Raw genomic sequence first — 122612 nt, forward strand, 5'->3', positions numbered from 1 at the left:
AATGATTTCATGGTCTATATTGTCATAAGCTTTCGTTATGTCTGTTGCTACTACCATGCGCACAGCGTGACTGTGTGGAGAAACCTGTAAAATATCGTCTGATAGCATAGAAAGTCCGTCTTCAGTTCCCAAGTAAGAACGGAATCCAATTTGAGCAGGATGATATTTATCGTGCCGTTCAAGCCACCAGGAAACTCGTGTGGCCAGCATCTTTTCAGCGAGTTTGCAGACAGTTGAGGTTAGTGAAATTGGGCGTACAGACTGCAGGCTATTTGGAGACTTTCCTGGTTTCGGAATCGCGACAACAATTGAATGCTTCCAATCAGGTGGAACGTTTCCAGTTTCCCATACTTTATTAATAGCCTGAAGAAGTGCGTCGAGAGCTGCTCCTTCCATGTTCTTGAAAACCTCATAAGGATCGAATTCCATCGGGACCAGGTGTTGTTCGTTGCTTCGAAGTTTCAATCGCCGCTATTAGTTCGGCCATGCTGAAAGGGATGGATATATCGGATTTGGAGGTTGTGTCAGACTCATCAATTTCGGGGCAGTTTATAGGTGGCGCTTGATCGTATTTCGGGAAAAACGCTCTAGCAGCGTGTTCTGCAAATTGATGCGGCGAACTCTGCATCGCTAACCTCACGCTCGCTGCAGGGTCAGGTTGCTTATGACCGCGTTCCATTGACCGGAACGTACGCCAAAGTGCTCTGTTTCCAATGCCCGATCCTAGATTCTCGCACCACTCATACCATCGTCGTCGAGAAAGTTGCTTTTCGTGCTGACGCTCCTTCGCCGCTATATGGTTAGCACGTGCACGGCTACCTGGTGCATCGGGATTCCTCGACGCATACAATTCTGCCTGACGTCGCTTTGCCCAAAGTTGCAAAAGGGTGAGGTCCGGTTGAGGTTGTTCCTCGTCAACTGTGGTTACAGTGGTGTTCCTCCGTAGCAGTTCTTTCAAAGCAGGAAGAATTTCTGAGGGCTCTGAGGGTACTTTATCAATCGATGATTCCCGAAACTTATCCCAATGCGTGACTGTTACTCGTCGTCGAATTTTCTTTATGCACGTTCTGTGCAAACCAATCATTATTGGCATATGATCACTGCCCCATGTATCTGGTTCCACCCGCCACTGCGGCATTCCAGGACCCAACCACCACGTGAGGTCTGGAGCGTTTGTTCTAGATACTGCGGGTACAGCACAGGTAGCCACAGCATGATGGTTCAGCAGTGTAAAAGTGGCATCGCTCATGATGTTTTTAACTTGGTATCCTCTTCGGGAGTTGTACTTGTACCCCCATTCTGTATGTGGGGCATTGAAGTCTCCACCCACGAGAATAGGAATTCCCGGGTACGAAGACCGGAGATGGGCTATCCACCCCAAGTTCAAACGTGTGCGCTGCGGTCTGGCGTAGAATGACACTAGAATGACAGGAGTCTTCACTGGTCGTGTCAGGACTCCCACAACTTCTTGATTACCACTACACCATGGCTCCAGGTCAATCACTGTGTGAGCAATATGCAATGATATATAAACTGCAGCTTTTGCCGGAGCTGAAGCCATTGTTGTAGCACGTCTATCTCTAATAGATGGGTTATGGTACCCATTAAAATTGGATAGGGAGCATAGCTTATTATGCTCTTGAATAAGCAGTGCCCACACATGTAGCTTATTGTATTGAAGCTTGGTTTTAATTTCCCCTAACTTGGAGTTTAGGCCCCGACAATTCCGCTGTAGAATTCCATCCTGTGACAGCTGCTGCAGAGAATTAGCCATGATGCAGGCAATTCTGAATGAGCAACGTTAGTTGAGCAAGTTGATCTAAAACTGCTGTCCAAACAGCTTGGTTGACCTGTGGTGCCGGACGGGATCCAGGCGTAACGGTGGCATTAGCAGTCGTTGATGCGTCACGTGTCGGTCCTATTTTCTGACGTCACCCGTGCTATGATCGCCGGACTTTACGAAGGGTTTTGTGGTTCAATGCGATGCCAGTGAACGAGCGAGGCATGGGCGAACAGCGTTACCGAGAAAGAGTGCGCATGTCTCGTATGGGCTGTTCAAAAATTGTCTTGCTATCTTGCGGCTCGAGAATCGTCATTGAAACGGATCATTCTCCTCTCTAATGGTTGCATACAACGTCTGCAACGTCTTTTAAAAATGGCCGTCTCCTGCGTTGTATCCTCGCTTTGCGGCAACATTCTTTCGAGATGCGCTATAAAAAGGGGACTCTCAGTGGCAATGCCGATGGCTTAAATCGAAGCCCCTAGATCGAGAACAAGCCTCAAACGTTTCACCGAAACTCGTGTTTTTTTTTCCTGACGTAGGATTGGAAGGGTCTTATTTCAGTTTACGCAGATGGGGGTTGAGTCATGTATTGCGAAGCACATAACAAGTTTGTGAGTGTACTTAGTGCTGCTGCAAGTTCTGTAAAACTGTCATTTTTGAGTGGGAAAGAAGCCTGGTGGAACTCAGCGAGAATTTGTCTCGCGCTTGTTGACTGAGCGGCTGAGTCTCTGTGTAGTTATGACGACGCGTGCTATGAACGAGAAACTGTTGCAGACCATTCTGAGGCATCTAGACTCGGACCGAGAAGTTGAGCGACGTGGGAAAAACGCGCACAGTGTTTCGTGATCAACAGAGCGGTGCGACAACCGACGATGACTACAAGCACCGAGCTGCGTCATCCCTCTGGCCAGCGGATGTCGTCCAATGGGGATCTCCTTCGGCGGCGGGGAAGTCTGTTACAGTTTACTGTGTGCAGCGATGAATGGAATGTGTGCCAAGCGCCTGAGACACTACGTGCATAATCGTCCCGCTCGTCAACATGAAAAGATTTGTCCACCGGGTGTGTGCGACGGGATTACGCACCGGCGCAAATCCTGCTCTCCTTTGTCCTACGTTCACCCCATCTACGCCGAGCAGTGGTTTTTCTCCGAATTCCGCAGTGTGCGCTGACCAGTGTTCTCACCCGTCGTGACCTACGCTCATCACCTCTGCGCCAGGGAGTGGTTTCTCTCCGAATTCCTCTGTGTGGACTGACCAGTGTGTTGACACGACGTGACCTATGTTCAACCTCTTTACACAAGGGCGCGGTTTTTCTCCGTATTCCCCTGTGTGGGCTGACCAGTGTGCTGACAAGGTCCTCTACCAGGGAACAAGAAAGAATGAGGTTGCCCGGATGATGGAGGGTATAAGTAGGCCAACAAGACGCCACAGGTAGATAATCTCCACCCATGCGTGAAGGAGCACGCACGCTATAAGTTTTTGTACTTTTTGTCTTGGAGCGCACCGCTCACTCGTAACGATGTATTAAACTTCTCTTATGTGTTTTTACATCATCTCGTCTTCCCTACCGAACCCTCTCCGATGGTCAATCTGGCTCGAGCTCCAAGCAGTCGCTGTTGAAGGTCGCCGAAACTCCGTCCTCGTACCAACTAGTACGGGGACGGGCTCACTTCAATTAGTAAGTACAAGTAATTTCCCATGTCTTTGTTTGTTGGCTACCTATATATATATATATATATATATATATATATATATATATATATATATATATATATATATATATATATATATATATATCGTATTTACTCGATTCTAAGCACCCCCTTTTTTTCACGATCGCGATGCCCAAAGTGTGGGGGAGTGCTTAGATTCAAAAAATCTAAAATGACCCCCCCCCCTCCCTCTTTTCGCTGCGACATCACGACGACACGGGTGCGAGAAATAACAATTTATTTTGCAAACATTCAAAAGAAAACTCGGTGCACACAGTGAACCCACCGCTTGTGTCGGATGCTCAGTTACTATCACTGCCACTCGAGTTCGTCGCACCGCTTGAACCGCCGCTCTCGGTATCCCACAGCAGGTCGTCTTCCGTTCCGTCAAAGTAACCGGTTTGTGATCGAGCAGTTCCTAAATGATTTGACCACAACGTCCACTTGGACCCACTTCCAAGCATCCGTAATCCTCTTGCGATGGTTGATGGGGACGCTTTCTGTAGCTTTTGCCATACATCCGTATACAGTCAGGCTGTACGGCGTACTCGCGCCACGGACGCCGTGCCACCTCGGGACTCCGACGGCTCCGGCTAGATGACAGAGTGAGCAAGCGCCCTGCGGCCTTGGCCACGCGCGCTTCCTAACAAATAGGGGGGGTGCTCAGATTCGCATGCAAACTTTTTTCCCAATTCTTTCGCGAAAATAGAGGGGGTGTGCTTAGAATCGCGAAAATACGGTATATATATATATATATATATATATATATATATATATATATATATATATATATATATGAACGAGAAGGAAGGGGGTTAACCGAGGGGCCCGATTTTTATTAGTCATATCATAGGAAGCCAACAAATGACACCAAGGACAACATACGGGAAATTACTTGTGCCTAATAAATGAAATAAAGAAACGATAAATTATTGGGAATTAAAGTGGATGAAAAAACAACTTGCCGCAGGTGGGAACCGAACCCACAACCTTCGCATTTCGCGTGCGATGCTCCACCATAAATACCGAAGGAAGTAGATGGGGAAACGACGCCGCGGTAGCTCAACTGGTAGAGCATCGCACGCGAAATGCGAAGGTTGCGGGAGGCCGAACTCCACAACGTTGGAGTTCGACCTCCTCCTCATAGAATATCTCGAGGGATCAAATACAAGAATATATAGTTGCATTGCCATTGCCAAAGATGCTGCAAACAAATTCTTGAACGCCAGGCACTGCCAAGACAAGTAAAATATGTATTTTTTAAAATAAAAGAATATACTAGTATGTCCTAGAAATTGCGCCCGAAATAACTGAGATCAATGCTTCCATGTTACTTTGTCGATTTAATAAGTAAAAAAAAATATCACACGAACTTGTGACATATATCAGTTCGAAACCAGCAAAGCAGTGCATGCTGCTGATATGACAAATGTAAAGGCCATGAAATGAACAAGTTGAGGACAAATATTTTAACGCAACTTTGAGCAAAACGTGAACAAGGTGAATGCAGGAGCCAACGTTTCGAAAAAATGGACTTGTCTTCTTCAAGGCGACATATGCTTTATATGCCATATGCCATATGCTGACATATGCAACTTTGTCATTCCAGAACTTTGTTCACATTTTTGTACATATGCAATGGCTAGGGAAAAATCTCAATGACGCTGTCCTTTGTTCCAATACATTGCGCAAGAGCAGTTGTCGCCGGTGTTAAGAACGGCCAGCTGCAGTGCAAGTTTTGCCGGCCAGTTGCGACTGTGGCGGCAACTTTCCTGGAGCGTTGCCGCACACCTCTAGCCACGGCGTGACTAAGTCGACTGTGTGTGAACAATATGTGCGTCTTCGACTCTCCGTCACTGGAGCCGAGTTTGACGAAGTCGCCATTATGACTAAACGGGCTCGGTGGACCGACTATTGTTACTGAGCCGCGGGAACGTCTACTGACACTCCTTCCCACGCGCCGACCAAGACGCCAGACAATGGGCGGCCGGCGGGCGCGCTGCAGTTCGGGGAATAAATGCCCCTACGGTGCCGGGTCGTCTCCCCTACGGTGCCTGGTCAACTCACCTATGGTGCTTGGACGGCCGTTTCCGTCACCTGGGTATCGGGGGAGGACCGAGTGTTTATAAACTGCTGTTGTGCGGCTGCTCAGGAGACTCTCTCTCAAGCAGTCATGTTAGAATGATGTACTTTCTCAAACAGTCAAAACAGTCATGGTAGACTGATATAAATAGGGTAAATAAACCCATATTCCTCGTTCTCGATGAGAAGCAGTCCTTCCCTTCATCAACGTCCTCATTGTGGATAAATTGGACGACGGCATGGGCCAGCTACCTTCTAATTCATGCCCGACTCCAATCTTGACAACGGATCACGAGCGATGGGATTGAACCCCCAATCATAACACCGGTCGTGTATTGTGAGTACTTGCACCGAAATTATAGTTTCAACAGGGAGAATACATAGAAAGCAGAAGTTCTGCAAAATATACGAGAGCGAGGCAAATGAAAGTGAGCCAATGCAATTTATGACAAACGGAGTACTTTATTTAAAAGTAGTCTCCATGAACATTTAGACATTTGTCCCAATGACTAACGAGTCGCGTGATTCATGTCTCATAAAACTCCTTGTGTTGCTGCTTCAAAAAGTATGTAACTGACTCTTCCACGTAATCGTCCGACACGAATCAGGTTCCCTTGAGCTGTTTTTTCAATTGCCCCAAAATGTGGATGTCCCAAGGCGACAGGTCTGGGCTGTATGGCGGATGTTGCAGCATTTCCCACTTGAACTTCGCCAATTTTGTGTTAACCAGATCAGCAACGTGGGGACGGGCATTGTCGTGGAGCAAGATGATCCCATTCGTCAATTTTCCACGTCGTTTGTTCTTGATTGCGACACACAGCCGAACCGGCGTTTCACAATACCGGAAACGATTGATAGTCTCTCCAGGTTTAGCAAATTCGATCAGTAATGGCCCCTGACGATCGAAAAAAGGTCACCACCTTTCCGGCGGTAATGACGGCCTTTGCTTTCTTTGTGGGTGGTGAATTCGAATGTTTCCACTTTAAACTTTGCCATCGTGTTTCAGGCTCGTAGTAGTAGCACCATGATTGGTCTCCGTTCACAATTGCAGACTTGAAGTCATCGCTCTCATTGTGATACCGGATCAGATGAGTCAAGGCAGCGCCAAACCTCTCAATCTTCTGGTGGTGGTTAAAAGTGTTGGGCAACCATTGGGCACACAAGAGCCGACAATCGAGATATTCATGAATTATAGTGTGAACCGAACCGTGACTGAAGTACACACGCTTTGCCAGTTCATCGATGCTTATGTTCTGTTCTTGTCTAATCAGCTCATCAACCATTGCAATGGCGTTGGGGGGGGGGGGGGGGATTGCCAAGGGTGATGAGATTGCACGGTGGCTTTGGCCCGGTCTTGGGTCGTCCTTGCAACTTTCACGTCCTTCTTTGAACCGTTTGCTCCAACGCTTCACAGTGGCCAATGAAATGCAATGTCCCACGTAAAAGGCAGCCATACGGCTACAAGTTTCTTTTTTGGAAACACCTTTCAGCTGTCAAAAACCTCACGACACCACGCTGTTCAACTTTTTGAGCGTCCATTATGTCCCGTAACCATGTTCAATCCAGTGTATGAAAGCATTAAAGAACATTCATCCTCACACCTGCGTGTCACTTTTGTAAATGAGAGATGCGTGTGTGCTACGCGCATGCCTAGCAGATAATGAACCGAACCATTATTGCGCGGGGTGGGTTGGCTCACTTTCATTTGACTCGCCCGCGTACAATAGAAATGCGAAGATACAGCTTGATAAAGGGCAAAAGTGTGTCAGTGGAAACAAAGTTCACTGCTCAAAACCTCGCAATAAGAAAATTAAATATACGTATAAGTCTCCAATAAATCTAGGTATCTGAGAAAAAGTCACTATATATAATGTGTCAAACAAGGCAAGTAAATATGTTGCGAAATCACAGAAACCTAAGCACCCCCCCCCCTCCCTCCACTCACCCTGATAATCGCGCGCGGCGGAAGGCGGCGCGCTTCCTCCTCGCTCTTCTCCCTTGCGCACACAAGCCACCATCGTCGGCTCACCCATGCCACCCCTACGCTTTGACTCGCACATGCAGCACGTGGCGCGCGGTCACGATGTTATCACCCTTGGACTTTATACGGGACATGAGGGAGACGGCGACGGCAGGAATGCGCCTGGAGTGTCCACATAATTGCTATCCCAATAATATAATGAGAGTATCCAGCAAATGAAGTGCCATGTGGCCCATTACTTTCTGCAAAAGAAGTAACAAAATCGAACTCTCACCACGCGACAATTCGCTGCGCCGCAACAATGTCTTTTTTTCTTTTGTGCGGCGGGGGCACCAAAATGAAGAAACGCGAAGGAAAGCACGTTGACCACAATCGAATGCCTACTTTGGGCACCTATATATATCGAAAGAATATCGAAGAAAACGTGAGACGCTTGGTCCACAGAGAACCATACGCATACTGCTCGGTATCCTACACCGGCGAGATAAGACTTTCCGAAGAGGTTGCGCTTAAGCGAACGCGTTGCAATCTGTCGAGCCCCCACAGTGATGGCGGCGAGCGATCATTGTTTCTTTTTCTCGTCTGCTAGCCAGAAAGCGCCCAAAACTCTGCCAGGCGAAAATCCAATCGGCCAGAGAAAATCGAACGCGCATCGAAGTGCGCCGCGCGGTGGTCGGGGCAACACGAGAAAGACGCATGCGCTCTAGCTGATTCCGGCAGCCCGCGGGTAGCGAGAAAAAAAAAAATTGAAGAGGCTCAATGTGGGTCCTCGCGAATAAAAGTCAAAGTAGAAAAATAAATAAGACCGTAGTTACCTTTGCTGGCTTTGGTGTCTTGACATGGATGGTTTGGCGCAGGTGAAAAGAAATGTTGATATTCTTTTCTGTTGAATGACGGCACAAATGAACCACCACAACGCTTCGTCTCATTAGACCTCGCTGCGAGCTTTTTCAACTTTAGAGTAGTACACTATAGTCAACTTTGGCTTGTCTCACTGTATGGTCCGATGCACGGCTTTAGAAAAGTCAATGCACATTTGGCGTCTAATGTTTATAAAATTAAACCCACAAAGTTACGGAATTGAAAATCTAAAGCACAACTTTGGAAATGTCGATGAACCTTTCGCATCAAAAGTTTATGAGAACTTTACACCCATAAAGCTTCAGAATTGAAATCCATGCGCTCCTTAGATTTCGTGGTCTCCCCGAGATGCCGCGACGAGCCCGCTCGCCATCGAAACGCCCTTGAAGCTTTGTGCTCGGATGGGGTTCCTTGCTTTATGTGACTCCCGGTGCATGAGCGTCGCCACGAAATGCAGCCAGAGTTCGCAATGATCGCGCCGAAATGGATATTCGAGCATAAAATGACATTCTAGGCGAAATTCAGAATGATTTCCGGCGACAGGGATCGTTTTGGTCGGCGGTGCATGACAGCACGAAAACATTTCGGGGGGGGGGAAGCTGAAGCCCCTCAACCTCCCCCCTCCCCCCCCCCTGGCTACGCCCCTGGAGCACAGTGCGTTAGCGAAAACTCAGTTGCATTTCCGACAGCTGATCGCACAGATGCAAGGTGGAAGTGGTTATGGTTTCGTTTCGTGCGCTGTCGCTGAGGCGACGTGCCGCCCAAAGTGTTATTTCGTTTCTCTAGAACGAACTGCTCTACGAAAAGGGTCAATAAGCTGTACGTGTGAAGTGTGACAAGAGAATTTAGTCGATATGTTCCGATGGAAATTAACTTTCTCCATAGCATTGTAACAAAGGCAGGTGTACCCGACAAGCTTGCCGACAAATAAAAAAAATTATATTATGGGGTTTTACGTGCCGAATCCACGATCTCATTATGAGGCACGCCGTAGTGAGGGGAACTCCGGAAATTTGGACCAACTGGAGTTCTTTAACGTGCACCTAAATCTAAGTACACGGGTGTTTTCACATTTCGCCGCCATCGAAATGCGGCCGCCGTGGCCGGGATTCGATCCCGCGACCTAGTGCTCAGCAGCCCAACACCATAGCCACTGAGCAACCACGGCGGGTCCAAAGACAACTATTGTGGTAAGAAATGAGTAGGGATATTCGGAAAATAAAAATAAGCTCATCGGAAAAAAATAAAATGATGAAGCTTGTTTATGATTATATAGACTGAAAACATGGTATAACGATTAGAAACAACAGTGTGCTAGCAATATGTGCGGAAGCATTTTTATTGCGACATATTTCACTGGTATATAGCCATAGACATTTGGCGACATCCCAGGTTGAAATAATACAGGAATACACCACTTTGCTGAGGTCATAGCATTTGTATGAAGTGGAAGTGATGAGTAAAACTGCTTCAGACTTACAATGCAAAATGACAATGAAATATATCGCACAAAAGCTCGGGTCACTAAACTTTCATGACTATAAGTTCTGTAACATATGCGAAGGATTACCACATCCTCCGGAAGTTTAAATACTCGGACACCGGCCATGTTGCGGTTCGAGCAAGCAACCGCGGAACACTTACACATAGCGCGCAACGATTTCGTGTGTAAAGGCGAAGCAGCAAATACAAAGGCCACGTGCGCTGCTGTGAGGTGGTGTAAACATGGCGGCGCCGTCTTCGCTGTGGCCAGCAAGATCAAGGGGCCCTAGTGCCAAGAAAGACGAAATCAGTCTTATAGTTTTGCGACATAAAAAATGTCTTCGCCCCAAAAAATATGGAAAGGCCCGGTCAGTCAGCAGCGCTCTTTGCAAATTTTGTTGAATGAGCATTTTGGTTAGCTCTCAAAGAAAAAGGGTTGTGGCTGTTGTGCACAAGCGACGCACCACCGCTCCTCGGCTGGAGGAAGCACCAGCGCGGCAGAAACGGGAAGCGACCCCACCCTGAGTCGAGTTCCGAGGATACTTCGCCGCTCCCAGCAACTCGGCCATTGCACAGGGACCGAGAGTTCGCCCCTTCGAACACAAGCGGCTCTCGCCTGCGTCTTTTGCAGGAAACAAACTCTAGTCTGTCTTCTGCCACAGACCGATGCGCATTCCTTTCACGGAGGGGGCCGGACCCCGTACGTAACAGTGGATACGGTTCTAGAAATATTTATTGATAGAGTACGGGTCAATAGCATCGATACTAATTGATTATTAGAGTATGACCGCTATGATGGAGAGAAAAAAATCGCGAAAATGGTACATTGCACAATATTGGTCAAAGTCGAGATTTTTTTTCTCCTTACGTGAAGAGCACGGTTTTCAAAATTTGTCAGCCTGCTACCATGAAAGTTGAAGTTTTAAGAAAACACATTTGCCCTAGGCGGCACTAAAAGTTCACAAGGAGCGCTCAATTTTAGCCATATTGTTAAATCGGTGGTATTACTTGAAAAGTCTTTAAAGGTCATCCTCGATTTTCTTTTAAATTTGCCAAGTTATGAATATTGCCTTGAACTAATGTAACCCGGACAAAAAAAAAATGCACCATTTCTTTCGTTTCAATATTACAGTGAGGAATGTACATGAACGAGTAAACAACATACAGGGTCCGTGCGCGCTCGTGCCCGATCGCAGGTTCCCCTCTTTTGCGACACGAAAATGCCCCAAGATACAGCTGACTCTCGTTACAACGGACCCTGATAATCCGACAGAAAACGTCCGTTTCATCCGAAGTCCATAATATCCGAGCTGCCTCACTTCCAAAACTTTCGTCGCGATGTCTAACAACTTTATTACAAAGAGTGAGTGACGAACCTCCAATGTAAAAAACAAACAAAAAAGTCGCAGTTTCGCTGAAAGGCGATGCATCGATTGCGATAGCAAATTAGGCAAGATAAGCGCGGCAGCAGCAGCGAGCGAATTGGCCTTCTTGCTGTCTCTCGCTTCAATGCGAACTAAACGTCGAAAACACAGCGCATACAAAGCTACCGGCACTGGGCACAATTTGTCCACATCGCAAATCGATTTGAAGATGAGGACCACGCGGGCGCGCACTTTGTTCACATCGCAGATCGCTCTCAAGATACGGCGCCCGCGCGACCGCGCCGTTAACAGCAGCCACCGGAGTAGAACTCCCCACGAGACGTTCATTTGAGGGATCACCAGTCGTTTGTGCGCAGGCGCGAGGAAGAGCGGGCGCGAGGTCTATTCGGTTCAGCCAAGTTTCTCCGCACCCTCTGCACCTATTCACGGTGCGCTACACCTAGGCCTTCGATTCCCTAAGGTGCAGCAGTGCACCCTGCACCCCCGTGCACGATTGAAATGGGTGCAAGGCAAGGTGCCGCCGCGGTGCAGTGCACCCTTGAACCTTGCAGCGAGTGGGTGCAGCCCGGCACACCATAACGGCCACCCCTTGAACCTTTTCGTATGTGGTGCCGTGCACTTTTTTTTAATCGAACAAACCTAAAATCTGGGGACTTTTGCTCCTTGAATATATGACTCTGACTAGGTACTACGGAGGAGGTTTCTTAGCGTGTGTTGCAGGCGTTCCGGCATTGCGGAGTGGGGTCGAGCTGGTTGCCGGCGCGGTAAAACGAAGCAGCAGGCACTGCGCCCGATTTGGCGACCGCTGTGTCAGACAGACTCCCACCTCCTGCACTAGTGCTAAGTCAGCCGTGGCGGATAATAGTTTTCTAGCGCCTTAAGGCGATGTACCTTGTAAATAACATCACAGATGTTTCTGTGGGAGCAGTAGCGACCGTAGTAGAGCCCGGGCCGCATAGATCCAAAATCTAGAAGGCAGAGCGCCTTAGCAATCGTGGTTGAACGCCAGTGGCTGAAAGGCCGCCGGTGACGATGTGTAATGACTGAGCACCAGCGCCGCAGGCGCGAGAAAGTCTGTCCAACGTACCTTCAGAGGCAAAGTTCTCACTGGTGTTGCAGAAGTCGCGGGGCGCGGTACTGCTGAACTTAGCGTCACGATTTGGCGGCTGGAGGTAATTATATTTATTCAATCGTGTTTTTTTTACTAATTGTAACAACGTGTAATTATTTCACATTATTGGTGGCGCCTCAAGGACACCAAAGCGGCAACGGGGAGCTAAAACCCGAACTGGTCCGTGGGTTGGCGCTCGCCGAGGCCTGCGGGCACCAGGTTTGTATAAGATCGGCTGCCCGCTACCACGGACAGCCAATTTATGCGAACGCCCCCTGGCACGCTTCGGCCTCCGCGGACCCAACCTATGGGCCGCCCTGCCTCCAGCTTTGATCCCTGTAAGAGTTGAGGAGGACGTCGGGATGAAAACTGGAGGTTTATTTACATTATTTACAGTGAGACGACCAGGAAATTAACAGTCATAGAGTCATTACGGGCCGGCAGCAACTCGGACGCTGCGGCCCGTGGCAAGAAGCTCGAAAGAGATCAATCAAGGAATGCTCTCTTGCTGCTCCCGGTCTGTCTTTTAAGCCCTTCGGTGTCTCGAAGTCACGTCTCGTTCGACCAATCGGCGAGCCCGCTCAGGTGTCGTCATTTTCGGCCAATGGTAGGCGCCCGTACGATTGTGTCACACCCGGCGGAGAGGGTTGCTCCTTGGTCCCCAGTTGTCCGAGTGCTTACTTCTCTCTGCGGTCTTGCCTTCCCGGTCTGCAACTACCGTCACCAAGGCGGAGAGGGTCGCTTCTTGGGCCCCAATTGTCCGAGGGCTTTCTTCTCCCTGCGGTATTGCCTTACTGGCTTGCAAATGCCTCACAAAGGCGGATGGGGCGGGGGGGAATAGCTGCCAGGCCTTCACGGTTACCTGGAACTGTGCCAGGCTCCCGCGCTACACTTTCGGGAAGAGTCAAGCTGTGAATAGCTCCAGATGCGGCGTACGAGGTGGGGGCCGCCAACTTGCTTGCACATGCCGCGCCTCGGGAATGTGGTATACGTGCTTCTGCGCTCCTTAATTAGCTGTGGCGCGATTCGATGTGGTCTGGTGAACTCGAAGGAGGCTCAGGAAAAGGTCCCGTATCTAACGTCCCCCCCGCTACTCGTTGGGTGCCCTGGAGATCCTGCGCCGCCTGCTTTATTATAACCTCAGGTGCTTTCCTGAGGTCTCTGTTTGCCGGTTACATGTGCCCTCCTGGAGCAGTGCTTGTAAAAAATCCAATCTATCGTCGCGACGAAAAAAGCGACCAGCGGCTTATACAACACCAGTCAGAACTTTGCCCTTCAGGCACAGCGATCAACAAATGGGGCTTCCGTGCCCACTGCCTCACCGCGCGGGCAGCAATCGGCGGAGCGTAAACAAACTCGACCGCACTCCGTAACGCCGGCATGTCTAGGGGACAAACGCATACAACACGCGCTAAGAAACATCCTCCGTAGTGCCTAGGCAGAGTCATATATTCAAAAAGCAAAAGCCTCCAGATTACAAGAACGGCACCGAGAGCGGCGCTGCTGCGCCGGCGTTGATAAAGTCCCTTGATAATTTGAAAGTACCGCCACTCTTTGAACTCTGCCGCCGCCGCGCGACCTCCTCGCCTCCTCCTCGCCCCTTGCGCGTCCCCCCCACGGCAACCAGTTTTGCCCCCGTTTTCCTGCACGACGATTGGTCTCCCTGCCGTTGCCCTTGGAAACGCGCGGATCTTGAGTTTTGCTTGTGTTTTTCTTTTTCGTTCGCGCCATTTTCCTCCTCAGCACGGCTGGCTCGGCGCTTTAGCTCGGCGTAGCGAACGTTGAAAGCTGTGTTTCCTGCTGTATAAGCTGGCGCTATGCCTTGCTGTTGCGCATATAACTGCAACAAGAAGCCTGAGCATGGTTATGCCGTTTTTGTGATACCGCAAGGAAAGCGTGACGGCTTGCGCAAGAAGCAGTGGCTGCATAACATCGGCCGAAAGAACTTTGTTCCGACAAAGAACAGCGTTGTTTGCGAGGTGAGGCGTCTCTCATTGCTCGTAGCAAATCATATCGTAATGCATCTAGTAATTCTTCCGGCCTGCTCACCAGCGTTTTTGTTGCGGCAATTTGTACGTTGCATAAAAATGCGGTTGCCCTCAGTAACGTAGTATTATAAATGTATGAAGACGTTTTACTCATCCTGCCTGAGTGACTAACTCTTCTCTAATTGTTCTAGCTACATTTCACTGAAGACCAATTTGAGCCGCGCATATTACAAATCGTCCTATTCAGTTTACAGACCACAGCAAAAAAGCTATAACTTTCACATTGTGAAGACAAAGGCATGGACAGTCGATGCACTCGCGACTAATTAAGGCATGCTGAATATATTAACTGCGGTGCACATACGCGCACAGGCAAGAAAAAAGGGTGCCAGGTGTTCTTATTTATCGCCCAAGAGAAGCGAGCGTGAAAGCCTTCTAAAGCCTACTGCGGTAAGACATCCTTCATCCAACATAATCGGCCTTAATCCCCTCTAATGTACCTTAATCCCTCCTAATTCACCCTAATCCACCTTCATCCACCTTAATCCAGCCTAGTCCTTCTTTATACACCTTTATATTTACTAATGCACCTTAATTCACCATCATTCACCCTAATCCACTTTCATCGACTTTAACCCTCCTTAATACACCCGAATTAATCTTAATCCAATCACTAATCAATCATAACTTTGCTAATCAATAATCATGTCTTATACACGGGTGCACATGCTTTGGTTCGCTTCCCGCCTTCTTTCGGTCACGCGATATTTTCTGTAGGTGACAACACGACCTTGAAACAGAGGTCTAAGACTTTTGCTTAATATGCCGCACACAAAGGGATGTGTCACAAGCAATACTAGATCAGACGCACAAAGTAAAGCATCTCATCGTGCGGCAGAAAAACTGTCTGGAGTTTAAACTCGCCTCAAAAGCTCCCTTTACATCGGTATACACCGTTCATACGGCTTTAGGAAAAAACCAACCCCGTCATAAATGTTGCCTCTAGCATTATCGATGCTGTTATTAACATTTCTCAAAATTTTCAACCCCACTGGGGCGCGCAACTGGCCCAAAATAACACGCCTCCATAGAATCCTGCGGCCCGTCCGCGGGAGCCAGGGAGGAATAGCGTGCCGTGCGCAGCCGGCGGGCGAGGAGAATCAAGGAGGAAAGCGCCGTGAGGAGGAGAGTGTCGCTACTTTCAAACATCAAGGGGCTTTAGGCGTTGAGAGCGCCGCATGCGAAGCAAAATTCTATTAGCGGGTGGTACCCCTCTCCCATCTCTCGTTCGCGCCGCCCTGATTTCCTCCTGCACTGCGCGTGTTTGGGCACGTTTCGTGCCACGCGTGGTGTGTGCCTACGTGTGTGCGCGTGGACATTTCCTTGGAAAGGCGGTGTATAGTCTGTTTCACATTTAGGGGAAAACTCGAAGCGCATTGCATCGCGATGCGGCGAGCGCTTGAGTCAGGCGGCGGCAGCAGCTCGCGCAGGTGCTCGAGGGGCGGGATCTTGAACGGCGTCGTCTGCTACGGCGGCGCGCGCTGGCCGCATTGTCGGGAAACGTTCTACTGTCGGGTGCAGGGCGCCGTTCACATCGTTACTGCGTGAAATGAGCCGGTATTCTTTGCTAAGCGTTGCGCGACGCCCACTGATACGCCTCGAATGTAAGTTCATTGCTGCAGGGCAGTCATAGACGACGTACTGATTCCATACATTCTTGACGGCCCGTTCCTGGAAGGCGACTATATATTCTAACGCGATAGGACGCCGATCCACACAGCTCGTGTTGTGCAAGAACTGCTAGAAGAGCGCGCAGTCACTCTCTTGGAGCGGCCGACTCAATCCCCGGGCGCCAACATCATTTAAAATGTCTGGGGCTCGTTGAAAGTATCGCTGGCGCAACATTCCCTCTATCAGTCGCCCGAGGATAGGCTTCGATCCACCATCGTCAGCGACTGAGACGTGCTGCGAATGAACACATCCCTGATCAAGTCATTCTACACTTCACTGCCTTCCAGGATGAGCGCTGTCATCGCTGCCGCTGGGGACATGACGAGATACTAACTGAAGTTTCGAGCGTGACGTGTCCAATTCCCCACCGGCGGGCAGGGTCTGTCTGGTGTAGCGAATGATTGTCGAGAAAGATCACTTCCAGCTCATTGTCTGAACCTAAAACTTTCATTTAATCGTATCCGTTTGTTTCATCGTGTTCGACTCCCATTGTTGAGTGCCGTTTTCCTTTCGAGCCAAACAAAGACTGAGTACGTTGCGCGCACATCTTGGTGCGTTTTGTCGCTGCTCATTAGGGTAGCACACACACAGTGAAGAAATATACGTGCACACGCTCAGTACTCCGGCCTTTTGAAAGAACAAATGAACCATGCTGTCAAAAGAAGTTTGTGGAACTCCATTATCGCCAATGAAGGATCAGAGTTTGGCGACGCACAACGTTTAGTAAAGAATATCAGCTCAGTTGTCGCAGTACCGATGAAATCGGTGCACTGCCCCTGACAGTACCACGCTTCCCGAAAATGCGGCCAGCGCGCGCCGCCGTAGCAGACGACGCAGATCACGACACCGCCCCTCAAGCGCGTGCGCCTGCTCGAGCTGCTGCCGCCGCACGACTCCATTGCTTGCCGCATCGCGATGCAATACGTTCTGAGTTTTCCCCTTAGTGTGAAACAAACTGCACACGCTATATTTGCCTTTAAGAATTAAGGTCGGTACGCTTGACGATTATTTTTATGGATGCAATGCGGCGAAAGGGCAGCGTCTGCTTAACCACGTAAGTGACGCTGAGCAGGTAATTGGAAACGACATCGTATGTGCCGCCGGAAAAATCGTCAGCACGTACGATGCGGCACATACATACGGCACCTACGAGCTAAAGTCATTTTTGCAGTTTCTCACATTATGTTTGCTACAAATCCGTGTTGTATCTGATGGCGACAACGGACTTCTATCGACACTGTGCGGAAATAAACAAGATATATCGCTGCATAGCACAAGTACGACATGCGCACACAACTTTAACTAGTACGTCTCCTACAATATTGAATAGAGGCAGCAATGTAGACAGCTTGGCCATTTTTTTAACAGTACTCAAGAGACGGAAGTTGACAGTATTATTAATCATTCCTGCTTCAGCAATGCCGGCGCGACCAAGACGCGGGTGTGTATCGTCCAGTAACCCGATCGATCGGTTCAGTGGTGAAGCGGGAATGAACTCTGGTCATGTTCAATGCATCATGCACATATTCAATTTCTCGGCACGCGTGAACTTCGGCCACTGCTAGGCATACAATAGACGTGGTTTCCATTCTTGGGCAGCGCACACACAAACGAAATACGAGAAAGAAGACAGGACAAGCGCTCGTTGAACTTAAAGTTTTTATATGAATAAAAGGATTATGTACCGAGTAATTATTAAATTCACGTGGGTTACATATAGAAACCGTCATACACTCAGGAGTGATCAATGAACGAGCTCGCTTCGTTTGCTAGTTGTTTACTTCGCTCGGCGCACCGCAGTAATCCATGTCTGTCGTCTGCTTCTTTCGTACCATTTTCTTGTGAATCGGCAGAATTTCACTGGTGGCATCAACCCTTTCATGTTTACATTGCTGTCGTGACAGTTAACAACACAATAATAATTTCCGGTTATTCGATAGGCGCCGTCGCAAACAAGAGACGTTTCGCGCGCAGCGCGAACTGAGCGCGGGCGCGACCGCGAAGGGAAGCGGCGACGGAACCTACACCCGTTGGAGATGAAATCGCTCCGCCAGGGGAGAAACGAGCGCTGGCGCCTAGGATGAAACTTGGCGTGCGGTCGTCTATCGCGCCCGCTCTTACTCGCGCCTGCGCACAAACGACTGGCGATCCCTCAATTGAACGTCTCGTGACCCCCCCCCCCCCTCGTTTTCGTGCCTCGAGCGCGAAAGACGGCGCGCTTCCGCTCCGCTTTCCTCCCTCCCTCGCGCACAGCATAGTGAGCTGCGATCGTCGGCTGACCCTCGCAAGTCAGTTGCTAGCCCGTGTCGACACGGGCTAGCACGGGACACGGGAGTCCCTTTTATACGCTCGATTTTCACAAAAATTGCCGCGAATCTCGTTCGCTGTAGCCGATAGTCTGCTGTAGCGCGGTCAGCTAAAAGCGAACTTCGTTTCATTATTAGGTAGAACAAACTAAGATTGAAATATGGTCCATTATATCCGAAGTTCGCTGTACGCGGATCCGTTGTAACGAGCGTAGACTGTAGTTCGGAAAGTGAGCATTGACAACACAGGTGTGTGTCCTGCCTCTTGAGCCACCAGCTAATTCAGTCGATTCTGTCGGCCCCTTCAAGGTCAAATAAATTGGAAGTCAACTGCAAGTTCACTCAAGAACACTAACAGCTACATTCCCACTTTTCTCATGCTATCAGGGGTACCATGTATAAGCCAGAAAATTATGCAAGCAGAATCGTTTTGCTTTTCCCTCTGAAGTCGAACACTTTGTGGTATTATGTTCAAGCAGTAATTATTTACAGAGGTGTAACTTAGAACCGCATTCACTGCTATTTGTAAATAGTAGGTGTACCTTGTTTTTATTTCAGCACAGGAACAAGGACAATTGTAGGCTCTAACATAGGCCAGAGACTGTATTCATGGGCAATCACTTTCAGGAACACCTTTGCTTTCGAGAGATTTTGTGCCAGATGCTTTTTCATCTGCACGTGACCGCATTCCTGGCACAATGCCAAACACACTGTCTTAGCACAGTGTGAGGGTTGCTATCAAGAGTAGATGCTGACATGTTTGGCAAGTGAAAGTATCCCTAAAAGTGATTGCCCTGGAATACTGCCCCAGATACTCCATTTCTTAGTGGTGCACCATGTCCATGTATGCTGTCACTTCAGTTGATGTCATTATTGTTCTTTTGATGTGGATAAAGTACAGACAGACCAGTATTTCACACCTGCTTTCTGCTATATACAACCATTTTATTTTTCATAAAGAAATAGAGCAATGGACATCAAGTGAACAGGCGCAATGTCCCATCTGCCCCGGCAGTAAGCACCCATGGCTGATGTGGGTGGAAAGCACAATCAAGAACACCCATGCCCTTCTGAGTTGAGTGACCATGGAGGATCTTGACAGGCACAATCAAAGGGTTCTGCATGAGATCACTGAAAATAAAATGAGGTATCATCTTTAAAACTCACTTTCAGTACATGTACACAAAAGGCACTCCTTAGTGGTTGCCAACCATAGGATTATTCAGCACTTTATGCGGATAAAGTCATAGTTTTATGGACCAAGGCAATTTTAACATGCTGTGATCAATTTTAAGTTTTAGAAACTTTTTAAAAATTGCCTGTGGCAGATAGCATTCTCGTCCTTGAGCTGGATTAGTCAAGAGGCAGACATTATTAGCACAAGGAATCGAAACGCATATTCAAATAATTAAAAAGATTACTAATTAACTTTGTAATTGATAACCTTACGGCACATAAAGCAATTTATGAATTGTAGCCTGTGAGCTTGCAGGAGGTATCCACTTGAAATGAATTTCCAGGATGGCAGCAGTTTCAAAACATTGTAAAGGTGTTTATTAGCCACCAGTGGTTGGGCTGACCGTCAGCGCAGGGCACGGACTCTTAGCATGAGCAGCGTTCCCTGAGAACATCGCTAGAGAGCTTGACCCACTAGAAAGCGCTGGAGAGGGTGGCCCACTATAGTGTTCCTCTTCTTCGCTACAATTACCCCCAGGAATGAAAAGGGAGCCGCCGGCGACCTAACAGCTCCTCACTATGAGTGGATCAAAGTAGGGCTTGACGCGTTCTACGTAGACGATGCCTCGACTACGACTGTGCATGTCCGAATACAGTTCAATGGGTTCGATCATGTAGTTAAGGGGAATGCATGCTTGAAAATACGGTACGGCTCTTCATAGTTGGGCAGTAGTTTTGAAGAGAGCCCAGGTGTAGCGGAAGGAGCAGAAAGCCACACAAGCGCTCCGGGAAGAAAGGTGGGTGCAGAGGTGGTGTCACCGCGAATGCTCTTCTAGCGCTCTTGGTCATTGGAGGTAAAGGCCCGTGCAAGATTGCGGCACTCTTCAGCATGTCTTGCCATGGCAGAAATGGGAACACATTCAGATGCATCCGGATGATATGGTAGAATTGTGTCAATGGTGTGCGACGGGTGCCTACCGTACAGTCGGGTGCCAACCGTACAGTAAGAAAAAGGGTAAAAAGCCGGTGGTGCTCTGAGTAGCGGTGTTGTACACATAGGTTACGAAGGGCAGAATGACACCCCAATTTTTGTGGTCAGAGGCGACATACATTGCAAGCATGTTGCCGAGCGCACGGTTGAAGCGTTCTGCAAGGCCATTGGTTTAAAGGGCCCCTGAAATGGTTCGGACAAATTTTGTAGATGCGTAGGGTACAGTTAAAGTGAATAATTCGCATCACAATTTATGTGAAACGTCTCATATTAAGAGAGTTACGGACAATTACAAGTTACCCTCCTCCATAGTCATGCATTTTCTCCTCAACTCGTTCGCCGAGTGATCGGGGCTAAGCTCAGCCTTCATTAGCTCTGCGTCATGATGGCACGTTGTGTTGTCGACTTCCGGTTCTCTAGGAGCGCGTGCACGAAGCCTCTCCAAACTCTCCACCAGCTGCTTGGCAGTCGACCCCAAGCGAGAGCTATCGAAGCAGCATGCGTTGTGAGCATTCTGTCACAGCGCCAAACATGTCTGGTATTCCGGTAAGCACAGGCGTCTCGACGGAACGGTGAAGGCATAAACTCATGCTGATGAAGGAACTTTAACGTAGACGTACGTGAGCTGCCTGATCGGTCTCCATGCTCATCCCGTAAAACGGCATGGTAAAACGGCCAGGCCCTGCCCCTTGCGCTTGCATTTACCATAATACTAGACTCGCGAAGCGCTATTGCGTTAGTAATCTTCCGGTGTAAAGTGACAGCCGCAAACATGCAAATTCTGGCATCGATCGGATAGCAGCAGTCCGATGCGCTGCAGCCAGTCCACTCGTCTGCTGCCTTACAGAGGGACACGATGTTGCAGCTTGACATATTGCCAGTCACTGCGTTTGCAGTCCACAACGCAACAAAGTCGAATCATAGCACTCGCGAAAAGACTGAGACTGACCCTGACCGGGGAGCTCTTGTCAAAATGGAGCATGTTGTAACACAAGCAGATGACGCTTACTGTGTGCCAGAAGTGCTTAAGTGTAGTGAGAAATTGTTCTTGTGCATTCTCTTTCTGTTACTTTCTCTTTATAGAAACAAATGAACTAACATTCCAACTATTATGAACATAATTTGTTCATCATAAAGGTGGAAAAATTATCGATGGAGTGCCCTGGGCAGCCAATCGGATAGCTCGCCCTACTGACTTCAATTGGGTGATTTACGTCACATGGGTAGGGGTGGCTCAAAATTCAGCCGAGCAGTGTGCTGCGATCAGCAGCGATGTACATTTTTAAAACCTTACAATAAATTACATGCTTTACGCAGAGCACTTAGGTGTGTCAATTAATGATCAGAAGGACCTACTCTAACGACTCAGTACGTTTGTACAAAATCGTTTCAGGGTCCCTTTAAGGATGCTATGCCATAGTTGTATAATGAACAACGTGGCGTTCTTTAAGAATGACTTCAACTACTTCGGATAGGAAGACACGTTCGCGATCACTGAGCAGTTCTTCAGGTGGCCCATGAAGCAGGATGAATGGATGAAGCAGGAAGGAGGCAACATTGTGCGCTGTAGCTGCCGAGAGGGTGGCAGTTTCGACGTATTGTGTGAGGTGGTCAACAGCCACAATGGCCCAGCGGTTTCCAGCTGATGTCAGAGAAAGAAGCCCGTAAAAATCGATACCGATGCGCCCAAACGGCCGGGTAGGGCAAGGTAAAGGTTGCAGACCAGCTGACGAGAGGAAGAGTGGAGATTTCCGGCACTGACAACTGGGACAAGAGCGAATGAACGTCTGAACTTAGCTGTACATCCCTTGCCTGCTGTCGAAGGCGCTGATAAGTTTTGAAAACTCGCAAGTGTGCACATTGTGGATTGGCATGGAAAGCTGCACATATGTCGGAACGCAGACTGCGAGGTATTGCTAATAACCACTGGTGCCCATCGGGGTTATAATTGCGCTGGTGAAGCAGGTTGTCGCGAATAGCTAAATGGTGAGCTTGACGACGCAGCGTGCAAGCGGTTGGTGGTGCTAATGAACCAGAAAGCAAGTCTATAAGACTTGCTTTCTGGTTCCAATGGTCCTTGCACTGCTTCAATGGTCACAGGTAATCTAATGGTCCTTGCACTGCTCAGATGCTATGGTGGTAAGGTCGAGTGAAGGAATGGTAAAATGGGATAGTGAGCAGCAGGAATTGTTGTCAGGCAAGGGAGAGTGCGAGAGGGCGTCGGCGCGAGAATGCTGGCATCCGGTGCAGTACAGCATGCGGATATTGTAGTCGTGCAGGCGAAGTGCTCATCGGGCAAGGCGGCCTGAGGGATCTTTCAAAGATGACAGCCAACATAGTCAGGGTGTCTACTAAGTTGAAATTTCCAAATTCCCTGAGTTTTCCAGGTTTTCCCTGAGCACCTTTGCGAAATTCCCTGAATGAGCCAGAACTTTGTTTTATGTCAAGACAGGCTGACACCACGTTGCCCGATGCTGTCACTCTCTAGTAAGCATGCTGAAACAAAAAATGACTTAATCCAGTTTGAATAGTAAGGAGTAATATCTATTTTATTTAAAAAGAAAACAGAAGGAAGGTGTTAGTAAAATGCACAGCGAAAGAAATGGTAAAGCCCATTCCAAATTGAGTCGAACATTTTCAAATATGAATGAAAAGGAGATGCATACATAAGTAAATATTTTTTAATATCAGCTATTTCTATCAACTGATAGCAAGCTCATCTGTATGAGGTCCTGAACTTTGTCACATCTAAGGTTCTCTCTCAGCAGCTGGGAAGTCAACCTCAACTGCCCTGACATACTCTCAGCCCGTACACAACATCTCAGTGTTGGGTTTCACTGCTTAAACAATTTATTTTGGTTTGGATGAGGGACACCTGTGTCTCAGCGTCAGCCAACACTTAGTTTTTTTAGCTCAAGCTCCTTCAAAAAGGCGGCGGCACCCTTCCTTTCCTGTTAATTCCTCAGTGCGTCGGTCCTTTCTGTTCTCATCCTCCTTCTACCACGCTTTCACCACATGGATCATCTGAAGCATCCTCTTGGTCAGTTGTACAGTCAACATTTGATTTTTCGAACTTCCGACGGGGCCGCAAAAAAAAATTGAAAAAAAAAAAACGGGCAGTCTGAAAAAAATTAATGCATGTCTTTAACTGCCTTTATGGGCTAAAATTACCACAGGCACGTCTGAAAAAGCTCTGAAGGCCTGCCAGTACGCTTATTAGGCATATCAGGGCTTGTACTGTGACGGGAGACGGGGTGCACGCATGTGTAATTAAAGGGCCCCTGAAACGGTTCGGACAAATTTTGTAGGCGCGTAGGGTACAGCTTAAGTAGAACGTTCGCACCACAATTTAAGTGAAGCGTTACGTATTAATGGAGCTGCAAGCGATTAGAAGTTACCCTCCTCCCTAGCTATGCTTTTCCTCCTCAACTCGCTCGCCGAGCGAGTGGCGCTAAGCTCCGCCTTCACTGGTTCAGCGTCACGATGCGACGTCCCATCGCTCACTTCCGGTTGTTTAGGAGCACGCCCCCTCCCGCGCGAGACCTCTCCGCTAGCCGCTTGGCCGTCGACCGAGAGCTATCGAAGCAGCGTGCGTTGCGAGCATTCTGTCGTAGCGCCGAACGTGTCCGGTACTCCGCTAACAACAGGCAAGCTGGTCATTTCGTCAAATGACTGGAGGCATAAACTCAAGCTGAAGAAGGAACTTTAGCGTAGACGTACGTGAGCAGCCTGATCGGTCTGCATGGTCCAGACACTTGCTGGCGCAGCGCTTAACCAGTCAAACAAAGCGCTAATATTGCTCTAACCAAGTGTAAAGCATTTTAAACATTTTTAAATCAACGTGTTGAGGATTACATTCCTGCGAAAAATACACACCAGCAGCAAAGAATACACTTCGTTGCTGCTACTGTGTATGGTTGAGCTCTGTGCCACCAGGTGGCTGCACCGTGCAGACCGTTTACATTTGCCCTTCTGCTCATCTCGTGGCTCATCCCGGCACAGTCAAGCGGCCAGACCCTGCCCCTTGCGCTTGCGTTTGCCCTAATACTGGACTCGCGGTTTGCAGGTCGCTAGGTTTGCAGTCCACAAGGCAACAAAGTCGAATCATAGTGCTCGCGAAAAGACTGAGACCGACTCTGACCGCGGAGCTCTCGTCAAAATGGAGTACGTTGTAACACAAGCAGACGACACTTGCTGTGTGCCGGAAGTGCTGAAGTGTACTAAAAAAGTATTCTTGTGTATTCTCTTTAAGTTATTTTCTTTTTACAAAAACAAAGTAACTAACATTCCAACTATTACGAGCATCATTTGTTCACCACAAAGTTGGAAAAATTATCGACCACGCGCCCTGGTCAGCCAATCAGATAGCTCGCCCATGTGACGTAATATGGGTTATTTGCATCATATGGGTAGGGGCGGCTTAAAATTCCGCCGAGCAGTGCGCTGCGATCAGCAGCGATGGGTATTTTTAAAACCTTATAATAAATTACACGCTTTACGCAGAGCACTTAGATGCATCAATTAATGATCAGAAGAACCTACTCTAACGACTCAGTACATTTGTAGAAAATCGCCAAAATCGTTTCAGGGTCCCTTTAAGGAATACATACTGTGTCCCGTGACAATTGCCCCCTTCCCAGGCTTGTTATGCTTCACCGCCTAACATTAGTGTACTGAGGCGAAGCTAACTTTCGGAGACTGGCATTACGCAACGCGCTGTGCTCTGCGAGCTTCAAAGCCAATTGCGAGGATTACAAAGGCGGAGTCGGTGCCATTGGTGATAGCGGCGAATTCTTTCAATAAAAAACACGGCACCGCACGGCAAGAAGCTTAATAGCGAACATAGAAGCAGCTAGGCCTAACGTTGCCGCGGTGGTGGTTACGGCTGCCAGCGGATCTGCCTGCGAGAGTGCCGGTTCGAGGCGGCGAGGTAATCAAAATAGCGGCGGTGGCGGCTTTGATTAACGCCATTTCAGACCTGCAGTCGGGGCAATATACATTGACTATATGGAGTACGTGGTGGTGCCGCAAAACCGTGCAAATTATCGGGCATGTCCAAAAAATACATCGTGCCGATGACACGGCGTCAATGACGATTCGTTGCGATTCCTCTGTTACTGGAGCCAGCATTAACACGACTTTCGTTCCCTTTCAATAAAGTTACAGCTAATTTTCCCTGATAGAAGCACAAATTCCCTGAGTTTTCCCTGAGTTTTCCGAGTTTTTCCAGACTGTTCAAATTCCCTGAGAATTCCCGGTTTTCCCGGTTGGTAGACACCCTGATAGTGCATGATGGTCCGTGACTACATCAAATAGACGGCCATACAAATAAGGCTGGAACCTATTAAGAGCCCATATGATGGTCAGGCATTCTTTTTCTGTGACAGTGTAATTCGTCCCAGCTTTTGTAAAAGTACGACTTGCATGAGCCACAACATATTCAGGAAATCCCTGTTTGAGCTGGGCAAGAACAGCGCTGAGGCCAACACCACTGAAATCTGTGTGCACCTCGGTAGGGGTAGGGGTCAGCTGCTGAGCAGCAGATCGGCACTTCTTGAGGTTAGTTGTAGCCCTGCATTAGTTAAATACGTTAAAACAGACCTGCGTGCATGGTGAAGTCAGGAGCAAAAACAAAAACGTCGTCAAGATAGCACAAGCACATGTGCCACTTCAAGCCGCGCAGAACTGTGTCCATCATGCGCTCAAATGTTGTGGGTGCATTACAAAGTCCAAAAGAAATTACATTAAATTCGTATAAGCTGTCGAGTGTCACAAAAGCTGTCTTCGGCTGATCGGTGTCTGCTATGGGTACTTGCCAATACCCTGAGCGCAAATCTAGAGATGAAAATAATTCTGTGCCTTGTAGACTGTAAATCGCATAATCTATGCGTGGGAGAGGATAGACGTCCTTGCGAATGATCATGTTGAGGCAGCAGTAGTCCACACAAAACTGCGCAGAACCATCTTTCTTCGTAACTAGGACGACAGGGGATTCCCATGGACTGTTGGAAGGTCGTATGACCTCCCAGCGAAGCATGTCGTTGACTTGTTGATTGATTACACGATGTTCTGCAGGGGATACACAATACGGACTTTGTCACAATGGCGGTTGCGAGCCAGTATGGAAGCAACGTGTCAGAGTTAGCGCCCGGCCCAAGGAAGATTGTCAGACATCGAAAGAACGAAATCCTTCTAGAACCATGAAAGATGAGACCAGTGGTCCGGTGTAAGGTCATCAGCAATAGAAGAACCGAACAAATCACTGGGTGATAGGTCACAAGTAGAAACAGCACTGAGTGCACTAGAACTAGCACAGTAATTGTCACTGGGCATGTCCATAACTTGCACTTCCTCAATCGCTTCTACACTGCCAAGGCATTCCTCTCGGAGAAGCAACATAGGGTACGGAAACGGGTTGCAAATGAATATGGTGCTATAGCCCTGTGTGATGTCCATTGTCGCAAAAGGCAGCAGCAGACCTTTTCGAGTGAGAAAGCAGTGCAATGGCATCTGACATTCCGCTGCAGGACATGGGCACAACCGTTAAGGCGTTCGGAGGAATGAGGGTGTTGGCTTGGACAAGTAGTTTCCTCGAAAGCGAAGAATTGTCAGTGAGCAACAAATCCAACAGCGGCGAGAGTTGTAATTCGGCCCGTGCACAATGAATAACGGCGTTGTGGCACGAGAGAAAATCTCAGCCGAGGGTAACATCATGAGAGCACGAGGAAAGGATGATGAATTCCATGGCGTATCGAACGTCAGCAATGACAACACAAGCAGTTCAAGCCGCCAAGGGGTGAATATGCTGAGTACTGGCTGTGCAGAGAGAGTCTAGAAAGGTGCATCGCGACTTTCCAAAGTAAGCGGCAAAGCTTAGCGTTCATAACACATACAGCGGCTCCTGTGTACACAAGTGCAGATGTGCGAACAACCTAAAAAAAAGTTCAATTATGTTTGAGGGACTGCAGCGAGGACTTTCAAATTTTGACATTGCCGCAGCCCTTGCCTCTTCGACTGCGACGATTAGTTTTCCTCGTCCCGAGTGATGAGGCAAGGTCGCATGGGCGAAAGTGAGCGATGGTGTGGAGAAGGTGAATGGCGGGTAGTTGTCATCCGGTGCAATGTCAGCGATATAGCCGATTGGGGGTCGTAATATAGACGGTTGTACTGGCTTGTCAAGGGTGGTGCGGCGCTGGGCAGTTGCGCACAATTCCAAAAACGTGCGACGTGACCGGTGAAGCTGCGCACAAAGCATATTGGCCGGTTGTCGGGAGTACGCCACCGGCTTGCAGGGGCAGGTCCCATCCATGTCACATGACATGACTGCACGGCAGGCGGCCGTCAGGGCCTAGGCATGAAGTCGGCAGAACAGAGAGGCATACTTGAAGAGAGTGGCTGGGTCCTCACGACGACTTCCGCGTAGCTGAGTGGTGCAGCTGTTGGCACCTGTTGGGGCAGCGCAACGATGTCAGTGTAGCTTAGTGGTGCAGCCACAAGAATATGCTGGCTCTGGTCTGGTAAGACCTCGGCGATTTCCCAGGACCTTAGCAACTTGCATTTTATGTGCCAAAACCACGATCTGATTATGATGCATGCCGCAGTGGGGGAATCTGGAAATTTTGACCACCTGGGTTCTTTAAAGTGCACCTAAATCTAAGTACAAGGGTGTTTTTGCATTTTGTGCCCATCGAAATGCGGCGCCATGGCTAGGATTTGATCCTGCGACCTTGTGCTTAGCAGGCCAGCACCACAGCCACAAAGCAACCATGGTGGGTGAATTTCAGTACAGTGCAGTCCACTTATAATGATATCAAGAAATACAAAAAATATGATCATTATAACCGATGATCGCTATATCTGAACTTCCAATAATAATAATAATAATAGTAAGAAGAAGAAAAAGCTACCAAAAAAACTTTTGTAGCTCTGAAGCCGAATTCGCCACTTGCACTAAAGAATAGATGTTGTAGAAATAAGGCTGTGAAAAACAAAACTTTATTTTTAGCACCAAAGATCCTGTCAAGTGTTAGGCGCGCTGAAATAATCTGAAATCTGCACTTGCTTTCGCGGCAGTTTCAGCTTCACAACCGCGGTATGCATAGCTTCCAGCTGCTGCGCGAACACTGGCAGCAATCATTTGGAATGAATAAAATCAATTAAGGAGTCAATCGATGACAATGCACTTTGCGTGAACATCGGGGTCGGGGTCGAGGAGCCACTGTCGATCTTGTTGTCACTGTCGCTGCTGCTGTCGTCACCGTCACACAACATTGCCGTCTGTCGTGCCAGCACATCTTCGGGGATTGCCTCGTTAGTGATCTCGCAGAATGAGGCAGCACTGTCTGCAGTCAAGAACTCCTCCATCGACGCACCACCTGTGTCACCAGTAGCGACGTGCTCCCAGAGCTCAGTTAAGTCGGCGGCATCCACCATGTTGGGGCCGAATCTTATAACGAACCGTTTGCTTCACCGCTTATGTCACTAGATGCGTCACTCCTAAGCCGGTGGTGGAAGAAGGGAAGGACGTGACGATGAGAGGGTGCCACCTCTGAAGTGTACGTCATTATATGACGAGCTAATCGAGGAATTGCAGAATGTTTCTGCTGGCTAAATAAATGTAAAATATAAATTAAATATTATACGCCAAGTTCTGAAGTATAAACGTGTGGTGCCGGGCCTTTACGCAATGCAGAAGTAATTTATTAATGTCATTCTTTTTCATTCTCAGCCGACAGGCGGTATCGCTAGCGTAAATGAGTTGGCAGAGCGCAGTGCTATATGCCGTCTGCTACCAGGAGCTCGCACGGTGCACGCAGCAGGAACACACTGCCAGCACTTAAGTAACGAGCGTGACAAAACTGTGAACTGGTTCTTAGGGACACCTTTACTAGCCGACTATATCAATTTTCCTTCTTTTTTCGTCCTTCGTCATCGGCTCGGACATGAGCCGTTCGACGCCGCGCTGCCACTATTCCTGCGATCTGCCCCACGGCGCGTGGCGTGATAGAGGCAGTGGAACTTGAAATCGAACATTACGATACACGAGCCCTGCATTGCCTGCGCGAAGTAAAATGAAAAGCGTGGTGCTGATGGTGCGCGCTCTGCTGTGAAATTGAGGAACAAAGTGCGGCACTCCCAGAACTAGAGAAAAAAAGGGCAGCCAAATGAGAGATCTCCACAATATCTTCCCATCCTGACTGTATAGTTTTATTAGCCAAACGAAGGAAGTGCTGAACCAGCCTAGGTTGAACCCTTCTGATTGCTGAACGGCAATCTGCAGCTATTCACGCTGGCGATAGCACTGGCAATTCGATCTCACCATGCAATTATCTCCTTGGCATTGGCTTTGAAGTGGAGGTCACGGGAAAGCTGACCCAGCCCTTCTACCAGCCAACACAGTAATTGTGAGAGCAACTTTGTGGACAGTGTCGGCAGCAGAGATCTAGGCCATTCCGATAAATGCTTCCCGTCCGACAAACCTTTGAGAGCTGCAGACCAGTGAGGATGAACCACAGTGTGCAATATTCCTTCCTCTGCGTGGAATGATCGCTGGTACGCTTGCACCCGAGTCTCTTCTATTTGATAGCGTAGCCTGCAAAAGGTCTACTTAGCAAGCTGCCAAGGGCAGTGCAACTCATCATCCGTCATTTCTTCGAACGCGTATCGCACTTCCAGCCGTGGTCGACACCGAAAGAGCAACGCCAAGCAGACGACGAAGTCAAGCAATAGCCTCCGAAGCAACCAAAGCACGAGCGCGCGACTACCGCGTGTCTCCGGGGTCGCGCTACCGGTGCACGCGGCCAAGGTCGCAAGCCAACAGCCAAGCCACAGCAATGGAACCCAAAGCGGACTACCTCTTCGCCAGTTCCTACGACCGGTTCGCTTTGAAGGTGATTGGCAGATGCATGACATATTCGTAAATTGCGATACCGCCCCGCTGTCTCTGACGACCTGTGACGTAACCAAAATTTTGGCCAATCAGGTGAGGCCACACGAAGTTCCCCAACCGAACCGTTATAAGATTTGGCCCTTGGTTTCACTATCAGAAAGAGGGGGGGGGGGGGAGTAGGTTTGTCCTGCCACACAAAGCCAACCTTTTTGAAGCAGTTTCGTATGGTGGACTGCTTCACCTCATACCACGCACCATAGATGAAGCGCACGGCCTTCAAAAGGCTGATTTTCAGGTGAGGGTGCCCGTATGCATGGCCCGTCTGCATGGCCTGACGTGCCAGGAGCTATACGGTCAATGACTCCAACCTTAAAGTTGGCTAAAGCCTTAAAGCTGGCTATCACGGCGGCGTCCAACAGCTGCAGGCCTGCTGTTGTGTTGGGAGGCAGAAAATCAATTTGGCCGATGTCAGCTTTGAGTTAACGCTATGTGCGCTACGGTTGTCCAGTAGCAACATTACTCTTCTTCCTTGATTTTCAACTATGCTGCCCAACTCGAGCAGCCACTCCTCGAACAAGTCACGGGTCATCCACGCCTTCTTATTGCTGCGATAGCGGACGGGGATATGCTGATTCTTCAAGCATGCTGGCTTCTTGGATAGTCCGATAATGAAAGGCTTGAGGTGATGGCTCCCGTACATGCTAACACACAGCAACACAGTCATCCTAAGTTTAGACTGCTTCCTGCCGGGCATGTATCTCCTTTAAAAGCATGTGTCTTTGACGGCAACATTTGAAAAAAAGAAAGAGCAGTTTCGTCACAGTTGTAAATATCCTCGTTCACGTATACAGCACTCCGGGTAGCTTTGTCAGTAGCCACTGCTGCTTCGCCTGCCTATCCACGGACGTTGCTTACCCTACCACGTTTTTATAAACGATGCTATGCCGCTCTTTAAAATGCTGAATCCAGCCTCCTCCAAGCTCAAAATGTAACCGTCCCAGAAGAAAAGCGAAGTTTTTCGCTTTGGCAGGAAGCATTGGCCCACTGATTGACACATTATGCACGCGGTTTGTGATAAACCAATGATAAAGCGGCTCTTCCACATTGGCATACAAAGGGTCCCCAACCCTTTTCTGCTGATGGGCATGACCACTAATACTTCTTGCCTTCACAATCGTGGTGCTTCCGCGTTTGCAGAATTGTGGATATTGTCAACTGAGCGAGCTCATATTTCTTTACAAGGGCACTCACCTTGAAGCCGCGTAGAAAATCCTGCAAAATTTGCATGTTCATGTCATGCAACACAGCTTTGCGCTTTGTCAGCGCCATCTTCGAACTGGGCTGTCCGCTGCTTTGGTGGCTTCAGCTGTGTAGCTACTACTGCGCTCGCTGCGAGAGGGACTGAGTTGGGGGATGGGTGCTACTGCATTGCTTCAATTTTCACCTTTTTTATCGTTTTCTCTCTTTCTCTTTTGGTGCGATTGTGGGTGACGAGCGAGGCGCAAAAACGTGAAAAAGCTGGCGCCATATTGTGGCACGCTGCGCCAACTCACAATGCTCTGCGGTGCATGGGTGGTACGGGCGGGGCGGGACGTGCAGCGCGGTAACGGCGGCAGATACGAATTTGCATAGGTGAACATCGCCCCGTCTTGGCATCATTCATTTCAAGGAAACCAAGCAACACAAATGTCAGGATTATTCTGCATGGCAAACGCTGTCCTGATGGCAAAATTTTGATCGTTATATCCGATATGCGGTGAATAACATATTGTTATATATGGTGTTTTCTACCATAGACCTCATGCATAAAATGACACTATTACCTTGACCCATCGTTATAACCGGTGCATCGTTATATCTGGTATCGCTATAAGTGGACCACACTGTATAATGAAATTTCTATACAGTCAAACCACGATATATCGAACAAGGTTATATAGAATTATTGCATATATTGTACACTTTCTATATCACCTGGAAAATCGCATGCATTTTTTATTTTTTATTTCGAACGGGGTCGGACATAAAATGGATATATCGAACTCCTCCACCCCAGACCACGTGTCCTCTGTTGACAGGCGGTGAGCTTTCCTGCAACACTCCTGAAGATAGCAGTGGTGCGATGGGCGTTCCCGACTGCTGCGATCGTGCCGAGGGCGTCATGCGAACGTAGAGGGGTACGCACGTGGCAGCTTGGCTAGTTCGACAATGTCAACAATGCATTGCATTTGTCGCACTGACTCATCTTCGCTGCTGTGCTCTGCGCCTGCCGCGCCTCGCGAGGACTGGCCGTCTGCACTTGCATCCACAAAGACGCGTAACAGCATGTGCTCACTGGGCTTACTCATAGATGCCTTGGCAGACGCCACTCAATACTTTGTAATTGACAGTGTTTCGAAATGCTTCGATTGACGGACTTGGAGATCACAGCAGAAGTGCATTGGACTGCCGCTATCCAATTTGCGCCAGGATTTGCGCGACTGCGGCCGTCACTTTACACCGGAAGATTACTAATGCAATAGCGTTTCGCGAGTCCGGTATTAGGGTAAACGCAAGCGCAAGGGGACAGGGCCTGGCCATGTCCCCTTGCGTGTCGTTTCAGGGGATGAACAGGGGCGCAAATGTGAATGGTCTGCACGGTGCAGCCACCTGGTGGCATAGAGCTCAACCACACACAGTAGCAGTAACAAAATGTATTCTTTGCTGCTGGTGTAAATTTTTCGCAGGACTGTAAATGTTAACACGTTTTTGTAAATGTTTCAAATATTTTACACTTGGTTAGAGCAATATTAGCTCTTTCTTTGGCTGGTTAAGCTCTGGGCCAACGGGTGGCTGGACCGTAGAGACCGATCAAGCAGCTGACGTACGTCTACGCTAAAGTTCCTTCATCAGCTTGAATTTATGCCTCCACCGTTCCGTCGAAACGTTTAGCTAGTGTGTTATTACCGGAATACCAGACACGTTCGGCGCTACAACAGAATGCTCGCAACGCACGCTGCTTCAATAGCTCTCGCTTGGAGTCGATGGCCAAGCGGTTAGTGCAGAGTTTTCACGCGGGTAGGGGCAGGCTCCAAAACAAACAGAAGTGGACGATGTGATGTCGCATCGTGACGCAGAACTAATGTAGGCAGAGCTTAGCCCCGATCGCTCAGCGAACGAGTTGAGGGGGAAAAGCATGGCTAGGGAGGAGGGTAACTTGTAATCGCTTGTAGCTCTATTAATATGTAACGCTTCATTTAAATTGTGGTGCGAATGTTCTACTTAAGCTGTACCCTATGCATCTACAAAATTTGTCCAAACCGTTTCAGAGGCCCTTTAAGCACGCTGCTACCAATAAGAAGCAGACTACACTGCTGCAGTACTTTCAGCCAAATAAACAAATACTTTGTGTGAAGCTTCAAGTGTGTATTACCTTCACCACGATTGGGGCGCGATCGGGGATCGTTGTTTGGAGTGCACATTCGGTTGTGCTGCATGCGTTTGGCCTAGGCCGCCCTGACTTCTGCGCGGCAGACGAAGTCAGCATTGCCTAGGCCAACTGCACGTGGCGCAACCGACATGCACTCGAACAACGATCCTCAATCACACCACCCTCGGTTCACTGATTGATTTGCAGAAGTTTTTTATGTGTTTTTTACGTGATTTTATACATCGAATTCTGGCTGTATCGAACTATTTCGCTATCACTGTGCTGTTCTATATATTAAGGTTGGACTGTAAAATGAACCAAACAGCCGATTTTACCTACTTTTTTGCATAGAGGTTTCATTGTACCTATGTGACTATGCATTAAATGTGTACCACATGTGGCTTTGCATACGCTGTGCACACACTGTGCATGCATATATCGCTACAGGTCTTTCTACATGCTCAAAGTTTGTTTTTGAGATGAATACGAACTGTCTCCTACGAAGACAGCATGTCAAGAGGCCGGCATCCAGCTTCTGCTACTGTTCCTAAGCGGGATGACCCCTTCAGAAGGCCCAGACAGACTCGAAGATCATTGTTTTGAGCTGTAAGTTTTCTCTTGCTTGTGGGAGGAAATTTGTGCAAGAATATTTCTAGAACCAGTGCTATGTCTAGCTTTGGGCAGGCACTGAAAAGCATATCTATCTCAATTCCTGCTCGGTGTGGCCGATTAGATCACAAGACATATCACCCTGGGCACTGTCACCACTGGAAATGTGTCAATATCCCTAGAATCAGAGCAAAAAAGGAAATTCCCCAAGCAGCGACCCATCAGACTGCTTTCAAATAGTTAAACCTTGATATATAACAAAATTGCCAAAATCGGCAATATGCTTCGTTATATCAAAATTTTATTATATTGAAATTCAACCTTTTATGCGAATAAGTACAGTCACCGATAGATTTTTCTTACACGGAAGTGGCCACAAAGTTTTCAAGATTATACTTCACAAATGCTGACACATTGGACATGGCAAAAGAATACTCCTATGAAGAAAAAGATCACCTGTGGAATCTGCCACTTTAGCAAGATAACTTTACGCGATTGATTGATCCTGGAGCAAGATCAAGAATTCCACGACCACTTCCTCGTCGCTTAGAGATATTGAAACATGGACTTTGTAACTGAATGTTGCATTGACGAACAGTTACCTGTATCGCATAGGGTATACCACTGATTCCTACTGTGATAAGTGTGGCAGTTTAGAGACAGTGGAGCACATAATACTTGCATGTCTTGCGTATCGTGACGGAAGATGGTCTTTTGAGCACCAAATGGGCATGATTTATCACGATCCACTAACATTACCTATCATCTATGGTCCAATGCCCGGCTCTTCAAAACAGCGGTAGGTCTTGTATTTATTGTTCCAATATCTACAAGAAATTGGTCTTTTCGGAAAGCTTTAAAAGTTTACTATACGATATAAAAAGGCCTGAATTCACCCACCATCCGTAAATGTCATTATCAGGGTTTACTCGCGCATTTCATATTTACTTTTATTTTCTTGCTTCGTTTTCTACTCTCCTCTGGAATCTTTTAATCTCCTTCCCCCTCCCTATACAGAGCAGCATTTCAGCGGTTGCATACATACTGGCAAAAATCTGTTTTCTAATAAAGAGCTTCTCTCTCTCAAAGTTTGGATTCCTTGTGTTTTATGTGCACTTTTATTTTTATGTTACTGTACATTCACCTGACAAAACTATTTACTCTATTTTCTTTAGAAGTGTTCTTTTTTGAAATAAACAGAATTACAGATTCCTATTCTTATGCCCTGCTAATAAATACAAAATATGCGCTTTCTATGTGATGCCATGCTAAATCGGGAGTTGAGTAGTGCACTCATTACTTTGGACATTTGAAAAATAATTAAAAATCATTAGTGGTTAGCTACAGAACAAACTCCATGCTGAAGCAAGCCATGAGGATAAAATTGTGCTTTGCTGCTTCAAACGAGCGGGTGGGGGGGTGGGGGTCATGGAGGGCCACCGCCCTTGGGTGCCACTGTCCCTAGTGACGCCACTGCTGCCAGCTTAATGCTTCTTGCTGTAAAACAAGTTGCAGTTTGGCCCGAAAGGCGAAGCATCGAGTGCAATAGCAAACTATTAGACAGCTATATGATGTCAGGATAGCAGTTTTATCGGCCGTATAAACCTTTAGGCATTAATTTACTAACCAAATTAACAAGCATGGTGTCACGCGTGCACAAGCAAATATGAACACATCTCACTTGATGACCACAGACACTCACTGCTAAAACGCTGACGTGAGAAAGTGGGGCAGTGGCAACGAGTGAACTGACTTTCATGCTCTCTCGCTTCAATGTGAACTAAGCAGTGAGAGCACAGCGCACATAAAGCTATCAGCACTCGGCACACTCTGTCCCCATCGCAGATCACTTTCAAGATAGGGCCAGCACGGCCACGCCATACACAGCTGTCACCAGAGTAGAACGCCCCTGGTGCCTTGCACACGATGGAAGACTGCCAGCCACTTCTTCCCCACCTTCTTCCCTTGCACGCACAAGATGAAGCCACCATCGCTGGCTCACCCTCGCACGCACAGCATACATCACGTGGTCACGATGTTATTTCACTTCAACTTTATATGGAACATCACGACGACGACGACGGTGGAAATGCACCTGGAGTGTCATATAATTGCTATCGCAATAATAACAGCCTCAATATGAGCAAAAATAACTTGCCTGTAGACCATGCCATGACTGATGATTACAGTGCCATCATCTGATGCCGAAGCAAACAGTGGATACCTTCGATGAAATGCAACCTGTCGTATTGCTCCCTTATGGTGCCTGTGAAAAGCACAAGAGATATTACTAATGTCAAAAGTTTGAAGTAACGACCGAGAACAAATTATTTTCATCATGTCAACAATTGCAATTTGCCTAAATGCTAGCACAAACTGCTTCTTTCACCTTGACATCCCCTTTATTGAACTAAAGGATCTATGTTGAAATAAAAATTTTATTCCGCATGCCGACAAAAATATTTTCGTCTTCACAAATCGACAGTTCGAGATATGTAGACAAATTGCACTTTTGCAATCTGCGATAAAACCAGAAGTTATAATATGTCAACATACTATTTTCCAGACTCCTTAGGGGCCACGAAAATGTCCAAAAGTCGGGCTGTCCGAAAAAAATGAATGCATGCCTTCTACTGCCTCCACTGCCTCCAAGAGCTCAAATTGCCACAGGCACAACTGAAGTAGCTGTGAAGGCTTGCCAGTACACCTATTAGACATGTTGGCGCTCGTACTGTGACAGGAGACGGCGGGTGCATGCATGTATATGGTAATTAAGGGATACATACTGTGTCCAGTGACAGTGGCCCCCTTCAACTCTTGTATGCTTCACCGCAATATATCAAGTATGCTTCGATGCGCAATACCATTGTACTGCGGCGAAGCTGACTTTCAGGAACCGGCACAATGCAACGTTTGAATTTTGCCGTGCTTTCTGCCATTCGAAGCTTTCGGCAAAAATGACAAGTGCGGCGGCAGTGCCATTGTTCACAGTGGCGAATTCTTTCAATGAAAAACACAGCCCCAAACTGCAGGAAGCTTGGTAGCGAACGTCAAAGCAGCTAAGGCCTAGCGTTGCTGTGGTGGTGGCTACGGCTGCCAGTGCATTGGTGTGTGAGAGCGCTCGTTAGAAGCTGCGAGATACTCAAAATGGCGACGGTAGTGGTTTCGATTAATGCTGTTTCACACCTGCAGTCATGACGAGTCAGAAAAATTGGATGGCGAAGGGTTTCAGCATCTTAAATTTCAGACGTTCTTATACAATGGCTCTATGGGGCACGTGGCAGTGCCGTGAAGCGTCCGAACTATTGGGCATGTCCAAAAAATCGGTCCTTGATTTATCCACGAAACAGGCTAAGCAAGTATACTAAAAAACAGCAACGCAAAATTTCAAAGTTGAAAAGGACTAGCACTCATTTCCTTTGTGCACACGGACACCTTCAATGACACGCTAATGGAGAAAAAAACGATAGAATAGTAAAATTTGAATTGAACTGAAAGACCGTGTGGACTTGACATTCAACTACAGCAACTGCAATGCACCAATATGACATGAAGGGATGTTTTAATATAGGCAAGCTTTCGTGACGTTAAGCTAGACTGACAAAACAAACCGGTGCTGTGTTGCAGCTATACAGGGTGTCCCAGCTAACTTTAGCCAGAGTTTAAATATATGCGAATGCTATGTAATTGGACAGAACCAAGGTAATATTGTTTGCCGTAGCTTGGAGATACTCAGATTATTTTTTTCATTCTACTTAATTGCACAATCAGTCCTAATTAATTAATCAACATCTCAGATATTATAATTACATGAAAAGCGTCAATGAGAAAATTGTAGAGAAACATGAGAAACTCCCGATACAGCTTTCTCTTGCTCAATCTGTGCTGCATAAAACTGTTCTTCCGAGCATAAAAGAAGCCTGAGAATACACACAAAGTGCCTCGAGCGGCCAGTCGCGTGGCAATTTTGCATGCATCTGCAGGCTTCTTTCATGCTCGGAAAAACACTTTTATGTAGCCCGTATTGAGCAAGAGAAAGCTCTATAGGGAGTTTTTCATGTTGCTCTACAAATTTCTCATTGACACTTTTCATCTAATTATAATATTTGAGAAATTTGTTAATTAAAACTAATGATCGAATTAGGTGGAATTAAAAAATAATTTGAGTATCTCCAAGTGACTGCAAACAACATTACCTTTGTTCTGTCCAGCTACGTGGCATTTGCATGTCTTTAAACTCTGGTTAAAGTTAGCTGGGACATCCTGTATATGCTAGCAGAACATATGCAAGCTGCCCTGTATGTTTATTCTCAGCACATGACTTATCAGTTGCTGTACTATACTACATATACTTTAAAATAATGTATTCCCACAGCTTCAGTCAGTACTTGTATAGTAGTGCATCTAGGAAGCCAGGACATAAAAACTGTGATATGGAAGGTGTGTTAAGAAGTAGGTAAACAGCTGGAAAACTTGATCCAAGGAAGTGTGCATAAATTCTGAGCTCAAGTCAAACTCAGTCAAACTCAAGTCAACACGAGCAATACCAGAATATCAATACTGCACAATGTTAGCATGATGTGTCTGTGAAACGTTACAACATTTTCTATGCTATTACTTTTCATTACGCTAGTACATACTGCATCAAAACTACAGATCATTTCAAATATATTAATTAGCACACCTCATGAACTGCATAACTTTACACTACACAGCCACAACAAATCAAAGCCACAAGGAAAAGCCCTGCTCTGACATGTGAAATTTGCCATGAAAGTTTCATATAAACAAAGAGCTCAATAGGCCTCATGCTAAAACACTTGGTTGATCCTGCTAGTGTTTTGATCCTGCTAGTTGATCCTGCTAGTGACTAGGTTGATGTCTTGCTTAAAGTAAAGAGACATATTTAGCTTGTAGCCTCTCTTGGCCAATTCTATGTGCTATTAACACTTCCTTACGTATTCTACCTCTGTCGTAACAGGTCTTAGGCACTAAATGAATATTAGATTTACAATAAGCTGTTACAAGAACCTACTCGCCATCTTGACAGATCGCCGATACAGGATCATGCACAGTTCACTATTCAAGCTAGAGCTTCTTACCGTAGTGTTTTATAGGGTTTCACAGAAAGGTCCATGTCAAACCAAGTCAACCTGTTCTCAAAGCTGCCAGTGATGACATTGTCACCTAGAAAAACAACATGGTAAACATACATAAGCCTGCACGTTTCACTAGAGAATTAAAAGGACACTAAATATTAAGTCAAGCTAAAGTCATAGATTAATGCTCGAGAATGTCTAAGGTATCAATATTATCGATAACATAGCTTTAGCAATAGAGAAATCAAGGTACAGTTGAACTCACTTATAACAATATTCAAGTGCCACGGAAATGCCATTGTAATAACCGATAATTATTATAACCAAGTTGCATGAAAAAATCAAAATAGGGGATGGCAGAGCTGACGTGAGAAAACTATAACGGCAGGGAGGCCCAGTGCCCCTCCCTACCACCTTCCCACAACAGGCTGCTGATTGTGTTCACTTGTTGAACTGCTTTCTGGGCGCTCCGATCGTATGTGACAAGCCGCGGCTGTCGCCGTTAAAGAATAGCACTGCTATACGCGTATTGCGTGCCGATGGATGCGCCACTGGTGGCGGCCTTGCACAGAACACACGGGAGAGGAGCCAGCCACGCGCCGTAGTTTGTTGTGTCGTTGATAGTGCTTTTCTATCTTATTCATGTTTTCAGAGCAACATAGGCAACACCCTTCGCATGTGTGGGGTGGCCAAAGCTTTAAGGAATGTCGAAGAAGAATTGCTGCAGGGTGGGGGGCTCAAATACCGACGAAAACGTGCCGGCAAAAGCGTGCTGGCGATACAGTTCTAATCATTCCCTGCAGAGCCTCATCAGTGGGAGCAACGGTAGCTATGGATCGTAATTTCAGCGGGACATTTCTAGTCTTATCCTTTCCTTTGTCGCATCGGTGTTTTTTCCCACTCTATCATAATCAGACGCGTGCGCACTGTAGTTCGTCTGCAGTGCAGCACACGGTTTAAAGGCATTTCGCTAAAGTTCGGAATGCCATTTGCCACTTATATTGTTTTCCGCTTCTTTACCGCGTTGCGCTATCTAGGCAGCACCACTTCAAAAGCGCATTGTGTTGTATGTTAAAGCTACTGAAGTTTGCAAGAACTGAAATTGTTGGTTTTATGTGGCCTGGTAAATCCTCGCACCAGCTGTCGCGCACTTCATGTTCTTACATCTATTTTATGTGTTTAACTGTTGCCAGTTGCGTCATGCATAACTCTTGTTGATTCTTTTGAGCTGCGAAGTTTTCACCCAGCCTCGTTTGTTAAAAGCATAAATCACGCTGTGTCATATCGGAATGATACCAGGGAAGCGCTTCTTTCCCGAGGACATCTTAGATATTGTGTTTTTTTGGAAATGTGTTTAGAAAATAGGTAGTTCAGTACGAGAATTGCTAATAGTTGCTGCATATGGTATTTTTGTTCCATTTGTCGCTGAAAAGATCGCGTCACGTTTGGAAGTCATCACACCTCGATGCTGTCTGAGCAGACTTAAAGGGAAGCTGAAACGGTTTTCAATTTCCATGAATTGCTGGGATTGGGAAGAACAAACCTAATAATTTACGGTTCCGAAATTTTTTTCTTCGTTTTGTTAATATAAGGGGCGGAAATCGCTTTCTAAATCACCCCCGCGGACACACCCCCATTGCTTCCCGGAGCTCCGGGTGAGGTGGTTGCCAGAGGAGAGAACCGGCAAGAGTGACGTCATTCGCGGGAACCGAGCTGCCGGACCGGCGTGCTGGCATGTGCTGGCATGCCTCTTTCCGTCCTGTGCTTTACTGAACGACGCTACGAGAAATCTGCTGCCACCACCACTCGCGTTTGTTTTCTTTTGCGATTTTCGTAAACTGTTCTTTCCTTCTGTGCTGCGTGAGTGCCTACAGCCAAGGGCCCCCAACATGCCCTCGTTCTGTGCAGCATTCGGCTGCTCGAACAAAGGTGGGCAAGACGATGTGGTGTTTCACAGGTTCCCGAAGGACAAGAAGCTTGCAGTGCAGTGGGTACGTGCGGTGAGGAGAGACAAGTTCGTGCCGACGAAATCAACTGTGCTGTGCTCAGACCATTTCAGTGATAGTCGGATAGCCTTACGACAAATGCGGAAACGCGTTGTTGCTAGCGTTGCTATACTCCGTTTCATACATCAAGTGCAATGCTGTGGAGGCTTGAGATACTTCTTGCAGTGGCTGCGTTCGCACTTAGAAAAAGTTCGGTGTTTCTTGACCCGATTTTTGAGAAAACTTTCTATATATAAGCTCAGTTCTGAATGAAAAAAAAAAAAAAGAATTTACCCACAGAAACAATCCGTGTACTTATACGGCTGCTAACATGTTCTTTTAAATCAATATTCTTTTCGGCATCTTTCAATTGCAGCCCGTCACGGCAGCTTCACGTGCATGCTCGCGCGAGTAAGCACCGCTGGCATGCTGCGAAGCATAGACGGAAACGCGCGCAGTAATAAATTTTGGTGACCGGACTTCGTGCACAGCTTCCACAGCGTTGCACCTGAGGTATGAAATGGAGTATAGGCTTGCCTAGTGACGTTCGACGTACGGTTGCAGTTATCGTGTTTACCACAAGGCGGTGCTAAAACTGCCTTATATCTTTATGTCAACACTAGCATGGAGCACGCATACCGATTCTTGACCGAGCCACAATCGCAAAGTCGTCGAACCATAGTATGAATATTGCACATATAATACCTCTGGCCATCTCTGGATGTGTATCATAAGTAACTTCCATGACTTTACCTCGCAGCACTGCATGTGCACGCTTTGAAACGCGGCACTTATGTTTGCAATCGTGTATCAACACTAAAAAAACCACGGGACTTTAGACAAGCAGCGGCAAGGTGCTTGACATCGCGGAATTGCACCCGTGTTTACAATCTAATGGGAAGTTAGTGCTTCGGCATTCTTCCAGCAGCAAGTTCCCAGTGACACTTTAGCGAATTTTTTCTCCCGTCATTGGAACGTGCAGCTACATGGAAAAAAACAAGATACGTACCAGCTAAGATTTCCAACGCGCGAGAAGGTGCACACATCGCTCTCGCTGTAGGCACACTCAACATCGTCGTTGCCGCCATCGTTTTCCGTATCGGCTGTCGGTTCGAACATGTACGGCGAAAATACAAGCTGTCCCGAGACAGCGAGAACTTTCCACAATGCTTACAACTCAGCTATGAAGCCAGGATAGAACAGCGTGCTACGCTCTGAAACGGCGGCACCGACCGGCGACTGCCGCGAATTACGTCACAGCGGCCCCGACCAATCATGGGCAACAGCGGCGTTTGCGAAATGCCCTGAGGTGCTGGTGCGCGTTTTCTTGAAAAAACAGCCACTTGCGTTTGTTTTCGCCCTTTTTAAACCAGATATTTGTGTTCAGGGGACTCAAAACTGTAGAATGCCGCAGAGAACTCATTTTTTTCTAAAAGTGTTTCAGCTTCCCTTTAACACGCCGAGCGATTTGTTTGTTTCCAAAGTAGACCCTTCTTGCATGTGAATTTCGTACTCATCTGAATTCTTTCTTACTATGCTTACGCCGCAGAGGACTAAACCCGACCTTGCCACCAGCGCTCATCTACATTGACTGGCGCTGCTCTGCTTTTAAATGTATCATGTGGCACCTCTTTCTAGTAACATAAAAAAAAGTACTGAAGAGTTAGTCAGGCTTTAGGTTTGTATGTTTCCAAGCAGCTCCCTTAAGGAATTTAAAATTGCAAAAACTGCAGCGGGGACGGCAGTTCATCGGCGTATGCAGCAGAATTGCATTAGCGGTACAGCGCTAACATGCGTTTTTATTAACTCGTGCATTTCGTGACTTCGTTGACTAGTGTATGCATTTCCATCAATAAATTTGCAATTGCTCTTCTTGAAGTGACTTTGACTGCACTTATTCAGCAATGTCACATGTATTAATCGGCAGATAAATCACAACAGCATATGCAGACACCGCACCATGCGGATTTGTTTGATATAAGTCTGCACTAACGATGGGTGCTTTTCAGGTACAGAAACAGTGTTACGGCACGGGTAGAATAAAAAAAAAAAAAACACGATCGAGACATTGCATTACTCAACAAAATTTAACGGCTAGTTAACATGAGCTCCACTTCACGTAAATGGGGTTTATGGCGTTTGTCTGCGGGACGCATCTGGAACATATGTGGACCATGTCGTCCCAAACACTGGTAACAGCGTCTTCATACCTCCTCCCACAGAGGTCAGCGTCTTCCCCACAGCTATCACCGCAGAAGAAGCAGTCTAGCACCCGAACAAAGAAATCGCAGCCGCCAACTTCAGCCATGCTTGCTGCAAAGGGGTGTCGTCTGCTACTGCTCCTGTGCGTACTGTTGGAAGCGCCCGCTAGGTGGCTATCAGTGGCGCCTCTATAGGCGGTGCATTAGGTGTATAATAAATGCAAAGGGGGGCACTGGTGGCAAGTGATATGCGAGCACTGCCGAGGCATCGCTTTAGTGGCCCCAAAGGGGGCCTTTTAAAAAAGGAGAAAAGGTTGCCGCGGCAGCCTGTCAGCTTGAGAAATCCAAAAGAAACATTGAGGCAAGATCACCACAAGCACCTCACCACATACTTCTCACTGGCTTGCATGAGACAACCCTATGTCCGTCAGCCTTGCATGCTTTACACGAAGCTTGCCTACATCCTTCTCCAAGGCATCCAAGTGCTCCACGTAGTGCAACGAAGATACCTCATGAAAACGAAGCCATGGAGAGACTGAATCATCTGCCAGGCCTCCTGTGAGGACAACATTGAGGCAGCCTGCCCTGCCGCATCATTGCTGCCGTTGTCGCCGTCGCTACCCGATGCAAGCACATTCGTGACGATCACCTCATCGGTTAGAAGCACTTAGTTTCCAAATCTATAGCCATGCGCTTTCTTTTCACCGGCAACGACGTGCATTGCCAAAGACCAGCGGGCGGATCAGCCATCTTCTGTTTCTGCCCTCAAACGAGGCTGAGAAACCACGTGGCCAGGAACGATTTCGAAGCAACCAACAAAGATGAATGCAAGCGATTAAGCTGTTTGCAGAACTGCGCTGAATGAGGTGCCAGTGAGCAGCGCAGTTAGTGCGGTCCATTTATGTTTTGGGGGGTGGCACGGCATAGAACTATGGGCGCAGGCCATTCATGTTCGGAGGGGTGGAAGGGCGATGGGAGAGAGGCGCGTGGAGATGGTTGGAAAATGAGCGCACAGCGGTTGTTGAAGCAGCGGGCCATCGTGCAGCGGCTAGAATTTCTCGTCTTCTTTCTTTCATTTCCACGATTTCACATTTCACTACCTTTCAGCTCGGGCACCCAGCAGCCAGGCTTCATCATTAAAATCGATAATGCAACATCGGGGCATCGTAGTAAGCAGGTTATTTCCCCATGGAAACCATGCAAAACTTGACGGTGCAGCAGCTTTTCATTGTTGTAACCGATATATTGTTAAAGCCGGTATCATTATAAGTGGGTTCAACTGTAAATGCAGGACACAATTTGAGACTCCACCAGGACATTCAAGTACTAGCCCGATGGCTTAATGATTCCTCGTTATAATTCTGTCACTAGCACTCAACCACACACAATAAAAAGATTGTTGCATTGCATTATAAGATGGAAGAAAGTGATACTTGCCTACTTATATTAGATTCACACACACACACACACACACACACACACACACACACACACACACACACACACATGCACGCACAAACACACACACACGAAATACCTTTTGAGGTTACCCTTGAATGTAATGTGGGCTAGTGAAAGGTTTCGTTTTCGCTGAACTCTGCGCCGCCCACAATTTTGCGTTTCAGTAGTTTCGTTATCACATAGTGCTGTGCAGGTTTTGCTGACTCATGAAACTCACACAAACTGCAACTAGCAGAGAACGAGGCCCATTGCTACGAGCGTCAAAGATCACATTTATGATTGCACGTCCTTTCCCTTCCTCTATGGCACTGTCGGCTCTGTCTTGGCTTGGTTTCTAGCAGAACTTTTGCATTTTGTAGAATAATGTGCCTCAATGTCTTCCTGGCCCACTGCAGCAGGCAAGGACATTGAGGCACCCTAATGCACATGAAACCATAGCACTGGCTGTTGGGTGCCATTTTACTCACCAACAGCAGCAAAGGGTGGTGATGGCATATGCAGCATCACGACTCCCTGCTCGGGGGCAGGCGATGTGAACTGTGCTATAAGTATGCGGACCCTTCAGAGGTGACTTTCTCTTAAACCAAGTCTTTTCTTGGCATGAAACAAGCACTGTAAGGTTTCTGGAATGGTACTTTAGAGGGACTGACAACCAATTTTCATGGTAGCCATGTTTTTTTTTTGTGCAATGAAACGCTTACCAGTCAGGGTGTCTAATCATGAAGTGTGAATGCGGAAAACACCGTGGAACATATTTAATTAGAATTTTTCAATCTGCAGTGGGAATGTAGTTGTTCACTGGAAGCACGCTGAAAACAGTGATAGTTGAGTGCGACAGCAATTATACGCCGGCATTAGTGGGAGACAAACGACAAGTGTGGCCGTAGCTGCAACAAAGTATGATTTTGTTTATCATGTCGATGTTCCTGCGATTCATGTTTTTTGAATTGATAAATTATTTATGCAATAATAGCTTCATGTTTTCGTGGTTTCCTGTCCAACTGCTTTGGTGTTTAACCAGTCAAAATGAAACCAATCGGATCGAAAACAAAATGACGCCTTTACAAGCAACATGGAGTTCAGCATGTTGCAATAGCTATGCGTGCGTTTTGGTTTCCAAAGCATAGAATAATGTGCGAGTGTCTAATAATATACCAACTGCAATTTTTAGCAATAATTATGCTGTACTTAATAACAGTCGACTTACACCCCTGTCAAGCAGGCAAGTTAAGTCCACTTACAGAGAGCGCACTCGGTTTTAAGTGCACTTTCCCAAACCTAATCGTCCCAAACGGAGTGTAGTCGCAGAAGAGTGCACTCCGGTCAGAGTGCGTTACGGAACGCTCTTTGCTGGTCGAGTGCGTAGCCTCGCCGCCAACAGTTTCAACGATACAAAATGTAATGCGTAGAAAAAGGTCACAGAAGTTCGTTTTAGCTGTTGAAAAGCTTTTAAAAAAATAATCAGAACAGAACTTGCTGATATTCTGTTCTAGCAGGATCAAATGCCATCTTGTCGCACGCCACCATCTTGTTCTGGATTGGCTAGGCATTCGTCTTGGCCGGCCTTGACTTGTAACGCTCTTATGATAAAAATATTTTCGTTTTTTTAGTAAATATATATTAAGATGGTTTTTTCTTTATAATACAACTAAAGCAATCACTTTTTAGAAGGTTTCTTTATTTTAATCTACATCTTCAAAAAACATGCTTTTAGTCTGCAGTCATATTTTTTAGTGCAAGTGCGCTCCGTTTTACCGTTTAGCACCACGTAGCCTAAAGTGTCACTCAAGGTCTTGAAGTGCACTCCCCGTAAGTGCACTTAACTTGCCCACTTGACAGAGGTATTACCTACAGTAATCTTAAAAAATACACTCGAAGTAGCAAGATTTCACCGCCAGGTCTTGCCACTTACTGGTTTTCGAGACTTTCTTTTCCAATTTAAAATTATAATTCCTACTTAAATCGCAAGCAGCGTGCTGGATTCTATCACTGTAAATCATGGTAATTTAATTTCCATTAAAGTCTCACAACACATTCTTTGCCATTTGTCAGTTCTTTTAACAGTCCACATCGACTTAATGTTTGCCTTTAGTGTCTCTTTAAATGGACACTAAAGGCTAATACTAAGTCAACATAGACTGCTCAAATACCATTCCAGAAACCTCACAACGCTCGTTTTGTGCCAAGAAAAGACTTAGTTTACGAGAAAATTGCATCTGAAGGGTGCGAATACTTTTATCAGAATTCAAATCTCCCGCCACCCAACCGAGGGGAGTGGCGACGTTGCATACGCCATCACCGCCCTTTGCTGCCGTCGGTGAGTGAAACAGCATCCGACAGACAGCGCTACCGAGCCAAGACAGATAAAGTCCGAGTGGCAGATTCTCTGCTGCAGCTGCTTTTTGGCCAAGTGGTGTAGACTGTTCAGCATTTCGTGATATCACATGGGAATAGAATTCTCTGCTGCTTGCAGTTTGTGCAAGTTTCGGGAGCCAGCAAAACCAGCGTAGCACTACGTGATAACTACTGAAACGCGAAAGCATGGGCGGTGCGCAGTCGAGAGAAAACGAAACCGTTCGACCGCCCACGTAGTAGTCAAGGGAAATTTCAACGAGTTCGTTAGTCTAAACATTAAATAGACCAGGACAATTGGCATTTTATGTCGTCTTATAATGCAATACGAGGATGTTTTGTGCAATGAGTGGTTGACTACTAGTGACAGAATTTAACTGAGGAGTGCTTTCGTCATCGGGCAAGTGCTTAAATGTCCTGGGGGAGTCTCTAATCATGTCGTGCATTTACCTCAATTTCTCGATTATTAAGGCTCTGTTCACTATAGTACCGACGCCTTCGAGATTTTCGAGCACTAATCTATCCCTTTAGCTTAACTTAATATTTGCCTTTAGTGTCCCTTTAATGTAGTCAGATGTATTTGTCAGCATGTAAAATTCCAACACTAGGAGTAGACATGTAAAATAGGGTACAGTTGTTATTTAATAACTGTTAATTAAATTCCGGGGTACTTTGTGCCAAAAGCATCAACTGATCATGAAGCACACCGTAGTGGAGGTACTCTGGATTAATTTTGACCACGTGGGGTTATCGAACGTGCACCTAAATCTAAGCACACAAACTAGTATGCATTAAATGTTTAATAAAATACCTTTTAACTTCAAACCACCTTAACTCTTTCCCTACTGCACCTAATAAGCATCGTTAGCCCACTATCAACGGTCTGAAATGCCACTTTCCTGACCTTCCGCATTGCTCACGGACACACTGCACTATCAAACATGAAGGAGGAGAACAATATTTTTGTTTTCTAAGCAGTTCACCTTTTTCCCGCCAGGCGGTGATTTTTGAATGCGCACCAAAGTTTTCGCGATCGTCAAAGTAGAAAGCAAAAATAGCCACCTCTGGGATGGCGTGCGCGCTTCGAACAATCGCAGATCTCACGATTCTGCTACGTCTGCAGCTGATTTTACCAATGGAATGAACAGCAACAAGTCTAAGGATGCTGCCTTTTTGCCGTACTTCGGCTCCGAGAGTGACGACGATGGAAACCAGCCTGAAACATTGGCGGCCGCAGCCCAGCACGCCCAACTGTAGTGCTTGCAGTTAAATTTTTGTAGTGGGATACCTGTTCAATTTAAAATATAGATTTTTTCGGAGACCGTGCCTATTAGACGGCAATACGTTTTGTACATCTAATAATTTTTGTTGCATTTTTTCTTAGTAGATACAAGCGTGTCTTTACAAGCTTAGTTCAATTTTATCCCACAATCTTGACTCTGGCAATTGTCATTTTTTTTATGACATACATCTCGTTAATAAAAATTTTATGCATAAAAAGCGCATTCATTCTGGTTTTTGTTTATGTATGAAATAAAATATTGAGTGCAGTAGTTCTTTCAGAAAAAAAAAAGGAAATCTGACGTAACCTACTAAAAACACCAATTTTCCCCATGGTAGAAAAAGAGTTAATCAACATCATTACAAACGGATTGCAAACAAACTCCATACAATACCGATGTGTACTTATTTATTGTTTTCTCGGGGACTGCTCGGGGAACACAGTCGGCGATAGTTGAAAATTTGATCTGCGGGTCAAGCGTGTCGGCTTTTACACGACTCGTCGAAGGTTCCAGGGTAATCGCTGGAGCCTGCGTGCTTTCCAGAAAGTACTACACAATTCGTGTCACGCATACAATTTAATTATACAAGGTTCGACGAGAATATACACAATAGATAGAGTCAACAATAACATTCCAGTATGTTTCAAATCATGCAGGCGCATCTTGCACTGAATGATAACTTTAAGTTGTAGTGAGCGAAATTGCAGTCCCAGAGAAAAGGCTAAATAAGTACATGTGTCAATAGTCAAACCCGGACATAATGAACCCATTTATAACGAATTATTGTGTATAACAAACACATGTCAAATCCCCTTGAAAATTTTTGTACAAAATTTTTATTTTATATATAGAATTATCTATACTATATCGAACTATTTTGTTATTCGCTTCAGATTCATTGTATCTGGGTTTGACTGTATTAAAGCATCGGGAAAAGTGAGACAAATGCTCAAAAGTCAATGAGTAACCAAGAAAGCTGGAAAAACATGCCCTCTTGAACCACTAGCCAGTGACTCACCTTTGGGGTGGACAGCAATGCTCGAGATCCATTTGCAGTTAGATATGAGCTTTTTGGACAGCTCCTGTTTGAGCAAGTTGTACACACGCACAAAGCGTTGCATGGCCACAAAAAAGTAGGGCCGTACAGGGTGAAACAGCACCCGTGAGACAGTTCCCTTCAACTTTGAAAAAGGTGCCTGCAAAGACAGAGAGGCCTCAGAAAATAGTTCCTGCAGACCACTGTGCTAAAGACATTGCTGGGGAAATATTGCTGTCCCTGTCTTAACACATTGGCAAGTGGTTTATTCAAATGTTTGCTCACTAGATGAAATGAGTGACAGACCGTTGAAAGCTATCTTTAAAATCTAGTAGAACAAAAACAAAGTTTCAAAGTATTTTTGCACTATAAGCTTAGTTTGCACAACCTAGCTCTACAATATCTGTAAAGGCAATTTGCGATTCTGCAAACCTGTCACTAAGTTTACATAATAGGGTAACAGTGTACATACAAAGGCAATGCAATAGGTAAGTACGACGTGCTGCTTTGAAGGGTAAGTTTGATTACACCGAGAAGAGAGACAAAGCAGGTGCAAGTAGAATAAATGAACTAAAATAATGGAATCACCACAGAGAAAACATTACAGAAAAGAATGCACTGTACAAACTTAAGTACCATGCCCAACTTACATGCAGCAAATGCAAGTACAGCAAAAGTAAGTGTAGTGCAGTATGAATTTTAGAGCAAATAAAGCGTGTGACAGACGAATCCCAGACTATAGTTTACAGTGCTAGGAAGAAAAATGTTCTTACCTGTGATCTTCTATGGGACAAATGATGGATCACAACCCCACTCTCGCCCCCACTGCCACCAGTAAGCACAACAGCAAAGTAGTCTCCCTTGGCATGCCATGTTACTTGCGACACCGTGTGCCGGTGAACCACACTCAGTCGTAGTCCTTGGCTACTGAACTCTTTTGATGTTGGTAACACCGCTTCCCAGGTTGCAGCAGTAAACTTGCCACCTTCTGCACACAGAGACCCACTTATGCAGAGTGATGCAGGTCTTGACATAGAGAACAGAGAGCCACACTCTGTGCAGCATTTTGGAATCCCTGCCATTCCACCTGAGAAAGCTGGGCACTACATGCAATGGCCAATACAAGGAAGCTATACTGGCAATAACAAAATGTTTCAGCAAAGTAAAGTGTGCAATCTGCTATCACAATGGGTTCCTCTGAAGGGACATGTGCATAGATGGTATGTGCTGACATGGAGCATGGTAGTGGATAGCGTATACCATGCTATGCTAAAATATCCTGATGTCAATGCATTCTGGCCGTCATTTCATTGTGGGCATTGAGTAACATAAGTTTGCACATTCACAGCCGCACTTCTCTGAGCAGCAGCTGTGTGCATGATGCCAGACATGAAGTTTTGTCGGCACTGTGCAATGCTGCTGCATGCAATTAACTGTTCACAGCTTTTGCTTTCATCATTCTCATGAATTTCAAAACTAGTAGAATTATTGTTAGAAACACACATGCACTTCTACACTAATCCTCAGTGCCTTAAGCTTTGCCATCTAAGGAAGGATGCTGCCCCTCCAATGCAGCGTTAACAACTTCAGAAACTGCTGCTGTGATTTTTGCACTGAAAACTGGTATACAGTTCAATCTTGACACACATTTACTAAATTGTATTTGCACCAAAAAAATAAGCTGAAAAGCAACTTGAATTATTTAGTTAAGATTTCTGTGTTTCAGTATTAAAAATTACTTTATAGGCAACTAGAACGAGTCCTGGTGGATAGCAAAGTTTTGGTAAGCATGCATGAACAAAATCCTGCAAGATACTTGAACAATAACTACAGGATCAAAAGCACTGGCGTGTGCAGTAGAGATTTTGTAGAGTGGAGCTTCTGCATGGGTCACACCTACTGCTAGCAGCTGCAGTCACATGGTGCCATGTGTAGATGTCTATCAGCCTTACAGGTTGCCAATGTTAGGCTGTCGTTTTGTTTGTTTAAAATGACCAAGTCACAAGGCCAAAATGGCGATAGTATGACATTTGTAATAATGACAGGGCGTGACACTAAGACCACTAGCATCCCTTTGGACATCACTGAGGTGCCTGTAAGCTCACTTTCAGTTGCTGTTTCCCTGTTCTGATAGGCTGCTAGTGCATTTGGAAGCATATCCGTGAGCATGAATGGTGCCCCCAGGCATTTTTCATACCAGCACAAGAGATGGCGAAGAGGCATGTGCTATCCTCTGCTTGATGGCCAGTGCTTTTTCGCACTTGCCAGCAACATTTGCACGTGAAAGAACATGTGTAAATAACAAATTCACTGTGGGGCAACAATTTTCATCTATTGTACCAGAGGCTCCAGGTACACACATGCAAAGCAAGTGAACTTTGTTAAATTGGTACTGTGTAACAAGATTACTCTGCTAAATCAAGGGAATAATGAACGAAGTTAACGGAAATAAAAGTGTGAAATTAAAGTTTGTTATATCATAGATTTTGCTCAATCAAGCTTCATTATAATCTAAGGTTTGACTGCAAACAGACATTAGCTTCCAGTAAGTATGGTGAGGAGCTGTGTGCAGAAAAGCATTTGCAAAAAGATACTGTAGATTATGCGTTTATGCCTCATGCAAATAAAACTAAAAGTTCATCAAGTCAAAAATTTGCAGGAATATGGAGGCAGCACTTTCAGTGGGGGTGTAACAGGAAATTATCAGCCTATCTAATTGCGGATAATAAAAGCAATGGGGACGTTTAAAACAGTTATCTGTAACATAACTAGATTAGGGAGGGGGATGAAGCTTTAAAGCAGGAGTTTTCAAACTTTCTGGCCTTGGAGAACCTCACCAGCTTTCCCAGAGCGCCGCAGAACCCTTCCTATGTCCCTCTTTACTGACTCGCTATAAGAGCTCATTAAGGCATAGTTTCCTATAAAAATTTTAGTAGAAAACTCTGCATTAAACCATACAGCAAAGAGGACCGGGGGAAGGGGCAGGGCCTTCCTTGTGGATCTGCCTGTGTGCGAGCAAGACAATAATCAAAGCAGCACAGCTGCAGCGTCTGGTTGTTATCTTTGATCGCAAAGGCCGTCACTCTTGATAAGAAACTTATCATAATACATAAAACATTAATTTTCTTTTCACGGCACTCCACGTACCTATTTACAGCATGCGCCGACCACACAGCTACCGGTCTTGGTACCGCGAGCCACAAATAGCGTCTTGATGTAAATGAAGTGTCAGACGCACAAAAGTTCATTTCAAACAAATATCAAGAGTCACTCATGCTGAGGAATAGCCTTCGATATACCGATCACAATGCTAAGCTTAAATGCCTGTGTCGCTTGGTACGCAGCAGCACCCCTTGCATGTGTTGAAATGCTTGTTGAGCGTTTTCATTACGTATAGAGTAAAAACCGACACAGCGTAAATTACTGGTTGTGCTGTGTGCCGCCACTGACACCCCGGAACCACAAATCACACATGAATGCGCCCCGCATGTCCGTCACAATATACCGTTTAAACAGCCAATTTTGTCACCTTCAACCACAAGAGCTGACCGGGCATACACCGCTAAATTCGCTCAGCTTGCAGAACTTCCAAGTTGATTCCTGCTCATGTGTTACAAACCACTCTCGCAAGCATGAAGGAAAAGTGCTCAACGCAGCCACCATGGGCCCGCAAATCGCACAGTGATGAATCTAGCGACTTGCTGCCGTGTTGGTCTCTCGCAGACTACTGATGTGTGAATGTGGGGTGGGATAGCTTCGTTAAATCCAAGATACAATGCAAAATGTCTTCTACAAATCAATAAATTGTGGAAGTGAGTTGGGAAAAATGGAATGGGGTCGAATTTGTTGTGATCGCTCATAGGACCCAAGAATGAATGCTATTTGAGGAGCCCATGTTTCGTGGAATGCAGCTTGAGAACCCCTGCTCTAAAGGAACAGACATCGTAGAAAGTTATTAAGATGTGAGGGTGATTGGGAAAATTAACAGAAATTATCAGCCTAACTTGAGTGCAATGAAAGAAGTACAGTCAGATTGGGACAAAAGCTTGCAAGCACATGGGCAGCATGCCGAGGCTTTTACGAAAAAATTTAATATGTGGGGGCAATTAGGGGATGCATAATAATTGAATTAGGTGCTCCAGGGGCCACTAACATATCCTGTAAAACAAGTGAAAATAATTTCTCTTACCTGTGCCAGGTTTATGGCACAGGTATAGTTCAATCCCTCTACATACTAGAGTGGATGCTGAAAATTGCTTTACACATCACAAATATTTAAGCATTGCCAGATAGCAAACATGCTGAAAACAATCCCATATTCTACCTGCTCTTACTAAAATATATTACCCAAGATGACCTTTCCCAAGTCTGTCTGAACTGCAGCAATACTATCTACGTACTTCAATAAGAAGGCGTCATATTCTCACCAGAAGGAGTGGCTTCTTCGGGTAATGATGAAAGAACAGTATCGGTATTGTTTAGCACCAATTTATCTCCAACACCCGGATTGATGATGTGTACAGCATTTTCCCTGCAAAGAAAAACTGCTTCATTATCATAAACCTTTCACCTTGCCTGCCACAAGCATGTGGTATAGCGTGTGCGCTGACAGCTTAGCTAAAGCCGTCCTGCCACCATATCATAAAGCACGTTAAACAATGCATCACTGCAAATGCATTTTGATAAGCTGCAATATACAGCTGAGTTCTGATATGGTAAACTCAAAGTCAATAGCAAGATAGGTCAATCACTGAAAAGAAAAGATTAAAAAGGCAATTATGTCTTCACAGGATTACTAGGATACAGTAGAACTTCGTTAATATGTTTCCGCTACATACATTTTCCCGACACTAACAATTGCAATCAAGAACTAAAAAAATGACCCAATAGAGTTACGCTCATTTGTTACCAGTTCACACGTTCCCAGAACACAAGATTTTTCGGCACCAACGTTCAATACTTCGCCAAACTGCCATCGTATGATACGTTTTCCGGCTCCTAGATCCTTTGTAAACAAGAAAATGCGCAAGGCGCACGGACGATCCGAGAACAGCATATAGCTGCCGGCCCCGGCAGCTTCACCACAATACTGGTCCGCCCGTCTCACGTGAAAACACCGGCGCTTGCTCTGTTTCTCAATTCGGTACCAGCAAATCTTCTCAGGGGTCGTCACACGTGGCATTCACAGCTACCACCGCCAATCGTATTGTGATAAGCATCTTCAAGCCTATCTAACCGAAATGCGACACCATTCCTTGCTGCAGACTGCAATCGTATACGTTTTCCAGCCGCTAAATTCCATGTGAACAAGAAAAAGCACGACGCGTGTGATCGAGAACAGTATACTGTATAGCCACCCAGCTCATGTGAAAATGACAGCGCACACAGTTTCTTCTTTCGCTACCAGCAATTCTCAGGCCGGGTTGTCACCCGCTGCATTCATAGCCATCGCCGTCAAACCTATTGCGATAAGTATCTTCATCTGTTTCACAGCACGTGGTGCGTAGTGCCATTGGTAGCATGCTGCACACTTTTTAGTATGCAATAATCCAAACATGCCGCCGTTCCCGGCTGCAGGTGACGTGATGTGAGCATCACGTTTCACTTCAGCAGCACTGGGCATCGCCCACCAGCTTGATTTCGCTTTGGTTTCTCATCGCTCTCTTAACCCTTTCGCTGTCACGGACGTACCGGTACGTCATCGCGCTCCCCCCCCACAGTGTCACTGACGTACCGGTACGTTCTCTATCGTGCGTTCAAAATTTCGCGCCTGAGCACAAAGCTGGCGCTCCTGGATTGGCCACGCTATCTGTTGACTCTTTCTACAAGTTCGTATATTCGCCCCGACATGTCTAAGTCCATGTATTGAAGAGTACGGTGCGACTGCTACTCCCCACTTTCTCTTTGCTGAGTGGCGGGGTGGCTCCGTGTTCGCTGGATCATGCGTGGCGCGCGTGTTGTTATGGGTTCAAGGGTTGTTCTGCCTTCTCCGCTGGTTTGAAGGTTTTTGTTTTTCTTCTGTTGGCGTGTCTGCTACGGCGCGTCAAGTTCAGGTGCACGTGCCGTTGCCTCTCCATAAAGGGTGACTCGATTGCTGCTTTCGCTCTCTCGCCGCACCCTCGCTTCCGACTTGCAGCAGTAAACGTAAAGCCCTTCGAACTTTGTTTAGCGTTTTTCCATCTCCCTCTGTCTTCTTGATCACGCAACATCCCATTTCTCTTGTGCGGGCGACTGAAAGCGCATCCTCCTCCCTGCGCGCGGTTACTTTCGCATGGCTGAGCGCGCGCGGGACCTTCGTCTGCTCATTGGAGCGGTGGCTCAATTCCGATTCAGAATACAAGCCGAGCTCGGATTCGGACTCGGACAGAGTCGCATGCGAGGAAGAGGGTTCCGCATCGTCAGATTCAGATGTTGAACGGATTTTATAGTCAGGCTGATGATGATGATGATGTTTACTAACAACAGCTGCAGAACACTGAAATGTGCATATTGCATTGACTATGTTATTTGTATACCAATTATAATCAAAAATAAATTGCGATGTTCATTCCCTGTTATGCTCGTTCCCTGAAACCAAGCCGACACTGGGGGTGCGTCTCGGTCAGAAAGGTCCGACAGTGAAAGGGTTAACACCTTCCGTTCCTTGCCCATTGGACATTGTTTGCCCGCTAACGACGGTTTGAAATGCCACTTTTGAGACTTTCCACACTGCTCACTGACAATCTGTGCCACAGGACAAGAAGGAGGAGAACTGTATTCCTGTATTCTTGTTTTCTAAAGTTTGTTTTTTCCCCGCCAGGCATTAATTTTTGAACGCACTCAGAAGTTTTGCGATGATCAAAGTACAAAGCAAAAATAGCCATCTGCTATCGATGGTTTGCAAGACTGCTTGCAAGGCCTTCCGCGCATTCACTGACACTCGGCGCCATAGGACATGAAGGAGGAGAACTGTATGCCTGTTTTCTAAGCAGTTTGCTTTTCCCTTTTTGAACGCACTCCAGAGCTTCACGATCGTCAAAGTAGAAAGCAAAAATGCCTGCCTCCAGGAGCGGTGTACGCACTTCAAATGATTGCAGATCTCACAATTCTGCTGCGTCTGCAGCCAACTTTATCGATGGATGGAACAGCAGTGAGTCTTAGGGTGCTGCCTTTTTGTTGGACTTTGAGAATGATGATGATGCAAGCCAGCCTGGAAAATCGGCGGCAGCAACCCAGCACGCCAAACTGTAGTAGTTGCACTGACATTTTTGTAGTGGAATACCTACTCAATGAAAAATTTAATTTTTTCCGAGATACAGTGAAACCTTGTTACTACGAACACCACATTAATGAACTTTTCAGATTAACAAACTTTTCCGAAATTCCCCGCTGACTTTATATAGTTTCAATGTAAAAATATTTCAGTACAGTAAAAGCTTGTTAATTCACAACTCGTTAATTTGAAATTGTAAATAATTAGAAGTAGCCGCCACGGTCCGCCCAACAATGTCTTGAAAGCAATATGTAACGCATCCCGCTAATTCACACTGAAATCCCCTCCACCACCGATAATTCGAACTTCGTGCCATTGTGGATGGGGAGAGTGCTAGTGTGCAGGAGCACGTTGGTGCCGCTGGCATCGCCACGTGGGTCACGCATGGCCAACACCACTGTTGCAGGTCAGTTCTCTCCCTCTCTCAAGACCTTCAAGATAAAAATGCGGACGCAGCGCTGCGTGTTTATTTTTTTCTTTCCTTACATCTTTCGTTACATTTTGGAAGCTACGGTCTTTCTCTATGAGGTGTTCTGCCGAGAAGCGGCACTAGGCAGTGTTTGAAACATGGCAGCCATGACGTTTATCGGCGCTTGCAGTACCAAAAAACATAGCCTTTGAGATTTGAAAACCAACATCGCAGCAGGTTGTGGTGCGCTTCACGGGTTCATTTTAGAGCACAGCTTTTGTTCCTGCAGCAAGGGTCAGCGGCTCAAAGGCGCTTTTATAGTCCAACGTTTTCGGCACACGTTGCTTGTGGCCAGTCACGCTACGTTGCTTGTGCTGCGCTAGCCAAAATGCCATCCCCTCTAGATGTCGACGCGCGCAGTCGCCTATTCTCTGCGGAGCATGCGCAGAACGATCCTTGACTGCGCGCCGCTTTGAACACTTTGAATGGCTGTCTGCGACCGTCAATGAAGAGGCGTGGGTGCGTTTTTTTTCTTTCATCACGCAGTGTATTGTGAGTCAGTGCAGTCAGCACGACGAACGCGCAGATGGAGCAAGAGTCATCTCAATATCGGGCACGTCGGACCCTGTTGGCCGCATCCGGTTACATTGGTTGCGCCAGTAATTCGAACTACAGACATTGTTGTTCATGCCAACATGACGTAGGGTGTGCACATGCGCGCTCACGCTACGTCAGACTACATATGCGCCTTAATGGTGTATCCACACGACGGACGGCTCCGCGCAAATCTGTGCCGTGGACGCTTATTCCGCCGCCCGTCCGGCTGCGAAGCGCATCCAGACGACGGACGGACTGAGTAGATGACCGTGCCGGAAAAATAAAGATCGCGGCTATGCCCGAAGTGACTGCCGTCCGCCTCGAACCTGTAAAGTCGTCGTCGTCCACTGTGTGGCCCGTAACTTTCAAACTGAGGATTGTATTTGGTTTAAATTTGTGTCCAGAAGCTTCGACAGCAATGTATTCGTGCTGAGTGGACACCGTTTCCGAAAGCGATACTCAGATTCTCGGCGTGTAGGCTTAGAGTGGCTGTATTGGCTGAACATGCCCTCGAAGATGTAGCAGCGGCCCGGGCGGATCTCAGTAGCCGTAAGTTAATATAATTGCTTGTTTTTACTCACTCTAGGTGGCGCCATCGGTGTAACAAAGACTTAGTCATAGGTATTTTCACTCTGAATGAAAATGGAGATCGAAAGGAAATGACGGTTGGCCGCAAAGGCTGTTGTTTTGTCCGAATTGGACTCGAATGGTGTCAGCAGCGATGAAGCTGTTTTAGAAAGACCCCAAGGCAGCGCTTGTTGCTAGACTGTAGAGCATGCTAGGCTAAATCCGCAGCATTCGACCCCCAAAATCCGGATGCGAGAAATAGCTCAGCATTTTCCGTCCGTGGGGGTCGCGGACGACGCGCGGACGGCACAAATCCGCGACGCGTAGTCACGTGATGCGCAGTCCGTCGCGAAAAAGACGGATTTCGTCCGTCGTGTGGATCCACCATAACCGAGCTATTTTTTTTTCCCGACTTTCATTAGTTCGAATTTTGTATAATTTGAATTTTCGTAGCATCCCCGCGGAATTCGAATTAACGAGCTTTTATTGTACTACAAACTTCAGAATACCAACCTTTCAAGAATAACGATCATTATTCAGTCTCCCTGCGACGTTAACAACAGCTCAGTACTATGAATTGATATTCCGAAATCTGGAGGTTCTTAGATCTTCGCGTATCCTTCACCGCAGTCGAAACAGTAGGCTAGCAGACGACAAGGTACAAAGAGCAGATGTCGCGATGCAAGGGTCTGGAAAACCTGAGATAGTGCTCGAGAAAAAAATAATGTGGGCGAGCGGAGGCGACGACGCATCAGGGTTTGAGTGCACCTGCTCCACCATGAAAAGTGTCGCCTAGCAACGGAGGCACCTTTTTTCCTTCTTTCACCCCTTCTTTTTGCGCACGCCTCTTCCTTTCACGCTTCTATTTGCAGCCGTACTAGGTATGCGTGCGGTGAAATGTAACCTCTGTACTTGCAGAGATGCCACACGGCCAGCCGTGTGGTGTCGTTGCGCACTTGCGCTCTGACATAGTTCAGGTGTCCGCCTCAAGCGAGACAGTTGCGCTGTCCACAGAAAGATATGTGAAAAACAAACAAAAAGCAAGAAACATTGTGCTTCAGAAACGACATGGAGCTACCTTTTTGTCAGTAGGTTTCTTAGCGTCAGCATCTGCTTTGTGCGCATCACTCTTATTATATGGTGCACCGTGGCGGCGGAACATATGGAAAAAGGCAACAGCACTTGCCGAAAGCGAACAGTGACGTTTTCGTGGAGAGCTCATATGGTGACAACTTATTAACTGATGGGTTGATGGGCAGAATGATTAATTTTGTGGCTTTCACTATAACCATCTTTCAGAATAACAAACAATTTACCACGGTCTCCTGAAGTTCGGTGTACTATTGAGATTTCACTGTAGAGTCTATTAGATGGCAACACATTTTGTATATCTCATAATTTTAGTGACATAGTTTCTTTTTGTAGATACAAGAATGTCTTTGCAAACTTTGTTTAATTTTATCCCACAACCTTGATTCTGGCAATTTATATCTTTTTTATGGCATACATTTCGTCAATAAAACTTTTATGCATGAAAAGTGCATTGATTCTGCTTTTTGTTTATGTACTGCACAAAATATTAAGTGTAGTAGTTCCTTCAGAAAAAAAAGAATCTGCTGTAACCTACAAGAAAAATCAATTTTCCCCATGGTAGAGAAACAGTTAAAACACCACACAATAAGAAAACAACAAAACGCATCTCTGGCCGCTGGAGCACCACCAGCTCAATGTGTGTAAGCATCTCATGCCACAACGATATGCGCGACGCGTCGCATTACGTAGATGTCAACAATAGTTGAGTCTGCCAAATTTTTTTAGTTACTTCTGATTGTATGTTTTCCTGGTTAGTACATTTCTTTCCCCAAAACGTATAAACAAGGTTCTACTGTTTTTGCTCTGTTCTAATGCATATCACTCAGTAAAATTTTCACTCACTACCTACACTTCTGTACCCAATCTGATTGTGGCAATAATGAACGTGACAATGCAGCGTCATGCAGCTCCAAAAACTCTTCAAAGATACAAAGCACTCAGGCAATCAAACTGAGCAAGCAACTCACACAGCAACAGCAACTAGGCAAATGCTCTGATTGGGACACCAAGCAACTCCTTTGACAGCATGTTCAAACTTGAAAGTTTTCATGCAACGGCCAGTAAGGACTTCCCAAATGCGGACTGTGCCGTCATCACTACCTGTATGTTCAAGCAGAAAAACAAAATGAAAAGAAAAACAAACAAGACTATTATGCAAAACTTCACACTTTCCCAGGCATCTTCCAATACTTCTAAAACCAGCTCTTGACAGTATAAAATTACAGGGTCTTTTAAGATTTCTCTTAAGAGGTGAATGGCAAAAGCCTACTCTTCCTCCTTTTATCATTTGCCTCTTTCTCTTTGCCTCTTCTCTTTCTCTTCTTTCTTTCAGTCATTACTGCTCACTACTAAGCATTTTTAGTAATTTGTAATCAATTATGGTGATTACAAGCTGTCGTTAGACATATTGATAATTTCGTAGTCATTAGTAGTCACTACAAGTCATTATTAGTCATTAGTGGTCATTACTAAGCATTTTAGTAATTTCTAATCAATTGTAGTCATTACAAGTTGTCATTAGACATATTGGTAATTTCAAGGTCATTACAAGTCATTTCAGTCATTAGTCATTACTGCTCACTAGTAAGCATGTTTAGTCATTTGTAATCAATTGTGGTGATTACAAGCTGTCGTTAGACATATTGGTCATTTCGAAGTCATTAGTAGTCATTATAAGTAATTAGTACTCATTATTAGTCAATATTAAGATTTTACAAACTGTAACTCTCAATAATTTTTCATTCTTTAATTTGTTTTCATATGGCGTGATGATGCTTTGGTGGTCAGGTCTGCTGACAAAATATTCATCATGAGCCTAGAAAGGCTTTCGCCTTAAAATATTGTTTCAGCAATGAATTTTAAAGCTCAACAATGCCAAAACAAAACCACTGCAAAAATACTATATAGGAGTGTGTGAATATTCAAAACTTTCAAATAACGAATCGAATATTGTTCTGTTCAACTTGATCTGCAAAATGAATAGTCATCTTTAGATTTGGTCCTCAAATTGTATAGTCCTTATTTGAAGATACGAATACTTTTCTAATCGCTTTTGAATGCTTTACATCATCGACTGTACACAATGAAACAAGAAATTGATGCAAAAACTCGATATCTTTATCCCTTCCACAGTGAAAATAACATACCAGTGCACATTGCACTACTCAGTCAGCCAGATTTTTACAGCTAAACACAATCACTAGAAACCAAATGTTGTTTAGACACAGCATTTCACAGTGGGTATCATTTAGGGTACCAGTAATATTAATTTTATATAGACAGCACCTGTGTCCTCTCACCAGATCAAACCAGAATATGTTTCATTCCACCATAGTACTTTATACAAAAGGGGGCACTATCTGCCCCGACAATTCAAACTAGACAAAAAGTGAATTTTTTTCACTCTTCTGTCGCCACATACAGTCGAAACCCGCGATAACAAGATCCCGCAAGAACAAAATTCTCGCGACAACGAAATGTTTTCGTATCCCCGGCGAACGCCTATAGGATTCAATGCATTTCGTACCTCTCGGCAATGAAATTTGCATTAAAATTGCATAAAATACCACCACATTACACGTGTGGGCGCCACCATTTTTGTTCACAAAAACAACCAAGCGCCGGGGCGATCAGTGCGCTGGAAACACGACATGGCCATCATCTTGTTTGTTGATCACCCGTTTGAAGCAGCACACATGTTGTTACCGACATGTGACGATGGTTTTTGCGTGCCTACTAGGCGAAGTCGTAGATCGTTGTTCAAAATGCGCGTTCAGTTTACATTCTCCGCGGCTGACGACTCGGCGAGGCCGAGGCCAATTGCGTGAGGTGAAACTGAACGCAAACTGAATGTGCGTTTCGAACAACAATCGCCAATCGCGGCAGTGCACCGCATAATGTGCGCCTCAATGAGAAAAATGCAGCAAAAACAAGAAATCCACGTCCTACTGACATGGAATAGTTTATGGCACGTGAGATAGTGATCACAGCATATAGTGTCACGGATGGGGCCATGATTGAGTGATCGTCCGGAAATATGCATCCCTTGCTTCAAAAACATTGGGTTTAAAGCCACCCGACGGCATCACATGCAGCTTCGACGCCGGACGTAAATTTGTGTGAAAGGGCCGTTATCTCGATCGTTTGCCTTTGGGTACATGTGATACGATCACTTCTGCGCTCGGCAACGGACGCGACAGCGCCTATGGGCAACAGCGTGCGCTGGAGAAATGCCAATGCATGCGCTGTTGCTCTTCGTCCAGTGCCGAGTTATGCAAAATCTCGCAAAAGTGATCACATCTCCGAAACCAATTGAGCAAGAATACTGCGCCGCGGCAGTGCTGCTGGTCGACACATGTAGTGCACTTTGTACTGTCAGCAATGCAGTTCTATGTCCTCGAGCAAAGCTTGCAAGCTAGGCTAAAGAAATTTTGACAGTAATGTTTTGTTCTGCTGTGCATTACCTATCTGTGCTGTCTCTTTTCGCAACAACAAAATTCTCGCGAAAGCAAATCTTTTCATGTTCCCCGCTGATTTCGTTATTGCGGGGTTCAACTGTACGACACGCACGTCTGGTTTGGTCGCGAATGTATATACATACCGATATTAATCGGTCCACAAGGTTACCTTTCTCAACTGTATATGATAATGCATAACCGTGTATTCTCCTAAGTGCGCTGAGCTTGTTGCTCAGTGTAATGACAGAAACTTTGTTTTGTACTGAATACCAAGATGGCATTTTTTTATATATTAATGGTGAGAAGGCTGAAAATTATTCATAAACTATTAAAAATATATTTGATATTTCATGTGCTTCTGGAATTCATCGATTCATATTTTATTTTCTTCTGGCACTATTCGATTCGTATAGGATTCAATCTCAAAAACTGCTATTTGCACACCTACTAAGATACCGTTTAGGTGCTAACTTCGATGGAAACTTAGCACTGAGTAAAGTGCATACTGATGTGATACAGTTTATCCTCGAAATAACGAAATCAGTAGGAAACGCAAAAAAAATTCGCTTTTGCAAGAATTTCGTTGTTGCAAAATGAGACAGGTAGGCAGTGCGTTGCAGAACGAAACTTTACTGTCACAATTTCGTTTGCCTACTTTGGCAAGCTTTGTTCAAGGATATAGAACCGTAGTGCCGACATTACAAAGTGCACCACATGGATCGATCAGCAGTGGCAGCACTGCCATGGAGCAGTATTCTCGGTCAATTGCTTTTAGAGATACGATCACTATTGCGAGATCACTTTTGCGAGGTGTTTAGAAATTTTTTTTTTAATTTTTAGAACTAAATTTAATAAACATTATCACCCAGACAGTTTTCCATGCTGATTTCAAAAATATAGTTAAAATTAATCACCTATTGCTCATCGGAACACTTGTAAGAAGAGTATCAGCCAGAATGTTTATAAAGACACATGGCCCGATACTAAAAAGTGTAAGCAACACAACTGTAGGACAAATTTTTTTATGTTGCAGGTATTACCAATTTTACAGCAATTTGAAGTTCAATCTACGGACATGGCAATCATGTGGTTGAGCCAGATTAAAAAATTTATAAAAGCGAAACTACAAGAATCTGCTCCTAGCATTGTGTAGTACACACGTGTCGCTACATGCCACTGTTAAAATTATGGTTCTATGTGCCCCGAAGACTGAGATAGCGCTTCACCAAGTTTTAAAAAACACCGAAAATGAGATTCCGTGAAAACTTGGAAAAAAAAAAAGAGCTTATTTTTATAACAGAACCCCACCACAAAATATTTGAATACCGTATCTACTCACATAATGATCGCACTTTTTTGCCAAAAGTATTGGCACAAATTCAGGGGTGCGATCATTACGTGGGTTAAACTTCCTGCGAAAGAAATTTTTTTTTTTAATCCCGTATTTCCTGCGGGATGACAACAGATCAACAAACAGGCGGCTGCCACTGTAACAGTGCGGGACACCAAAACAAAAATGGCGGATGGTGGAGCAAGCCGAACACGCCGAACATTATTTTTTTTCTTTTCGTGAGTACATTATGTGCATTGAAACAGTTTCTTCCGTATCAGTAATGAATAATATCCTTAATATCGGCAAGTCTGAGGCAATAACGTAGCCACGTCCACTTTGAGGGGACAGAAACAGAAATGGCCGAGCTTAGCTGCCAGTGACATAGAAACACATGGCGGGTATGCTGCGGAAACTGCGGATTTGTCTTCACTATTATCCTAATACAGCACATTTCCGCTAAGGGTGGGTGAATATCTTAGCTGTGCTACAAGTGTCAGCGTATAAATAGGGTACACTTCTAATGTATCAGCGTAAACATGGCTACTATCGTTGCCGCTCGCAATCTGTTGCGTGCCCACGAGTGCAGACGTGAAGAATCGAAAGGCGCCTTTTTGGTTGGTGTTGTTGACAACAACCATTATAAAGCCTACAAATAATAAAGGCAAGGCAAGTTTGGTTGTAGCTCTTTTTTTTTTTCGTGGAAGTGTGGGAAGTGATGAAAGGAATAAAATGGGGCATCTGCTTAAGAATGTTTGGTGGGTGTAGACCACTTGGTATGTCTTGAAGAGTCGTTCGTGTAGCATTCGACAGATAACTGATCATCATTATCATTACCTTATCATTAATTATCACTATTTATCATTAACAGCATTATCATTATCATTAGCAATAGTCATTAGCTAGACTTGGCACACAACATATCGCTGCGGCAAGTTCGAGGTGCGAACATTACACAGAAATTACACAGAATTTTGATGACAAAATTCAGAGGTGCGATCACTACGCGAGTGCAATCATTATGCAAGTAAATATGGTATATACATGTGCTATTGCATTAGTAGCCTCCAGGAATGTAGTCTGTCTGGCTAGTGTCACTACAGTGACGCCTTCTGAGCACCCGCTGCAACTTTTCAGCAGACGCATGCTCAGCAGACGTAGCCAGCTCATTTGTCCTGGCAGCAGTGTCGTCTACGTGATCTAGCAGTTCCGATTTTTGGGCAGTAGCAGGAGTTGACGTTAATGTTTGAAGTTTTCCTTGAGCTTCACTGTCAATACGGCGAAAAAATTGTGGCTGCAGAATAGTAGTGTCGTGCCGAAACGTCGATGAAACACGTCCATTGTCAGGAGTGCTTCGGGGGACTAGGCCTAACATGCCATCGGGATCTCCAGCATCGCCTGACTGCGGGAGCGGGCTGTTATCGATGTCACCGGGAAGCGGCGCTGCAGAGTGTTGTTTCTCGAAGTTGTATGTTGACTTCCTCTGCCTTTTTTTATCTAAATTTGTACTTCGTAGCAAACTTCGGAGCCGAGGTCGGCATCACTGTCAGCATGGGAAACCTTGTCGGCATGCATGACGTGTGCGCAGCGGCCGCGGAGTGATGCAGATGACGCCAGTCTAGCCAATGGCGTGGCTAGCTGAGGGTGACGTGCCTTTGTTGACCAATTACAGCATGCATTGGGCCTTCATATTGAGGCGGAATTCCTTCACTGCGAATGTGCTGATGGAACCGGTGGTGGCGGGAAGATGAAGACGAGAGACTGCTCTTTCAAACGATATACACGTTGGCGCAACCGAACGACTGCAGGGGCCGTCATGCGCCATGGAAAAAGTGCTTTTTTACGGAAACTTTACCTCATATTTGGTTCACTGGTGCCAAAAATTTATAAAATGTTGGTTTATAATGTGCAACATTTGGCGAAGTGGTAAAATAATAGTTGGAAATTCCGAAAACACCGTTTTCAAAATATTCATTTTTTTCTAGAACTTTCGGTCTCAGAACCTGTGTCCCCCTTAACTAGGCACCGGATGCAGAGCAACAGCACTCCAAGCAAGCAGCAACATTCCCACAGCACATGCTGTTGCCTGTAGACGCCGATGCGTCCAATGCCGAGCGCGAAAGCAAAGTCCTTCCATTTTTTTTCTGGTCACGAAACTGCTGCCTCAGTTTCATATAGAGCCAGCGCCCGCCGCTAGAGGCGCAACCGTCCATGAGAGGGCATGCGAACGCCGCTACCGCTGTGGTTGTGTCGGTCTCGGTATTCCAGCTTTCTTAACTTCCTCAACCGTCGCTTTAGTTTCCCGTAACTATTTTTAACATTGAACATGCTTAAATTACTGCCCGAGCGCGTCTTCTGTTATGATATGAGTGCCCGGGACGAAAAAAAAGCCGCACATAACATGGAACTTGTGGCGATCTCAGACAAAAAAAAAAAAAAAAAAACTGGGATTTTAAGAGCCAGAACTGCGATACGATTAGTATGAGGCACACCGTAGTGGGGGACTCGGGATTAATTTTGACCACCTGGGCTCCTTTAAAATGCACCTAAATTTAAATAAATGTAAATAAATGTCAGAATGAGATTTAGGTAGGATTAATGACAAACTTCGCTACTAAATGTCTTTAAAATGCACCTAAATTTAAATATGCTGGTGTTTTGCATTTCTCCCCCGTCGAAATTCGTCTGCTGTACACGGCTGGGTGATCTCGGTCCAGATTTCTACATCATCGCCGTTCGCCTCAACACTTCAGTGGGCTCCGCTTTTTAATATTTGCCTGAAATTAAACACCGCGCATTCGCAACAAAGCGCCAGTGGTCCCACTTACCACCAGATGCATGTGGGCTGTCAGCCCCGCTTACCAGTAAGTAAGCGCCAACTCTCTGTTGCGCAGAGCGCCAGATTGTACGCTGAGTGCAGCTGTTAACTTTCTGTTAAACTGTGGCAGTGAAGGACTCTGACTGTGGGCAGTATCTTATAAGGAGATCAAAAGAATGAAATTGTTATTGCAAAGGGCTGCTACCATAGAATACTTAATGACAAAGAAAAGGAAATTGAGCTGCTCCGTGCGCTTACTATTTCTCTGCAAAGCGATGCCATTTCTGAATCAGATTTAGGTAGGATTAATGCAAGACAAACTTCGCTACTAAATGTCTTCGGTGCGGCTTTTAGCAACAGATTAAGGCGAACGTGAAGTGTTAGGACCTGCGCAGTTGAAACTAGCTGTATTGTAATTAGGCAATTGCCTTAGCAAGCAGTCATTTAGAAGCGTCAGTAAGCCCAGCACTTTTTCACGCTGCTCGTGGTTTCGACATAGAAACGACGAGATTAGGTATTTTGGTTCTTAATGCGCAACTATTTACAATATGTTAAAAACTTTATAATTCGATTAAGAAAAGAAATAGAACGTGTTGGTGAAAAAACAACATGCAAGCACGATCATTTATTTATCATGTAAAATAAGCGGAGCAAAATACAGACAGCACAGAGGCGTCCGGTCACGAATGATCCACCATTCACAATGCAAGAAGTTTGTTAAAAGCATGACACTGATATAATAAGCATAAAGAAATAACATCAAACGTGAGAGATATGCATTGGAGGGCAGGAAACAAACACCAGCAAACGAATGGCAATAAATACAGAATGCATAATAGATTGTTTCTAAAACAAGAAAGTGTAAAGCATAAGCATAAGCAAACACATGGCAAAACAACTCTCAAACGAACACATGTAGCCACATCACAAATACAGCAATTTTTTTTTAAAAGGCTTGTTAGAGATACCACCATTCTACTTCTTCAGCTGTTACTTGCTACATGTGTTCGGCATCGTTGTCCCACCCCGCCACATCCACTAAACAGCCCAGCACTCGAAAAATAGCACAGCACATGCACAGAATGCACCCGATCACTATGCTCGCCTCGCACTGCGCACGCGTTTCGGCACAGAACACCTATGTTTCGGTACGCGAACGATGCCCTCTGGGGCACAGTGGCGCCGCGTCGCGGCATCTTTGGGCAGCATATGAACCTCTTTCATAGCGTGATGGCAGAGTTTCGTGACCAGAAAAACATGGAAGGACTCTGGCGAAAGTGATTGTATCTCGAAAACCCACAATTCCACGTTGGTGGGATACGATTTCTTCGTACTGCATTTAGCTCGCTGATGCGCTCATTAAGCGCTGCACTAGGTGTGCAAAAACCGTCATCACATGTCGGTAGCAACATGCATGCTGCTTCGAACAGGCGATCATCAAACAAGATGGCGGCCATGACGTGTCTCGCGCGCACGTGATTGCTCCTGGTGCTTGGTTGTTTTTGTAAACAAAAATGGCAGCAGCCTCGCAAGTGTAATGTGGTGGTATTTTATGCAATTTTGGTGCAAAGCAATCGCATTTGAGCACATCTTGAAGCCTGCTAGCCTTGCGCGAGTAGGTAATATGTACAGAGGTAATTGGTAATTGTAGTACAGAAGCATTTCATTGTCGAGAGGTATGAAATGCATTGAATCCTGTGGGCGTTCGTTGGGGATACAAAAATATTTCATAGTCGCGGGGTTTCCTTATCGTGGGTTTCGACTATATACTGTATTTACCCAAATCTAACATGCACCTTTTTACTGAAAAAAAAAAAAGGAGGGTCTGAAAATTGTCCGTGCATTACAATCGGATACGAAACCAAAACCGCGTTCAGAGCGTTAGCAACAGCCTACCGTCAGAGCCATCAGATACAACATCATTGGGATTTCACAATGGCAACAGAGCACGTTTTTATGACCTTTTACTGTCGGTTCATTTTGTGCTCGACCAATAACTTTTGGAGAGACTATCACTTTCTCGAGATTTTACGAAACTTGGCACCGGATGCGGTGGCGTAATCGGCCGCCAGCATTTCTGGCGCAGTTTCATGCTATCTGCGCACAATGCCAGGAATGCTGTCGGACGCATATTTCAACAAGTCCAATGCAGAGCCTCGCAAAAGTGATAGTACTGTAATATCTCTAAAAGTGATCGCTGAAGAATACCCTTCCAGCATGCTTGATATCTGTGGTCAATGAAGTGTAAATGGTGACGAAGACGTGCCATGTTCATCACAAAAGCTCATCTTTCAAAAAATGCTCCGCCCGTCTGCGAAGGTAAATTCTACATGTCTAATTTCTTTTGATCGTGAACGTGGGGACATGCTACATTTTTATTTTATAGATCGGACGCTTGTTATATTCAGATGCAAGTTACATTCAGGTGCAGTTTTACTTTCTTACTTTAAGCCCATGCAAAATTGGATGCACGTTAGGTTCGGGGGTGTAATAGAATTGGGTACATACAGTAGTTACTGGGGGTAGAGATAACAGCATTAATTTTGATATTATGAGATTGTTGCTATATGACAATTCCTCACTGACAGCACAGTGATTGTGGTGGCAGTCAAGGAGAACAAGACCTGAACAGTGCTGTGCCAAGACTTGGTGTGGAAACAAGACTGAATTCTTAAATATGTTGTTAAATGTCATTCCTTTCACCCACATAGTATCAAGATTAACCAGCAACGTCAAGCGAGTGTGAGTGGCTGGAAAATACTTTGACCAAGGCATCATGTAAAACAGTAAAGCAATGATGGAAGAGAATGCAAGGAGCAGAAATCAGAGCTAATTTATGTGAACACATCCAAGTGTCATTGGAGGTATATAAAACTTACGAAACTAGTATGTTCTGCTGAAATTGACTACTTTTTTTTTTACTGTTGTTCAAACAGCATTAATGGAATCCAGAGATGGTGAGCCACAGCAGCAAATTCAACACATAAATAGTATTAGTACTGTCACATTGCCATGCAATAAACAAGCTTGCTTGCCCCTACAAAGCAAAATTTTTTGTAGTTACCAATAACACACCCACAGAAAAAGGGCAGTATGGGAGAGTAGGAAAAAAAGTTTTCAACCAACCTGATGCAAAGAACTGTCCTACAGGCTCAACTGATATACTTCGAACACAGTCTGTATGCCCCTTATACACCTAAAAGAAAGGTGGGACAGTATTCGATTAATTGAAAGGTGCACGCTAAGCTTCTAGTACTACTGATGACCACCTAAAGCCAACAGACAATGAAGCCAAGGAAAGCATCGGGCAAATTAACTGTGGTATAAATTAGAACGTCGAAAATAATGAAGAAAACGGAAATGAAAGTGGACGAAACGATAACTTGTCGCAGATGCCGAACCCATAACCTCCGCATTACGCATGCATTGTACTACCAATTGTGCTACGGTGACGGTTATTAGTTCGTCCACTAACTTGGCTATTTAAATTTACTAGATCTAGCCCTAGGAGTGCTAGCCAGCGCCACTCAGAGCCAAGGTGGGTAGATGTGGAACATCTTTTTTGCCCGATGGCATCACGTAACACATGACCTTAGGAGAGCAGGCACGTAGCTAAGAAACCTTCGCATGCTACCTAATGAAATCAAGGCTGCCAGATTCGAGGCTCTTGCAATGAATAAACGAGAGAAGAAGGGGAACTGAAGGGCTCAATTTTGTTAATGCTCATAGTCTGCCAGGCACCACGGCAAAGGTCTTGAATCTGGCAGCCTTGATGTCATAGGTAGCATGCGAGGGCTTATCAGCCACCTGCCTGCTCTCTAAGATCGCATGTTAAGTGATGCCATCGGACAAAAAAGGATGTTCCACATCCGCACACCTTGGCTCTGAATGGCACTGGCTAGCACTTTTAGGGCTAGATCTAGTAAACATAAATAATCAAGTTAGTGGACGAATTGATAGCCGTAGCACAATTGGTAGTGCAACGCACGCGTAATGCGGAGGTTGTGTGTTTGGCACCGGCAACAAGTTATCTTTTCGACCACTTTCATTTTCTTTTAATATTTTCTACATTCCAATTTATACCCTAGTTAATTTCTCCAATGTTTTCCTTGGCTTCATTGTCTGTTGGCTTTATGAGGTCATTATTAACAAAATCGAGCCCCTCAGTACTACTGATGTGATTTTTGTATGCTGGAGCTGTAATTCGTGGACTTTTTCTGTTGCTGACTAATAAAATGGTTAATGAGTCAAACTATTAATTTGGGAAGAGTGCTCACTCGATGCTGTGCAGTCACAGCCCCTATGCATAATGCTATTGCTAAGGGACGTCACGTAAGAATGCCTATTCTAATATAGCTACGTATTATGTTTCCTTGCCACTAACAACCAATAAAAGTAAGGACTTACTTTGATACAGTCAAAGCTCGATATATCGAACACGGATATATCGAATTATTGCGTATATCGAACACTTTCTATATCACATGGAAAATCGCATGCATTTTTAATTTTTTATTTCGAACGGGGCCGGATGTAAAATGGATATATCGAACTCCGCTGCCCCAGACCAAGTGCGCTCTATTGACAGGAGGCGAGCTTCCACGAAACACTCTCGAAGATAGCTGCGGCACGATGGGCGTTCCAGACTGCTGCGCACGACAGCTGCCCACATCTGTTGCGCCGAGGGTGCCATTTGAACGTAGCGGCGTACGCACGCGGCGGCTTGGCGTGGCCGTGGCTTGGCTAGGTTGGCTAGTTTGACAACATCAACAACACGTGCGTATCGGTGCTGCCGTTTGTGCTACGCCAGTCGTTGTGTGTGTGGCTTAGGCCTGTCGTGGTTGGTGTGATGGCTGCAAACGCGAAGCGGACGACCCTGACATTTGCTGCGAAATTGGAAGTGATACAGCGCGTTGAAAATGGAGAAAAGAAATTGAGCGTCGCCGAAGCTTTCAACATCCCAAGGAGTACTTTGAGCACTCTGCTGAAAAATAAGAGTGACATAAAGGCCAAGGCGGAACAGAACCAGCACTCAGGCGCGCGGCGGGTGCGCAAAGCTGCCTTTGAAGACGTCGAGAAGGCGCTGTACAAATGGTTTATCGACAAGGGGCCGGAATATTTCTTTATCGGGACCAATGCTACAGCAGAAGGCCAAGACCTTTGCGTTCATTCTCGGCGCCGAGAAGTTTACTGCTTTCGGCATGCAGATTTCGTGACCCGCATTGAAGAAGCTTCCAAGAAAGCAACCGAAGATTTGACGTTGGATGGCACAGTGGAAGAATGCCAGCTTGAAGAAACCTGGAGCCAGTTCGAGCGCTTTGTCGGTGCTGAGCCACACAGCATGTGCATTGAGGACTTCGTTGGCGGCGACGACAGCACCGGAACAGTGGCGGAGTTAACAGACGTGGAGATCGCTGCAGAAGTGACTGCTGAGCGGCCAAACCAAGACGCTACCGAGGCTGATCCAGCAAGCGCCCATGTTGCCCCACTCCCGACTGTAACTGAGGCTGTAGCTGCTTTGGCCGTTGTACGCCGCTACTGCAGCGCAATAGAAGGCACTGGACTGTCTCTTGTGGACCGTTTGGACTATGTTGAGGACGCCGTGGTCAAACACGCGGTTGCCAATATGAAGCAGGCTACGCTGCTTCAGTACTTTCAGCGAACTAAATAAATACTTTGTTTGAAGCTTCATGTGAGTATTTATTGCGCCACGATTGGTTCATTGATTGATTTGTGCTAGTTTTTGACGCGTTTTCTACGTGATTTCATATATCGAATTCTGGCTATATCGAATTATTTTGCAATCACCGCGCTGTTCGATATATATATCGAGGTTCGACTGTACTACTATTTTACTTATACACAATGAAATGAAGTTAATAAATCCTTGGGAGCAAGAGACTTCAAGAATAAAAGAACTTACAATTGACTGCACGCTAGGAAAAGGCTGCAGGTCCTTTGGTTTCGGGAGCTGTGGTATAAGATCTTCAGCATCAACATTCACCTGCGAAGAAGAAATACCATAAAGCAGGAATTATAAATGATTGAGCGCAAGAAGCACAAATACACATATACTATGTGAGCACCGTATCAATTGAAATCATCACTATCCCATTCTAAATATGGGAAAAAAAAAAGAGAAGGATCAGTCAAGTAACAATGCGACATTTAAGAAAACATAAAAGACTGGATACCTTACTTGAAACGACTTACACCACAACAGAAAACTGTAGGCAAAATGCAGATACTTTGGATACCCTACTTTACTAGAGTTGATTCTACCACACAACGTACCGTATTCTTGTACATGTTACTGGCACAAAAAAAAAAAGAAAAAGAAAAAGAACATCAACAGTAAAGTTGGGGTGAGGATTATATGCAAATTTGACTTTGAGGTGTGGCTTCACAGCAGGGCTTCATGGCAGAGCGCTGTCGTGAAGTTACACCTCAAGGCAAGATTCCCCACCATTCGAAGTTTCGTTATCTCCTTAGGAACCCACCCCTGTGTGTTGAAGCTGCCTTCGTCCCTCCTTCATGGTCGTTCATTCACCTCCTATTGACGGGTCGCCATATTGCGTTTAGTAGTTAGCAAATAGTGCACACGGCGCTAGCAAACGATAACTAGGATCACAATGAGCTGCGAAAATACCCGTGTACTTAGATTTAGGTGCACATTAAAGAATCCCAGGTGGTCCAAATTTACCGAGTCCCCCACTACAGTGTGCCTCATAATCAGATCGTGGTTTTAGCATGTAAAACCCCATAATTTAATTTCATTTTTTAATTTGACAATGAGCTGCACTGAACGGCCGTACTTTAAGCAGGATTCACAAGCCAAACGTAATAGCGAATGAATGAAAAAAAAAATTTATTATGTTCTCGGATTTTACATGCCAAAACCACAATCTGATGATGATGCAGACCGCTGTGGAGGCACACCGTAATGTACAGTACACAAGCGTTTTTTCTGTTCACCCCCATTTGCATTTCACGAGGTTGCAGGATTTCTTCTCATGGCCTTGTGCTTAGCAGCGCAAGGCCAAAGCCACTAAGTACCCACGGCAGGTAAGATTGCGGACAAAACAGTCAGGTTACATGTTACATGAATCAGATCACTTTGCAGTTAGCATTAATATGACAGAAGATGAAAGCGCAAACAGAGCAGCCCTCGAATGGGTGACAACGACAGAGCGAACACGACCAAGCGGAAAATCCCAACTGTTTGACTCTCTACTGTATTGTGAAGTGCTTGGTGTGGAATGGGGGAGCGCCGAGGCATGTGGAACATCATTCAATGCAGGCTGCATTTTTGGCAAGCTACTTATGTTTATGGGAACATGGCAAAATTGTCATACAGGCTGGTTATTACAGCAGTTTCCCATTTCTGCTTGAGGTATATAACACTATTCACAAAGGTCCCTCTTAGCAGTATTAGTATCAACACACCATAACAGGCAAAGTTACATGCTCAGGCTACCTGGCTACCTGGACCAAGCCCAGCAATGCATCATCATCATCATCATCAGCCTGGTTACGCCCACTGCAGGGCAAAGGCCTCTCCCATACTTCTCCAACAACCCCAGTGATGTACTAATTGTGGCCATGTCGTGCTTGCAAACTTCTTAATCTCATCCGCCCACCTAACTTTCTGCCGCCCCCTGCTACGCTTCCCTTCCCTTGGAATCCAGTCCGTAACCCTTAATGACCACCAGTTATCTTCCCTCCTCATTACATGTCCTGCCCATGCCCATTTCTTTATCTTGATTTCAACTAAGATGTCATTAACTCGTGTTTGTTCCCTCACCCAATCTGCTCTTTTCTTATCCCTTAACGTTACACCCATCATTCTTCTTTCCATAGCTTGTTGCGTCGTCCTCAATTTAAGTAGAACCCTTTTCGTAAGCCTCCAGGTTTCTGCCCCGTAGGTGAGTACTGGTAAGACACAGCTATTATACACTTTTCTCTTGAGGGATAATGGCAACCTGCTGTTCATGATCTGAGAATGCCTGCCAAACGCACCCCAGCCCATTCTTATTCTTCTGATTATTTCCGTCTCATGATCCGGATCCGCCGTCACTACCTGCCCTAAGTAGATGTATTCCCTTACCACTTCCAGTGCCTCGCTACCTATTGTAAACTGCTGTTCTCTTCCGAGACTGTTAAAGATTACTTTAGTTTTCTGCAGATTAATTTTTAGACCCACTCTTTTGCTTTGCCTCTCCAGGTCAGTGAGCATGCATTGCAATTGGTCCCCTGAGTTACTAAGCAAGGCAATATCATCAGCGAATCGCAAGTTACTAAGGTATTCTCCATTAACTTTTATCCCCAATTCTTCCCAATCCAGGTCTCTGAATACCTCCTGTAAACACGCTGTGAATAGCATTGGAGAGATCGTATCTCCCTGCCTGACGCCTTTCTTTATTGGGATTTTGTTGCTTTCTTTATGGAGGACTAGCAATGCAACAGGAAATCAAATAGTGCTTTCAAATGTGGCTCAAATAATAACCACTAGTGTGCACAGAATAACTCACATCTTAAGTTTGCTGCTTTTGTGAAGGTGTCCTTTTCTACATGCGGTGTAAACTCAGGGCTACTTTAATATTGTGCTAATCAAGAGGCGGTGTGCTGTCAAGAGAACTCCAGTGACATGTTCTGCCTTTCATGTACTTCTGCATTATACAGTGTGTGGTGATAACACCGAAACATCATGCACCCCTTTAAAGAACATCTGATCATTCCACAGTGGCATCACCTCTTCATAAGCTCAAGAGTGCGAGCCCACCCTTTACTAAGCATTGGCCTGACACTGTAGTCACGTATGGCTGCCCGAGATGGAATCTGAAGGCTTCAATTTAGAAAGATGATAAAATGGAAATTAGGCACAGGCCGTGTGCAAACTGCATAACTTTTGTTTGAGTGTGGCAGGAAGTAGCAGGTTTGGCCTCTCAGTGCAGGGTGGCACAGTAGTTACAAGTCAAACTGCCCTACTATATCTTGCGATTTCCACAGAGTTCAACATATATATTACAGTTACGCTCATGACATACAGAGTTGCCTCTTACCCTCATCTTGCGCTGCCGTGGACACAGATAAAGGTCGAGACACCGTTCAAAGCGCTCATTGATGAAGCGATCAAAGGCAGGCACAAGCCGCAAGGATGAGTATTTACGAGGAATGAAATTGAGGCGACGCTCCTCAGGCTCTTGCTCCAGCCACTTTTCTTCCTGGAAAAGAATGCTGTAATTTATGAACAGTACACATCCCTGCTACACACAATCATGCAATATTATACAAAGAACTATGCAAAGCCTTTTCATGCTAGTGCATCCTACCATATTTTGCCAAGTTCTGTGAGAAAAATGATACGAGACCTTGGTTTGGACGAGTTTATTTATGAAAACTGTCAAGGATACGAGGTTCTGATTTGCTCTTAGGTCATCATAAAAATGCAACACATAGGAACATGATCCACGCTTGAGAAATGCCGCACTAGAAGTGGTGGCCTCAATACGATTCTTTTTCCTTCTTTTACGCAACATGTCTGATGCCATTTAAGCCATGCCATGTTCACGTACAATAGCACTTCTCGAGGCAGCAGAAATGGTTCTTAGAGTTCAAGGACTGCACAACAAAACAACAGAAAAGTGCTGACAGAGGCTACTGTAGACAGACATGTTTTATATGTAAAGCATCACCACTTATGCTTTCAGTGTACATATTGATTGTAGGGATGTACTGGCATACTTCAAAATATGACGTGGCAAAGCAGTCATGATAGTGGTGATAAGGAGAAAGCCGATGGCACTGCCTAGAGGCTGGTGGGATGAAAGGATTGTGTTTCCTGATTTGGAAACATTTAAGCTATCAATGAAAATTTTTTTTCAATTGGATGGCATGACTGCCCATAAGTCCTTCAGTTTAACTTCAGTAAGTTGCCTTGTGACTTAGTCAGAATGTGGCTATAATGCTTTAGAGGTATTCATGACCTTGGTCATGTGTTTCACCCACGGTTGTCCTGCTAGTGCAGAGGAGGTGCGAAATGTCCTGAGCCTTTCTCGTTTTCTTCCGCCGCTGGCGAAAGAGTTTACATTGCTATCAGCATGTGTGTGTGCGTGTGTGCAGCTTATGCTCGCATATAGCAAAGTAATTGTGAGATTTCTGGGCCCTGCATGTTGTGCAACTGGTTTTATTTTGGACAAAATGATTAACAAACGGATGATAAAAACCTGTAACATTTACTGTATATTTTTCCATTGGCTAGGGACCGCAACAAACTGCAGCCTGTAACTTTTGGTCTCTTGGCCAGCGGCCGGAACATGAAGTCGAAAGCCTGCTTCAATACAGTAGCTTCTGAAAGCTTCCTCGTCGCTCGAGTCCCCACTGGTCGATTTGGAACATGAGCTAGATGAATTATTGCTCTCCACAAGCAGTAAAAACGCAAGTAGGCGATGCAAAGCACCATTCATTTCTTCTGAGAAACGACGATTCGCGTTCATGGGTGCACAATATAGCGGTGGGTGGCCGAGCAACTTCCGGTCGACTACTCAATTTTTGTGGAGTAGACAGCGCTGCTCCGTGGAGTGGATCTAGTGGCGGAGCTGCTCCGAATCTGCCAATGAAAGATGCCGCTCGAGGCCGATGCAGGCTTTGCCGACGACGATTTCGAGGGTTTGAACCTCACCACGACCTTCGCTGAGTACGTGGAGGCCGGAGACAACGTTGCGATCTGTGGCGAGGTGTCGCTGGATGACGCCATCGAGGAGGCTTTGCCCAGTGCCGACACCGCTGTGACATCGGACGAGGACAACGATGAAGCCACAGATGTCGTTGCCTGTACCTACCACGTTCGCCGAGGTGCTACGGCACATAGACGACATCCGGAACTTCTGTTCACACGACACCACAGAGGACCTCCTTTTGGACGTTGCCCAACTCGAGCGAAAGTTCTTGGTTCACGGATCAAACAAGGTCCAAAAGAAACTTACCGACTTTTTTTAAAGTTCGCGCTGGTTGGCAGGAATCGCGGCTGTGGGCAGTGGAGTGCCCTAAAGCTTTGTTTGAATAAAGCATAATTGGTACCTGTACTGCAGCATTAATTCTTATCGCATTTACTTTTTTGGTAATTTGGGTTTCCAAGCCCTGCACAGTATGTTAGTAGTTCACATTGAAGTTTCTCGTAAATCCGTCATGCGAAATAAGTAGTATTCTTATAGGCATAATTTATGTTCGGATTTTACAACGCCCGCATTTTACGACGCTTTTTCGCGATAGCGAGAAAGTCGTATAATCGGCGTTCCACTGCATATATATTGTAGTCAGGGCGGGTGCTACCACACCTTTTCACTTTTCACCACTTTGCTTCTCACTTTTTTTTTCTTCGCTTTCTTCTCTGGACCGGTATGGAGCATGGTTGTGGGTCGCGCAACGCAGACGTGAAGCAGCTGGTGCCAACTCGCAATGCTTTTCATGGCTTTCGCAATCAGAATGTGGGCAAGATGCACTGTGTGGTAATGGCAACAGATACGAACTCGTGTAAGCAAACTTTTCCCCCATCTCGGCATTCTTCGTTTAAAGGGAACTTAGCAACGCAAATGTCAAGCTCAGTCTGCATGGAAAAAGCCGCCCGGAAGGCAAAATTTTGATCATTGTAATCATACCTAACATGCAGTTACAGTCGCCGACTGATTTTCCGGCCTCCGAAAATTCGGACATGCCCGATTATTCGGTCAGCTTCGCGGCACCGCCATTGTCCCCATAGACCATAATGTATAACAACTGCCGAAAATTCGGACACCTTGCAACCTCTCGTCTGATTTTTCGGACACTCCTTGAGCCAACTCGGTCGAGAGCTCCATGCACCGACTCTGACCGGTGCATGGTTCGACTTGCTGAACGCCATTTTCGTTTTGAACGGAGCTTCCGTGCTGCCCCACGAAGTGGCGCTACTGGAAATCCCCGCTCATCATCATCGTTTCTGCCTGGTTAGATAAAGCAGAGTGGCTCTGCAGCAGTTCCGGTTTCAGCTTAGTAAGCCATGTCAAGACAATCCAGCAGCTGATTTGTTTCTTCGCGCAAGACGCTGCGAGCAGGCCGCGTTTATCGTTTGTGCGACTGGTGTCGGCGCGGTGGTGTTTGCTTTGTGTGCTGTGTCGAGGTTTCGGTGATCCAACGCGGCATACGTAAACATCGCGTCAAGGGTCTAATGGCGCCGACAGTGCCCGCGCAGACTGCGCTGGGGAATGCCAGCAAGCGGGTGCCGGGAGGCCTAAGATTTGTCGCCTTCCGATGTGCTCCCTACTGACGCGGAAAATGTTCTGCCGAGACCTGCGCAGTGGTTGCATTGCGATTCCGGACACCGTCTCATTTGACAGTTTCATAGGTGCTGACACTGCTGTACTGACATGCGCAGAGCTCGACGACGGCAAGATCATTCGTCAGGTTTCTGCTGAACCGCCGGACGATGACCGAGTCGGAAGATGATGCACCATGTGCTACGCTGCCGTCGCATGCGGAGCGTGTACAAGCAGTGACTGTGCTTTCAGCCGCTAATAGTGACCGTACGACCCTCTCCGAGATTCAGGCTTATCTGATTGCGCGTAAACGGAACAGCGTGCAACGGCGCATTCACGATTTATTCCAAGCCTACTGCCGAGCCCGATTAAGTGCGTGGAAATAAAGGATTTAATTTTTTTTTTCTTAATCTGCTTTTTCGGACACCTGTTTATTCGGACATTTTCGCAGTCCCCGTGAGGTCCGAATAAACGGTCGGCGACTGTATGACATATTGTTATGTTTTTTTTTTTCTCATAACACTAATGCACAAGCTGATACTCTTATGTCTGTCATCGTTATAAACCATATATCATTATAGGTGGTATCAATATAAGGGGACTGCACTGTCGTACATTGCAGGAACTTAACACACTTCACTCTGATAAGTAAGCAGTTCGAAGCAGCAGTGAGAAGGCAATCAGCTACAAGAAATTTCATTATTTTATCAATTACAGCATGTCGAATAAGACTAAAAATGAGGAAAAGTAAAAGGCTTTCCAAGCCAGAAGCCTTGCCTCTTCCTTTGTGAATAAATACTCAGCAGGTGGATTGTATGATTCTTCATGGCCTGGAAGCTTCATCTTCGGTGCTGGAATATAGCGCTGCATTCGGTCATTTGTTTTCTCCTGCAAGACATGTAATTCACAAAATGATAAGGAATAGAGCAAAACTAACAAACAATGGTAAACAGTATAATGCTGCTCGTGAAAATACAGTCGAACCCACTTAAAGTGATACCGATTTCAACAATTATGTATATCGGTTATAACAATGAGAAGCTGCTGCACCATCAACTTTTGTATCTTTTACATGGTAAAATAACCCGCTTACTACAATGCCCAGATGCCGTATTATCGGTTATAGCGATGAAAAGTAGTGAAATGCGAAATCCTTGAAAAGAAAAAAGAAAAACGAGAAATTCGAGCCACTGCACGATGGGCCCCTGCTTCAACAGCCACTGTGCACTCATTTTCCAGCCATCTCCATGCGCCTCTCTCCTGTCGCCCTTCCACCCCTCCGAACACAAATGGGCTGCACCCATAGCTCTAAGCAGCCCCACCCTCCGAAACACGAATGGACTGCACCAACTGCGCTGCTCGCAGATTGCTTGCTGGCTCCTCATTCAGTGCAGTTCTGCGAACAGCTTACATTCGTCTTTGTTGGTTGCGTCTAAATCGTTCCTGGCCACTCGGTTTCTCAGCTTCGTTTGACATATAGTAGGTTTGGCGTGCCGCCAAAACAGAAGATGGCTGATGCGCCCGCTGATCATCGGCAATGCACAACGTTGCCGGTGGAAAGAAAGTGTATGGCTATAGATTTGGAAACTAAGTGCTTCTAACCGATGAGGTGATCATCGTGAACATGCTGGCATCAGATAGCGACGGCGACGACGGCAGCGATGACACGGTAGGGCAGGCTGCCTCACATGTCCTCATAAAGGCCCGGCAGATAATTCCATTCCTCCGAGGTTTCGTTTTCGCGAGGAACCTTCCGCTGCACTATGTGGAGCACTTGGATGCCTTGGAGAAGGTTGTCGGCAAGCTTCGCGTAAAGCATGCAAGGCTGATGGACATAGGGTTTTCTTGTACAAGGCAGTGAAAAGTACATGACGAGATGCTTGCGGCGATTTCGCCTCAGCGTTTCTTTTGGATTTCTCAAGCAGCCAGGCTGCCGCAGCAACCTTCTCACATTTTTTAAAGGGTCCCTTTTGGGGCCACCAAAGCAATGCCTCGGCGGTGCTCGCATATCACTTGCCGCCCGTGACCCCTCTCTGCAGTTGTTATAGCAGAGCCATTCTTTAATGCCGACAGCCACGGCTTGTTGCACACAATTGGAACACCCAGGAAGCAGTTAAACGAGTGAACACAATCAGCAGCTGGATGGAGGAAGGTGGTGGGGAGGGGCACTGGCCTCCCCACCATTATAGTTTTCTCACATCAGCCCTGCCATCCCTCTATTTTTATTTTTTCATGCAACCTGGTTATGACAATGGAATTTTCGAGGCACTTGAATATTGTTATAAATGGGTTCGACTGTAAATGCAAGCATATTCATGAGTAATATTTGCACAAATGCAGCAGGAATCATTAAGAAACATGAGGACAGGAAAGGACGCATGCAGCAACATACCTCGTCATCCTTGTCCCAAAGCAAAGAGAATCTGTCCGAGTCATGCCGCTTGACTCGTGGCTTGATCCAGCCCATCTTGATAGCATGCACCATCCTGGAAACCTATGTCAAACATGAAAGAGTGATTAAATCGATGAACAATTTCTTCATCATATTCTAGAATTGTAAGTTCAAATGTGTTAAGAGCAGGGTGTCTACCAAGTTGACATTTCCAAATTCCCTGAGTTTTCCAGGTTTTCCCTGAGCACCTTTGCGAAATTCCCTGAATGAGCCAGAACTTTGTTTTATGTCAAGACAGGCTGACACCACGTTTCCCGATGCTGTCACTCTCTAGTAAGCATGCTGAAACAAAAAATTACTTAATCCAGTTTGAATAGTAAGGAGTAATATCTATTTTATTTAAAAAGAAAACAGAAGGAAGGTTTTAGTAAAATGCACAGCGAAAGAAATGGTAAAGCCCATTCTAAATTGAGTCGAACATTTTCAAATACGAATGAAAAGGAGATGCATACATAAGTAAATATTTTCTAACATCAGCTATTTCTATCAACTGATAGCAAGCTCATCTGTATGAGGTCCTGAACTTTGTCACAACTAAGGTTCTCTCTCAGCAGCTGGGAAGTCAACCTCAACTGTCCTGACATACTCTCAGCCCGTACACAACATCTCAGTGTTGGGTTTCACTGCTTAAACAATTTATTTTAGTTTGGATGAGGGACACTTGTGTCTCAGCGTCAGCCAACACTTGGTTTTTTTAGCTCAAGCTCCTTCAAAAAGGCGGTGGCACCCTTCTTTTCCCGTTAATTCCTCAGTGCGTCGGTCCTTTCTGTTCTCATCCTCCTTCTACCACGCTTTCACCACATGGATCATCTGAAGCATCCTCTTGGTCAGTTGTACAGTCAACATTTGATTTTTCGGACTTCCGAGGGACCGCAAAAAAATAAAAAAAAAACGGGCAGTCTGAAAAAAATTAATGCATGTCTTTAACTGCCTTTAAGGGCTAAAATTACCACAGGCACGTCTGAAAAAGCTCTGAAGGCCTGCCATTACGCTTATTAGGCATATCAGGGCTTGTGCTGTGACAGGAGACGGGGTGCACGCATGTGTAATTAAGGAATACATACTGTGTCCCGTGACAATTGCCCCCTTCCCACGCTTGTTATGCTTCACCGCCTAACAATAGTGTACTGAGGCGAAGCTAACTTTCGGAGACTGGCATTACGCAACGCGCTGTGCTCTGCGAGCTTCAAGGCCAATCGCGAGGATTACAAAGGCGGAGTCGGTGCCATTGGTGATAGCGGCGAATTCTTTCAATGAAAAACACGGCACCGCACGGCAAGAAGCTTAATAGCGAACATAGAAACAGCTAGGCCTAACGTTGCCACGGTGGTGGTTACGGCTGCCAGCGGATCTGCCTGCGAGAGTGCCGGTTCGAAGCGGCGAGATAATCAAAATAGCGGCGGTGGCGGCTTTGATTAATGCCATTTCAGACCTGCAGTCAGGGCAATATACGTTGACTATATGGAGTACGTGTTGATGCCGCAAAACCGTACAAGTTATCGGGCGTGTCCGAAAAATCGGGCGTCTAGAAAATCGGTCGTTAACTACTCTGGCAATACATCGTGCCGATGACACGGCGTCAATGACGATTCGTTGCGATTCCTCTGTTACTGGAGCCAGCATTAACACGACTTTCGTTCCCTTTCAATAAAGTTACAGCTAATTTTCCCTGATAGAAGCACAAATTCCCTGAGTTTTCCCTGAGTTTTTCCAGACTGTTCAAATTCCCTGAGAATTCCCGGTTTTCCCGGTTGGTAGACACCCTGTAAGAGTCAAAGCCAACAGTATCACAACAGTTCTCCTCAAGCACAACAGAGTCAACTTTCGTTAATTCGATCCTGGCAGGACCGACGAAATTAAACCAAGATGCAGGAGAAATGCCAAAACACACCACTGATTCATTTTGCAGTATTTGCCCGATTCTAACAAGCCCTCAAAGCATACGTGCACACCCTTTTTGTGACCAAAGTAGAAAATTTCAGTTGATTTTTCAGCAAGAAAAATGGGCAACCATTTACTAAGTGTTGCGCAATGGCAGCAAGTTTCTTAAAATCAGTTTCGCCCCAATGCAGCTGTGTTATGTGATGAAGCATACAAATGTTGCGAACACAGTTTTGGTTTCGTATCTGAGTGCACCACGCAGGCAATTTTCGGCCAAATTTTCAAGCAAAAATAAAAAGGTGGGAGTTAGAATCAGGTAAATACCATAATTGGACATTGTGAGCTACTGTTATTGTTTTAAAATCTCCTACGGCAGGCCGAAAATAGGTATTTTCAATGGGAGATTTTTGATGTGTGTGCAATGCATTAGCTATCCCTTAAGCTCCACCAAGACAGACGGTCCAACTAAAGGGGTCACTATAGAGATCATCATAGAGGTCAGGTGCATGCATGCCAACAGGTCAAGTTTCAATTATCCAGTGAAGGCCAATTTTAGGATCGAAATAATGACATTTTGGGCCCATAGAAATGCATGGCCACTAGTTGGATTTGAATTAGCCGAAAAATCAAATTAACCAAAAAATTGAGTTAACCAAAGTTGAATTAAAGATGTCTACAGCAAGGCCATAAAACTATGAGCCTTACTTTGTGTAATTGTCTAATATTTTGATATCGCTATCAATGCTTCATCTTTTGGGAAAAAGTGCGACTTCTACATTTTTTTTTTTGTAGTAAGCTCACATTGCTTTCAGAATTCCGTGATACAGTGCTACGTTGTAACAAGATGTACATTGTAACAAGATTTATGTAGAGTCGAAACCCGCGATAAAGAAATTACGCAACAACGAAGTTCTTGCGACAACGATACATTTTTGTATCCCTGGCGAACGGCCATAGGATTCAATGCATTTTGTACCTTTCGGCAATGAAATGTCGCTGTACTGCAATCTCACATCAACAAAATTTGCCGGAACGTAACTCCACATATTACCTACTCGTGTAAAGCTAGCAGGCTCCAAAATGTGGTCAAACGCGATTGTGTTGCACTAAAATTGCATAAAATAGCACCTCATTACATTTGTGTGGGCACTGCCATTTTGTTCACAAAAACAACCCAGCACAGGAAGTTATCAGTGCGCTGGAAACATGTCACGGCCACCACCTTGTTTGTTGATTGCCCGTAAGAAGTAGCACGCATGTTGCTACTGACATGTGACGATGGTTTTTGCATGCCTACTAGGCGAGATCATAGATCGTTGTTCGAAATGCACGTTCAGTTTGCATTCCCTGTGGCTGACGACTCAGCGAGGCCTAGGCCAATCGCATGAGACGAAACTGAATGCAGACTGAACACACGTTCCGAACAATTGCCGATCGCTGCAGTGCACTGCGTAATGTACGCCATGATGAGAAAAATGCAGCAGAAACAAGGACATCCCCGTCCCACCGACATGGGCCCTTGAGATGGCAATCGCAGCATATGGAGTGTCACGCATTGGACTATGATTGAGCGATCGTCTGGGAATACGCATCCCTTGCTTCAAGAACGATGGTTTTGGCGCCACCCAACAGGCATCACGTACGGATTCAGCACCAAACATAAATTTGCGCAAAAGGGCCGTTATCTCGATCGTTTGCCTTCGGGTACACGAGATAGGATCACTTTCGCACTTGGCGCTTTCGTACGGGCAACAATGTGCACTGGAGAAATGCTGCTGCATGAGCTGTTGCTCTCCGTCCGGTGCTGAGTTACGCAAAATCTTGCAAAAGTGATCGCATCTCCGAAAGCAATTGACCAAGAATACTGCGCTATGGCAGCACTTCCACTGCTGGTCGACGCATGCAGTGCACATTGTAGCGTCGGCAATGCGGTAATATATCCTCGAGTAAAGCTTGCCAAAGTAGGCTAACAGAATCTTGACAGTAAAGTATTGTTTTGCGATGCATTACCTATCTGTACTGTCTCTTTTCGCAACAACGAAATTCTCGCGAAAGCGAATTTTTTCGCATTCCCCGCGTCCCTTTTGTTATTGCGAGGTTCAACTGTATAAGTGTGTTTTCCTTTATTACAAATTAGTAATTCAACTTTGGCATGAGAATGTAATTCACTGTAGTGTTTTTGTTACTCATTTAGTAGTCTTTTTCTTTCTTTTTTTTTGATATTGCATTACTTTCAGATTTCAGTGATGCAGTGTTATGTCATATGCACATAAGAAACACAGATTGTAACAAAATTTACTAAAGTGCAAGCTGCTCAGTTAATGTCGTTCAACTTTGGCCAGATATACATTATAAGCCGTCTTCAGAGCATACCTGGTTGTGCATAGTCAAAATGGAAGTTATAAAAGGCCCTCTTGTGAGCATGTTAGTATCTGTGTACTGAAAATGGGTGTTGACTTTGGTGATGGCAGAGTGAAAAGAATTTGTTGTGGCATATAGTGCCACTAAATATATCAACTGATGTTGCTACGAAATGTACTCAAATTTAATTCAAAAAGCACACATAGGTGTGAGAAAGAGAACTTATTTGAACACATAGGTGCAGCAACAATAAATAGAGGGTGTCCTAGTTAACATTAGCCAAGCTGTTCAACGAAAAAAGGAAACACAAGAACATTTAAAAATCCCAGTGCCAGATGGGATTTTAAAATCCACAGTGTATGGTCATAACACCGCAGGTAGTATAATTGTGTCTTGCACCATATTTTTCAAATCTTCCTTTTTTTCGTTGAACAGTTTTGCTAATGTTAGCTAGGACATATGGGATATGTACTAGTACCAAGAAATACCCACTTCTGAGCAATTTGGGAGCAAATGATCGCGCTTTAGTCACAAAAGTCTGACTCTCTCAGTGACGCACCACACTTTACTACATGACTTTTTTTTTAAAGTCTACTATGCCTGAAATAAAATTTATGGCACTTTTCGTTCACTTTCATGTTTTACCATGTCCAATTAATGATGTTAAATATTTGAAAGCTATTTGAAAAATATTTGCATGTGTGAATAAGACAATATTTATTTGTTATAAAATTTTTTAATATTTGCACACCCCGAAGATATATAAATGGAATCAACTGCCATATATCTCACACCAAATAAAGATTTTCTAAGAGTAACCTCCACAACCCTCCTCAAAAATTCCTCCAACACGGATCACAGCACTTCATGATATGAAGAATTGTCTGTATATTAGCGTATTTACTCGATTCTAACGCGCCCTCGATTGTAACTCACACCCGGTTTTGGTGACCAAAAAAAGAAAAAAGAGAAAAAAAAAACACCTAGATTTTAACACGCACCTATTTGCCGTGACCTAAAGAAAGAAAAGTCCTTTACAGTACTGCACACCTCACTTTTTCATACAGAAATACAACTTTCTCTCATTTGGAAAGAAAGATTTACTCCCAATGCACTAAACTTGTGATACATAAGAAAAGTTGCAGTTTAGCGCGAAAGGCAAAGCATCGATTACGATAGCGAATTAGTAGACAGCTATACGAAAAGTAAGGATAGTAGTTTTATCGGCCGTATGAACTTTTAAACATTCACTTACTAGCTAAATTAACAAGCATGGTGTCACACACATGCGCACAAGCAAACATGAGCATGACTCACTCAATGACTACGGAAACTCTTTAAATGCTGGAGTGAGGAAGAGTGGTAGCAGGAGCGAGGGAATTGAGCTTTGTGCACCTCTCGCTTCGACGCGAACTAAGTGACAAGACCACAGTGCTGTGCGCCTAGATGCGTAGACTCTTGTCTTTGCCGCAGATTGCTTTCAAGATAGGGGCTGCGTGGCTGCGCCGTATGTAGCAGCTGCCGGTGTAGAACACCTCTCCTGTTTGCGCCAGTTCCGTACGCAAGTTCCGAGAACTCCAAACACCCGTGATGCGGTCCGATTTCCATCCGTCTCCGCTCGGCACATGTGGTCATTTTCCTTTCAATTGCGGAATTGTGCTGAACTCGGCATGTCTTTGCAGTCGGCACTTCCATGATGATAGAGCAAACGCAGAAAACGGGAAGACGGACAGTGGACTGACTAACCTAAGCACACTTACTACAGCACATGGAGGAAGCTACGGCAGCTAGGCTCGAAGCGCATACGAGGCAGCCATTTTGAAATGCTGATGGTGATATGGCAACGCAGATTTAGGGTTGCACTCAATTCTAAAGCGCACGCAATTTTTGGACCCATCTTATCGGAAAAAAAGTTCACGTTATATTAAAGTAAATACGGTATGTCAGAAATTTGTTAACTGCTAGGGCAAATAAAAAAAAAAAAGTTGGAAGAAAAAAAAGAGCTACAACTTGCACATTTGACCATGAGTTAGCTGCCTTTGAGGTTTCTTGAGACTGAACAGCAAAATAAGCTGAGTAATGTAGTCTGACAAATGAAAAGAGTAGTTTGCGCAGATAAATGTGCACAGAGTATGCCATAGGAAAGCAGGTTCTTACCATTTGCTTTTCTATCCTTGAGGGGACAAAACTACGCTTCTGAGGAGGGTGACTAGTGACAGGATGGATCATAGTCTCATGAGAGAAGATGTCTTCAAAGGGCTCATAAGGGTTATAGCTAGCGCTGGGGTAGCGTCCTTGCTGAAGCCGCTGAATAAGGTCAACATCTTCATCAGATAAGACGACATTTTGGCCTGTGGTTTTGTCTTTCACTGTTCGCCTGCAGCACCATCAGAAAAGATGTAATGTGAAAATACCCAGAAAGGAAAGGCCTATACATCTGTCATTTAGAAATAGTGCAAACAAGACCACCTGTGGACTGGATAAGGGGTCCAAGAAGAATCAAAAGACAAAGTGACAGTGATGACATTTTCTATGCTTATCAAGTACATAATCTTAAGCACAAGATGCATTCTACCAATACAATGGAAGAATGGCAATAAACAGCACAAGGCCCCCTAAGACACAGGTACAGTTCGTAAATGTGGCATGTCTTTCTCTTCAGTTAAGCACTCTGTAGCCTATGCCCTCTCTTTTCTAAGGCTTCAATACAAGGATGCTGCATAGAAAGCTGTCATCACATTAGTTGGTTTAATAACAAATTGTAGTTAACAACACATTGGGACAAAACTTCTATTGAATTATTTGCTCTAATTTTAAACTTTTCTTCTAAGAAGGGCTTAGCAAATTTCAGTAATAAATGAGGCAGCCTCTCATAATTTATTAAAACACAAAATGCATACCTGCCAACCTTACAGTTAAAAAAACACGACAGAGGAAGCCAAAATATATTAAAATTTTGTGATATATACAGGAAATTATTTGATTATTGAATATGATGAGTGCTTATTAAAAATTTGCAAAGTTGCTTTGCAGGGATGCTGCGGAGAGCCACTGAGCTCAACATAGTCACATCAACAATGATCTGCACCATGGACAAGCACAAATGTTTATGAGGTTTATACATGCCAAAGATTTGGTTGCTTTTAAACCAGGGTTCTATCAGTTTGTGTCACTGCCACGTGGATAGGTACCTAGAAACAATTGCTCCATAAAACTGGGCCATAACAAATGACTCAGTGAAGGTATTTGTCTTTCCTTGAAATTGGTACTGCCCTCAACTATATGCAAATAAAAAAATCAAATATTTGTGTCAATACAACAATCATAAATGAGTGCTAAAAATCAGCCATTTTACAATTCGCAAAGCTTGGCAGGTTTGAAAATGTACCAATAAAAATGAGTGCACCAATAAGAACAAAAGAATATTTTCAGCTAAGCCAGCCAAGGTTTTCTACACCACTTTCAATGATCAAGAAAGATTAAGGTTCTTTACAGCTTATAATCTACAACACTGCCTGGCTTTTTTGAGTAGTTAAAAAAAAGAAAACAACAACAAGGTACAAAAGTTACCATGGGGGCACTCACCAATAGGCTGGATCATCCATCCTTCGCAGAAATTCATCCAGTTCATTGCCCCGGGGTGGTTTGAGGATAGGCTTGCCATCCAAATCATAACCAATGTGTGGATAATGCTCATACCATTCCATGGGTATGTTTCCCACCGTATTGCGCACATCCTGCAAGATTACAAATATGCCCTTTCATTTCTATAAAAGAAGCTGGCCTCAACACAAAGGCAACCACATAAATAATGCATCCTTCATGCAATGAGCGATAAGAATAAGCGGAACGAAGGAACTCGATTTGTTTTTTCGCTACAACCACATGGAAACAGACAATGAAGCCAGAAAAAAGCACAGGGGAAATTAACTGCTATACAGTCGATGACCGATAATTCGGACTCCACGGGGAATGTAAATAAGTCCGAATTATCGAATGTCCGAAAAAAATGTATGCACCCAAAAAAAGATCATTTTATTTATGTTTTAAGGCCGCTGTGCGAGGAATAAGTGGTCGTTTCATTGCTGCACGGACTTCCATTTAAGTGCAACCAAGTACGCCTGCATTTCTGCCAGTTTTGTGCTGTCACTGTACACTGATGCAAGGACTGCAAAGGCTCAAGACAGATCCGCATGTGAAGGCTCCGGAGCACACGGCACATCATCAGTATCCGAGTTAGAGTCGCTATTTGACAGTGTAAAAATTTGCTCAATTGTTCAATTGCAAAGTAGGGCTCATTCAGACTGCGTGTGCACCATTGGTGTCATTTCACGTGGCCTGTCGATAAGTTCAGAAGAAAGACTTCTTGGAGCCAGCAGAGCGCTGTCTGGAATGCAAACTAAACAAACAAGCACAGAATGGCGATACGCTGTCCGAAAGGCTAACTCGACAAACAAATTGGCGAAAGCAGCCAATGCACAGGGCTGCCGGAATAGCCAGAACACATGGAGGAAGGAAAGCGTAGGAGAGGCCCCGGCCAGCACAGATGTGTTGGAAAAGTATGGCGGAAGTCACGTGTTGTTTTTTGCAAAGGAGCACTGGGACTGGTACCCCAAATGTCACCACTGCCATAGCAACTGTGCTCCTGAAGCTCTCGCTGCTGCTTTCAGCCTCTGAAACGTGAGATGAGATTTTTTGGCTCCTGTCGTTCTCCCAGCACATTCTGTTCGCGAGGCAAGCTGACTTTGGAGCGCGAGGTGTAAGCTTGAAAGTTGTGTTTAGGGTCTATGGAGTGTGAGTGTCAGCCAGCAACAGAGACACTCAAGTAATCACAGCATAGGTCTATGGCGTCCTCTTCAATGTTCCACGGTAAAGCACAGGATCGAGTCTGCTCCACTAAAACTGTTACAGAAGTTTTGTAGGCTTTGTTCTGATGCGTGTCGGCAGCACACACTTGCGGTGGCTTGTAGCAATGGAAGTTCAAAGCTTGCGTCTATCTGCTCTGGGAAGCTGATTGAAGGTGCAAAGGGAGATGGCACAGCAATATGGCTGCCTTTCTGGCTTCAAAAACGTGACGTCAGGACCTTTCCTATTTTGTTTCTTTCCTCCATGCCAGAGTAGGATGTGATGATTGTGATGTTGATGCAACCCATAATTCAGGCATAGATTTCAAGATAGGTATTTACTGTCAAATCTGTGGGGCGTAGTGCTCTGACAAAGGCAAGGCCTTGGGGATTACTGTCAAGTATGTAATCTCTGAGGCCATACTTGATGTCTTGTCAAGGTTGCTAGATAACGTAATGGTAGCAGAGTCGGCATACACTACAGCCACAGACGAAGCCTGGATAATTGAATGTAGAGCTGGCGGCAGTCCAAAATATCGGTCATCTTTACACATTAAGTCTATGGGGCCATTGGCGGTGCCGCGAAGCTGTCCAAATTACCAAGCATGTCAGGATTATCGCTGTCAGATTTATCGGTCGGCGACTGTATTAAAAAACGAAATGTATAAATAATAAGAAAAAGAAAAATGAAGTGGACAAAAAGGCATAATCACTATATCTTAAGCGTGCAGCACGTTCATGACAATAAGCACCCTAATTATGCCGTTTGCTGTTAGACATATATAACAAGCCTATTAACTTTTGCAACACAAGATGTAATGAAATGCACAATATGGGGCAAGAAATACACGGAGCACCTAGCAACACCTAAAAGAGCAAGGGCAAGCACTAGCTTCTCGGGAGTTATGTTGTAAAAAAAAAGTCAAGGTTGCAGGGCCTAATAATATGCATCGCACTGTTCAACCCTGAATGACGCCCTATAAGACTTGGTACAGTGCTTCTCCCTCCAGCACTTTTCATGCCACCAGTACAATGTATTCAATCAATGAACATCTTATGTTGTAGGCTCCAACCAAATATGTGTCACGCAAGTAAATTTCAACACAATAATGTGAAAGCACAGCAATGTAACCATGTAAAACATAGTGAATGGTGCCACTTTACACAACAGAGTAAAATTTCAATGCTAATTTCAGAATGCAGACAAAAAATAAATAAAAATATCGACTATATAAGATAATACCTAGTTTACATTTTGTTCAAACTAAACCAGGACTAGCTATTAACAGTAGCATAAGGTTTTGCCTATTTTCTGCAGAAATGGCCAAGTGTCACTGCCATTTTATCTAAAATTATTAAGGTGTGTCCTTCCTACAACTCAGCGAAATTGCTGAAACATGTGCAGGATGTGCTGTCACAATAACGACTAAATGACTGACAACTGGGCTAGCTAGCAACGATTTTTTAAAGAACATCAGAACAAAATGAAGGATAGAAAAATACAGGCACACAGTTATACATCAATCCACCATCCATCACCTTAACTGATAAACTTGATTCTTTCTCAGTACGCGCTAGAGCATAAGAGATGGATGCAAGTATGCAAGGCATTCTCGCAAGTGAATGAGGAGAAGAAAAGAAATGGGAAGAAAAAAAAGCTTGCTGGTCACTTATTTTTGTTTGTTTCGCATAAGTATATTTGTGGGCTTATGTGGCTTCACATATTTACTTGTGCAGCAAGTACATTTGAGATCCCACGTAAATTAATTATTAAAGTTTATTTTTTGTGGCATAGAGAGCTCAAGCACAAAGAGTAATTTGTGCTTCTGTGGTGGCATGTAGCAAGTAGCAGCAACATTCAACACATTCAAGTATAATTTCATATATGTCACATACCTCCTCATCTGATGAATCAAAAGCATATTCATCTGCCTTGGCCACTTCAGTACCAAGGCTATCAATTTTTACATCCTCCTGCTTGGTAACTGCAGCCGAGCGTTTGCCATGAGAAGCTTTTGACCCATCACTTCTAGGTTTCTTGCCAAGGACAAAGTCTTCCTCTTTGCCACCATGAAACTTCATCTTGGTAGTTTCCTCCTGATCAGTGGAGAAAACCACATGAAAGTGATGCACAAAAGCTCTATCAGTATAAGGTTTACACACATATTGTTCCAAAACACTGTTACCAAATATGTGTGCCCATGATTCTCACAAGAATGACCTTCCTGAGAACAATCAGTTGTTCACATAATAAAAAAGTGGCTCTACTGGTCCCAAGGAAAGCTTCCAAAAGCAATCATGAGAGACCTATTACTGGTACCACCATAGGCAGTTTGCAGCATGTATGGCACAGTATATAGCCCTTGTGCAAGTCCATTTTGCTTACTACCCCATGCAGAGTGTCTACGAAGTTGACATTTCCAAATTCCCTGAGTTTTCCAGGTTTTTCCTGAGTGCCCTTGTAAAATTCCCTGAGTGACACAGAACTTTGTTTTATGTCAAACTGGGCTGATACCATGTCGCCCAATGTTATCACTTTCTAGTAAGCATGTTAAAAATAAAAAGCGATTTAATCCAGTTTGAATAGTAATGAGTGCTGTTTATTTTATTCAAAAAGAAAACAGAAGGGAGGTGTTCGTAAAATGCACAGCAAACAAAATATGTTCAAAAAACATGGTAAAGCCCATTGAAAATTGAGTCGAACATTTTCAAATACGAATAAAAAGAGATGCATATAAAAGCAAAAAATTTCGTATATCAGCTATTTCTATCAACTGTTACAAGCTCATTGGTATGAGGCCCAAACAATCTCACAAGCGCGATTCTCTCAGCCTGGGAAGCCAACTGGCGACCCTCGACCAGGCCCGGCAAGCCGCGATGGCCAGTGGAGCCCTGTCAGAGGGAACCACCCAGGAATAAACCGCGCAACGATTTCTGTAATAATAAAGTTCCATCTTCCTCCTCCTGCTCCTCCTCTCTAAGTAGCTGGAAAGTCAACCTCACCTGTCCTTACATACTCTCAGCCCACACACAATGCCTCAGCGTTGCATTTCACTGCTTTACAGAGCTTATTTTGGTTGGTTGAGGGACACCTGAATGTTGGAGTCAGCCATGACTTTGTTTGTTGAGCTCAAGGTCCTTCAAAGAAGCGGCAGTACACTTCCTTTTCCGTTCGTTCCTCAATGCGTCAGTCCTTTCTGTTCTCATCCTCCTTACACTGCGCGTTCGCCCCACGGACCATTTGTACCATCCTATTGGTCAGTTTTACAGTAAACGTCCAATTTTTCGGACTCCCTAGGGGCTGCGAAAACGTCTGAAAATCAGGCAATCCGGAAAAAATGAATGCATGTCTTTCACTGCCCTTAAGCGCTCAAATCACCACAGGCACGCCTGGAAAAGCTCTGAAAGGCTGCCAGTGCGCTTATTAGGTATATTGGTGCTCGTACTGTGACAGAAGATGGCGGGTGCTCGCGTGTATAATTAAGGAATACATAATGAGCCCTGTGACAATTGCTTCTTCCCACACTTGTTAAGCTTCACCGCAATACTCTGGATATGCAACATGTCGTGCTTTCCGAGCTTCGAAGCCATTGTCGAGGATTACAAAGGCTGAGTTGGCGTCATTGCTAACAGTAGCGAATGTCAAAGTAGCTAGGCCTAGCGTTGGGGTTGTGGTGGCTACGGCTGCCAGTGGATCTGCGTGCTAGAGCACCGGTTCGAGGCGGTGAGATAATCAAATGGTGGCAGAGGTGGCTTTGATTAATGCCGTTTTTGACGTGCGGTCACGGTAAATAGTCGGGAAAATCAGACAGTGAATGGCTCTTGCATCCGAAATTTCATAAGTCCTTTTACATTAACTCTATGGGGTAGGTGGTAATGCCGCGAAGCTGTCCGAATTACTGGACATGCCCCAAAAATCGGGCGACGGGAAAATCGGTCGTTGGCAACTCCTCCAGCCGACGACATGGCATCAAAGATGATTTGTTACGATTCTTCTCTGTTACTCGAGCCAGCATTAGTGCGACTTTCATTCCCTTTCAATAAAATTACAGCTAATTTTCCTTGAGTATTTCCAGACTTCACGATCCCTGAGAATTCCCGGTTTACCTGTTTGGTAGACACCCTGCATGCTGTCAAGGGTAAATGCAAAAGCAGCATCGGAATAACATCTTTACCTACAGTCTATATAAAAACACCCCTTTGCTATTCATGAGCTGACCTTTTTTAATAGTCATTGCAACATACATTGGCATATAGCTGAAAATTAATCAACACCTTTACTCAAAGGTGTTTTTCCATTCCATGATTAAGAAACGCCATGAGAAAAATTAAATTGTAATGCCAAGCAGAATTTTCCGCATGAGAGAAGGTACATGATGTCCTATCAATAGGGTGCTGCGTTTTGAAATTAATTTGATAATATAAAAGAATAATTGCCAATAAACAAATGCAGGACTTGGATTTATCCTGAAAAATCCGAATCCCAGGGCTCTGAGTTGTGATCACATGACCATGGCATTCATTGTGACAATGAAATGATTGCACAAGCTGCTCATCAAGTGGAGGTTCCCTAAGTAAATAAAATTTAATTCTGGTGTTTAACATCTCAAAACTGCACAGTGGTTTAGTGGAGGGCTCCAGATTAACATTGACCACTTGAGGTTCTTTAACACTCAAAGCATGGTACACAAGTGTTTTTGCGTTCTGCTCCATCAGAATGCTGCTGTTACAGCCGGCAATCGAATCCATGACCTCGTGCTCAGTAGCGCAATGCATTAGCCGCTGAGCCACTACAGGTGTTGCAAAGGAAAAACTGCTCTCAACAACTAAGGAACTAGAAGCTGACTCTACTATCTTGCATGATGTGTACCATTTCCTTGCTGTGTGTCTGCAGGCACTGTCTAGTCGATGAAATGATGCAGTACATGCAACAACTTCAGCACGGGTTGACTGCAAGCACAACATTGTAGATGAGTGTGAAATCATTAACAGTTTTCAAGTGTGCTACGCTGGTGTTGCAGAAAAATGTAGCTGTGCCGTGCAGCAAAACTTTGCTCGTGACTTGCAGTACACCAGCGAGTCATTCTGGTACTATGCTCAGATCATGAATCCAAGCATGAAGGTGGAACTCGCAACAGCATTCGACGCATATGAGCAGTTGTTTTCTGCCATCTTACTGTTACTAGTGGGGCATGACAGCATATCTTACTATCAAGGGAGCTGTGAGAATACCATATCAGACATATGCTATTGAAGAAATCACGGGGGCCCTATAGTTTTCTGAAGGACATGTTTGAGCCTGGCCTGTCATCTCATGTACTATGCTAGGTCTACTGACTTCTGTATCCAGTACGAACATGGAAAGGGTGTCCTCAGTGCTTTGTTATGGGAATTGCAAAGAGCGCACCACAGGTTATAACATTGGTAAATATGTACAGTAAATTGTAATGGGATAAATCCTATGGCTATGTTAATGTCAACTCTGAAAAAAATGTTCCACTGCTATACTGCCTTTTTTTACGATAAAGCATGGGAAAAATCATGATTAATACTAAAAAGGAAAAAAAAGAAAAAAAAACTGAGAATTTCATTGTGCTGTAAAAGGAAACATAAGCGTAGGCTTTTCTGGAAAAAAGATAATTTCAAAAGGACATCCATGATTCTGTCTCAAAATAAACTCCACAAATGCAAAACCCTACCATACCACAACATTCGGCATAGCAGTTTCATCAGGCATGTGCTCCCAATATTTACCACTGCGATTTCAGCCACCATAGGTGCAGCTATTATTGCTCAACACTTGCACTGCCTAATGATGACAAAAATCAAATAGCACCAGAGCCCCTTCTCAAACACTCATATTGAATAAATGCAAAGTGCCAGCACTGTAGCCATTTAACACATTGTTTTCTCAACACTTAGGCTGTTCCCAAATAGTGCCCATGGAGCCATGGAGCACTTGACAGAGCAATAGCTACCACACTTCCAACACTCATGGTTGTGGTACTTGTAATATATATTCAGTTACTCAAACTTAAACTGAATTCTGGCACTAAATCCACTCATCCACTTCAGATCAGGAAGAATGAAAGTTCAGTGATGTTGTAAACAGCATAGTGTTCCAACACACACATGCATGCACACAAACATGCGTGCACATGCACATACATGCACCTGTGTACATGTGCACGTAACATACACACACACACAAAACCACCATTATACTCAATTTTGATATTTCAACACAAACAACAATTTGAATGCACTTGGTATACTGGTGTCCTGGCTTGCATTTTCTTGAGACTGGATATATTTTGCCACATGAGCAAAACAAGTCTACACGTGTTTGTGTCATGACCAAAGTTGGTCTTGCAGTAAGCAGGCCATTTGGATTTTGGAACTCCACTGTTTTTCTACATCAGCTTAAAATCTGCGTAAGCAACCAAACATTATTCCGATCATCACATATCCTTACCTCCAGCTCCCTACTTGAACAGTGATGATCCAAATGACCTGCCTGTTTTAAATGCCAACTGCAATAAAGCTGTCATTGGAATAAGTTTGTTACAAATTCCTAATACATGTCATCGAAGCAAGTGTGACTAAATCGTAGGGTTGATAATGGTGTAACTTTAAATTAAAAGCATTTAAATGGCCCTTCTACAGAAAGCACGAGCATTTGGTGGTGAGCAACGAAAGGTGGATATAACATAGATCCCGGAACACCATATGTAGCAGCATGCGGCTACCCAGGAAGGACATGGAGCTCCTACTGCTGTGAAAGCCGCATTTGCCTGCTGGGGGAGCCATCAATATTGAAATTACCAGGAAAAGCTTGAACCACAACCATAACGCCAAAAATGTAAACAAATGCATCCACACTGCCCTTCCTAATGCATATTTGGACAGTATGTACGAGAGCAAGTCAGAAAGTCTTTGCCCTTGTTTTTTTATGACCAAAATAAGGTACAAACAGGTAATTACAAACACAGTGAAAACTTCGATATAATGAACTTCAATATAACGAAATTCTCGATACAATGAAGTATTTAACTTTTCATAACCTCTTGTCTATCAAACACCATGTATTTAGAACTTCAATATTGGGGGCGAGCTCTACCATTGGAAAACTGGCGCCACCGTTGGTGTGACGGAAGCGCCGAAGCAAGCTGAATACGAAAGTTTCAAGTCCCACCTGTGCTTCGATTCTGATTAAGTGGTGAGGCTTTCCCGCCTTGGGTGTCTGCTTGACAACATTTGAAAGCTCTATAATAGGTAGCGGCCACCTTTGGAGGTATGCAGCATGGTAGGCTACTGCTCAGTGCTGCACGTATGCAACGGAGTCCAGTGTCAGCCTTATTCACACGTAGCCGCAGGACAAGAAGCTGCGCGAAGCTTGGCTCGCGAAACTTAGAACCGGCAGAGAGCCATCAGCTACAACCTGAGTGTGCAGCAAGCACAGACGCGAGGTAGATTTCTAATACGGCATCGGGGCTGCGATGTTCGGTGAGTAGCAGAAAGCGCGCACTGAGACGCTCGCCTGGGCGCGCTGCCCGGCTAATGTAATGAAGTTTTGGCCTATGAACTTGTTAATGCTAGATACTGGCAAGTTCACAGTAATGGAAAGGGAACCAGAAAAAGCACATAAAAAGAGGCATGATGTATGCTCACACTTGTGTAGCACCAAACAATGAAATGTACTGGATTAAATAAACGAAGCAGTGGGTAATTGCTCGCTGAGAAGACCGGTAAACATACAGTGCGAGGCAACTTGAGAAATAATGGTATTTAAACGTCCAAGATGTTAAAAAAAAAAAATTCGATCATTGCGACGGACATCCCAAGTCACCTGGTAGGTGCCGAAGCCCACAGTTATAACGAAATTATTTCTGAACAGCTCTGATAGTTTCCAAGCAACATTGGTTGCTTGTGTGCTGTCAAATGCTCATATGCTGCTGCCTAAAGCTCAGGGCACAATGCGAAAACGCGCTCACAGCGAAAGGGAAACCTGGTGCGCGTACATGGATGCAGGCGTGCAGTCGGTCACCACAAACCCGTGCGATCGCTGCATTGAGGCCTCGTTGTGTTATCCTCCATTTAGTTATACAGACAGCCCACTATAAGAACATATTTCACGTAGTTTGCTCACAGCGTTTGCCCACCGTTTGCCCAACTTCCCTCGTTTTGAGGGTACTTACAGAAGTGTCCAGGAAGGCTGTCGTGTGTTCTTATTGAGCGCCGTAAGTGAAACTTGTGAGGAGCACGCCGTATGATCCCTCATACTATGCAAGGGAGGCAGTTCCGACAGATGGCGACTCCGTAAGTCCTCGCCCGCAATAACAAAGTGTGTTTGTATGCCATTTCAATATAATGAAATTTCACTGCCGCCGCAAAGGAATGCTGAGACACTAAATGGAAACTTCTGCGGATGCAGATGGTCAAATTACTGAATTACAAGCAGCTGTTTGCAAATGCACCTTTCAAATCGTGCGCCACGCGACAAGAGTGACCGCCGAAGTGGAGCCAAACCATATTCCCTATTGACCCTTTTCGCGGCGATCCTGAGGGCGCTGCCCTGTTTGATCACGTGGTGACACGTACATTGCTTGCCTCAACTGCCTCCATTGAATTCATATGAACAATAGATGTGTATGACGCCGGTGCGGCTTAGCAAACCCCTGTTTCGGGAGATATCATAGAAGGTGACTGGGTGAACGAGACGAAGCTTTGGCCACAGCTTGAGAACATGTAAAAGCACTTTCGGAGCTGATTAACCAATGTCCAGATGGCGAGAGCAGCATATATGGTGCTTGTTGTAAAAGCGGGGCTAAATATGTATTCCAAGCTATCCAAACTTTCCGCTCATGAATTGATTCAAGATTAGTGCGTTTTGGTCTTTGTACTTTATTTGGCAAATATTCTGAAGCAGCAGCTTGTCACGTTTCTGACTCAGTAATGCTCCTTGGTGCAGTCACTATCTGATTATTTTCTGCCTAATCGCTCGCGGCTGTCCTCAGTTCATAGATTTTTTCTTGCTGCGCACAAGGCTTGAAATGTAGCTATTTTGTACATTTTATTACCTTGTAGCAAAGATGTATTATCGCTAGTAACTTGCTTACTCTTATGGGCCGTCATTAAACATTCAGCTTTGGCCATTCATGCACTATCGGCATAATCCGTGAGTTATTGTGCGTATATAGTGTGCATATATTCAAGTGTGCTCCAATTCACTCATTCTTGATATGTTGGCAATAGAGTGGGCGTAAGTTTCCGTGCCAGTTGGAGTAGATGTGTGTAGATATTGTGTGCGAAACTTGCTATGACAGGAAGCGGTGCTGCTTGTTTTGTCATTGTTTAAAAGAGCAGTACTAACTCTTGCCGACATTTTGGGGCTGACGCCCTTTCTTCGATGGTTAGTGCTACAACTCTGGCAGATGAGTAAATTTCTGTATTGTCGAGGAAAGCTGGACATCTCAATGTGCCGGTAACACGTACGGACAGTTGCAGCAGCGGTCCGCAAACTTGACTACATAGATTCATTCCATTCCTTAATATGCCAGTTACTACTTTTGCAGCCAACTACTGTACACGTCTTCAATCTAACATGATTGGAGCACAGTGCAACAGCGAAAACTCAGTTGCATTTCCGACAGCTGATCGCACAGAAGCAAGGTAGAAGTAAGGTATTCTTGTGCTGTCGCTGAGGTGAAGTGCGGTGCGGCACGAAAGTGCCATCTCGTTTCTCTCAAATAAACTGCTCCGTGAAAAGGCACAATATAGTCCAAGTGCGATAAGTGCATTATGTGCTTTAGGTGCGAGTGAAAGTGTGTAAGGGTGAGCGAAGAAAGATGTTGGCTTCACGAGTACTGCCTTCCCGTGCGAGAAAAGGAAAAAAAAGGGGAGGGGAGCGAGCTCGCCGTAACGCGATCAAGCGCGCGCGTGAGAGGGCGGAGGTGGAGGGGGGTTAAATTGGTGCGCGTCTCGGCCATGGCTATGCATGGCTGTAAGTGTGCCTAAGTGCATACGCACCCATGCACCCTGCTTTAGAGGTACTCTGCCACGTATGCAAAGAGTGGGCGTGCCGAGATGGCATGGCACCATGTAAGCCGTCTTACCGTGCATTTAATATTGGATGCTGCATGATCTCGAGTTTTGGTGACCCGTTAGAGCGAGAGGCAGACGAAGCATTCACTCCCTGTTGCTGGCGCTTTTCCTGATAGTGTCGTCCTAGTGCAGGCGACGCTATCAGCCGCGGGGGCGAAGTGCACGTGAAAGCACGGCTGGCTTTGCTTATCATACCACCAAGAAGATATAGTCGTTGTACATGCCATGAAACTATCATTCACTGCCTACTCCCAAATTTTTTAAATGGAATTGTTTTCTCATTCAAACTTGCTTTTTTTGATTGTCCAATAATTTGGAAAATTCTGCAGCCCCTTTCTGTGTAAGAAAAATTGATCGGCAACTGTACTTATTTGCATAAAAGTTCAAATTTCCATAGAATGAAATTTTGATATAACAAAGCAAATTGCCGATTTACCGACTTCATTATATTGAGGTTTAACTGTACACGTAGTATTCTACGCACCCTACACTATTTTTCCCCATAGTCCCCATACTGGTTTAGACATCTGCCCAATTGCAGCACTTAAATCGAGATGCCCTGTGCCATGTTGTCGTCAGTCAGCGATGCAAGCAGCTTCCCCAAACGCTCATTATCATGCAAGCCTTCAAGGCCTTTTGTGAACTTACAACACAACCACCTCACACTTCTCAAAGCGAGACACCTTATCCCATACATGGACTGTATTTCCCTGTGGATTTCGTCCATTGCTCTATAGAAAAGAAATTACACTCTGTTGCTCATGCGACGTGGACGTGTGAAGTACAACCTCCCATCTTCAACAACTGAGAGCAGCGCCGAGCAGCAAAGCAACCAGGAGATAAGGCCAGGTCGGTCCGAGAAAGGCCCACCCCTGGGAATGGATATGTTGACTTCGCATTGAAAGTCTTAATTCGGCAAAAAAAAAAGGGGGGGGGGGGAGGCAAAGACTGATTCGCTCTCGTACATACAGAGCCTATTTATGTTACTACTTGCTACTTGGCATTTATTGTCATAAAATTAAAACATTGGGTACTGTAACAATGCATAATTTACCAAGAAAGCAACAACCAGAAGTGCCAGAATGGCCAGAAAATTCTGGGTTCTGTGTTACTTCCAGAAAGCACTAATGATAGCTTTTTTTCTTTACTCTATGCCCCTCCTCTCCATTGTTTCAGTATAAAAAATTTTAAATTTTGCACGCTTCATATGACACATCCACTGGCACTTCAAACATTAATTTAAAATGTTGAAAAGCCTCATCTGCACCTATGATATCACAAACAAAGTTTTTTAGGCTGCCTAAAGTTTTGCAGCAGTTGGCTTTTAATTATACCCAAGAGTTTGCAGGGCAACTGGAGTACTTCTCTCATTGCGCCAATGTCCATGCTTTATGTTTAAAATAATGAAGAGCACACAGTGACAATGAAAAAGATGCATTACCAAAGTGGAGACTTCTATGATAGCTATTTGATAGCTGTGGTAGCCATGCACACACACACACACACAGGAAAAACAACTCAGCAACATTGCCAAAACAAACAATAGCAATAACAGTGTCAATCTACCAATTTACTTGGTTGCCAACTCACATCCTCTGATTCATCATCTGTCTGCTGTTGGGCATTATCCGGCTCGTCGGTAAATTCGTCGCCACGTTCATCATCCCCACTTTTGCAACCTTCATCACTTTCTTCTCCACTGCTGACGTCACCTTCATCGGCACTCTCCTCCAACTCTGATGAATCCTCATCATCACTGCCCAAGTCTGAGTACACACTTGAGTCAGAGTCATCACTTTCACGCTCCTTGAAGGAAAAGAAAAGTCATCTTTTGAAAACAGAATTATGACATAAACCTGTTGAGATTGTTTCTATCCACTGTAGGGCATGTACCCAACAGTACCGGGATATTGTATTGATTCTATTCCAATGCTGTAACTTTCACTCTATGTCAGTGCTTCTTCTAAGTTGTCACCGGGATCAGCTGGCCTTGGATGATAACATAGGAACAGAATTGAGCAAAAGGAATTCTTACACTATACCAGCCCAGTAGTCACCACAAAACAAAAACTTCGACTGTAACTGCCCATCACATGTGGTCATCAAAGCAGGCAATGACAGCTGAGAGCCTGGGACAATACAACAGCCTACGGAAGCTAGATCTCTTTGCCATTGATCATAAATACTGAATGCTTCAAAATACTGAAGTCGGTATATATGTACAGCAAGTGTTTTACCCTATATATGATTTCCTGGTGGCAGTGGAGCTTTAGAGTGCAGTCAACTTACAGAACATCGGAAAAGACCTATTTGCAAAATTGCTCGAAAGTCAGCTGCACTAAAAAGCTGCTTTCCAACCAAGACCTACTTTTAAAATTATTTAAGAACAAGAGAAGAATGATTTCTGACCCTGAAAGCTTGATATCCCATTTTGTAAGTTAGATCTAAGGGTTTCTGCTGCTTGGCAAGATGGAGGAGCGGCTGCTGATTAGGCCTTGGTACGGCCCTTGTACCTAAAGCAAGTGGCAGAAAGTGAAGTTGCATGCAGTAGAAACCAGAAAAAGGCAGCTGGATTAAGCATGAAGTGCACAAGCTGAAATCTACCTTGCATAAATATTACAGCAAAACTGAATCATCATAGCCAGTTTTTCCATCTGAGATTAGAGAGAGAAGAGAGGAAAGGCAGGGAGGTTACACAGATGAGAATTTCCAATTTGCTACCCTGAAATGGGATGGGGGAAATAGCAGTTGAAAAGAGGGCAGAGAGAGAGAAAGAGATAAAAGAAAAGACCAGGAAGAGCATTTCCATTTGATGTGTTCACATAGGCTGGTGGATAGCGAGAAGTGCAGTAGAGCTTGCACAGCCTTCTGATGCAATAACTCCTTTCAATGCTGTAGAACTCTTTCTTCCGACAGAGGCTCATATGGTACTAAGTTTAATAATGCCTAGGGACAACAGTTGTATAATAAATGAGGCTCATAGACATGGCCATTGCCCCAAATTCAAAGGAGCTGAGCATAGCATCCATTCCAACAATACTTTTCATTTCACTGGGAAGAACAGGTTCATGGAGTTGCATAGTATTTCCAATTTTGCTTTAAAAAAGGAAAAAGAACCATAAGAATGCAAGGCACTTGCTACATGACACTACAGCACTTCCCCCTCGCGCTTTCAGCTTAGGAATGAAAGTAGCACGTGGATAAGTTTTTCTGCTGAAAAACAGCTTTGTTTGGCAGCTAACATTAAAATTTTGCGATAGTTGTTCCCTGCCATAACCGTCAGCCAATGTGTCCAAGCCATATAAATAGTCAACAATCTTTAAATTAAGGTGCTGGTTTCCATACTTGCAGGTCAGGCACTGCAAGTGCCAACAGCAAAACGTCTCCACACATTAAAAACTTTGTATGGTACATCCGGACAAACGTATCTAATACGGGTGTGACATGCGCACTTTCGCTCGTGATCGAATTTGTCGACCGCGATTGGCTGATTTGCGCAAGCTGCGGGAGGGAGCCAATCATGGTCAAGAACTTCGATCCGGATCGGGCTCGATCGCGATCGAAAGTGGCTGTGTAGCGCCGATATAATATCAAGTGCAACGCAAGCGCACGTTCTCGCTTCTGGAGCTATTGCTATCGGTGTGAAGGTTAAAAAAGCGTCATGCAGCCAAGAGTTAACCACCTTCGACTTTTGCCACACCACGTTAAAAAAAAAAAAGAAGCTTCAACACGACGGTTTATAGGATTCGATGAAGTGTTTGGAGACGTGCAGCAGCATTGCCAGTGCACGCGCATTCGATCGGCTCTTTACATGTGGCTCTTTACATCTTTACGGCTCTTCCAATACATTAGCATTTCAATTAGTATCTGCTGCGAAGATTACGCTTTCCATTTCGTCTACATTGTGTTTTAACGTTCGAAGTGACAAAGACTATGCACTACCATGCTTTGTACAAGACCTGCATGATCTCACACGTCAAATATCGGGGACTACCTGGGGGTTTTTCATGTCTGTTTCTTGGCTTTTGTCAGTTTCTTGTGAACGAGACTTGGCAGACACCTTAGGAGTTGATCGCTTAGCAGTCATCACGTTGCCACCTTATTAAACGCACGCGACACACGTGCACAGATTTGAGTTCACTACAAGCACGCGTGAATCGAGGAGGCAATGCGTGATGCGTGCACACGCGCGACCACGGACACACGCCGCTAATTATGATGATGATGACAACGGCATGTTGCTGACGCTCCGGCTCTGCGTCGCGTTCGCCGTGGCCGCGTCTCAGTCTGCTTATCATTTGTATGCTGTGTGGTGTCCGTAACACGATAAACAAATCACAAACAAGTCGTTATTACAGTTATATTACAGCTCACTATTTCAGTAAAATGGTGACTACACAGATGACAGCTCTTAGACCTCCCAAAGTATTAAAAAGTAAGTGCCAAAAATACTAAATAAAAAAAGGTAAAAGAGCAACAGTATATCAGTTACCTATAAGTAACATTTTGTTATATTTCATAAACACTTTTTATGTTGTTTTACTATCTGTTAACTTTTGCTGACATAATCTGCGAAGTCGATCCAATCCAAATAGACGACGCTAGGCACGAACTGCATATTTCTGTACACAAAAACTTGAAAATCGACGCGGTGCAGCCTTGATGTGAGCGGCTTTCCTAACTACAGTGTTCTGCTTATCACTTTTCCTGGGTATGATTGGTATGTTTAATTGTCGATAAAATCTGCGTAGCACGGCAGGTGTAACTTGACGAAACAGGAGGAGGAAGCGTCTCGTTTGAATCTGCGCGCTGATCGCTTTCGTGATGCGCGGTCGTCTGCTGCACCCGCGTCAACAGTTAAATAATTTCGTCGCTCTGCAGCTAGACCATGCTATTGCATTAGATGTTCACCGAATTGTGTTTGATCTTTTAGCGTGCTGCCGTAAATCATCTGGATGAGACCTACGAGTTCAACGATTAAAGCTTGCGGCGCATCGACAGATGGGTACGTACAGCATGCCGACGTCGGCGGCTCTTGCACCTCTTCTTATACTGTTCACTTGCGTTTTCTGTTAAAGGTATAGAAATAGAAAATACAAGCGAGTTTTTCAGCCGGCTTACGTGACAGCGGCGTTTGACAGGGGGCCTGCTGGATCGAGTGATAAATTATTCGAGCCGTATTGCGAATCTATCATCGCTCGAGCAGGTGGCTTGCTTTATTGAATTCGCCTCAACGGTTGCGTGCGCTAGGAAAATATGGTGTTCAAAAGATGATAACGGCATTCCGATCAATGATCGCATTGTGTGCTAGGTAAAAATAGCGTTTTCCACCGCCTGCAGGGTCCGTGCGACTGGATGGAGAGGCTTTCGGCCGGCGCTCATTGGAATATGACTATCTACAACTACGAGATGAGAATGTGCACCTCAAGAAACACGCCAGAGAGCAAGAGGAAAAGGCTAAAAAGTGAGAGCGTTCGTTTTTCGAACGTGCACTACCGTTTGACTGCGAACATATTTTCGAATTAATCGTTGGATCTGAAGTAGTTCACTCTAACAACGTATTTATTTGCGTTATTACCCATTATTTTAATTCCAAAGGTTGGCCACTCGGCTGTCAAGAGTTATTAATGAAAAGATCAAACAAGGTGCCACAACCAGTGAGCTGGGTAAGTTTACCTGGACGGCATTTGAAGTAAAAGCATCTTTGAATGACGACGTCCGTGTTTTACAGCTCTTTCGCCTAGCTGTAGTTCGTAGGATATATATATAAACTGTTTTTATTTTACATTAGCTTTAATTCCAACAGTTACGTCCACGTGTGTTTGGACGCATGTCCAAAGTTTTGCATGTACTTGCTAAAAATAAGTAATGCACACCAAGAGGACTTGTAACATTTACAAATATATATATATCTCTCAGTTGTTAGAATCTGCATTGATGTTAGATGAAAATCACCTAAGTTTGTGGTTTCATTTCACCTCCTTTCCAGGCTGCAATTTTGCTACTGTCTTCTGTTCTTGCTACTGTTTCTTTCTATTTAATTACAAAAATATCTTTATTGGCAGTACAGATCATAACTGCATATTGCAGAGATTTGTATTTTGGTTCTTTATAAACAGCACTTATATTTTTGTGCGAGATGATTGCATAAATGCAGCAAAGTCAGTGATAAAAGGAAATAAAATTTAATAAAATAAAGAATAATAAAGTGTTCCTAATGTCTGCATGTAATCTCTACATGTAGATGCCTTAAGTAGCTGCAGGCTTAGGAACATTATACTTTTGCCAGCAGAGACCAAAAGACTTGTACACTAATAAGTGCAGTGCATGTGGCTCAGTCACCACTAGGAGATTCACTCTTGAAAGGAATAGCATTATTGCCATCATTGGAAGATTTGGTTTACTGAAAAGAGTAGCTAAGGAGTTTGTCTTTGTTGTGAGGCCCTTCACTTCAAGGCATGAGCCTTGAAGTGAAGGGCCTTTTTCAAGCCCACATACCTGTATTTGAAAACCATACTACTCTGGTCTGGGAGCTCTCTGGTAAAAAGCAATCGTTGCTGTCACACGTATTGTACTTGGAGTATTTAGACTGGCAGTTATAAACATTGTCATTTGCTAACTGTGTTATGAGAGGGTCAGTAAAAGCGTGGCGACAAACTGTTTTGTTTGCATGCGTACATCATAAATGCACTAGCTGTAGGCAGCTTGAACAATCACGTTCAATTGGTGGCCATGCTCTTTGTAAGACAGGAAACTAAGACTGCCATTTTGCTGACATGTGCAAGAGTCATGTACAGCCTTTGTTAAAAGCTTCAAATATGGCCACACTGCACATGACCGAAACTGTCGACATACCATAGCTTTTGTTTAAATTTCACAGCTTCAGAGCTCAGACTATAAAGAGCGATAGTGCTCCTCACTCTCCTGGGCTTCAGAGAAGGGAGCCAAAAGTACGTAGAGAGACACTTCAGAGGGACAGGTGACAGTTTTTGTAGCTTGCACAGTGACACAAAACTTTTGGCAAAGACTGTACCTGCTTCTGCTCCCTTTAGCTTGTAGCAGCACTTGGAAGATGAGCAGTTTGTTGCATTAAAACCTTCCACTGCCACAGTTAGCAGTTTCTGCTTATTCTTTCCATACAGTGAGCTGCATAGGCTTTATACAAAAGCGATTAAAGGATGTGGTGGAATCATCGCTTTGCATATTTATAACCATCATGAATCTAACAGTTTCTTTTTCTGCAATCAACACGGTTTCAGAAAAGGATTTTCGTGCAAGACACAGCTACTTGATTTACAACAGATATCCACCTTAACATGAATCACTACTTACAGACTGACTGCTTATTCCTTAACTTTTCCAAAGCGTTTGATCGTGTTGCACGTTGCTGTCTCATATCGAAATTATGTGCATTAAAATTAGACTCCTGTACGTTGTCATGGCTACATAACTTTCTATCTAATCGAGAGCAATTTACCTCTGTTAATGACTTCACTTCCCCCAAATCTAACGTTACTTCTGGTATGCCACAAGGAAGCGTGCTTGGGCTTCTTCTGTTTCTAATCTATATAAATGATCTGCCTAACAATACATCATCTTGCATACGGATATTTGCTGATGATTGCATAATCTACCATCCGGTAACCAATAGTGATGATCGTATAGCGTTCCAATGAGAACTACAGATAGTGAACCAGTGGTGTACAGGGTGGTCCTTTATGAAAGGGAACACGCGGGCACGTGGCCCGTGCTCTGCGGAGGACGCTTAGAGCGCCAGCAAGTGGCAGCAAGGTGAAGCAAGTCTTCTTGTGGCGTTATCTGTTGGCTGCCAGAATAACCAGGCATGGCCGTTAGGCAAGTGCCTGCTAGAATTAGCTGGAACGCCCCTCTCCCCCCTCTTCGCATGACTGTTGCGCAAGGAGCGGGGCCTGCAGTGCAATGCCTGCTGCTAGCAAGCCGCGTTGTATACGCAAGTGCACTAGAAACGTGCAAGCGTCAACATACACCCAGTAGTTATTAGGTTCTCCTGGCGTACCTATATTAATGCGTGAGCATTTTAGGGCTTCTTTCCTCGGAACTTTGTTCATCCATTTGTCCATTTTTCTGTCTTTAAAGCGTGACGCAATGCACTGCATGCGTAGGTGTACATGAGGTCCTACGGATTTGTATGTGAGAATGCCTTATGACTACGTATGACTAATGAGATTTGTGATTTTGACTATACATAGTCTAATGAGATTTGTGATTTTGACTATACATAGTGAGTACTGAGAGGTATAAGTGTAAGTAAGGTTAATAAAAACTAATAAGAGTAGTTATGATAAAATTAGTTAAGTGTAACAGCAATTAATTGAGGGTAATTAGGAATATTGAGGCTAATTAAAATAAATTTATGTTAAATTATTATACTAATCAAAAGTTACTAAGGTTCAATCAATGGAGCCTAATCAATAATTAAGGTTACCTTGAGATTAGTTAGACCTAATTAAGTAATCTTAATGATTAATTACAGATATAAACGTCCTTGTCATAACCTTAAGTAAGGTTAATTAATTAAGTAATTAAGCAAACAGCCATTATAGAAATAACTAAGTCTGAATAATAAATAACAAAATTAAGTTTATTTACCTAAGCTAAAGTTTCACTTGAGTGCACTTCTAAACTGCCCCGAATCAGGTTAGGTTTATTCACGCTATGGGGGGAAGGGGTAGCCAGGGCTGCGAACTGCAAAAAAGTATGCAGAAACTCTACTGGAGTTGTGAAAGTGTGCATAAGCCTACCCCCAAATTTAAATTGGTCCAACCCCATATTTCAACTTGTCCCACTACCAAATTTGAGTTGGCCCACGCTCAAACTTCAAGTTGGCCCACCACTAAGGAAAATAGTAGAGGCTTATCACATTAGAAAAGAAGGAGATAAATGTGTAAGCACTCCCTCTCTTGCCTTGTCGGGAAAAGAAATAGCATTTTTTGGATGAATGGTTATGGTGTTGGTGATTGCAGATGCTTTTGCGACTGGGTGTGCGCATGCCTATGCTGAATAAGGTATAAATGGCTGGTGAATTTCAAATAAACTTCCAGTTGGCAGTCAGCGCTTGTCTGTGGTATTTGTTTCCTTGTGTCCTTGTTTTATTTGCGCTGTTTAACCTCAGTTCCAAATTTCTCCAAGTTCCAAGTTGGCCCACCCCCAAAATTTATGTTGGCCTACACCAAAATTTCAACTTGGCCCACTACCAGATTTAAATTGGCCCACCCACAAATTTAAAGTTGGCCCATCTCTAAATTACCAGTTGGCCCACCCCCAAATTTTAAGTTGGCCCATGGCGCATACCGAAATTTAAATTGGCCCACTCCCAAATTTATGTTAACCTACACCTAAATTTCAACTTGGCCCACTACCAGATTTAAATTGGCCCATCTCCAAATTACCAGTTGGCCCACCCCCAAATTTTAAGTTGGCCCATGGCGCATACCGAAATTTAAATTGGCCCACTCCCAAATTTATGTTGGCCTACACCCAAATTTCAAGTTGGCCCACTCCTGCTATAGGTTTCCCCATGAATTTTCTGTGACCCTCTGTGTCCGGTGTTGTTCTCTGTAATCTATATTTTTTCAATTGTTCCTCATCACCTATAAAGCTACCAATCATCTACATTTACACTATTATAATGATTAAATGTCGTAATGTCGCACATTACGCATTTTTGGGCAAATACGAGGCATTACACTTTTTGCTGGTGGACAGATCTTGCTGCTGTCCTCGCCAAAGAATGCTTACGCATTAAAATATGCTGGGAGTGCCTATTAACTAGCGGGCAAATGTTGGTCCTTCCACGTTTCCAATGTGCTAGCATACCAAGTGCGGTTTTATACCAGCAGACGCTGCATTGCAGGCCCCGTCTGTTGCCTATCCACTTGGCGTGGGAGGCAGTCCACAGCTGCTTGCCTATCAGCCATGTCTGCTTAGTCTGGCCACCAACAGATGGCGCTACAAGCAGATGTGCTTCCCCTTGCTGCCTGTTTCTGCTGCTCTAAGCAGCCTCTGCAGAGCACAGGCCACGCGCTCACGTGTTCCCTTTCATAAAGGACCACCCTGTACTACATGGCTCATGAAACTAAATGTATCAAAATATAAAACAATGTATTTCACCTATAAATCTGTTAATTTACAGTTCACCTACCACATTAACAATAGTATTATATCCCCGACTGCACAATATGAGTATCTTGGTGTGGAGCTTACACCTAACCTATCATGGTCTGAGCACATTACGTGTGTCTCTGCCAATGTCCAAATCATTAGGTTTTTTGCACCGGAACTTGCGCAGTGTTCTATTTGCCTTGCGTAAAATGGCTTACTTTTAATGTTTGTGCAACCCCAGCTTGAGTATGCGTCTCCCATTTGGTCTCCACACCAGCAATGCTTAATTGAAGCGTTGGAAATCATTCAGAATAGGGCAAGTCGTTTCATTACTTTTAATTACAGTGCCCAGTCTAGCATAATGCAGATCAAAGCCGAACTATCGTTGGAGTCGTTGAGTACTCACCGTGATATTGCATTGCTGTCATTATTCCATAAATTCATTCTCTCTGACGGATTATCCCTACCATGCTTGAAACACCACATCTTCACATCGCGCAGATTGCACAATAATTTCAGCAATGTCCACGTATGTGGAGTGACACAAGCAGTTAACTTTTCAACACTGCCTCGTGCTATCCGTCTCTAGAACAGCCTTCTGCATAGCATTGCTTCACTCAGAAATCATGATGCCTTTTGCAATAATTTAGTCAAACGTATTGCTCCACACTGTGTGTAGGTTTGAGTTAGTACATGGGTACTTATCAATCCCGTTACATTTACGTTTTCAATACATTGGCATGCATTATGCCACGTGTTTGTTTTCTGTATTTTTTTTTTCAACGTTTCGCAGTGTATAACTTCTCAGCGCAAATTATCTTGCTGCTTTTATGTAATACTTCTTGCTGTTCTTGCTGTTTTTATGCAATGCTTATCTGTTCTGTCCTTTTCTTTGTTTCTTTCTTTTTTTTACATCTTTCTGTACATATGTAAACTTCATCATTTTATGATAACATTTGAATCCCTTTATGCAACGATATCTTTTTACTGATTGTATCTTGTCGTAAACTGTGCCATATGCCCCCCTCACGCTATGCCTCTTCGTAGGCCTGTGAGGTCTTCCTAAATATATAAATGAATTAATGTCCACACAATGGCGCTCCCCGTTGAACTAAATGGCAGTGAGTAACATAATAGTTAGAAAATACTCCCCCTCCGTCCCTTCCTTAACAGGCCCCCGGCGTCAGATGGTAGAAATGGAGGGGAAAGTAGAAGACCTGGACAACAAGGTTAGGATTCTTGAGAAACAAAACATGCAGCTAAAGGGCAAGGTAAGTCTTATTTCCTTGTGGTACATAATGGTGACGCACATACATTGTTTATCTTTTTAGAGTGCAGCTCTTAGGTGCCCGTTCCAGCAGCAAGCAGCGGCGTTCCCGCCGTAACTCAACAAACGAGCAGAGCAAAAGATAAGAGCAAGTGCGGCACGCAGTGGGGGCTGAAAAAAAAACAAAGCGGCGAGAGAGAATAGGCGCGAGGAGGAAATTGGAGAGGAGGGTGAAGCAGAACCATGAAGCAGAGAGCGGAGCAGGGTATGGCGAAAATGCGAGAAGAAAAGTGCAGCGTGGCAATGGTGGCTACGAGATGGGGCCAGAGTAGCGTGCGTCGTCTCAGAGGTTTGTTGGCGGTGACTTCTGTAAATGGCGCCCATGCATCACCCATGCACTGGCTCTCGCAATCTCCAGGAGGCAGTGGCACCACACTTCGCTCCATTTGCAACGTGCTGCACAGACCAATTGTCCATGCCAGCCAATATATCGCGAAATGAAAACGCGTATAGAGTTGCACTCGGATTTCACATTAGGGAGTGTCGTAACCATCAGTGAATTTATTTTAAACCGTTTTCCACTGTCTAACCACTCTTACAAAGTTATTGCTCGGCACAAGGCACACCTACATGCATCCGAAATTTCCAAAGTGTTGTCGCTGATTCTATAGCGAAAGAGTCTTATCTAATCAGACTGCACGCACAACACGAATGGTAGTGTACATTCTCGAATATATGCAAGCACCAGCAATTATGCTAGAATCTACAATGAGTTATGTACAAATCAACGCCGCATTTGTCCTGTAGATAATATTTTGATGACTCGACGGCTGTGCTCACCGCTGTTATTCTGTGTTGAGTGTTGCTTGTTTTGCTGGGCACAAGTTCACCCAATGAAGAGTTCAATTTTTAACTAGCGCTATTGGCAATTCTATTCTTCACTGTCACTACAACGTGATAAAAGTAACCCTGTTGTGTTCTTTTTTAGCAGAATCAGAACTTATTATTGGAAGTTGGGTCACATTACAAGTATTTAGTATACAGAAGGAAGTCCCATAGTCAAAGACTTTATTAGGACCTCCTTTTGTGGAAAAATGGCTGCGACCAACTGTTGAGGTCCTGATGAAGATAAATCTCCTCTTCAAAACGTTTGCTTCAGCATGAGGCTTCACTTGTTCACCCATTGTTGGAACATTTCAAGTCTCCATCTTGACCCTTTGTCTTGCCTATTATCAAATTTTATTATATTGCATGTGTCATGTACTTTATTGTCAACTGTCTGCAAGCCTGTACACTTGTGTGCTCCGTCCTGCTCTGGCAGAATTTTCAAATAAGCCTCGTTTGTCTTTTGTGTTTTCTGTCCCTAGAATTCTGTACAGCTACCATTTGGGGGATTGGCTTTCATAATTGATTTTCACATTAATATAACCTAACCGAGTTCATCAGCTTCATAGTTTTTATGAATAGAATGACTGAAGCTTACAGTAATAGGCTCCAAAACTTTTTGGACAGTTATGGGAGGGTTAAGGTGTAACACTAAAACAGTTTAACCTCATTATAACAAAGTTGCATCTTACATGAAAATAGCTTCATTATATTTCATATTCATTATAAGCATATATTTGTGGCATGCTGATATTGGCGAGAAATGTGTTGGATTTACTTCGTTAGTATAGCTGATAATCTGTTATATCAAAGTTTGACTGTATATGGTTGCCCAACTTTAAAAAAAGAAGGAAAATGAGACACTGTGTGTCTAGCATAGAATTAGTGCAAATGGATGGCGTTCAGAAGATGTTAACTTATATCAGTTTATGTATAGGAGAAAAAGTTCATTCCCGAGTACATGAAGACTTTTAGAAATCGGTGAATGTGGGTGTTCGATTTGTGAAGGGGAAATGCATAGAATGAAATATGGAAAAATGTGTGTGTTTGCATTAAACTGTTTTTTTCCAACACTTGCTGAACTTGGAGAGAATAATGCAAGAAAAGTATGTGTACTCAATATACCTTCATCTCTGAGGCATAGATTTTTTGGTGCACAATAAATAACACTTCTGTGGGCACTGTGAGTGGTTTGAACCTGGACATTTGAAGTGCTGTGAAGGTGTACTTCCTGTGTCTGAGCAGTAGTGGCAATGCCAGCCTGTCGGATATAGCACTGAACCAATCGAACAGAATAAAGTATGGGTTGTGTTCTATAATTTAGTTGAAATTGTGTACTTGAACCCAAATCAAGCATTAAAATCTTGATTCACTGCAGTTGTAGGGTGCAGTTATGGGGTGAAGTGGTGTTTTTCTTCTATAGTGTCTCCATTCTTCATTTCTAGCTGCAAGTCAGCAGGCAGCTTATTGCTACAGCTACACAATTTCAAGGTCCTTATTCCAGGGTTCAGCCTCGGGTCAACTCTGTGAGTCATTGGTATTTTTGATGCTTGATTTCGATGCCTGTGTAACATGTAACAGCAGAAGCTTTGTTTGCATTTATTAACATGGACTGATAGTAGGACAACTGAGGCAATAAATTGCTATGATAGAGGTTGCAACTTGATTCTAAACTGCATTAGCTACATATTAGGCCAAGTATGAAAAGATTAAGACCAAGCGCAGGTCAACATTTGTCTTTACTACACCTAGCTGCAATGAATTTGCATGCCAGCGTGTGCAAGATAGCAGGTGGGAATAGACACTTAAAAGTGGCACAAGCATTATGCATTACAAGAGGTGTTGGGCCGTACTTTTTCTAAATTCACGTATGAGTGCATATTTCATTTTGCAGTGTGTATATCAGTGTCTGACAGAGACATTTATCTGTCAATATGCAGTCTAGATCAAGTTACTAATTTTGATCTAGTTTCTTTTTCAAGGAAGTTTATCTATTTAAGAATCTGTGTTTGCTAGGTTTGTGAATTTATGTTTGAAATTGATTAAATAAATCACGTGGGAACCATATTCTTGCTTACATTACTGCAATCATTGAAAGTGGCAATGTCAGTGTGGATCTGGTTTCACTGAGTGCTGGTTCTCTTTTTCTTTTAATAAATGCCTTTTAAAAGAAATCCCACCTAGAGTGCCAACTATGTTGATGACTATCTTCCTGTGCTCAGTTTATGAATGAATTATTATACACATCAGTGCGAAGTAATGTATGTTATAAAGTATTTTTTTTTTTAAACCTGCGTCACAATAGTAAGAGTGCAAGCAGGGGTATTTGTAGTCTTTCCACTGGAATGACTAGAACAGTGCAAAGTGAAGAAACGAAGCTAGGAAAAAAAATTGCAATTAGAAAGCTGCAGGCGGTTTGCAAAACGTCCAATTAGACAGTTTCCAACTTTCTATCTATTAAATATTAGTGTTTTTCAGCTTACTTTGGATTCCCTCAAAATACAAAAAAGTATCGTGTGACACACCCATTTGCGTGCCGTGATTGCAACGCTCCCAAACTGTCCGCGTACAAATGAACATAACATATAGCAGGGCGTGCTGCCATTTAAAAGGCGACAGGGTAGTGATGAAGACGGTTATGCGATTTACACCAGCGGTGTGCTTCGCTCGTGGTGGTTCGTGATAGCGATAAGCAGACGCAGCGGCAGCACACCCGGCCAAATGCTATGTTCGTTTGTGCGCGGAATGCTTGGGAGCAGTGCAATCGCGACGCTCAAGCGGGCATGTCACGTGGTATTTTTTTTTTTATTTCCCGGGCATCTGGAGTAAGCTGGAAGACACTAATACTTAATAGATAGAAAGACATCATCATCATCATCAGCCTAGTTATGCCCACTGCAGGGCAAAGGCCTCTCCCATACTTCTGCAACTACCCCGGTCATGTACTAATTGTGGCCATGTTGTCCCTGCAAACGTCTTAATGTCATCCGCCCACCTAACTTTCTGCTGCCCCCTGCTACGCTTCCCTTCCCTTGGAATCCAGTCCGTAACCCTTAATGACCATCGGTTATCTCCCCTCCTCATTACATGTCCGGCCCATGTCCATTTCTTTTTCTTTATTTCAACTAAGATGTCATTTACCCGCGTCTGTTGCCTCACCCAATCTGCTCTTTTCTTATCCCTTAACGTTACACCGATCATTCTTCTTTCCATAGCTCGTTGCGTCGTCCTCAATTTCAGCAGAACCCTTTTCGTAAGCCTCCAGGTTTCTGCCCCATATGTGAGTACTGGTAACACACAGCTGTTATACACTTTCCTTTTGAGGGATAGTGGCAACCTGCTGTTCATGATTTGAGAATGCCTGCCAAACGCACCCCAGCCCATTCTTATTCTTCTGGTTATTTCAGTCTCATGATCCGGATCCGTGGTCACTACCTGCCCTAAGTAGATGTATTCCCTTACCACTTCCAGTGCCTCGCTACCTATCGTAAACTGCTGTTCTCTTCCGAGACTGTTAAACATTACTTTAGTTTTCTGCAGATTAATTTTCAGACCCACCCTTCTGCTTTGCCTCTCCAGGTCAGTGAGCATGCATTGCAATTGGTCTCCTGAGTTACTAAGCAAGGCAATATCATCAGCGAATCGTAAGTTGCTAAGGTATTCTCCATCAACTTTTATCCCCCATTCCTCCCACTCCAGGTCTCTGAATACCTCCTGTAAACATGCGGTGAATAGCATTGGAGAGATCGTATCTCCCTGTCTGACGCCTTTCTTTATTGGGATTTTGTTGCTTTCTTTGTGGAGGACTACGGTGGCTGTCGAGCCGCTATAGATATCTTCCAGTATTTTTACGTATGGCTCATCTACACCCTGATTCCGTAATGCCTCCATGACTGCTGAGGTTTCGACTGAATCAAACGCTTTCTCGTAATCAATGAAAGCTATATATAAGGGTTGGTTATATTCTGCACATTTTTCTATCACCTGATTGATAGTGTGAATATGGTCTATTGTTGAGTAGCCTTTACGGAATCCTGCCTAGTCCTTTGGTTGACAGAAGTCTAAGGTGTTCCTGATTCTATTTGCGATTACCTTAGTAAATACTTTGTAGGCGACGGACAGTAAGCTGATTGGTCTATAATTTTTCAAGTCTTTGGCCTCCCCTTTCTTATGGATTAGGATTATGTTAGCGTTCTTCCAAGATTCCGGTACGCTCGAGGTTATGAGGCATTGCATATACAGGGTGGCCAGTTTCTCTAGAACAATCTGACCACCATCCTTCAACAAATCTGCTGTTACCTGATCCTCCCCAGCTGCCTTCCCCCTTTGCATAGCTCCTAAGGCTTTCTTTACTTCCTCTGGCGTTACCTGTGGGATTTCGAATTCCTCTAGGCTATTTTCGCTTCCACCATCGTCGTGGGTGCCACTGGTACTATATAAATCTCTGTAGAACTCCTCAGCCACTTGAACTTTCTCATCCATATTAGTAACGATATTGCCGGCTTTGTCTCTCAACGCACACATCTGATTCTTGCCTATTCCTAGTTTCTTCTTCACTGTTTTTAGGCTTCCTCCGTTCCTGAGAGCCTGTTCAATTCTATCCATATTATAGTTCCTGATGTCCGCTGTCTTACGCTTGTTGATTAACTTAGAAAGTTCTGCCAGTTCTATTCTAGCTGTAGGGTTAGAGGCTTTCATACATTGGCGTTTCTTGATCAGATCTTTTGTCTCCTGCGATAGCTTACTGGTTTCCTGTCTAACGGCTTTACCACCGACTTCTATTGCGCACTCCTTAATGATGCCCATGAGATGGTCGTTCATTACTTCAACACTAAGGTCCTCTTCCTGAGTTAAAGCCGAATACCTGTTCTGTAGCTTGATGCGGAATTCCTCTAGTTTTCCTCTTACCGCTAACTCATTGATTGGCTTCTTGTGTACCAGTTTCTTCCGTTGCCTCCTCAAGTCTAGGCTAATTCGAGTTCTTACCATCCTATGGTCACTGCAGCGTACCTTGCCGAGCACGTCTACATCTTGTATGATGCCAGGGTTCGCGCAGAGTATGAAGTCGATTTCATTTCTAGTCTCACCATTCAGGCTCCTCCACATCCACTTTCGACTAACCCGCTTGCGGAAAAAGGTATTCATTATCCGCATATTATTCTGTTCTGCAAACTCTATTAATAACTCTCCTGTGCTATTCCTAGAGCCTATGCCATATTCCCCCACTGACTTGTCTCCAGCCTGCTTCTTGCCTACCCTGGCATTGAAGTCACCCATCAGTATAGTGTATTTTGTTTTGACTTTACCCATCGCCAATTCCACGTCTTCCTAAAAGCTTTCGACTTCCTGGTCATCATGACTGCATGTAGGGGCATAGACTTGTACCACCTTCAATTTGTACCTCTTATTAAGTTTCACAACAAGACCTGCTACCCTCTCGTTAATGCTATAGAATTCCTGTATGTTACCAGCTATTTCCTTATTAATCAGGAATCCGACTCCTAGTTCTCGTCTCTCAGCTAAGCCCCGGTAGCACCGTACGTGCCCGCTTTTTAGCACTGTATATGCTTCTTTTGTCCTCCTAACCTCACTGAGCCCTATTATATCCCATTTACTACCCTCTAATTCCTCCAATAACACTGCTAGACTCGCCTCACTAGATAACATTCTAACGTTAAACGTTGCCAAGTTCAGATTCCAATGGTGGCCTGTCCGGAGCCAGGTATTCTTAGCACCCTCTGCAGCGTCACAGATCTGACCGCCGCCGTGGTCAGTTGCTTCGCGGCTGCTGGGTACTGAGGGCCGGGGTTTGATTGTTGTATTCATAGATAGACATAAAGTGTTTATTCGGATGTTTTGCAAACCGCTCTGCAACTTTCTAATTGAAATTCTTTCCTAGCTTCGTTGCTTCAGAAGTTGGTTAATTAACCTTGAGTAATTATCTAATTAAGCAAAATACAAAAGATAGCGTGACACACTACATACAAAAGTGAGCAACATGCATTTGGTTGCGCCGTCGTCTTAGTGTGCATCGGCATATTTTTAAACTCTGGCTAAAGTTAGCTGTAACACCCTGTATATATATATATTGAAAGGAATGATGCAGTCGTGACAGAATCAGGAATACGATACATTAACTTTGCTTACAACTCGCACTTTAAGGAATGTTTCTGGTGAGGCTATGTTCTAAATGTTGTTTTATCATTTCCTTTACGTTATAACTATATGACAGAGAGTATTTTAGTTCCCTTTCAATATGCCTGATTGAGGAAGGTTTGCATGTGTAGCTGGTAATGTGTCTCCATGTGGTTTCTGTGCCAATTTTATGAATATTTATGCTTTCAGTAAGTTTAGTTGACGTGAACTGGCTGCCACATTCTCATTGTGAATGTTTCATTTTACAATGGCATGCAGCATACAGTCGAACTTCTTTATACCAACCTTTAAAGAAAGTCCCTGCGAGTTCGATATGAGTGTGTAAATTGCATGTTGCCATAATTCTTTGAAGTGTGTTGCTAAAGGGAGACAACGAAGTCGTTAAATTACCTCTAAATTTCACTGCAAGGTCATAAAAATTGCCACTGAAGCTTTTGAGTAATTTTAAGTAAAAGTAAGCATTTTGGAACATTATAATATTAGCTAATGTGGCATAAATCATTTACCGAAACATCTCATGTTTGTCTAGGGTCCGTGTGAGTGAGAAATAAACAGTGAATTTACCAGAAGTGTGTAATGGTCTTTTACTTACACAACAATGGACAATGGCTGCTGAAATTCGGCATTTATCTTCAGATTCTGAGGTTACAAATGCAGCACAATTCAAAAGAACATGAGTAATATGATTGTTCTAGCACCATAAAGGCACTTGGTTCACATTATCCCTGGAAATTGTCTAGTTATCAGCACTCCTGAAGGGAAAGCTAAATTGTGCAACACGCACTTGGTCGAATGTTAACATGGTGATAACAATTACGTCACCTTTATGCATGTCAAAGACTGCGCCTCTGCCCCTTGCTCTAGCTGAACGCTCCTTGCAGTACTGATTTGTCCAAAAGCCACAAAATAAGGAAGCAGAGTGTTTGCAGTCGCTTGAAAAAGCCCAGGTTATCCTATGTGTATGCCTTTGAACAGTCAATCTGTCTTATTATTGCTGCACTTCCTGCATTCTATATCTCACATTAACATTGACTGCAATGGGTTTTGTTAAATTTATTTACTGCTACTCTTGTAAATTTCCACCAGTCGAACATATTTGGTGAGAGTACAGAACACATGTTGTTAAGACCCATTCAAATCGGTATCGTAAAGAATTTAAAAAAAAAAGTGTGAGAACTTTGTAAATCCAGTGAAGCTTTGAAGCACAATGTGAAGACCACCGATGTGAAAGCAACCATTGCTTCATCATGGTCACAGCGGCCACGTGTCGTACACCCAATTTCGGCTGCTTATCAGGAGCAGCTGAAATCAGCTCTTGAATAAGGTAGTGCATTTTTAAAGCAACTTTCTAACCTCAATGTTGCTAAAATGTCGCCAATTGTTCAGTCACATCGCTTAAAAAAGTTGCTGGTCACTAAATAGAAAACTTTGTTGCTAAAGAGCCATGAAACTCACTATCTAGCAAAAAAAGGTAGCTAAAATGGCCACACTAATTATTTGATGTAGAAATATTTTAAATATTAAATTTGACTACTTAAAACAGATATGATGACGAAGGTGTTTATATTAATCTTTTTTAACGGAACCTAATTTACCCGTAGAGATGCTGATCGGCTGCTTGGAGAATGTTCCAATGCCATAAAATTGCATGTCCACTGTCCGGTGCAAGCACACCTGTGCACATTATGATGGCTGACATTTGGACATGTCTTTTTAACGGCTGTGGAGATAGAAAGGCATGGTGTGCTGCTAATGCACACAGTGCATGCCACGGTAGAAGAAAGCGTTTTTATTTTTCTTTCTTCACATTAAGCATGATAGTCATGTGGGAAAGACAATTTAAGATATTTTGGTGCTTTGAGAAGTTCTAGTTATTGGGTCTGGATAAGATTGTCATTTAATGTAATCATAGTTCCTGCTATGTATTCTTGCTGCAGTCTCATAGTGCTAAGGAAATATTCTGTATGAGGGCTGATTTGATTTAATCGAATTGAGTTGCTGCATGCTTTGACTGTGTAGAATGCCACCATCTGCCGCATGTATGTTAAAAAGGCAACTAAGTCTTCATTTTCTTGGTGTGCTCCTGAAGCTGGCAAGCAGTTCATAAATGTGATTGAAGACACTTTGTACTTCTGCTCTGCTTGTGTACTGATGCTGTGTGAATGAATGCCTAAGAGAACTGTGGTGGACTTCTATTTTCTTTCCTCCTTGTTCTTCCAGGGTTTGCGCCGTCCCATTCAAAAGCCTCGTCCATTTGGAAATGAGTCTTCAGTGACTGGTGTTTCCTTGCAGAAGTAAAAACAAATTTGTTGTGTTGCTTTCATTACATACAGTCTGCGCTTGTTACAACAGACCCGCGTACAACACTTTCGGATATAACGGACTATATTTCAGCCTTTGTTTGTTCTACCTATTTTATTAATGCAACGAAGTTCACCTTTAACAGACCGCGCTGCAATAAACTATTGGCTACAGCAGATGAAATTCAACATTGGGCGTGATCGCCGCTCAGTATTGCGCACACGAGGGAGCAAGGCGGGGCGGAAACGCACCATCTTCTTTTGCGCACTAGGCATGTGGGGGTGGATGGGAAGGGGGCGAGAGGGGAATTTTACTCCGGCGGCTGCTGCTTATGGCGTGGCTGCCGTATCTTGGAAGCTATCTGCATTGTGGACAAAGTGCGCACCCACGCGGGCACCGTACCTTGAAAGCGATCTGTGATGTGAATAAAGTGCACACCTGTGTGGGCCTCATCTTCAAAGCGATCTGCGATATGGTCAAAGTGGGCCCAGTGCC

At 44.7% G+C, this 122612-nt stretch overlaps 2 protein-coding genes and 1 pseudogene across 2 annotated transcripts; 1 reads left to right on the forward strand and 2 right to left on the reverse strand.

Annotated features, from left to right (window-relative positions):
• Positions 1-19346: 19346 nt before the first annotated feature.
• LOC135916558 (ribosome biogenesis protein bop1-A) lies at positions 19347-105596 on the reverse strand. The gene is made up of 17 exons (XM_065449981.1): positions 105363-105596; positions 102959-103174; positions 93161-93361; positions 90006-90157; positions 88578-88797; positions 82119-82220; positions 80504-80614; positions 76499-76660; positions 73360-73440; positions 70563-70632; positions 60799-60931; positions 54341-54444; positions 50687-50901; positions 49896-50073; positions 39599-39683; positions 36655-36762; positions 19347-19553 (listed from the first exon to the last, which is right to left on the reverse strand). Exons 1-17 carry the CDS (start codon positions 105453-105455, stop codon positions 19400-19402), a joined length of 2385 nt encoding a protein of 794 aa, XP_065306053.1. The 5' UTR covers positions 105456-105596; the 3' UTR covers positions 19347-19399.
• LOC135916579 (tigger transposable element-derived protein 4-like) lies at positions 28584-31807 on the reverse strand (annotated as a pseudogene).
• Positions 71023-73089, forward strand: LOC135916546 (uncharacterized; the record flags this gene model as incomplete). The annotated part of the gene is made up of 2 exons (XM_065449967.2): positions 71023-71040; positions 72445-73089. Coding segments are annotated over exons 1-2 (663 nt in total), but the record flags the coding sequence as incomplete, so codon positions are not given.
• Positions 105597-122612: the final 17016 nt, after the last annotated feature.

Source organism: Dermacentor albipictus, chromosome 1 (assembly GCF_038994185.2).
Source record: "Dermacentor albipictus isolate Rhodes 1998 colony chromosome 1, USDA_Dalb.pri_finalv2, whole genome shotgun sequence".
NCBI classification, from domain to species: Eukaryota; Metazoa; Arthropoda; class Arachnida; order Ixodida; family Ixodidae; genus Dermacentor; species Dermacentor albipictus.

Coding starts and splice junctions, on each gene's coding strand:
- LOC135916558 (XM_065449981.1), bottom strand. CDS start 105,455: ATGACTGCTAAGCGATCAACTCCTAAGGTGTCTGCCAAGTCTCGTTCA. Junction 50,074..50,686: donor TGTCCCATAGAAGATCACAG/GTAAGAACATTT, acceptor CTGTCTTTGCAG/GCACCTTTTTCAAAGTTGAA. Junction 36,763..39,598: donor AAACCCTATAAAACACTACG/GTAAGAAGCTCT, acceptor TGCTTTTCACAG/GCACCATAAGGGAGCAATAC.